Source organism: Tachypleus tridentatus, chromosome 10 (assembly GCF_004210375.1).
Source record: "Tachypleus tridentatus isolate NWPU-2018 chromosome 10, ASM421037v1, whole genome shotgun sequence".
NCBI lineage: Eukaryota > Metazoa > Arthropoda > Merostomata > Xiphosura > Limulidae > Tachypleus > Tachypleus tridentatus.
Window position 1 is genome coordinate 110,507,853 of NC_134834.1, and position 144,179 is coordinate 110,652,031.

Here is a 144,179-nt window from a genome sequence, read left to right on the forward strand (position 1 = left end):
TAGTAAATAAAGTAATAATTACGAAAACCAGTTACTCCAATAGGACATGTCCAATCAATGTGCCTTATTGGAATAGTTGTTTGTCTGAAGTATTCCTTCCTTTACTAGTTATCTTACCGAAACTAGCCCATTGAAAGTTAATAAAGTCGTTAATTTATTTTTTAACATAAGTACCTCAAGACAAATGTTAATGTTATTTATGAGTAGGACAACAGAAACTAACAAGGTTATTATTATTATCTTAACCTTATTTAGTTTATAAATAGACCGGTTGTATCTGGCAACATCTGTTAAGTTATTACATACACCATATAAAACCACTTAGTTTTAATGTCGAAGTTTGTTTGTAATTAAGCACAAAATCACATAATAGACTCTGCCCGCCAGTGGTAGCGAAACCCCGCTTCTAGCAAAGTCCGCAGACATACTGTTGCACTACTGGGGGTATCTAATGCACCCTTACTGGTGTTAATAACAGAAACTACATTACTTTCAATTTAATATTATGTTTAAACCCAATACTAATTTAACTTTTATCAATCATTCTTCTAGAACAGATGAAACACATAAAGTTCTGACTGTAATAGACAATTTCTAACGAGTAGGTAAAGGGTAGAAACCTCATAACAGTGCTACAAGTTTGTTAACTTTTCACTGACTTCCCATAGTTTTTTTGCCAAACCTTCGTCTTCAGAAATGGGTTCTAGAGGGACTTCTTGACAATCTGCGAAATATTTTCCACTAACAGTCGTCAAATGTTCTGATACTGCTACGTAGATTGATGTTTGTGCCCCCTCGAGACTATTTTTTATGAAGAATGCAAAGGGCAATGTAAGAAGATACATTAAAGGATTCATTTTTCTTGCTATATCAGTTTTAACAGCACCTGGGTGTACACAGTTCACCGTGATACCAGTTCCTTGAAGACGGTGACTCAGTTCCTTTGTAAATAGAACATTTGCAAGTTTAGTGTTACAATACACAGTAAATGGTTCATCCACACGTTTCTCCATATTTAAATTATCGAATTCTATCTTACCCCACTTGTAAGCTATAGAAGATAATACTACTACCCGAGAGGGGGCGCTTTTCTTCAAAAGGTCTAGAAGAAGATTAGTTAAAAGAAAATGTCCAAAATGGTTTGAGGCAAACTGTTCTTCTAATCCCTCTACAATGATTTTACGTCCTCTTTCTGCAAGCATTCCAGCGTTATTAATCAAGATATCAAGACGAGACTCTTCGTTTTTGAAATTTTCCACAAACTGCCTTACCGATGTTAAAGAACTCAGGTCAATTTTCCTTACGATAACTTGCTTGTTTCCAGTCGAGCAAATGATCTCATCAGCTGCAAGGTTTCCTCGTTCCGTATTTCTGCACGCGAGAATCACCCGAGCATTTCGCTTCGCGAGATCTCGAGCCGTTTCTTTTCCAATACCAGTGTTAGCTCCAGTTACAATGGCTGTCTTCCCAGTAAGATCAATCTTGCTAATACATATACCAGTTGAAAACTTTAAATATAGTTTGAACAACACCAACAAAACAAGGATGGCAAAAAATATATTAGACCAACCTTTGAATAAGATTAATCCCAATATTCCATATACCGAAATGCAAGATATATAAATAAGTGCATCGTGCGTCATTTTCAAAATGTCTACGTTCAATGATTCGTAATGATCTATATCGAATGAGCTTTCTGTAAAAGACGCCCCAGTAAACTCGCCCTAGTTTTTATCTCCAGCTTGTTACATCATTCACTTCTCAGTGTCACAAGCTGACAAAGAGTATTGTACTTTTGGACTCCTAATACACGATAATGACTGGTTTCCGTTAGCTTCTAAGATTGATAACGTATACACTGTGACAGAAACTGGCTAATCGTATGTAGACATTTTGCATATAATTATATCACGTGAGCGTTGCAAGAAAAAGTAATATGTTTTACCCTAGGAAAATATGAGCTTATCACGGGTAACAAATAATTTCTACTAAGCCATAAATGGCGTGATGACCTGTCTAATTTTAATTAGGGAAACTGGACAAATAATGAATAATTTATCATTTTATCATACAATCCAAATATTTAGCACACTTTCAATGACGTATCAACCACGAATAACTTTAATAAGATGACATTTGGAGGATATAATTAAAATAGTAGTAATGAACATGTTTCATGTGTTTTGAAATTTCATTTCGTTTGAAACGTTGGTTTTCCAATGTTAATCTAGCGCAGAGTTACCTGATCTATACAGAATACTGTAAATTTGTGGACTTACCACGTAGAAAGGCAGGTGTAGTGGTTTATTGTAAGTTGAAAGTGACAAGATTCACTATTAAGACAGACAAAACAATTATTTTATTAACCGATGATACTCATGGCTGAAGCAGATAATGCTATTGTCTTGTGGCTAAAGTTTGTTTAAAATTTACTTTGGAAAAAACTAAAAGGGTTTAGACAGTCATATGATGAAAAGATAGTCACCAGACATGATCAGAAAGATGTCAATGACAAAAAACAAAATAAATGGATAGGAGTGTAGTTGAAAACACCAAAACTGTTATCACATTCCATGTTCCCTTTCCAGCTAACATATCACAAAGTTGAACCAGAGTAAGTGGAGCACCTGTGTTCTATGTGACAGTATATCTCTAGTCCCACATAAGCAAGATAAAAAATACATATAACATGTGAAACAATAAATATCTTCTATGGAATACTATTACCCCATAATGTGACTGATTATTTTATAATAGAAAGTTCGACACAATGAAAGATATCAGTTGTTTCAGAAGACTAGATTTATCAGTGATTTGAATACAGTTTTATCTTATTCTATATTGAAGAGTGAGGTACATGGTACTACAAAGTATGCTGCTCAATCAATGCACGCATGAAATTAGTTTTAGTGAAGTGCTATAAAATTCTGACAAATCTGATAAAAATAAATAAATACCCGCATACCTCAATGAAGATTTTCATGTTGTTGTATTTCTTCATTTTTTATTAAAATGTTTGAACTATTTTGATTGAACCTTGAACCACTTATTAGCTCAATCTGTAGATGAAATGCTCAAATATAAAAATATATCATTCTCTATTACACATTCAGTTAAAAATAACTGTAAAACATAATAAGATTTTCTTAAGTAACTTCAAAAATGAAACATATTTTTCATTATGTTACCGCATATTTTGGTATTTATTACGATATTAACCTGAGAGTCGATACTTGAAGCTTTAATAACTGAATTACTGGAAAACTCAATGTGTTGTTAATTTTAGATTATCAAAGTTAAGTTTCCAAGAAGCTTCGTACTTTATTGTTTCCATTACGATTATCATCAACAAAAAACTTTATTAACAGACAAAAAAATCCTTTGTATTCTGATAAGATAACCACTATATATTTACCTCAGAAGAATGAAAAGAATCAATGAGAGAAGTAGAACAAATAGTGAAACTTATAAACAACAAATTTATAATAGCTTCTAGAAAAAAAGTCACTGTAAATTATGAACAAAAATCGCAATTTGAATTAACTATGAGTGACATTCAAACCATATACAGTTACGTGTGACCTCACATTCACTGTAAGCCATGATTACCATAGCAGGATACCACTCAGCTCAGAAAGCTTACTGCCTCATGGTTCCCAGTCTTTTCTCGTGGGCGTGCTGGAGAAACAGGTCGTTTGTCATTAACACTTCCAGTCCTATCGGCTGGCCATGTATGATATTCACTAGAATTCTGGCTATTGTTCTCCGATTTGTAAAAATTTGGAAGTACTGTTGAGACTTCCAGAAGTCGTCTCGGACTTAACAGGTACCATTCAACTCTGTGACATTCAGCTGTCCTCGCTTCTCTTGAGTCAAGATGGATTCTCAAGGATAAGGTTTGATCTACCAGTCAAGTGTTCCAGATATTGGCTGGTCATCCTGGTTCTGCAGCTTTGGGCTAATTGATTCCAGAGACCTATGCAGCTTTGGCAAATGTCCTGTATTGAGGAGATAACTTCTATTGGATTCAACACATCTTTCATCACTCTCTAGCAAGTTACTTACAACTATATCCACCTTGGGAATACACTATATTTTTAAATCAGTATCATCACTTTAAATTGAAGAGAGCCGATAAGCATATTATTCAAACAGTAATCTCTGCAATAGATCTAACCCTCACTCGAACAGCGGTAAGTCTATGGATTTACAACGCTAAAATCATGGGTTCGATTTCCCTCGGTGGACACAGCAAATACCCTGATGTGGTTTTGCTATAAGAAAAACAGACACGTGCATTAAATCCTGAGGTTACAACAACAAATTGTCTACTTCTTATCTGTTCTGTGATAACCTCAGGAGAAAATGATTTCTTCATGAGTATTAGTTACGTTTGTTTTATAAGGGCCAATCAAGAAAACTTCAAAGTAAATTTGGGCTTAATTAAATGAATGATGTTTAACCTAAAAATAAACTTACTGGGCATATTATTTATATTATATTCCAAAGCGAAAACATAAACTTGGGTAAACACTGAATAGTCCCCTTCTATAGGATCGTGAATCAGTCAGCATTTTACACATCTCCAGATGTTTTCCTGTAAAATAAATAACGTTATAAACCTGGTAGACCTTATATGACTCAAGTAAATTGTACTAACAGGTGTTTCTACAACAGCAGACAATTACAACGTAACTTGCCGTTTTTTGTTATACAACAAGTGAAAGCGAAATGTGGATATTATTGACACAACAAGTGTTCTTCTTTACCTGTTTTGTATAATGTGCAAAGTTGCTGCAACACCTACACAAACAACAACAAAAAAAGAACAAAGCCAGCAAGAGCGTAAACAACTCTGTGATTTTCTACATCCTTTGTTCATGGTAAAATTGCAAAGAATCAGACTACATAAACATTTTTTTTAATTCCTACGTTAATAAAAGCGATAGAAAACATGATATGCTACATATCACAAGCTTATAACCATGATTACTGAAATGTTGCTTTTATTTTGATCACAATTGAGCTATTATTTTGTTTTCAAACTTTTACTAGCCTATTGTTTATTTTCCTTCAATTGCCAAAAATCTGGTTCGTGAAAATAAATATTCCCATACTCACATACCATGACTGATGACTGTTAGTTTATTATATGTTTATATGTTACGGTATTCAACTTTATTTGCACACCGTCCCATCGAACATGCTCGTTCTTTCAGACGTGGGTGCGTTATAATGTGATTGTCAATTCCACTATTCGTTGGTAAAAGAGCGCCCCAAAAATTTGTGGTGGGGAGTGATGAGTAGCTGCTTTCCCTCTAGTATTTCACTACTAGATCAGGCACAGATAGCCCTCGTGTAGCGCCCCAAGAATTGGTGGTGGGGAGTGATGAGTAGCTGCTTTCCCTCTAGTCTTTCACTACTAGATTAGGCACAGATAGCCCTCGTGTAGCGCCCCAAGAATTTGTAGTGGGGAGTGATGAGTAGCTGCTTTCCCTCTAGTATTTCACTACTAGATCAGGCACAGATAGCCCTCGTGTAGCGCCCCAAGAATTGGTGGTGGGGAGTGATGAGTAGCTGCTTTCCCTCTAGTATTTCACTACTAGATCAGGCACAGATAGCCCTCGTGTAGCGCCCCAAGAATTTGTAGTGGGGAGTGATGAGTAGCTGCTTTCCCTCTAGTATTTCACTACTAGATTAGGGAAATAACATGGAGAAAGGTTAATACGTTATATTGAACTATTTTCGGTAAGTAACCAAGTCACATGACAACCGTGTTGTTACACAGTCGTGATGGAACGCCATCTATTAGAATTATATTTTCATACTTTCGTTTCTTAAGTAATTTGATACCCTTTCTGTTGCATACCTTTTCTAATGGAAAATACGGATACACCCAGATCATAAAGGTGTGTTCAGTTTTGGAACTTAGAACTTTCAATGTGTAGAAATTCCACATACTTAATAAAATGTAGATCAAATTTGGACACCTGGTCCTCTATTTGCGCTAGCAGTCCTAAATTTAACAGTATAAGACTAAAAATAAGTTATCTAGCCATCACTACACACCGACAACTCTTGGGCTACTTTTTTACCAATGAACATTACAACATTACAATGCCCCCGCAGCTAAAAGGGCAAACATGTTTGGTTTAATGCGAATTAGAACACACAACCCTCTCATTATGAGTCAAACGACCTAATCACCGGCTATATAACAAGTGAGGGTTGAAGTATATAAATGTTAGTGACAAAAGCCATCCATGTGTTCCAGGCAACATTATCACAAGTCATCAAAATAAAAACTACATCCACACTGTCACAAGTCATCTATAAAAACTTTACTTTCACACTGTCATGAATTATCTATACAAAAACTACTTCCACACTGTCACGAGCCATCTATAAAAAGATTACATTCACATTGTCACAAGTCACCTGTACAAAAACTACATCCACACAGTCACAAGTAATTTATAACAAACTACTTCCAAATTGTTAAATCTCATCTATAAAGATTACTTCCACACTGTCACAAGTCATCTATAAAACGTTTATTTCAGACTCTCGAAAGTGATCTGTATAAAAGCTACTTCTACACTGTAGCAACTCATTTATACAAAAACTATATTCTTCAAAAAAAGAAATGCAAAAGGGATATTTTTGTTATTTTAAAGAGAAATATATGTAATAACGTTACAAGCTCAGAGTATGTGATGTTACACGTGTTAAGGCACTGACTGTCAAACCAAAATGACAATAAAAGTTGTTCACTTTGAAAATGGAGGAAAACATCGGATTTTTCGCCAAAACGCATTCGTGTCCAATAAATTTGTTTGAGAGATCTGCATGTTCTGCAAGTGCAACATGTGCAAAATCCCTATAAAAGTTACAGGTTCTCGTTTCCATAGCTCAGTGTTAAGCCACCGACACGCAATGCAGTTACGCCAAGACTGACTGAAGCACAACGCAACAACGCCATTGGTCGCTTGGAAGCAGGCGAATCTCGATCAGATGTTGCCAGAGCTGTGAATGTTCACCCAAGCACCATCACAAGGCTATGGAATCGTCACCAACAACATAGATCAACTCGTGACCGTCCACGATCTGGCAAACCTCGTGTGACCACGCCCGCACAAGATCGCAACATCCGGTTACATCACCTTCGGGATAGGACCACCACTGCGACGCCTACTGCCTCAACCATACCAGGGCTGCGTAGGATTTCCGATCAGACCGTACGCAACCGTCGACGAGATTCTTAGGCCCCATGTGCAACCCATCATGGTGAACGTCAACGACGTTTTTCAACATGACAACGCCCGTCCTCACACAGCCCGACTCACCACTGTCTTCTTGAGACACCACAACATCAACGTTCTTCCCTGGCCATCCAGATCACCAGATTTAAACCCCATCGAACATCTTTGTGACGAGTTGGACCGACGACTGCGACGGCAACAACCTCAACCGCAGACTTTGCAGGCTGAGTGAACAGCCATTCCACAAGATGTGATTCGTCATCTCATTGCTTCCATGGGCAGGAGATGCCAAGCAGTTATTGATGCTCACGGGGGGCATACTACTCGTTATTGACGTTGAGTGACGTTAAACTTCAACTAGTGAGCGTGGACTTCGCCTTTGCAGACTTTGGATGTTCAGCAGTGAATGTGCAAAGTTTCACACAAGTCATACAGAACTACCCAGAATAAACTTGTTAACAATTTGTCTCAAATTTTGCCTTTTGCGTTTCTTTTTTTGAAGAGTATACTTTCACATTCTAACAAGTCATCTATAAAAAATTACCTTCAAGCTGTCAAAACTCATCTATATTTATACAAAAATGCTATTGCACTGTCACAAGTCATCTACACAAAAACTACTTTCACACACTCACAAATCATCTATAAAAAGGTTACTTTAACACTCAAAAGTCATCTATATTAAAACTACTTCCACACTGTCAAAAGTGATCTATACAAAAGCTATTTCCACACTATCACAAGTCATCTATACAAAAGCTACTTTCACACTGTCAAAAGTGATCTATACAAAAACTATTTCCAAACTATCACAAGTCATCTATACAAAAGCTACTTTCATACTGTCACAAGTCATCTCTACAAAAGCTAGTTACACAATGCCACAACTCATCTATACAAAAGCAACTTCCACCCTGTCCCAAGTCATCTATACAAAAGCTACTTTAACACTCTCACAAGTCATCTATACAAAAGTTACTTCTGCTCTATCATAAATCATCTATAAAAAGGTATTACCACACTGTAACAATTCATCTATCCAAAAGATACTTCCACACTGTCATAAGTCATATATAAAAAGGTTAAATTCACACTGTCACAAGTCATCTATACAAAAGCTATTTCCACACTGTCACAAGTCATCTATACAAAAGCTATTTCCACACTGTCAAATATCATCTACACAAAAGCTACATCCACAATATCACAAGTCATCTGTAAAAAGGTTACCTTTACACTGTCACATGTCATCTATGCAAAAGCTACTTACACACTGTCACAAGAAATTCATACAAAAATAACTTCCACCCTGCCACAAGTAATCTGTACAAAAAAAAGCTACTTTCAAATTGTTACAAGTCACATATACAAGTACACAAAACTATTTCCACACTGTCACAGTTTACCTATACAAAAGTTAGTGTCACATTGTCATAACTCATCTATACAAAAACTATTTCCACACTGTCACAGTTTACCAATACAAAAGTTAGTGTCACATTGTCATAACTCATCTATACAAAAACTATTTCCACACTGTCACAGTTTACCTATACAAAAGCTAGTGTCACATTGTCATAACTCATCTATACAAAAACTATTTCCACACTGTCACGGTTTACCAATACAAAGTTAGTGTCACATTGTCATAACTCATCTATACAAAAACTATTTCCACACTGTCACAGTTTACCTATACAAAAGCTAGTGTCACATTGTCATAACTCATCTATACAAAAACTATTTCCACACTGTCACAGTTTACCTATACAAAAGCTAGTGTCACATTGTCATAACTCATCTATACAAAAACTATTTCCACACTGTCACAGTTTACCTATACAAAGCTAGTGTCACATTGTCATAACTCATCTATACAAAACTATTTCCACACTGTCACGGTTTACCAATACAAAAGTTAGTGTCACATTGTCATAACTCATCTATACAAAAACTATTTCCACACTGTCACAGTTTACCAATACAAAAGTTAGTGTCACATTGTCATAACTCATCTATACAAAAACTATTTCCACACTGTCACGGTTTACCAATACAAAGTTAGTGTCACATTGTCATAACTCATCTATACAAAACTATTTCCACACTGTCACGGTTTACCTATACAAAGCTAGTGTCACGTTGTCATAACTCATCTATACAAAACTATTTCCACACTGTCACGGTTTACCTATACAAAAGCTAGGTGTCACATTGTCATAACTCATCTATACAAAACTATTTCCACACTGTCACAGTTTACCTATACAAAAGTTAGTGTCACATTGTCATAACTCATCTATACAAAAACTATTTCCACACTGTCACAGTTTACCTATACAAAAGCTAGTGTCACGTTGTCATAACTCATCTATACAAAAACTATTTCCACACTGTCACAGTTTACCTATACAAAAGCTAGTGTCACATTGTCATAACTCATCTATACAAAAACTATTTCCACACTGTCACGGTTTACCTATACAAAGTTAGTGTCACATTGTCATAACTCATCTATACAAAAACTATTTCCACACTGTCACAGTTTACCAATACAAAAGTTAGTGTCACATTGTCATAACTCATCTATACAAAAACTATTTCCACACTGTCATAACTCATCTATACAAAAACTATTTCCACACTGTCACAGTTTACCTATACAAAAGCTAGTGTCACATTGTCATAACTCATCTATACAAAAACTATTTCCACACTGTCACAGTTTACCTATACAAAAGTTAGTGTCACATTGTCATAACTCATCTATACAAAAACTATTTCCACACTGTCACAGTTTACCAATACAAAAGTTAGTGTCACATTGTCATAACTCATCTATACAAAAACTATTTCCACACTGTCACAGTTTACCTATACAAAAGCTAGTGTCACATTGTCATAACTCATCTATACAAAAACTATTTCCACACTGTCACAGTTTACCTATACAAAAGCTAGTGTCACATTGTCATAACTCATCTATACAAAAACTATTTCCACACTGTCACGGTTTACCTATACAAAGTTGGTGTCACATTGTCATAACTCATCTACACAAAACTATTTCCACACTGTCACGGTTTACCTATACAAAGCTAGTGTCACATTGTCATAACTCATCTATACAAAACTATTTCCACACTGTCACAGTTTACCTATACAAAGCTAGTGTCACATTGTCATAACTCATCTATACAAAACTATTTCCACACTGTCACAGTTTACCTATACAAAGCTAGTGTCACATTGTCATAACTCATCTATACAAAACTATTTCCACACTGTCACGGTTTACCTATACAAAGCTAGTGTCACATTGTCATAACTCATCTATACAAAACTATTTCCACACTGTCACGGTTTACCAATACAAAGTTAGTGTCACATTGTCATAACTCATCTATACAAAACTATTTCCACACTGTCACGGTTTACCTATACAAAGTTAGTGTCACATTGTCATAACTCATCTATACAAAACTATTTCCACACTGTCACAGTTTACCAATACAAAAGTTAGTGTCACATTGTCATAACTCATCTATACAAAAACTATTTCCACACTGTCACGGTTTACCTATACAAAGTTAGTGTCACATTGTCATAACTCATCTATACAAAACTATTTCCACACTGTCACAGTTTACCTATACAAAAGCTAGTGTCACATTGTCATAACTCATCTATACAAAACTATTTCCACACTGTCACGGTTTACCTATACAAAGTTGGTGTCACATTGTCATAACTCATCTATACAAAAACTATTTCCACACTGTCACAGTTTACCTATACAAAAGTTAGTGTCACATTGTCATAACTCATCTATACAAAAACTATTTCCACACTGTCACAGTTTACCTATACAAAAGTTAGTGTCACATTGTCATAACTCATCTATACAAAAACTATTTCCACACTGTCACAGTTTACCTATACAAAGTTAGTGTCACATTGTCATAACTCATCTATACAAAACTATTTCCACACTGTCACAGTTTACCTATACAAAGTTAGTGTCACATTGTCATAACTCATCTATACAAAACTATTTCCACACTGTCACGGTTTACCTATACAAAAGTTAGTGTCACATTGTCATAACTCATCTATACAAAACTATTTCCACACTGTCACGGTTTACCTATACAAAGTTAGTGTCACATTGTCATAACTCATCTATACAAAACTATTTCCACACTGTCACGGTTTACCTATACAAAGTTAGTGTCACATTGTCATAACTCATCTATACAAAACTATTTCCACACTGTCACAGTGTCACATTGTCATAACTCATCTATACAAAACTATTTCCACACTGTCATAACCTATACAAAAGTTAGTGTCACATTGTCATAACTCATCTATACAAAAACTATTTCCACACTGTCACAGTTTACCTATACAAAAGCTAGTGTCACATTGTCATAACTCATCTATACAAAAACTATTTCCACACTGTCACAGTTTACCTATACAAAGCTAGTGTCACATTGTCATAACTCATCTATACAAAAACTATTTCCACACTGTCACAGTTTACCTATATAAAAGCTAGTGTCACATTGTCATAACTCATCTATACAAAAACTATTTCCACACTGTCACAAGTCATCTATTAAAAAATTACCTACACACTGTCACAAGTCATCTCTAAAAAGCTGCTTCCACACTGTCACAAGTCATCTATTAAAAAATTACCTACACACTGTCACAAGTCATCTCTAAAAAGCTGCTTCCACACTGTCATAAGTCATCTATACAATGGCTATTTCCACACTGTCATGACTCTTCCATAAAAAAACTACTTCCACGATGTGAAAAGTCATGTATAAAAAGGTTACCTTCACACTGTCACAAGTCATCTATACAACATCTACTTTCACACTCTCACAACTCATTTATATAAAAGCTACTTCCACATTGTCACAATTCATCTGTACAAAGGTTACTTTCATTTTTCAATCATCACATACCTCAAACACCTTAAGAGAGAAATAGGCATTGATGTTTTTTCCATATTTTTCAAAGTACCTGCCTCATTTCAAAACCATGAAGGTCACTTCACTGAATGCATCATCTGCCATTTTATGTGCCCCCAATGACACAACAGTATATCTATAGACTCAAACCACTAGATACCAGGTTTCAATACCCATTTTGGCTGGAGCAAAGATAGCCAATTGTGTAGTTTTATGTTCAATTTCAAATAAACCAAAACTAAACAAAGCCAATTTATGTGAGTGGACTATTTAAATGAGTTCCTGAAAGCTATCATGTTTGTATACTGCAAGAATCACAGAACATATCCTAGAAGAACTATGAAGAACTATGCTTTGAACATGACAGCTTCTTAATATGACCTTTCTAACCATCTGGAGGGAAACTGCACTTCAGACACCTTGTCAATATCTACCGTTGTCAGATAGAGTATGACCACATGTACCAACATCGACTCAGTGATCTGGTGAGATTTTAAAATCATCATAATACAATGTACTCGACTTCTGGGAAAGATACAAATGTAACTTGCTCACTGTTTTCATGTCATTCTTTATGGAACATTAGAGCAGTTAAAGATCTGTACAATTTACCATAAAACAACTTCCAGTAACTGCTATCTGAACAAATGTTGAACTCAAGTCTTTCTCCTTTAAATAAAGAAAATGTTAAAGGTGAAGAAGTCTATTTGTTTTTTTTTATAAAAAACCTTAAGAAAATCTAAATGATGTCATTATTTATTGTTACTGAACAAGTACAAATCTTGTGAACAGAAATAAAAACAGTGAAACAATTGCAGGTTACTTAAATAGTTGTTTGTTGTTCAAAGCATATGTTTCCACTTTTGTAAGTAAACAGGCAAAACATTCTTCTACGTAGATCCTTAGAAATCACAAACTGTTAAAAGCAATATATTTATATATATACTACTACTACCACTAGGGGGACTGTAAAGTAATGTTGATTTTCTCACCTTAAATTCAAACATTTCTAAATATGTGCTATCATTTATTTTCAGATGAATTTGAGTTAGCAAGGAAATGAACCATTTTTGTTCATCTATTTTTTTTAACAATTAGAAAACAATCAGACCAATCACATTACTAATGAAAATCACATATAACATTGCTTGCTCTATGAGTTTCATAAAGGAAATAAAGCAACCAAAAATATTTGTGTGGTTTATAGAGATACTTTGTGTGTCTGGAAGTTTTAGTGATGGTTCGAAACATTTAGATCAGGTGATGTTGGTCTCTCAGATTGCCATCATTCAGGAAGACCAGTAGAGTCAAGCAATGACATTGAATCAGACATTCATCAAACCAATTATCAGAAAAATGTATTTGTTTTTGGTAAAGCATTCTAGAAAATTTTAAAAAGGTCAACAGACAAAAAGTTTGAGTTACGCATAACAAAGACCAGTGCATAACAATTTGCAATTAATTGATAACACAAGGAAGATGAGAAAGGAAGATTTCTTTATCAGGTTGTTACAATAGATGAGAAATTGATTATGTCAACATTATTTGCAAAAAACAGTGGCTTAACCCTAGCCTGAACCCAATTTTGACAGAAAAACCAAGCATACACCCACAGAAACTCTTGCTGTCCATTTCGTAGGACAGAGTCAGTATTATTCACTATAAGTTATTGAAATGGAGTTACAGAGTATAACTGCAGACCTTTATTGTCCACAACTGCACCATTTGCATCAGTCTCATTGAAAAACTTCTAACATTGATCAACAGAAAAGGGGGAAATTCTACACATGACAATGTGAGATCACATTCTGCCAGAATGATTGAGACCAAAATTAAAGATTTGGATTGGAAAGTCCTTACTCATCCTGTGACATTGAACCTTCAGATTTTCATTTAGTTGGATTTATGCAATGTTCTCACATAATTCTTTGTTTCACTTCCTTGTATCAATAAAGGATTGAAAGCTTGATTGAAAGATGACACATTGTCCTTAATAACTGGTATCATTTAACTCACTGAAAAATAAATACCTTTAAACGTTATTTTACTGCATAAGAAACAAACTACTCTACTTTCTGGAACCCTTAATAATTTGATATAAATTATAGCAAAAGTGAAATATCAACCATTCAAATTCTATGGAAATGAAAAAAAAAATTGTATAAACCTCATGGACATCCAGTCTTTGTAATCTATTTTCACATTGATACTTGGACCTTTATCTGATCCAAAGTCCAAATCCACTATAAGTCAAACATTTATTTGCTTAAAGAAGTGAATTATAAAGTGTTTCCTTCAATAGATTTTCATTAAAATATACCAAATAGACAGATATAATGTTCTGTTTTGAAAGAACCATAGAAATCACTGGAACACCAAAATATTACATCTACTTTATGACATTAACAACTAAGAATAGTTGAAAAGAGAAAAATTGATTTTTTAAAGTTGGGATACAAAGTTGATGAAACTGTGAATTCCTACTTATACACTTTCCAACCAAAGTTGTGGTGAATGGATAAAGTTGTTGTCACTGTTGACAGTCTAATTATTAATTAGATATCTTGTATTAATAGAAATCAGTTATATGGCTTTTAACAAGAACTTTAGTTATAACAATAGTGGCCTTGATTCAGTCCTTATCTTTATGACAGAGATTGGTGTGTTGTTGATTTGTCGAATGTCTATCTCATTTTGACTTAATCAAATTACTATTTGTATGTAATATTTTGAATTTTTTTTACTCACACATTAACCCTATATTTATGCAAGAATTTCAAAAACATATAGCATTAATAACACTAATTTATTCTCATGAATTATTCAACCAAACAGACTTTTTCAAATACTCAAGAATATATGGTTTATATGAATTCTATGTTATGCCAACTACTTCTGAGAGGCTGATGGATTTTACAATCGAAGGACTACATCACCAGATATGTCTAGCGTATGTTAATAATATGGAAAATTTTAAATGCACTTTTGTCTGAGAACCTGGTATGGTATTCCAGGTCAAATAAAAATAAAGACTGAAATTTAAATGAATAAAATGTTTATGGGAATGGAAGGAGTTTGTTTTTCAGTTATGTTTTAAGCAAAGATGGCATCTCAATAAATGAACTAAGGTAATTGTGATTAGCAATTGTAATTTATTAGTGACAGAGAAATTAGTTCAAAGTTTCATTGGTTTTGCATCGTACTAATGACATTTTGTGGCCAACTTTTCAAAAATAGTAGCACCACTGTTAGCTCCCATGAAACTGCAAAAACCTTGGATGGAGTGGGGAGTATGATCACACATTCAGATACCAAAATCTCACTTTTGTGGTTAGCTTATCTCCATCAGTTCTCTCTTTAAGTTTACCCTAAACACTGACCCGAATGGCAATGGAGTCAGAACAGTGTTATTAAACTACTGTAGATATACATTCACAACTCCTGAATGCAGCCATCATACAACCAAGAAAGTAATGACTCTCTTCATGAACACTATTTCTAATACTTATATGATAGGAATTTCAATGTCCAGATGGACTATGCATCACTGAAGTGGTTAGTAAACATCAAAAGTCCAGAAAAGATAAAATTTTGAGCAACAATGTTCAAAAAATATTACTTTCTCATATTTCACTAACTGGGTTCATAACATGGAAATGCAGATGGACTATCTTGCCACATGGTGAGGCCTTGTCTATTCACATAATATCCTGACCATGAACATTGTGTAAAGGTTTAAAAAATGAAATAAATAAAATGCTCTTATTTTATTTAAAATAAGCCAAAGTTATGAATTCATAAAATCTGGAATAAGCAATACCAATACTCTGACCTTGTGTGGACACTCATTGCAGTCTAGTATTGTGAAACCCTAGCAGCACTAATAGGTGAACATGAAAAAGATGAATATAACCTATGACACATGTATAAGCAGTTACAAGTGCACAAATGTGTGCTGTACCATTGTAGTTGATCAAAAAGATATGGTGCTTGCTCCAACAGTTTTGAAGTTGGTGATTCCAAGAGCTCTGTGACAAAAATACTCTAGACCTTATGTAACACAAAAATGGAGAGCAACAATGTATAACCTGTACTAACATTTCACAGTGGTGATTCTTGTGTCAGTGTGTATACATGTTCAGTGCTTGTGTGAGCACCATACAGTGTGAACTGCCCAGAGAAAGATCAGCCAAAACCGGGTAGACTCAAAGAGAAAATGTTAGGTCTTCTTTACAAAGGATAGACCTGTGTTTTAGTGTTCCATTTTTGGGCATTGCAAAAGATCTTTACTACATACTAATATCGACTGACCACTTCACAAAATGGCCAAAGCTTATATACCAACTAGAAGACAAAGACCATGATGATTGTATTAACTGAGAACATAATAATAAAACATATTGTATATAAAACATTTTTAGTATCCTGGATGAAAACTCTTTATAAAATAACAGAATAACATTATTAATATAATATTATACTTGAGAGTTTGGATTAATGATATGTAATAATACCCTTTGATCTACTTAGTATTAGATCTACATACAGAATATTTAATGGATCCTTTAACTTTATTCACTACCAACAAAATCTGGCCCACAAATAACACAAACAAACTTGAAACTCTTGTCAAGTGTATGTAAAACAGTGATTATTTATTTTGCAAAGCCTGAGATAAAATTGCTTTGGTTTTGACAGTCCATAGATTGTAATACTATTGTTAATATGGAGAATTCTGCATATCAGAAACATTACACAGAGATTTTCCTAGATGTTTTAAATAAACTTGAAAAAATGGAACCTGTGGTTTTGACAGTATGATCTCATGTTTATTAAGAGCCTAGAACTAAATAAAAAATTATAAATATATATATAAGTGGTCATTCAATGTTTTAGGAATATTTTAAGTAAGCAAACAATTTTACCATTAGGTTCATTAAGTTTCATGGATGTGTTATGTGCATTAACTTCAGTCATGCTTATATTCAGCTGTGGTTAATGTGAACTAGTATTCATCAACAAGCATGGTTTATCACTGACAACAAAACTAGGGTAATTATGTTATTTCACAAGAGGACATTGTTCAGCTAAAAATTAGTTTTGAATAATGAAAATGCTGACATTGGGTATGATAGAAGAACATACCACCTACAAGGTTAAGCCTTGTAATTCAAAACATAAACATTACATAATTCTATATGTTAGAAAATTCCTTAGAAAAGAAGAGTACTCACAAAAGCTAATAGTCAAACGATGGTTGGCATGCTTGACCCAAGTCAACTCAACAGTGAAGGATTCAAGAAATGTCAAACCCATAACATACTCCTAGAGTTTAGTGCTGTATATATTACAACTGGATGAATACTGCCACAAATAGTAGGTGTAGTGAACACTGCCACAAGTAGTAGGTGTAGTGAAAACTGCCACAGGTGATAGGTGTAATAAACACTGCCACAGGTGATAGGTGTAATAAACTGCCACAGGTGATAGGTGTAATAAACACTGCCACAGGTATTCAGTGTAGTACAGTGCAAATAAGCTTCCATGGATGCAAATCAAAACATAACTAAAATGTTGACAGCTCTAGTGGCAGAGTTGTGGTGAGTATAGCAAAGCCTCAGCTTCATTAAGAGAATAAATATATACCTGTCTGTCATGCTTTGCACCTCCCAAATAGTTAATAATAATAAAAATGTTATTTATTCCAAATGCCTATTCTATAAAGTAAATTACAGAAAAATTTAATTTTTAAACCTCCACACAATTTTATATCAATATTGGCCCATCAGTCTTCTATGTACTGAATGATCAATGTGAGAAAAAAACTATACATGAAACAAATTTATATATTTTTTAAAGAAATTTCAAGAAAACAATAAGACTCCCTCTACAAATTGATTGAAAGAAATATTTTGAAGACACAAGAATGAATACTAAAAAACACATTATATATTTGATGTATGGTTAACATAGAAATATATTTTTAATAATAAACAATGATTTATAAGCATAAAGAAAAGTTTTAGTGATATTGGAACATACTATATTTCACCAGAACACCTGTGAGTTTCAGTAAGACTTTCTGCTTTATTAATTAAAAACAGTATATGTTTCTCACACTTTTGTGTGATAGTCCAATGTTTCATACATTATTTCATGAACTTCTAAATTCAATTTAATGGTCAAATACAATCACATCAAATGTCAAAATAATAAACACAATTTGCACATATTCACATCTTTTAAAAATTTAATACCTCGGCTGGAACAGTATTCAAAATATGTAATGAAGATATAAGACTATGTTCAGCAGAAAGGTTTACAATAAAAATATTCAACTGTAGAAATATGATGATATAGTAATACAACAATACACTTCCCTTTCAACCATTAATTTCCTGGAAAACTATTGAAAACATGAAATGAAGGCATAAGATTATGTCCAACAGAAAGGTTTACAATAAAAATATTTAACTGTAGAATTATGATGATATAGTAATACAACAATACACTTCCCTTTCAACCATTAATTTCCTGGAAAACTATTGAAAACATGAAATGAAGGCATAAGATTATGTCCAACAGAAAGGTTTACAATAAAAATATTTAACTGTAGAATTATGATGATATAGTAATACAACAATACACTTCACTTTCAACCATTACTTTCCTCAATTAATTATAAATAGCATCATATTTCACTTAAAATGGTTGGTTGATTGCCATAAAATCTTCTAAAGCTTTGTACTATTTACACATTCATTAGCATCAACAGCTTAAAATTCCTATTCAAGAGATCCATATCCTTGTGAAGTATCTATAAATAACAAACAGAAATTTTATTAAGTTTATAACAGAATCATTTTACAAGACATCGTATGATTACTTTCTTTACCAAGAAAAGTGTGAACAGTTCTATCTCATCCAATCACAGAAAGACTGGTAGTTTGAGATCATCTAATTCCAGAAAAATGGTTTTCTAGATAATACAGTTCCCAGAAACATTCATACTTCTAAATTATTCAGGTCCCATAAAGGCCGGTACTACTTCTAGAACACTCAAGCCAAAGAAATACTGGTATTTCAAGATCATCCAGTATGGAGAAAGACAGGTACTTCTAGAACATTCAAGTCTCATAAACACTGGTACTTCTAAATCACAAAAAGACTGGTACAACTACATCATTCAACTTCCAGAGGGACTGGTAGTTCTAACACATTCAAGTCCCAAAAAGACTGGTATTCCTTGGTCATTCAACTTACAGAGAGACTGGTAGTTCTAGATCATTCAAGTTACAGAGAGACTGGTAGTTCTAGATCACTCAAGTCACAGAGGGACTGGTGGTTCTACATCGCTCAAGTCACAGAAAAACTGGTATTTCTAGATAATCCAGTTCCCATAAAGTCTGGTACTTCTAGGTCATTCAACTTGCAGAGAGACTAATACTTCTAGATCATTCAAGTCCCAGAAAGTTAGGTACTTCTATCTAATTCAAGTTCCAGAAAAGCTCATAGTTCTAGATCATTCAAGTCACAGAAAGGCAGGTATCACTTATAGATCACTCAAGACACAGAAATACTGGTATTTCTAGATCATCCAATTTGGCAAAAGATTGGTACTTCTAAATTTCTCAAGTCACAGAAAGACTGGTATTCCAGATCACTCAAGTCACAAAAAGACTAGTACTTCTAAGTCATTCAAGTCACAAAGGAACTGGTAGTTCCATATCACTCATGTCACAAAAGTGGTACTTCTAGATCATTCAATCCCAAAAAGATTGGTACTTCTATCTCATTTAAGTCTCAGAAAGTCTGGAACTTCTAGACCATTCAAGTTACAGAAAATCTTGTCCATCTAGATCATTTAACTCCAAGAAAGACTAGTACTTTTATATCATTCAAGTCCCAGAAAGCCTGGTACTTGTAGATCACTCAAGTCTCAGAAAGTCAGGTACTTCTAGCTAATTATAGTTCCAGAAAGACCCATAGTTCTAGATCATTCAAGTCCCAGAAAGGCTGGCACTTCTAGTTCATTTCAGTTCCAGAAAGGCTTTTACTTCAAGTTCATTTATGTCCCAGAAAGTCTGGTACATTTAGATTATTCTTCTCAAGAAAGTCTAGTACGTGTAGATCATTCAAGTCCCAGAATGATTGGTACTTCTGGATCACTCAATTCCCAGAAAGACTGGCACTTCTATGATATTTAAGTTACAGAGGGACTAGTCATACTACATCTCTCAAGTCACAGAAAGAATATTTCTAGATAATCCAGTTCCCAGAAAGACTGGTCCTTCTAGGTCACTCAAGTTGCAGAAAGCTTGGTACTTGTAGATCACTCAGATCACAGAAACACTGGTATTTCTAGATCATATAGTTCTCAGAGAGACTGGCACTACATATGGATCACTCAAGACATAGACATACTGGTATTTCTAGATTGTCCAGTTTGGCAAAAGACTAGTACTTCTAGATCATTCAAGTCCCATAAACGCTGGTACTTCTAAGTCACTCAAGTCACACAAAAACTGGTATTTCAGATCACTCAAATCACAGAAAGACTGTGGACTTCTAAGTCATTCAAGTCACAGAGAGACTGGTAGTTCTAGATCACTCATGCCACAAAAAGTGGTACTTTTAGATTATTCAAGTCCCAGAAAGTCTGGTACTTCCAGATCATTCAATTCCCAGAAAGTCTTGTTTTTCTAGGTCATTTAATTCCAAGAAAGACTAGTGCTTCTAGATCATTCAAGTCCCAGAAAGGCTGGTACTTACAGATCATTGAATCCCAGAAAGGCTGGTACTTCTAGCTCATATGTGTTCCAGAAAGGTTGGTACATCTAGTTCACTGATGTCTATGAAAGGCTGCTACTTCTAGAACATTCAAATCCCATAAAGACTGGTACTTCTGGATCACTAAATTCCAGAAAAAGTGGCACTTTCTAGGTCCTCTGAAATTGCAGATGGACTGGCCATTCTACATCACTCTAGTCACAGAAAGACTGGTATTTCTAGATAATCCAGTTCCCAGAAAGACTGGTAATTCTAGGTTATTCAAGTCCCAGAAAGCTTCGTACTTGTAGATCACTCAAGTCTCAGAAAGTCAGGTACTTTTAGCTTATTCAAGTTCCAGATAGACCTATAATTCTAAATCAAAAAAGTCCCAGAGAGACTGGTACTTCTAGGTCATTCAAGTCTCATAAAACTCGTACTTCTAGTTAATTCAAGTCCCAGAAAGTCTGGTACTTGTAAATCACTCAAGTTGCAGAAAATCAGGCACTTGTAGATCATTTAAGTCCATGAAATACTGGTAGTTCAAGACCACTCGAGTCCAAGAAATACTGGTACTTGTAAATAATTTAATTTCCACAAAGTCTATTACTTCAGGTACCTCTAGATCATTCAAATCCAAAATGCCTGGAACTTGTAGATCAATCAGGTACTATCAGACCATTCAAGTCTTATAAAGATTTGAACTTCTAGATCGTTCAAACTGCAGAGAGACTGGTACTTGTAGATCACTCAAGTCTCAGGAATTCAGGAACTTGTAGACCATTCAAGCTCCAGAAAGAATGGCACTTCTAGATCATTCAAGTCCCAGAGATACTGTTAGTTCTAGACAACACAAGTACCAGAAATTCTGGTTCTCCTAGATAATTAAAGTCCCACAAAGTCTGTTGCTTCTAGATCATTCAAGTCCCAGAAAGCCTGGTAGTTCTAGATAACTCAAATCTCAGAAATACCAGTAGTTGTAAATCACTCAAGTCCCAGAAAATCTGGTATTCTAAATGATTCAAGTTCCAGAATACAGTAGTGTTCACAAAATCAAATCTAGAAAATCAAACATAAGAGCAACTTTACAGTACATCTTAAAATAATGAAACTGGTTATAGTCATTATTCACATAGTATGTACATAAAGAACCAAGAAGAAAACTAGATAGTTATAAAGTTTCTTCCTTTTACACAAATAAATGATAGCCTTTTCACCCATTTTCATTAAAATGTAGGTTTTATTTTTTCATTTTCTTTGTTGATGCATTGTCATCACAAACACTAACACAATAATTTCCAAATACAGGTATTAAAACACAATAAAGACAGATCATTACACTTAATCTACATGGGTCAGTAACTTTAAACAATTACCACACTCAAAAATAGCTCCAAGGACTGAAAAACTGTATGGTTTCTCTTCAGTATCTATTGTTTGATGTTTCTAAATTAAAGTTACACTAATATTATTTTCACTAATTATTCAAAAGTAAGATTTCTCCCCACTATGCATTTTTTTATCATATATTAATGAACTAGGTATTGGTATTTTAAACTGTTTATTACAATAATATGCATATTTAATGTTTTTCCTAACTACATATTCTCTCATATCTTACTACACTATTTGTTCTAAACTGTTTGTTATGTACTACCCAAGTGTAAGGTTTCACACCATTACATATTCTTTCATGATATCTTAATGCACTACTTGTTCTAAGCCATTTGTTATGTACTACACAAGTGTAAAGTTTCACACCAGTACGTATATTCTTTCATGATATCTTAATGCACTATTTGTTCTAAACTGTGTGTTATGTATTACAAAAGTGTGAAGTTTGACACCAGTATGTATTCTTTTACATCTTAATGCACTACTAGCTCTAAACTGTGTGTTATGTACTACACAATTGTAAGTTTTCACACCAGTACGTATATTCTTTCAAATTTTAATGCACTATATGTTCTAAACTATCTGCTGTAAGGTTTCACACCAGTACATTTTTTTTTTTTCAAATCTTAACACACTATTTGTTCTGAACTGTTTGTTATGTGCTGTACAAGTGTAAGGTTTCACACCAGTATGTATATTCTTTCATATCTTAATCCACTGTTTGTTCTAAGCTGTTTATTACCTACTACACAAGTGTAAGGTTTCACACAAGTATGTGTATTCTTTCATATCTTAATCCACTGTTTGTTCTAAGCTGTTTATTACATACTACACAAGTGTAAGGTTTCACACCAGTTTGTTTCTTTCATATCTTAATGCACTGTTTGTTCTAAGCTGTTTATTACATACTACACAAGTGTAAGGTTTCACACCAGTATGTATATTCTTTCATATCTTAATGCACTGTTTGTTCTAAGCTGTTTATTACATACTACACAAGTGTAAGGTTTCACACCAGTTTGTATCTTTCATATCTTAATACTCTGTTTGTTCTAAGCTGTTTATTACATACTACACAAGTGTAAGGTTTCTCCCCAGTATGTACTCATTCATTAGCATTTAAGCTAGTTACTTCTAAATTGTTTTTCACAACAGTAAGGTTTCTCTCCAGTATATATATTTTCATGCTTTTTCAATGCATTATTTGTTCCAAATTGTTTACCACATACTGTACATGTGTAAGGTTTCTCTCCAGTATGTATTCCTTCATGTATTTTTAAGCTAAAATTACTTCTATATTGTTTTCCACAATAGTCACAACTGAAAGGTTTCTCTCTGGTATGTATTCTTTCATGATATTTTAAAGACTTACTTATTCTAAAGTCTTTTCCACAAATTTTGCAACTGTAAGGTTTTTCCTCAGTATGTATTCCCTTATGATATCTTAATGCACTATTTGTTCTGAACTGTTTATTACATACTACACAAGTGTAAGGTTTCTCTCCTGTATGCATTATTTTATGACCTCTCAGTGCTTTATTTGTTCTAAACTGTTTGTTACATTCTACACAAGTGTAAGGTTTCACACCAGCGTGAATTCTTTCATGATATCTTAATGCACTGTTTGTTTTAAATTTTTTATTACATATTACACAAGTGTAAGGTTTCTCCCCAGTATGTACTCGTTTATGTGCATTTAAGCTAGAGTTAATTCTAAATTGTTTTCCACAAATGTCACAACTGTAAGGTTTCTCTCCACTATGTATTCTTTCATGATATTTTAGTGAACTACATACTCTAAAGTGTTTTCCACAAACTGTACAACAGTGAGGTTTCTTGTCAGTATGTATTCTTTCATGCTGTTTTAACTCATAATTTGTTCCAAAGTGTTTTTCACAAACTGTACAACAATAAGGTTTTTCCCCACTGTGTTTTGCTTCATGAATTTTTAAGTCTGTACACTTTCTAAAGTATTTTCCACAAGTAGCACAACAGTAAGGTTTCTCTCCAGTATGTATCCTTTCATGCTTTTTTAATGCATTACTTGTTCCAAATTGTTTACCACATACTGTACATGTGTAAGGTTTCTCTCCAGTATGAATTTGTTCATGTATTTTCAAACTAAAATTACTTCTATATTGTTTTCCACAATAGTCACAACTGAAAGGTTTCTCTCCGGTATGTATTCTTTCATGATATTTTAAAGACTTACTTATTCTAAAGTCTTTTCCACAAATTTTGCAACTGTAAGGTTTTTCCTCAGTATGTATTCCCTTATGATATCTTAATGCACTATTAGTTCTGAACTGTTTATTACATACTACACAAGTGTAAGGTTTCTCTCCTGTATGCATTATTTTATGACCTCTCAGTGCTTTATTTGTTCTAAACTGTTTGTTACATTCTACACAAGTGTAAGGTTTCACACCAGTATGTATTCCTTCATGATATCTTAATGCACTGTTTGTTCTAAGCTGTTTATTACATATTACACAAGTGTAAGGTTTCTCCCCAGTATGCACTCGTTTATGTGCATTTAAGCTAGAGTTAATTCTAAATTGTTTTCCACAAATGTCACAACTGTAAGGTTTCTCTCCACTATGTATTCTTTCATGATATTTTAATGAACTACGTACTCTAAAGTGTTTTCCACAAACTGTACAACAGTAAGGTTTCTTGTCAGTATGTATTCTTTCATGCTGTTTTAACTCATAGTTTGTTCCAAAGTGTTTTTCACAAACTGTACAACAATAAGGTTTTTTCCCACTGTGTTTTGCTTGATGAATTTGAAAGTCTGTACCTGTTCTAAAGTATTTTTCACAAGTTGTACAACAGTAAGGTTTCTCTCCAGTATGTATTCTTTCATGCTTTTTTAATGCATTATTTGTTCCAAATTGTTTACCACATACTGTACATGTGTAAGGTTTCTCTCCAGTATGGTTTTGTTCATGTATTTTTAAACTAAAATTACTTCTATATTGTTCTCCACAAAACTTACAACTGAAAGGTTTTTCTCCAGTATGTATTCTTTCATGATATTTTAAAGACTTACTTATTCTAAAGTTTTTTCCACAAATTTCACAACTGTAAGGTTTTTCCCCAGTGTGTATGTTTTCATGCTTTTTTAATTCATTACTTTTTCGAAAGTGTTTTCCACAAACTGGACAACAATAACGTTTTGTTCCAGTATGAATTTGTTGATGCATTTTTAAGTCACTATTTGTTTTAAATTCTTTTTCACAAATTTCACAATAATAAGGTTTCTCCCTCGTATGTATTCTTTCATGATTTGTTAATACAAGATTTGTTATGAATTGTTTATTACATATTGTGCAAGTATAAGATTTCTCTATAGTATGTGTTTGTTCATGTTTTTTTAATTCACTAATAATTTTGAAATGTTTACTGCAAACTACACATCTGTACAATTCTTTACCAGCATGTTGTTTTAAGTTATTAAATATTACAGATTCCTCTTCACGTGTTACATAATTGTAAGGTTTATCACCACCCTGAGGTATATTAGACTCTTTTATGTTACTTCCACTAAAATTTGCTTTTCCACATACATCATTATTTGGTTTTGAAGATGTATTAGCTCCTTTCACAGCATCTTCTTGTTTTAAAACATAACCAGTAAAATGACTTCCACAACAGTTGTCCACATTGGTCTTTGTATCTAAAATCAAAATAAGTGATACAACATGCATAATTAATTTTGGTCCTCTCCTTATTGGTGGGTCAACTTGTACATATCATGAGTTAATTCAGCCTTTATACTATTTTGTTAAACTAGGAATCAAAATGTAGTTAAACCTCTCATACAGTGGATTACACATGCATGTAACCCAAAAGTGACCAGAATTTCTGTGCAGTAATTTTTAATGTTTTGTGTATCCTAAAAAATTTGGCTTTCAGTAAATATTATGTCTTGTGTACATGATATTGAGGTTTTTTTAATAAAAATTTGTCCACGAATACAAAAAGTAGGACTACTGACTACTACGAATACAAAGTGGTTTTACATGTTAAAATAAAAAATACTTTTCTTTATCTCATAAAACGTTCTAAATAAAAGTATTTTCAGTGAAAGTTTATATTTTATATATTATTTCCACTACTCTCACTATATACTGACAGTCCATTTGATTGACTTCATAACTAGCATAAATAATATAAATCTGAATTATCCTCTTTTACTTCTGAAATAAGAGACAGTCTGTCTATAAAGAACTACAAAGATAAGTACAGTTAGAAAGTTTATTTTGTTCTCATCTTATAGTAACAATGACTTTTCAATCCATTTTAACTTAACTTTAATGTATCCTTTTACAGTTTTGTCATTTTATTGCCTCAAAGCATTTTATATAAGTAGAGGTATAAAGAACACAAAAAACACAGGTGTCATATACCTCAGTCCACCACCACCCCCTTAGTGGTAGAGCAGTATGCTTGCAGACTTCCAAAGCTAGAAATTGGGTTTTGATACTTGTGGTGACCAGAGCACAAATAGTTCTCTGTGTAACTTTGTGCTCAGTTTTGAAAAAAACCAAAGAAACATAAATCTCAAATTAACTTTGTCTCATGTAACATCATAGCTTTTAAAAATTAACAAGTATTCAACCTATTCTTTTAGGCCACTAACCACAAATTTAAAGACATTAGGACATATTTGTATCCACATTCAACATATCATAGATCTTCTTGGAAAACAGTGTGTTTTCACATTCATAAGACTAAATAATGCTGTCATTAAACTTTGAAATAACCTCACCTTGTGACAGACCATCTGGTAGTTCATTTTTCACTCTGATAAATACATTCTAAAATCAAACACATTCAAAACATCAATATAACTAATAACATCACTAAAGTAAACAAATAAGTATCTACTGACTAATTGAAGACATGATGATATAAATCTAACACTTCAAAGTCAGTTATTTGTAGTTAAACAATAAACTTTAACTGAGACAAATTATCACAGTAAGGTAAGGAAACAATAAGAACAGTGAAATATTTGTGAACAATTAGAATTAATGACACAACATCACCAATGAAATGTGTGGAAGGTTATTAACATAATGAATAAAATTTGACAATGTAATACCCATGAACAATTGACATAAATGCAACAATAATGAAAGTGTAACTTCTAAGCATAGTTAACATTAATAACAAAGCTACCACTGTCCCACCAGAGGGCACTGATCTACTGAGGTGAACTACAAAGTCTGCTCTAGAGCCCTTAATTTCTAGGAGCAGATGTAAGACACAGGCTGAAAACTGACTGGGGAAACATCACATGCTCAATGGACCAACTGAAGAAAAGGAGTCTGAGGCAAGTTATCCCAAAGCATCTCACTGCAGTAAGGTTACTTACAGTCTGATGTCTCCATCTCACTGCAGTAAGGTTACTTACAGTCTGAACTGACAGTGGATTTCCCCTTCCCCAACTGTTAAGCGACACTATATTTCAGAAGTGATCTCATTTGCCTCATGATGGAAATAATAATCCAGAAATTCATCCATATATAGTTAATAAAATGAATTTTTTATGGAAATCAACTACTTAACAGGGGAAATGCTCAAAATATCTCCTAAAGATTGTACAACTGAGAAACTAGTTAATGAATACTTTGTCAAGAAAAACTGACAACGTTATCTGACGAAGGTGCTTATATACAGTACCAGGAAAGAGGGCACACTGACACAGGTGGAGAGTATTACAAAACAAATATTACATAAAACCAACACTTAAATGGGCAAAGAATGAAATCCTGGCAGTCAAGTAATAACTATAGTGATAGGAAGTATATATGTTTTGGAACATTACTGATACAATAAGAACACCATGACACGTGGACGGTTAACATTAATGATACAATAAGAACACCGTAACACGTGAATGGTTAACATTACTGATACAATAAGAACACCATGACACGTGGACTGTTAACATTACTGATACAATAAAAACACCATGGCATGTGGACGGTTAATATTACTGATACAATAAGAACACCATGACACGTGGACAGTTAACATTACTAATACAATAAATACACCATGACACGTGGACGGTTAACATTACTGATACAATAAATACACCATGACACGTGGACGGTTAACATTACTGATACAATAAGAACACCGTAACACGTGGACGGTTAATATTACTGATGCAATACAAACACTAACATACGTATACAATAAGAACACTGTAACATGTGAACAGTTAACATTACTGATACAATAAGAACACTGTAACATGTGAACAGTTAACATTACTGATACAATAAGAACACTGTAACATGTAAACATTTAACATTACTGATACAATAAGAACACTGTAACATGTAAACATTTAACATTACTGATACAATAAGAACACTGTAAACCATTAATATTACTGATACAATAAGAACACTGTAACATGGAACAGTTAACATTACTGATACAATAAGAACATTGTAAACCATTAACATTACTGATACAATAAGAACAGTGTAACATCTATAGACAGTTAACATTAATGGTACAATAATAAGTGTAACTTTTGTTGACAATGACATTAATTAATGCTACACTATAAAGAGTGTAACATCTGTTGAAAGCTATCAATGCTACAATAATAAGTGCAACATCTCTTGACAGCTACATGTATGTAATAAGTGCAACATCTCTTGACAGCTACATATATGTTATAAGTGCAACATCTCTTGACAGCTACATATATGTTATAAGTGCAACATCTCTTGACAGCTACATGTATAAGCAACATCTCTTGACAGCTACATGTATGTTATAAGTGCAACATGTCTTGACAGCTACATATATGTTATAAGTGCAACATCTCTTGACAGCTACATGTATGTTATCAGTGCAACATCTCTTGACAGCTACATGTATGTTATCAGTGCAACATCTCTTGACAGCTACATGTATGTTATAAGTGCAACATCTCTTGACAGCTACATGTATGTTATAAGTGCAACATCTCTTGACAGCTACATGTATAAGAAGAGTATAACAAAAAAGGATAGTATGTGAATTGCTAACATTAATGATACAAAAAACAACAAGAACTTTACAAAATAGTTTGTTATTGTTTGTGAATTTTGTAACTACTAACATCTCAACACTTATTCTGCTACAGGCACAAGAAGTCCAGAGAAACATTTTAGCTTCATAATCACTTAAACAAGAGAAGTGTAAAAGTTTTAATATAAAATTACCTCAGTTTTATCTGTTGCTTCATCATAGCTCTCTTTCTGTTCTTCTTTCACTACACTGGTAAGTAAAGAATTTTCTTCTATGGAATCAGCTTCTACTGTTAGTAAAAGAATGAACAGTTTATTGGTCTATAACAAGACTGAATGTCAATCCATACTCAAGTACAACATAATGTATTTAGGTGAACAGGCATCTTGTATAATTTCAATTGCAGTGTACAGGTATGTTAACACCCACCAAAAAAGTATCAATCATCAGAAAAGTGGAGAGAAATAATATCAGACATGATAAGTAAATATGAAACAAGAGAAAAAGTAGACAAATAAAAAGCATTACTCAAACACTATTAACTGACTACACCATATACATGTACAGTGGAACTTTTACATTTAGTAAAATTGGTAATTTCTTTTAAAATACTCCAAGCCTTTTTCTTTGGTTTGAATGTCACTGATACAGCAACACACAAAATTCTCCACTTTTATACCTTCTGTACAACTAAGTTACCCTACCTTCCTGCCACACGCCAGTCTCTTGATGGTGGGGAGGTAACTTGTAAAGTATCTCAGAGGTAAGTACCTCTTTACAATTAATATTAATCACTCAAATGTAACTTCAGATTGGACACACCTATGAAAAACTAAAACACACACACACACTAAGTACAAGAATGAAACTAAAGAATTTAATAACATGTGAGCTGATAATGAGCACTAGGACAGAAAATGAAACAATTCTAACAAAAACTCTGTTGTGATAAAAAAGAAATGTGACAGAAACCAGAAACAGTATGTATTATACTAGGTTTATTTACAATTCAGTAAAGGTTACCCACCTCTAGAGAGATAAACTTCAGAAAGAAAAACATCCTTCTTAGCAGAGCTTTCTTAACTTAATCAAATATAAATTAGAGGAGACATTTTCAGATGGACCAAACAGTAAGTAAACAAGGATCCACAGTAAAAACACAAGACGTGATGACCACAACTACCTACTATGTAATCAGATTTTATTTATTTATTAATAAGTTATACAAGTTCCTCATAAGGAGAACAAGGTAACACAGGAAATTATAGCTGGACCTGCAAAAACAGAGAGTTGAAGAGAACCAAACACTTCATCAAAATGTTCTTGGTTTGTGCAAATGAAAGAAGAAAAAACAATAGACATACAAGAAGAGATTCTCCTAACTTCCAGTGAAGGTATCCATTCTCAATGAAGTTGCATTCAGAACTAGAGACTAGACCAACACTCAATGTCTAGACAGCACTAGTGAATCTGTGTTCAACTCTGGTTTCAACAGTGAAAGTTTCTTCATGGATGGGATGTCATCACATTGAATATTATCTTCAACCTGCCAACTGGCAACTATAATAAAGCTACATAAACTCAAACAATTCATAAAAAGTATATTGTTTAAAGATACAAGTATGTCTGGAATTTGAAACCTACTCACTACAATTATAAGGTACTAGCTACTTATCCATACTTGATGCTGAAGACCAAGACAACTTACAAAAAAATGGTTGTCCACCCTTCCAACAGCATCAACAGTGGATGGCCTGTCCTTTTACACAATCACTGGAAGCATACAGAATAGTGTGTCTAATTTGTGGGAACCAGCAAACCAAATTGGGAAAAGGAATCTGTTAAAATGTTCATTACACCAGCAATATCCACATTACCATTGACAACAGTAAGTGAATAGAACAAACAGACAAACAAAAGATGTGCACATACAAATTTTTCATATCCAGTGTGGTTGAAAAAACTTTACCAATCTCATTTTGATAATGATTAAGTAAGGAGGGATCTATGAAATGATATCAACTAGCTAGCCAACTTTGTAATGGCAAAGAAACAAGATAAGAAATCCTAAGAGGATGGGATTGTTATTGGGCCTAAGTTAAATCCAAAATGTCTTTATTCAGAAGTTACAGACAAATGGATCCTGTGGTTGAGAAAATGAAACAAAATGAGAGTAGAGAGGAAAAAGATGTGAAAGTGGAGAAAAGAGTGAAGAATACAGCCTCAAAGGCAAACACCCAACAGATATAATACAGAAAAAAATATAATGCGTTAACCAAAATAAAGAAAATTGCCTAGAATATGAAGAAGTTCACACGCAAGCTCTTCTCAAAAATATGTATGAGGATAAAATGATTGTTCAGTCAAATGAACAAAATTGGAAGAAAACAAAACATAATAACAGTAGTACGATGTCCAGAAATAACGTGAAGAGAATAAAAGTCAAATTGACTTCCAAAAAGAAATACATGAAAGGAAGAAAATTCTCCTCCAAGATAAAATCATCTAACATAAGCCTAATCCTCTCTCATATTACAGAAATGAGTCCCATTATTTGGAAACAAAAAATGAAAATGTCTGAAGAAGTAATGACAATATTTTAAATATAGAAGAAACTGCAGGTAACTCAACATACATGAACTCAATACACTTATCAATAAGTCCAACAAAGCATTGAACAATCCAGCTGTATGTCATTAATAAGATAAAAATATACTGAACAATCATAAAAAAGAATCAAGACAAGTAGTCTTACGTTCGATCCAAAAAAGCACCAAGAGATCATCTTTTGTAAACACAGTCAGTGCCCCTCAAAAGAAAAAAATCTTCCAAGATAGCTAAGAAGTCATGTTGTGAAGTGTAGAACTATGGATAAGTATCATGCAGCTATGCACTGCATAGTGGGCATTCAAAATTGACAACACTAATACTCAATTAAAAGAAAAAACTTCCAAGATAGCTAAGAAGTCATGTTGTGAAGTGTAGAACTATGGATAAGTATCATGCAGCTATGCACTGCATAGAGGGCATTCAAAATTGACAACACTAATACTCAATTAAAAGAAAAAACTTCCAAGATAGCTAAGAAGTCATGTTGTGAAGTGTAGAACTATGGATAAGTATCATGCAGCTATGCACTGCATAGTGGGCATTCAAAATTGACAACACTAATACTCAATTAAAAGAAAAACTTCCAAGATAGCTAAGAAGTCATGTTGTGAAGTGTAGAACTATGGATAAGTATCATGCAGCTATGCACTGCATAGTGGGCATTCAAAATTGACAACACTAATACTCAATTAAAAGAAAAACTTCCAAGATAGCTAAGAAGTCATGTTGTGAAGTGTAGAACTATGGATAAGTATCATGCAGCTATGCACTGCATAGAGGGCATTCAAAATTGACAACACTAATATACAACAAAAAACAATCTATGATTCAAAAGAAAATCTGCCCGTTTTGAAATTATGAATACATAGATCTTCTAAAAAAATTTTTAACACAAATACTATAGTAAAAGAGTTGATACCCATACCAGCCATCCTGAGATATATTTTTACTTCAAGTAGGTTTCTTGTCATCTCAAAAGTTGTTTGAAATTGTGTACAGAAAAAGTGTTTAATTCCATGCAAGACATGAATTTTATTTCACATTTAAACTTTTATTATCAACGTATGAAATTCTAAGTTATAATTTAAATATTACTGTTGTCCTACACTGAATATATATTTCCACTCACATAAGAACTTCTCTCATTCAATTCCAGAATAATGATTTACTTTGTCATCTCAACTGAAAAACAATTAGCTAAGATTTCTTGAAAACCCATAATCACTCCCCAACCCATGAAAAAAGCATCCATAAAAAGATGCAAGTAGAAGAGAAATACCAGTTATGGTGTTTTCCCTGTTAAGCAAAACAAACATGAATAAGGGAGGAAGAAGGATAGCTGAGTCCAGGCAATTCTAAGTAAGGTTTCACTGATCTTGCAACACAAACTCAAGGGGTTGAGGTGGGCATGTGAGGATGGAGGGAATTGAGAACCAGGGCTTCACTGTCCATAAATGAAAAGAAGTACACTAAGCCTGATGGTGGAAGGAGTTAAAATTACTCTCAAGTGGACAAAGTTTTAGTTTGTAATAGGAAAGGAAATCTGCAAATTTATGAGCTATTCCACACAAGTTGCTTCTTGCAGAAGCAAATGAGTGTATTTGTAAGCAGCTTGATGGAACAGAACTAATAACATCCAGTTGGTCATACAATGATGGAAGTGGAAGCCTTGAGTATGAAAAGAGGCTCTCACCACTCAACAGAAAACTTAAGTGTAGATGCCAAACTAAATTATAAAGCACAAGATTGAAAAACTTGACCTCTATGAATAAAGCAAAGGTAATATCTGGATGTTAGGTAAATATGGATGTGAAGGTAAGTATCTGAGACATTCACTTTTGTCTTCCAGAGACCTGGAGTAAATGTCCACCAAAGTGTGAGGAAGAATGCCATGGTAAAACAAGGGTCAAAGAAAGGATTAAGACATGACAGATCTGTAACTGGATGTCAGTTTCTTGTTTTCTTAGGAACTATAAATAACCTGGATTGATCTCCTGAAGAAATATGATTGACAGGTTCTACAGTGTCCTTGAAAAGGATAATCTGAACCATTTCTGAAAAATACTAGCAAGAAACAGAATCCTGAAGACAGAAAATGGGATAACAGAGGATGGTTAAGAAATTCAAGGGATAAACATCAAGACAAGACCTGAAGCACCCACATATTTTATGTAAAATTGTACCAAAGGTGCATAACCTGAAGCAGGTAAAGCTGTAATAGACAAGAAACCAAGGATGAAACAGAGGAATGTTGGCAAGCAGCCTCTACCCTTGACTCCAACGATTCAGAAAGATCTACAAAAGTTGACCTCCATAAAATGTCACTATCCATAGATATTGTAAGAAAGATGTGGATACTCAGGAGATCCCACCAATATAAATATATACAGGTATTCATATCTTTAATTAAATACAATTTCTGACAGGTAATAATAAGAATAGCTTCAATGACATTTTTTGTTATTTCAATAAACTAAGTGAACTGTTGATTAACAAGGTTACTTCATTATAAGTTGACTTTATTTTATAAGACAGAAAATACTGAAAATCAAGAATGAAAGGAGTCTTGTTAATCATTGTTTTGCTGGAGCACAGTTACTGTAATTTATACAGATACATGTATTTAAGACTTGTTGAGAAACATTTTCTCCTGTTTAGCATTAACTGTCTCGTTCACCAAGTTGGGCCTGGTGCCAGCTATGTTTTGATCATTAAACACAAGGTTGCTACAGGAGGATGTAAGCATATATGTCAGACCTGCCACATTCTAAGATTTTAACTGAAGGTTACACAAGACAGAATGAAAATTTTAAAAAGATGCCACTTGAAGACCTTTGTAACATTTTTGTCAAAAGTATTAAATGCTGTGATAAAACGTCCTTTCCCCAGAATTTTATACTAATGAAAATTGGTTGTACCCTGCCCCTGAGTTGTAGCCTCACACTGCTTGGCAACCAGAATACACTGTGGCATAATCTCAAGTTTTGTACCTCCTCAAAAACATTCTACAAAACAGACATGCCTGACTTCAACATCATTAATTCTTTACAAGTAAAATAATTATAAAAAATTAAAGTCAATTAAAATGAATGGTAAAAAGTTGTTTCATAGCAATAGCTATTTGGTTAATTTGGGATTTAAAGGTCACAAATTTAACTACAAATGCAAATGATGTGTATAGAATATAACTATGATAGCTCCACTGGTTTCAAGTATTAGACATCAAGATCAAAATAAGCAACAATAAAAAATAACCTAATTTTATGATTATACACCTCTGGAACAGTGAATCAAGTCATTATACGAAATACTATATATGCAATTAGAAACAAATAATTCAAACAGATAGTTAAAGAAGTAATATTCATACTGTTTGTGTTTGATAGAACCCAAAGAATATAAATTCAAAAAATAGATACATACCACTAATAAAGGTGAAAGGTTTGTCTTCACTACTAATAAAGGTGAAAGGTTTGTCTTCATTCTTCATCACTTTGATACCCAATAAAATATCCTCCTCTTCAGAAACAAGTTCACATTTCATCTTTATCACTTCCATGGTTACGTCTTTATATTCTTATCAAAACCTACAATTCATAGAAACAAACAGGTTAAGTATCACTTCCATGGTTACATCTTTATATTCTTATCAAAACCTACAATTCATAGAAACAAACAGGTTAAGTATTAGTACTTTCCTTCAAAAAGTAAGTTAATCAAAATTCACACTATCTTGATAAAAATTGTGACAATCTTTAACAACAGTTTCATGTATTTTAAACACGACTGGAAAGTAAATTTTACCCAACTGAATATATATATATATATTCTACATTATACAAAATTGAAAACCAGTGAAATAATTCAAATATTAAGACAAAATTTTTGTCATAAAATTACTTTAATGTTTTAATGAGGAATATAATTATATTTAACACAACTGTTTTGTATTTAACATCATGTGACAGATAATATAATAAACTTTGTTTAATGTTTTAGTGATGAATATAACTATTATATTTAGCACAACTGTTTTGTATTTAACATCATGTGACAGATAATATAATAAACTTTGTTTAATGTTTTAGTGATGAATATAAATATTATATTTAACACAACTGTTTTGTATTTAACATCATGTGACAGATAATATAATAAACTTTGTTTAATGTTTTAGTGATGAATATAAATATATTTAACATAACTGTTTTGTATTTAACATCATGTAACAGATAATATAATAAACTTTGTTCAATCTTTAATGATGAATATAAACTTTATATTTAACACAGCTCTTTTGTGTTTAACATCATGTGACAGATAATATAATAAACTTTATTCAATGTTTTGATGATGAATATAAACATTGTATTTAACACAGCTGTTTTGTGTTTAGCATTACAATATAGACAAAGTAAGAAAAACAGTTGTATAAACTTTATTGAATGTAAACAATTATTTTGTGTTAACATGTATCCAACTATAAATTAATGCAGATTATTTATCACATGTAAAAGAAATAAATAGCTGATGTATGGAAATGAGTGAGATGAAACATTTTGTCTAGATCAGCTTTGAGAGTGTTAATAAAACAGTTGGAAGTTTAAAAGATAAGGCTCTTGGACCTGATAATATTTCCCCAAGGGTTTTGGAGAACATTAAAGATTGTATATATGACCCACTTTTTACTAGTAAGCAGATGCCAGAAGATTAGAAGTCACCCAGTTTCAAGGGAGATGATGAAAACTGTTCCAACAGTTACAAACCCATCAGTCTTACATTAGTTGCAGGAAATGTTTTGGAAAGTCTGCTAAAATATGTTTCACACAGTTATTCAGCACAGTTTTGAATGTCATTAGAGAGTCAATGTGGTTTCACTAAAGGACAATCTTGCCCAACAAATCTTTATAAGGGTTATGACCTATGTAAATTAGTGTAAGAGTGTAGATTTGGCACATCTTGATTGTCAAAACATTTGACAAGATGCCACATAAAAGGCTTGAAAAAAAAAATTATCTCTATAAGTGCTGGGAATAAGTTAGCAAACTGGATAGAAAAATTGCTGGATGAAAGAAAGCAGAGGGTTGTTAAAAACATAGTTCAGAGAAACTGTATTAATGTCATAAGTGGTGTGGTACCTCAGGGCTTAGTCTTAGTACCTTTACTCTTTTTGATCTACATCAATGGCATAGATGAAGTAATAATCAATAAATTACTTAAATTTACAAATGATATTAAGGTATTGGATGTTGTTGGATCTGAAGAGGATGTTGGTGATTTACAAAAGGATTCAGATCACTTAGTGAATTGGACAAATAAATGACAAATGTAAGGATAATGATGTGGGTTATCATAAGTTGAATTATAATTTGATGGGAATAACCTGGACAGTATCATGAAAGTGTAATAGTTGATATCAGTCTCAAGGCCATCCAAGCAGTTTGCTGTTGCTTGTGGTACAGCAAATAGGATTTTAGATTGTATCTACAGAAACAATGAATACAAGTCTAAAGAGGTTATAATTTTATTGTATAGGTCAGTGGTTAGACCACATTTGGAATACTGTGTTCAGTCTTGGGTTCCTTACCTTTAGGAAACTCACTGAATTGTTGGAAATGGTTCAGATAAGGGTTAGAAGAATGGTCACTTGGATGGAAGGGTTATCATACGAGAAGAGATTGTAATCTCTCAAAGTGTTAGAGGGGATGTGATTGAAGTGTTAAAGAGAAGTAATAGTACTGATACATCATTTGTTTCCATACTTAACAGTGAAAACTGTTGGACTAGGGAACACAAATATAAATTATGGCAGAGTGAGAGACATCTTCAAATAAGATAGTTTTATTCTTCTAACAGCATAGTTGGCCTTTGAAATAGGTTACCTTCAAATGTTGTGGAAGCAGTAAATTTGAGTTTAAGAGAAAGCTTGATAAGTATACTCATGGCATGAGCTTAAGATGTTTTGTTTCCGAGTTATTTATTAATAGTTTTAGTTCAGTTTAGAAGATAGAACAGTTGACATGTTGTTCCAAAACATTATGTTATGTTAATAGTTATCAACTTTATAAACAATTTTAAAAGATTACACTTGTTATAGTTATACCTTAGCAACTTCTCCAATTTTAAAGTTTTAAAATATTGTAAAACTACAAAAACAGGAGAAACTACATGTAGCACAAGAAAAAGAGAGATATTTGTGTATACAATGACATGTCAACTACTTATGTCAGATTCACTTAAATGCTTAACAGATTCCCCAAAACATAAAAAATATGTATTTTTTAATGACCAGAAGAGTTTACTACATGTATTATACACATAACAATGTAGTTCTGATACATTGTGATGGTCATTATATTATTTAAAAATGGCTGGTATGGGTAGAGAAAGCATTAGAGCAACAAACAACCTTTCGACCTTCTTCGGTCATCAATCCCACCATTCATCAGTAAAATAGATGCCCAAGAATTGGCAGTAGGTGGTGAGGACTAGCTACCTTCCTTCTAGTCTTACACTGCTAAATTATGAACAGGTACCATAGATAGCCCTCGAGTAGCTTTGTGCAAAATCAAAAAAAAATATATCGACATAGAAAAGTTTATCACAGCTGCTATACACATGACAACATAGTTCTGATAAACACTCACCTCTCCACATAGAATAGTTTATTACATCTCCTATACACATGACAACATAGTTCTGATAAACACTCACCTCTCCACATAGAATAGTTTATTACAGTTACTATACACATGACAACAGTTCTGATAAACACTCACCTCTCCACATAGAATAGTTTATTACAGTTACTATACACATGACAACATAGTTCTGATAAACACTCACCTCTCCACATAGAACAGTTTATTACAGTTACTATACACATGACAATGTAGTTCTGATAAACACTCACCTCTCCACATAGAATAGTTTATTACAGTTACTATACACATGATAACATGGTTCTGATTTAAAGGCTCAGCACACATACATTTTGGTAATGCAGCAAGGTAAAATCAATCTGTTCTCTGAAAAAGTGTTTAAATGAGTGGTATTTTTCAGTTACCTGTTTCTAGCTAGTAATGGGAGATGTTATTGGTTAATCAACATAAAACCTAATGAATTTCACTTATCCAATCATTCTTACATTTGATTCTTTAGACTGGATAAGTTAAAACTATTGGTCAGTTTACAAGATCTTACAAAGTAAAAATGGTGTTGAAATATTGAACAATCTATTTGAATTATAAGACATGTAAAGATGTTTGTGTAAGTACTTCAGTGATTTTGAAAGGTTAAACACATACAAGTTCAGAGATATCAGTATCCTCATGGTGTAAGTTTATGCATAATATACGAGACAAAAACACTGAACAGGGTTTGAGCACTTTAGTTAAAAAAAGAATTCCATAATTTTTTATGACCGTTCTTTTAAATTTCTATGACCCTTTTAGTCCTCAACAAATATACTTTTAAGTTTTTATAATCTTAACAGGATTAAATGACAGATTTTGTATAAACTCAGGACACACATACAAAACGTGGGAACTTTCACATTCTAGTGTAATAGGCACTGTTTTTAACACTACAACATAAATAAAGAGCAAAATAAAAGTGAAAGACTTGCGACGAGTTAATCATGCTCAAAACACGGTACTTAAAAACAAACACATTTGCTTTAAGACAGAAATCGTTTTAACGATGTAAGATAGCAAATCGTATAACATCTTCATGAACATGGTTGTTTTTATTGTTTAATTATCATTCCCACTACCATTTCGTTTACCTATGAATTTTTAATTACATTAAAAAGCTAACTCACCCTCTACCTACTCATTACCGTTTCGAGTAAGTGGGTGCAGAATGAAACCGACATCATCTTCCCTATCGGTGACATACAGATACTACTGGTGTAGCAGAAAAGTATAAAAATTTGCAATAATAATAATTTGTCCTCTAGCGATTTACGTTATGAGTAAATACCTTACCAGAAACTTATTCAAGAGAAACAGTCACGGAATAATTATTAAAAAATATAATTATTGACCTTTTGTCACTCAGTGTTGTTACCTATATTGAAATGTATTGTTCCAATATTGTACTGGTTGTTATTGTTGTTGTTTTGGAGGGGGCGGGTGGTTATAATGTTTTTCTTGGTGTTTCTTATTTCTGATTTCATTCTTATTGATTTATTAATATTTTATGATAAACTGTTTACTGATATTAGTATTTAGTCCGTAACGGATTTACTGTTGTACATTTATTTCAGTTCCTACGCTTGTTTCTGTATAGTTTTCTTTTTTGTATGTGACGTATATTCTTACAAGCGCGAGTCCTTGCTGTTCCAGAAATTTATAGAACGTTCGAGTGCGTAAGGATCAACAATGTACTAGATTTGTATATAATACTAGTGATTGACAGTATTGTTGCAAGCAAAGTTTGGTGAAGGTTCTAGAGACTCGCGTGATGTGTATAAAAATAATACGCCAAGGGGGAAGTGTATTATTGGGCAGCTATAGTTATATGGAGCTATAATTGTGATTAACGTCTACTAATCGGAAAACTACAGAACTGGACCAGGAACGTTTATAAATTTTGAAAAGTGTGTGATAATATCACCTCAGAATTAATTCGCTCGTCGTGGACGTAAATTTCCGATAAAATATTTAGTTCTAGACCAGATATGAAACTCAGTATTGATGTCGAGTATTGTTTGTAAACTCTTATATACCATATACCATCATTTATAATAACTATTAGTAATAACCGTTGTTATACATTTTATAGTGTATATGATTGTATATTAAAATATATTTGTGTTAAAAAAAAGAAATTGTATCAATCTTGTTGGCAAATAGTATAAATTTAATACATATTAACATTTAATTAACTACTCAGCTCAAATTCAAATTTCCAGTTATTTGTGAAAGGGCCCGGCATGGCCAAGCGTGTTAAGGCGTCCCACTCGTAACCTGAGGGTCGCGGGTTCGCATCCCGGTCGCGCCAAACATTCTCGCCCTTTCAGTCGTGGGGGCGTTATAATGTCACGGTCAATCCCACTATTCGTTGGTAAAAAAGTAGCCCAAGAGTTGGCGGTGGGTGGTGATGACTAGCTGCCTTCCCTCTAGTCTTATGCCGCTAAATTAAAGACGGCTAGCACAGATAGCCCTCGAGTAGCTTTGTGGGAAATTCAAAAACAAAAAAAAAAACATATTTTTGAAAGTAATACGTAAGATACATAAAGTAATAAATCGAAGATTCGTCGGAAAAATTATAATGCGTAACACGTTCTGTCCAGTTTTGTTTATTAACTGTGCTTTGATATGTATTGAATTTATTTCTTAGTATTGTTATTATGAATAAATTATTTTTGATGATCGAGCCTAAATTTAGAGGCGTGTTTATTTCAGACCATAACAATGACGTCCAAACTGCAACGTTTTTCATTAAGGTTGAGCTGTGACTTGGGATTTTTTTTTTCTCTGAACTTAATATCAAGTGATTGATTAAACAATGATTAAGTTCAGTCATATGTAAGTTGGTTAGTGTTTGAAAATAACTTACTGTAGAAGTTAATAAGTCTGTGGCAGTTTGTGTCATTATTAGCAGAACAAGTGGAAATCGTTTTCTGTATATTATGGAGAAAACCTGTTTCCTTTACTTCAACCACAAACGTTGAGAATCCATTCTACATCCAGACCTGTGGTAAATTAATCGATTTACGTCACCATATTCAACCAACTACCCTTTTCTGTTACGAAGTTCGACGGTACGTCAGATTTTAATATATTGGAATTTCTTTAAAATTTTAGATAAAAATATTTGTTATATCTATTACTGATATGGTTAAATTTGTTAAACAGTAAGTAAGAACCTTTTAATAAAGAGGTGATTAAAAGTGAACACCGTATGCTTTGACAGATTGTTTAGGCAGAGTATTCAAGTGATTAATTTTTTTTTAGATTATATAAATCAATAAAGCCATATAACCACTACGAAGTTCTTTTCAAAAACAGTTATGTGAAATATTGTTACAACCCGACATAATTTTCTCCACTCTTTTTCGACAAGCATTAAAATAAATCACACACACTATACACTGTTTTGCCCCAGCTAGTACAGCAATAGATCTACGGATTTATAACGCTAAAATAAGGGGTTCGATTCACGTTGGTGGGCTCAACAGATGGCACGATGTGGTTTTGCTATAAAAAACATACGCTGTTTTCAAGTGTCCTTAAAAAAATAAAAAATATTGTTTGTTTGTTTTGTATTTCGCATAAAGCTACACAAGGGCTATCTGCGCTAGCCGTCCTTAATTTAGCAGTGTAAGACTAGAGGCAGCTAGTCATCACCACCCACCGCCAACTCTTGGGCTACTCTTTTACCAACAAACAGTGGGATTGAGCGTAACATTATAACGCCCCCACGGCTGAAAGGGTGGGCATGTTTAGCGCGATAGGGATGCGAAACCGCGACCCTCGGATTACAAGTCGCACGCCTTAACACGCTTGACCATGCCGGGCCAATAAGAAAAGAATGTCTCATTACGAACATATTTTATTACTATTTTATTTACCAAATATGAGATACAGCTTGTTAAATTAGGTCGTAATGAATGAGACGTAGAAGACAAGGACTAGTTAAAATATTTAAAGTTAGGATGTGTACACCTAGAAGCATCTATTTTTAGACAAAACTGTTGAAAAGAGTTAGAACGTTAAAATAGATAGCTTGCTAGTAGGGAACAGTTTTTATAAAATCAACAGACTGTTATTTAACTTCACAGAGGCGTGAGTTTGTTTGGTTTGAATTTCGCGCAAAGCTACACGAGAGGTATCTGCGCTAGCCTTCCCTAATTTAGCAATGTAAGAGTAGAGGGAAGGTAGCTAGTCATCACCACCCACCGCCAACTTTTGGGCTAATCTTTTACCAACGAACAATGGGATTGACCGTAACATAACAACACCCCCATAGGTGAAAGAGCGAGCATGTTTGGTGTGACGGGGATTCGAACCTGCTACCCTCAGATTGCGAATCGAGTGCCTTATCTACCTGATTTTTAGTTCGTTTTTTCTCATTGATTTTTAACTTCTTATTTTAAAATTTTAGCAACTTAAAGCAATTCGCTTTTGTTATATCTTTTAGTTGCTCGAGAGAGGGTGATTCAAGGAAACCTTGGTAATCAGGCATAATTAAACCTTGTTGACATTGATAAGGCCCGGCATGGCCTAGCGCGTAAGGCGTGCGACTCGTAATCCGAGGGTCGCGGGTTCGCGCCCGCGTCGCGCTAAACATGCTCGCCCTCCCAGCCGTGGGGGTGTATAATGTGACGGTCAATCCCACTTTCGTTGGTAAAAGAGTAGCCCAAGAGTTTGGTGGGTGGTGATGACTAGCTGCCTTCCCTCTAGTCTTACACTGCTAAATTAGGGACGGCTAGCACAGATAGCCCTCGAGTAGCTTTGTGCGAAATTTCCAAACAAACCAAAAGACATTGATAAATATAAATTAAAATAATATTTGAATTTGAATTTAGAACGAATTCAGATCTCCGACACGAGCCCCAGTTTATTGTTACGTATTATAATTTATCTCGGACGAATCTCCGATTTATTATGTTAATATATCACGATTTTAAATACCGAAAATTTTGATTTTTTATTTCGAAGTTAATTTAATGTCGATATGTATCATATTTATATTTGCCAATAAGATTAATGCACACAATTTTTTTCTTAACATAATTATATTTTAATACATAAATAATAATACAATTTATAATAACAGTTATTATAAATAGTTAATACAAATAATCATTTATATACCCAAATTTTACAAACTCACAAACAATATTCAGTTTCTATCTTGTCTGGAACTGAATATTTCATCAACGGCACAAATTAATTTAATGCTGATACACAGATACACTTTACTTAACGAGAATGCTAGCTAGATCTATTCTTGTTTAGCTTAACGCGGTTTACAAGCTCACTTTCTACCAAGGAAGATATCTAATATCATTGCAGAAATACTAACGTCCGAAGTTAACTCTCTGAGGTTTAACGGTTCGTAATGTTCTAAATTTATAAACTTATACACGTTCCTGGTCAAATATTCTAGTTTTCAGATTAATAAGTGTTAACCATAATTATATATTCCGAGGCTTACAGTATACTTACTGTAGCTGACAAATAATATAAAACTCTCTTGACTAGCTTTTACACCAATTAGGCGAGACCTCGAACCTTCAACAATATGTGAAGGTATTCTAAAATTTTCGTAAAATATATATTGTTGATTCTTACTTTCGAGAAGCTTCTACAAATTTAGAGAAAAGGCTGGACTTGCGCAATACACATCCAGCAACATAGTCCACATGCATCAAACTGGGACAAATGCAAATATTAAATAAATTCATATCAGTAAATCTATTACATTAGAAACAAATAAAGGAATAGTATTTCAACCGAGATATATTATTACAGTTCTTCTTCGTCTATTAATTTCAGCAACAGTGATGTAAGGCTAAGCCTCTTCATTAACTGCAAGTTAATAAACGGCCAAATCTGAACAGATAACTATTTTTACAACACTTCGTTGTTATACTAGCAACAGTGATAATGGGCAAACTATCTATTTGTTTCATTAACTGCAAGCGATGAACTGGCTAATGTTTGATCCGAAGCCTAATGTTATATCTCTTGGTTATTTATTTGTGAAAGCAACTGTGATCTAGTTCTAAACATCTCCTTTAACTGTAAGTAAAAACCCAATATATTGAACCGAGACATATTATTATGATACTGGTTGTCTGTTGATGCTAGCAGCAATGATCTAGGGATGAGTATCTGCATTAAGTACCAGTTAGTGAAAATCCAATATTGGAACCGATATCACAACTCTTGTTTGTTTATTGGTGGTAACAACAGTGATGTAGGGCTGGGCATATTTATTAACTAATAATCCGTCAGTTTGTGTGAAAAATGTTTGTGTATGCTTAGTGATGTTGCGATTTTATTTGGTAGTAACTGGTATAACACAACACTGAATAGAGTTGTAGCCAGAGGTGGAATCTCAAACAACAGTTACAAATTAACTGAAAATAAATTATCTGTACCAATCTTTCAGATTTGCTAAAAAAAAAAAAAACACAATTATTCAATATAAACTAACTTGTTTTTCCTTCTCAAGTGACAGTAACTACTGCTCGTAGTGGGATGATACTAACGTTACTAACACGGAACCAGTGTCTTCTGTAGGTACCGTATGTGGTCTGTAGAGAAAGAGATAACAACTTGTTTACAACTGTACTACCTCTATTGCTGTATCCATCCTTACTTAATTCCTCTACTGTTGGAATTTGTCCGATCGAGATGCTCTCCAACAAATGTTTGTCTAGACAACAGCGCCTCTTTCTTCCATACATTTAGCTGAAGTTCCTTCTCACAATGGACATGACCAGGATAATGAAGGTTTAGACTAGATTTTTTTTTTAACAGGATTTGTTCAAGGTATTACTTTATCATGAGGTAGATCTTAACCCTTCCAACCTCCTTGTTGACATGATTTTACAGGCATGTTATTTTCTTTCTCCAATATATTTCAATTGCTCTTTTTTTACCACAGGAAACTCACACTCAAGGTTAGTTTGCTTTCTTCCCTTCTTCTGATAACAGCGTTCATAATGATTCATTTATTGAACAACCGTGCATCTGTAGAAACATACCTCATCCATTTTGCCTACTTGACTCTTTTGCGTTGGGTTACATCTATTCTTCATTTCAATTACTTGATTTCCAGTCTTTGGGATCTCTTTGACCTGCTTGGTAGTGAATCTCTTGACTTCTATTTTACTTTATAGCACCTACTTTTCACGCCTTTGCCTCTTTCTTACCACCCTCCTGTGTTACCTCTCGTCCTTTCACACTATTTCTGAGGCACATAATTGGAAAGTTTTGCTCTCTTCTGTTCACTAATTTAACCTGTTCTACCTCTATTGCCGTATCCATCCTTACTTTGTTCCTTTACTGTTGGAATTTGTTGGGTCGAGATGCTCTCCAACAAATATTTGTCTACCTCATGCTTATTTCTGTGAACACCAATAGACTTTTTTGTTTTAATCCTGAGGTTGGTGGTATTCCCGACATTTTATAGACCAAGGTCAAGACGACTCTATATCGATACTTATTGTCTTGTTTGGTTTCTCATCTTTCTCTGTTTCAGTCTTCTGTTCCTGTTCTTAGGTGTGTTTACTCCACTTCTCCCTTTCGTGTTCCTGTTTTCTGTTCTTCTTCTTTACATTATCGTGAGTGGTTATCCTGTCAAGTCTGGTTTAGTAGCTAGCCATGTTTTATGCTTTGTCTGTCTTTGGCTGACATATGAATTCTTAAAGTTTTCACTCTCCACTTTTGTTCTCTTGCTTCCATCTATTTATTTCCCATTTTCCTTGTTTTATCCACTTTGACCCCATTTATCTTTAGCGTCTCGAGGATGCAGTCTTGAAAATCGTGGCTAAAAATACTTTCCATAAAGCACTTACCCCTACGCTGGAATATTACTTTCTATAAAGCACTTACCCCTACTCTGGAATATTACTTTCTATAAAGCACTTACCCCTACGCTGGAATATTACTTTCTATAAAGCACTCACCCCTACGCTGGAATATTACTTTCTATAAAGCACTTACTCCTACTCTGGAATATTACTTTCAATAAAGCACTTACCCCGACTCTGGAATATTACTTTCTATAAAGCACTCACCCCTACGCTGGAATATTACTTTCTATAAAGCACTTACTCCTACTCTGGAATATTACTTTCTATAAAGCACTTACCCCTACGCTGGAATATTACTTTCTATAAAGCACTTACCCCGACTCTGGAATATTACTTTCTATAAAGCACTCACCCCTACGCTGGAATATTACTTTCTATAAAGCACTTACCCCTACTCTGGAATATTACTTTCTATAAAGCACTTACCCCTACTCTGGAATATTACTTTCAATAAAGCACTCACCCCTACGCTGGAATATTACTTTCTATAAAGCACTTACTCCTACTCTGGAATATTACTTTCTATAAAGCACTTACCCCTACTCTGGAATATTACTTTCGTTTTCTGTTGTCCTAAAAAAAAGATCACGAACTGGCATTTAGTTACTGAACTGTTGTCTCTCAACTATTGTCTAGTCGCCCCATCGTTACCAAACAGAAGTTTCTGTTTTCTGATGAGCAAGATCGATATGTCAGGTGTTTTTTACACATTCTGATTATCACATACGCTAAATATTTTCTCATTTCCTCTATCAGAATCGAATCTTCAAGCTCTGTGTTTTTCCCTTTGACACATGGCGTCTTTTCCCGATATCGTCAATCAAATGATGGAACATATACTCGCTATATTCACAGAATCGGGATGAAATTTCGTTATCACATGAATGATTTGGCTCTTCTCGCCCATTCTTGGGACACATGAATGATTTGGTTCTTCTCTCCCATTCTTGGGACACATGAATGATTTGATTCTTCTCTCCCATTCTTGGGACACATGAATGATTTGATTCTTCTCGCCCATTCTTGGGACACATAAATGATTTGATTCTTCTCGCCCATTCTTGGGACACATGAATGATTTGGTTTTTCTCGCCCATTCTTGGGACACATGAATGATTTGGTTTTTCTCGCCCATTCTTGGGACGACTCCTCTACTCACACCTCTATTTCTTTGCAGAAAGCTGCTCAGCTGAACTGGCTAACCATGTTTTTCTCATATAAAACAAATATCGTATTTATTCGTCTGGTGTGTTCTTCAAACCTCATCTCAGTCGGGCTTGGCCTTCACCTATGTGTAATAGAATGTCTTCTCACTAAGGTTACGCTATTTGTTTTTTTTTATGAGAGCTGGAAGGTCAAGCCTCAGTAAAGCCACTCATTCCTTTAGACACATGGACTTCCACCAGCAGATAACGCAAGACGAGAGAAGCTTTTATTAGGATCAGTTATCCTCAACAGTGTGGCTTTTTTCTTCTCCTCTCAAGGAGTTGTCTTGGTGACTAGACCATACCGTTACCATATTGGGCATCCACCTTCCTGACCAAATCTCTATCTCTATTGAACTGAGACATGTTTCTAAATTACATGACTCCGGCCTTATTGGTTCCATATGAAAGTACATTTCACATCAACTCGTTCGAACTTCTCACTCTGTCCTTCAGAATCGGAACAAAGTTAAGGTTTTGTTTGTTTGTTTTGAATTTTGCACAAAGCTACACGAGGGCTATCTGTGCGAGCCGTCCCTATTTTAGCAGTGTAAGACTAGAGGGAAGGCAGCTAGTCATCACCACCCACCGCCAAACAAAGATAAGGATGAACTGAATAGAAAAATTTAATACTGAATATTCAGAAACTTTGAATGGAAGTTTGTTGTTGTTTTTTTAATAGCCATTCGACGTTCGAGTATCTTTAAGTGAAATTCAAAAATTAAACATTTCAGCTTATTCGAAAGAAACAATAAAATTAATAAACCCAGTGGCGATTTGTTTATTTCACAAACTACAGGGGTTAGAAATATGTGGAGTGAAACTAAAATCATGCTCTAATAGCTTCTTTAACAATACTTATCCGTACACAGTAAATTGAGGTGGCCTATATATTTACAGTACGGTTTGCTGGTGTGTCACAGCAAGTTGAATAGACCTATGTATTTACAGTACGGTTTGCTGGTGTGTCACAGTAAATTAATAGGCCCATATATTTACAGCACCGTTTGCTGGAGTGTTACAGCAAATTGAGTTGGTGTACATTCTTACAGAAATAGGTGGAGTGAAACTAAAATCATGCTCTAATAGCTTCTTTAACAATACTTATCCGTACACAGTAAATTGAGGTGGCCTATATATTTACAGTACGGTTTGCTGGTGTGTCACAGCAAGTTGAATAGACCTATGTATTTACAGTACGGTTTGCTGGTGTGTCACAGTAAATTAATAGGCCCATATATTTACAGCACCGTTTGCTGGAGTGTTACAGCAAATTGAGTTGGTGTACATTCTTACAGTGTGGTTTCCTAACATGTTGCACTTACATTTATTATTAGAGATCATGCTTTACCTGCAAGCTGCTGCAAGTTGAGTGGCCTGTTTGTTTTCACGTGGCCTATCTTTCACGTTATGAACATAAAAAAATTGCTGAAGCCAGATGTCTGTGAGTTGCGAATCTCGTGAACGTAATCTAATAGTGTTTAAAGTATCAACGTTATTAACTCTTATGAACAACGTGAAATTTACGTGTAATTTGTGACACCGCGAGATTTAGCTTTTTTCTATTATTATTGCTACATTCTGGTATATTATTATATGAAGTATTGAGTTTTCTTATTTTTCATATTGCTGGTAACATTTTCATTTAATGCCATTTCAAAATGTATGACATCAGCCATCTGTTTGTGTGCTTAAAGTGATATAAGTGACATCTCTGTGTGTGCTCGTAAGTGATATAAGTGACCTTTCTGTGTGTGCTTAAAGTGATATAAGTGACATCTCTGTGTGTGCACTTAAAGTGACATAAGTGACATCTCTGTGTGTGCTCATAAAGTGATATAAGTGACATATAATGCTTAGAAAGTTCGAAAAATATGACATTAAATGAAATGTCATTGGGTTAGTTAAGAGTTATTTCTCATAAGTCGCGGTTATTTTATAGAAGCTGATTTGTTTTATATTATAGCGTAATTTTAACGTAGGCGTGTGTGTTTTCTTATAGCAAAGTCACATCGGGCAATCTGCCGAGTCCATCTAGGGGTTAACGTAGGCCTAGAGCAATTTTATAAAGTGTTTAAGTTTCTTGACACGAGGAGAAAATAATTTATTATCCTTACGTGCACTGGACATTAGATTATTTTCAAAAGATAACTTAAAAGAACTAGCTTGTACAATATTTCACACATGTCGTATTTGTCTCCGAGAGAATCTGCCTGGATTACACATGGAACGTGGATAAAAGAAACCAAAGTGGATGGCGTATCTCTCTTCTCCGACTTGCTTTTCTATTTACTTAAGAAAAAAAAAAGGTATAGAGAGGTACTTGAGGAGTTTGATTCGTCCACCCGACCCCCAAGGACTTTGAAGTATTTCAAAACCTATAATGAAACTAGTGATTTTTATTTTTACACAATTATCTGTATTAAACACTGACATTTGAGAAGCCACTACTTTGTATGTAATCGATTATATGAAAGTACGCATGTCTGAAAAGTCTCCCACGCTCATCCAAAACAAAATAATATGATTGCGATGCGGTCGCGTGGGCGTGTGGAACAAGGAGTTGAAGGGATGTCTCCCATCAAAATGCAGAACATAACTTGGACAAACTATGGTAACAAGACAGACATTATGATATGGAATCAAGGTACGTTCCATTTGTGAAACTCGCCAAACTTTTCAGTATATACTTTTTATTAATACAATATTTCTATGTATTAATCCTTCCATATTTAGGTCGTTCGTGTTTTGTTTCTCATGATATAAAAAATATTTCATAAATGGCCATATATCTTCTGCTGTTGAAGATTTAGATGAACAGTCTGTTATACTAAAATCTGATCATTTCTACAGTGAATTAAAGCATGTGATAAATCTATTATTGAATTATATTATCTAGGTATTTCACAATAGTCTATTGTTGAATTGTATCATCTATGTATTTCACAATAGGTATCATTGATTTATATTATTTAGATATTTCACAATAGTTTATCATTGAATCCTTTACATGAAAATAACCAGTGGCGAAGCTATATGTTTCTCAATGGAAGAACAAAGGGATTTTTATCGGGGGACAAGTAAGGGTCAGATGCTATTTGTGTTTAGAATAACTGTTTTACTAACGTTGATTAGTAACTAAGACTTGTTTTAACCAAAAGGTTCTTCATATTTACTTCTTATCAATTGTTTCAACTTTTTTTTTAATTTTGCCTGGGGGGTGCAAGTACCCCAACCCCTTCCCCTGATCCCCTGATGACGCCACTGAAAACAAGTTTTTATCTATTTTCTCATGTGCACCAGCTGTTCATATAATATGAGTTTCTTATTTAAAAAAAAAACCACTTATATTAATTATTATAAAATAGTTGTTATTGGTATGTGTATTTTATTTGTTTAAAATAATTCTTATTGTCGTGTGTATTTTGCCTGTTATAACATAGTTGTTATTGCCGTGTGTATTTTACTTATTATAAAATAGTTGTTATTGTCGTGTGTATTTTACCTGTTATAACATAATTGTTATTGGTGTGTGTGTTTTACCTGTTATAACATAGTTGTTATTGTCGTGTGTATTTTACCTGTTATAAAATAGTTGTTATTGGTGTGTTTAATTCGATTCTTGTGGTATAGCTTTACTATATTTTTTATTGTTAAACTGTTGAACAGTAATTAAATAATTCCAGGTGTAGATATGTCAGTAAATATAAAAGTGTGATGATAAAAATAACTAAACTTAGAAATTACTAAAACCAGTATCCATTCTGTACCATATTGATAACCCGTTTTTATCTATGACAGTAAGCACAGCTGTAATTGGTCAGACCTGAATTTAGTATAATAACTTCAAATACACATGTTTGTGAGAGAGGAGGGAAGACAAAACAAAACTAAAGCTTCAAACTAACATTTAGTTACAACTACACATCTATATACTTGATTTCATCATCTACACATCCATATACTGATCTTGTCTTATACAAGTCCACACACTTTTTTACCCTATTCACATCCATGTAATGTTTTCAGATGCTAGTTTTCATCAACTATTCATCCATCTATTGACCTTCACCAACCACACGCTCAATTTTTGACTTTCATTAACTACATCTCTGTATAAGGGTTTTCTCTTTTACACATTCATAAAGAGATTTCATCATTTATATATATTGGGTTTTCCAACTATACGTCCTTGTAGTGGTTGTCATGAAATATACATCCATATACCGATTTCATCTCATACACACTCATATGCTGGATTTCATCACCTACACATCCATATAATAACTTTCACCAAATACATAAACACACACTGTATTTCATTATCTACACATCTATATACTGTTTTAATCAGCTACACATCATAATTTTGGTTGTTATCGTCTATACATCAATATACTGACTTAAAATAACCCATACATGGACTAAACATCGACATACTGACTTTCAACAACTACAAATCGATATAGTGGTTTTCGCCATCTACACATTGATATAGTGGTTTCATCTTGTACATATCCATATAATACTTCTAGTCAATTATTTATCCATCTACTGACTTTCATGTACTGTTTTTATCATATTCTCATTCATATGGTGACATTCGTCATTTACACAACCATATAATAACTTTCATCAACTACGCAACCATATACTGTTTTTTCATCTGCAACACGTCCGTATACTATTTATCATCAACAACACATCCATATGTTGAATTTCGTCAACTACACGTCCATATACCGGTTTTTATCAACTAAACATCTGTATACTGACTTTCATTATCCATATACTGACTTTTATTATCTTCACATCCAGGCTTTCATGAAACAAACATCCACATTCTTGTCTTTTATCTTTTACATATTGAGGTTTTTATATCGTGATGTATTAGATAAGACATCAGTCAAAGTTTTTATATGATGATATATGTTCTTTATCATGTCATTTTAAATTTTATGTTATAATATGTATTAGATAATACCACAATTTAGATTTTTACATCGTGACATGTAGAAGATGAATGTAGGTTTCCTACATCATGAAGTAATATATAATAAATCTTTGTATTTTCACATTTAAGACAACTTGTCAGTCTAGGTTTTAAATGGTGACTCGTTAAACAAGAATTCAGTGAAGATTGTCACGTCGTAACGTATTATATAATACTTATGTCCCGGTGTTTACGTCATAATATATATATACATAATACTTATATCAAGGTTTTACGTCGTAACAGTTATATGATACTTATATCTAGGTGTTTATATCAGCATTATATATATAACTTCTAACAACGTTTTTACGTTGTAACACATGAGAACAGATATAATTCAAGTTTTTACATAGTGGCCTATTAGATGATATATCAATGTGGAATTTTATATCATGAATTAGTGCATAACATATCTGTTCAGGTTTCCGTATCATGCATCATGTTAGTTTAGGTTTTTACATCATAAAATATATACAATAAAGTGTCTATCTAGGATCTTACATCATATTGTAATGTCAATATAGATTTTTCTGTCATGACGTATAAGATGAGGTGTAAAATTAGTTTTATATTTTTTGTCGTATTAAATAAGATGTCATTCAAGGTTTTACATCAAGAAATATTAACTAATCTAGGTTTTTTACAGTTCGAGGTTCAAAAGTGATTTTAATATAGGTATTTTCATCGTTTCATATTAGATAAGGTTTCATTTTAGGCTTTTACGTAGTGACTTATTAGATAATATGTTAGTATGAGATTTTACATCGGGTCGTATTAGATAAGATGTCAGTATGAGATTTTATATCGGGTCGTATTAGATAACATGTTAGTATGAGATTTTACATCGGGTCGTATAAGATAACATGTCAGTATGAGATTTTACATCGGGTGGTATTAGATAACATGTCAGTATGAGATTTTACATCGGGTCGTATTAGATAACATGTCAGTATGAGATTTTGCATCGGGTCGTATTAGATAACATGTCAGTATGAGATTTTACATCGGGTCGTATTAGATAACATGTTAGTATGAGATTTTACATCGGGTCGTATTAGATAACATGTTAGTATGAGATTTTACATCGGGTCGTATTAGATAACATGTCAGTATGAGATTTTACATCGGGTCGTATTAGATAACATGTCAGTATGAGATTTTATATCGGGTCGTATTAGATAACATGTTAGTGTAGGTTTTCATCTTGTAACGTATTAAATATTAGTTCAACTTTTTACATTGTAACGTATTAAATATTAGTTCAACATTTTACATTGTAACGTATTAAATATTAGTTCAACTTTTTACATTGTAGTGTATTAGATATTAGTTCAACTTTTTACATTGTAATGTATTAAATATTAGTTCAACTTTTTACAATGTAACGTATTAGTTCAACTTTTACATTGTAACGTATTAGATATTAGTTCAACTTTTACATTGTAATGTATTAAATATTAGTTCAACTTTTACATTGTAATGTATTAGATATTAGTTCAACTTTTACATTGTAATGTATTAAATATTAGTTCAACTTTTACATTGTAATGTATTAGATATTAGTTCAACTTTTTACATTGTAATGTATTAAATATTAGTTCAACTTTTTACATTGTAACGTATTAAATATTAGTTCAACTTTTTACATTGTAATGTGTTAAATATTAGTTCAACTTTTTACATTGTAATGTATTAAATATTAGTTCAACTTTTTACATTGTAATGTATTAGATATTAGTTCAACTTTTTACATTGTAATGTATTAAATATTAGTTCAACATTTTACATTGTAACGTATTAAATATTAGTTCAACTTTTTACATTGTAGTGTATTAGATATTAGTTCAACTTTTTACATTGTAACGTATTAGATATTAGTTCAACTTCTTATATTGTAATGTATTAAATATTAGTTCAACTTTTTACATTGTAACGTATTAAATATTAGTTCAACATTTTACATTGTAACGTATTAAATATTAGTTCAACTTTTTACATTGTAGTGTATTAGATATTAGTTCAACTTTTTACATTGTAACGTATTAGTTCAACTTTTTACATTGTAACGTATTAGATATTAGTTCAACTTCTTATATTGTAATGTATTAAATATGAGTTCAACTTTTTACATTGTAACGTATTAAATATTAGTTCAACATTTTACATTGTAACGTATTAGTTCAACTTTTTACATTGTAACGTATTAGATATTAGTTCAACATTTTACATTTTAACGTATTAAATATTAGTTCAACTTTTTACATTGTAGTGTATTAGATATTAGTTCAACTTTTTACATTGTAACGTATTAGTTCAACTTTTTACATTGTAACGTATTAAATATTAGTTCAACTTTTTACATTGTAACGTATTAGTTCAACTTTTTACATTGTAACGTATTAAATATTAGTTCAACATTTTACATTGTAACGTATTAAATATTAGTTCAACTTTTTACATTGTAACGTATTAAATATTAGTTCAACTTTTTACATTGTAGTGTATTAGATATTAGCTCAACTTTTTAAATTGTAACGTATTAGTTCAACTTTTTACATTGTAACGTATTAGATATTAGTTCAACTTCTTATATTGTAATGTATTAAATATTAGTTCAACTTTTTACATTGTAATGTATTAAATATTAGTTCAACTTTTTACATTGTAACGTATTAAATATTAGTTCAACATTTTACATTGTAACGTATTAGATATTAGTTCAACTTTTTACATTGTAATGTATTAGTTCAACTTTTTACATTGTAACGTATTAGTTCAACTTTTTACTTTGTAACGTATTAGTTCAACTTTTTACTTTGTAACGTATTAGATATTAGTTCAACTTCTTATATTGTAATGTATTAAATATTAGTTAAACTTTTTACATTGTAATGTATTAGATATTAGTTCAACTTTTTACATTGTAATGTATTAAATATTAGTTCAACTTTTTACATTGTAATGTATTAAATATTAGTTAAACTTTTTACATTGTAATGTATTAAATATTAGTTCAACTTTTTACATTGTAACGTATTAAATATTAGTTCAACTTTTTACATTGTAACGTACACGGTAATATGTTAGTCTTGGTTTTTTTACCTGGTAAAGTATTAAATGAGATGTCAGTGTAGGTTTCTACATCTTTACTTATTTTGCTCCATGATGTCTTGGTTTATATCTTGGTACATTAAGATTTACATCTCGACGCTTTGGATAAGATTTTAATCTATGTTTTTACATCATGATATGTTATATACGATGTCAGTTGAAGTACTTAAAATCATAATGAATGTTGGTTCTAGTGGGTAGAACAAGACTCCACCATCCTACAGAGAGATGATGACACTGTACAGCTAACGTTATAAAGCTACTTCGATCATTCCAGTTGATATCATCAAGAGGTTTAACCCTACATCAGTTGTTAGTAGCGAGATAAAGTACCTGAATAAAGAATATTAAGTCGTATATTACTCTGTTAAATTGTTTGCCTGTTTTAAGTCTTCTCCATTCCATCTATATTTACACACATTTATTGGTCTTACGTATAAAAATATTTTATGCTTATACGACCGAACTGTAAATCTTAGAACCATAGCAACGAAAACTTGCTCTTTAGGTGTAAGTGAGAGAATGTCAGACTATACTCTTGTATCAAGAATTGGGGGTAGGTGCAGTTGACTACATGTCTTTCCGCTATAAGTTCAAGATTAGGGACAATATGTTGAGACAGCTCCTGTGTAGCTATGTATGATACAAACCTTCACAAGTTCAAGATTAGAGACAATATGTTGAGACAGCTCCTGTGTAGCTATGTATGATACAAAACTCTACAAATTCAAGATTGGGGACAATATGTAGAGACAGCTCCTGTGTAGCTATGTATGATACAAAACTCCACAAGTTCAAGATTAGGGACAATATGTTGAGACAGCTCCTGTGTAGCTATGTATGATACAAAACTCCACAAGTTCAAGATTAGAGACAATATGTTGAGACAGCTCCTGTGTAGCTATGTATGATACAAAACTCTACAAGTTCAAGATTGGGGACAAAATGTAGAGATAGCTCCTCTGTAGCTATGTATGGTACACAACTCTAAGTTCAAGATTAGGGACAGTTTTTAGAGACTGCTATTCTACACAAACAACCAATTACCCATTTACCTTTTACCAATCTATCATTCTTTATTGTTTTCATTTACATGTCTAATTAACGATGTATTTAAGTGTACATACGTGTACAGTTACCTGTTTTAATTTACTTGTTCAACTACTAATCGAAGTAAGTATATTATTTTAGTGAAAATGAATACATTTTAATGAAGTTAAACAAGTAAAATCACAAGGAAAGACTGTGTTAAATTTTATTTATATTAGTTTGTTCTAACTTAAAAAACAAGCTGAAACAATAATAAATTAAACAATAAACGCTTCAATAATTGAAAAGACCCCGGGGTACGAGTTATAATGTGGGATTATAAAATGTACCATCGGTTTTGGAAATGACTGCGACACTAGGACCGTATTGCGGTGGGGATACACCGTCTATCAGTCTTAACATCCATTCGCCAGTCTTACATAAGAAATAAAAGAGTAGATCGATATAGAAACAGAAATTCGGAGGATGAAATGTGGGTGCTCGAGCTCACAACGTCCCACATCTATCTATACCACCCTTCACTGCCTGCAAATAGTTGTGAGAAAGCGACTGCTCTCCAAAATAAAGAAGAAAAGAATAATAAAACTTAACTAATGTAAAAATAAGAAAAAGGAAATAAGTTACTATCATTTGGGGTAAATAAGTTCATTTAATAAGGAAATTTAATAACTTTGCACTACTTTATGCGGATGCACACATTTCCGCATAAAGTAGTGCCAAGTTGTAAAATGACCCTATCCGTTTTCACTAACATTTATTCAATGTGTGTGAATTGTCGCTGACTATGTCACTCTTTCCATTACATTGTTCAATGTTTATGAAGTTAAGTGTCATAACCTTAACTAATGGGATATTGTGAAACTATAATTAAGCCTAGTGAGCTGATTATAGTAATTATATTGTTATAAATTTTATAACAAAAGATGCCTCACATGTCCTGCTCTAAATACGTTTCACCCTATTACTTACACAAATTTATTTCGTAAAATCAAAATGTAATTTATCTATTAACATGTACTAAATGTAAAATGGAATATGTGGGTCGAACTTCACACGCATTGCATATACGTATAAATTCACATAGATCTCAAGTTAAAAACAATTAAATGAATTCTATAGAATTAAAACATTTCAGGGTTCATCCTTTTACCTCTGTTAAGATGACAATATGAGAAATTGTTAATGAAGGCACCAATAGACTTCAACGAGAAAACTTCTACATTTTGAAGCTAGGAACATTATATTCTTATGGATAAAACCAATATTTTAATAATTCTACTGCTTTAAACTTGAATAATGATTTTTGTACTTCTAATTTTTCTCATAAAATCAGAAGACAAGAGGTAAAGAAATTAATTAATAAAATGAGTGAATTTTTCATAATTTTATAGTTATCTGGATAATAGTTTTATGCTAGTGTTAGTGTATGTACATTATTTTGTTAAAGGATTTACCAATTTAATATTCCCAAAATAAAAGTATTAATTAATGTAATAAAGGTGATTTTCTAAATGATCACACAAACACTTACTTGTAGGCATTATAAAATATCGATCATACAAACACTTACTTGTAGGCATTATAAAATATCGATCATACAAACACTTACTTGTAGGCATTATAAAATATCGATCATACAAACACTTACTTGTAGGCATTATAAAATATCGATCATACAAACACTTACTTGTAGGCATTATAAAATATCGATCATACAAACACTCACTTGTAGGCATTATAAAATATCGATCATTCAAACACTCACTTGTAGACATTATAAAATATCGATCATTCAAACACTCACTTGTAGGCATTATAAAATATCGATCATACAAACACTCACTTGTAGGCATTATAAAATATCGATCATACAAACACTTACTTGTAGGCATTATAAAATATCGATCATACAAACACTCACTTGTAGGCATTATAAAATATCGATCATACAAACACTCACTTGTAGGCATTATAAAATATCGATCATACAAACACTTACTTGTAGGCATTATAAAATATCGATCATACAAACGCTCACTTGTAGGCATTATAAAATATCGATCATACAAACACTTACTTGTAGGCATTATAAAATATCCATCATACAAACACTCACTTGTAGGCATTATAAAATATCGATCATACAAACACTTACTTGTAGGCATTATAAAATATCCATCATACAAACACTCACTTGTAGGCATTATAAAATATCGATCATACAAACACTTACTAGTAGGCATTATAAAATATCGATCATACAAACACTCACCTGTAGGCATTATAAAATATCGATCATACAAACACTCACTTGTAGGCATTATAAAATATGATATTATAATGGTGTGGTCAATCCCACTATTCGTTGGTAAAAGAGTTGGTGGTGGGTGGTGATGACTAGCTGCAGGGTTAGCACAAATAGCCCTCGAGTAGCTTTCCGCGAAATTCATACCAAACCAATACCATATATTCATAAACGTTTTATTTAACTAATCTAAATGTAGATTAAGTTAATAACTTCCCTTGTGAGTGGAAAAATAGTTTATTTATTGATACTTTTCATAAACATATTGTTACTGGAAAGTTGAATATTATAAAAGATAAAATATTACTTTAAATACTCAAAAAAGGATCTAAATACAGAATAGACACAAAATGTAGTAAAAATAATATTCTAAAATATAATGAAAACAATGTTGATTAATATATCTTAAAACTTAAATATATTACATCTTATCCGCCTAGATGGTTTCTGGAATGAAAGTTGTATCTACTTAAAAAATAAAAGTAAAATTATCCAGTATAAAATTAAAGAAATACCAAACAGATTTATCGTTTCATCAGTTAAAAAAGACGATACAAGAACTGCAAGAAAAGTAGTTCCTATTGATAAGGCTAACTGTAACACTGGTATCATTTGTAAAATGTTTTATACAATAATTGTGATAAAAGAAATCAATTGTACACAAACATTTAAACTTGTTAACCAATTCAAAGAAACAGTAATTAATAATTTCGTTAAATATTATAATAATCTTTATTTTAAACAAAATTCTTATGTAGATTTATCGTTTCTTTATGCTATTCCCAAACTACATAAATTTAGATTTATTTCCAATTCAATAAGAACAATTATCAAACGACTGGCTTTATTATCAAATAAATTACTTAATATGTTCTTGACAAAATAACAGATATGTGTTAATAATAAAACCACATTTTTTGGATAATAAAAAATAATCCACCTATTTTAGAATATCTAAAAAACTGTGAACAAGGAAATTACATTCAAACATTTGATTTTACCATATTGTACACCATGACTCCAATAAAAGATTTAATCTTTTTTCTTTAATTCATTAATATAGCATTCTGGTTTCCTTTTATAGAACTGAGAAAAAGAAAATTTAGCTCCAAAAACGTAAAAGAAATATTAACTTCCTGCATTTATAATAATTATATGATTTTCAATAAACAAGTTTTTAAACAAATAATACGAATTCCAATAGGAGTTAACTATTCTACTTGTATAACATATTTATCCTTTTACTATTATGAGAATATATTCGTTGAAAACTACACAAATGCAGATATATTTACATTACCTTACAGATATATAGATGATTTAATTAGTATAAATAATCCTGAAATAACTAATGTTGTTATCACTGTTTATCCAGCAGAATTATAAATTGAAAATACTTCAATATCTAATACAAAAATATATTATTTATATTTAGAAATTAAAATAATTGGTAAGGATATCAATGCAAATATTTCTAATAAAAGAAAATATTTTGCCTTTCCAATTTATGGTTTACCCTCTTTAATAGTAATGTACCGAACCGTTCTGTTATAAGCACTGTAACTTTGCAGTCATCAGATATTGTAAAATTTGTCATAAATTACAATATTTTATCAGTTATGTTGAAATACTGACACAGAAATTAATAGTGAATGGATTTAATAAAGAAACTTTAAGTTAAATTTTTAAACTATTCTGTAACAAATATGAGAATTTGTTAAACAAATATAAAGGAATAAAAATTAGAAAATTTTTATTTAACATTTCTAATAACTATTTTTAATTATGAATAAGGTCATTTAACAAATTGGGACTACTTTATGCGGATGTACACCTTGCCTTCTATAAAGGCTTGTTTGGAACATGATAGTTGTGGACTTGAACACCCACATCTCGCTCTCCTAATTTCTATTTCTGTAGGGCCCGGCATGGCCAAGCGTGTTAAGGCGTGCGACTCGTAATCTGAGGGTCGCGGGTTCGCATCCCCGTCGCGCCAAACATGCTCGCCCTTTCAGTCGTGGGGGCGTTGTTATAATGTGACGGTCAATCCCACTATTCGTTGGCAAAAGAGTAGCCCAAGAGTTGGCGGTGGGTGGTGATGACTAGCTGCCTTCCCTTTAGTCTTACACTCCTAAATTAGAGACGGCTAGCACAAATAGCTCTCGAGTAGCTTTGTACGAAATTCAAAAAACAAACAAACAAACTATTTCTGTATTGATTGTTACTCTTTTTATTTATTATGTGATACTGGCGAATGGATGTTAAGACTCATAAACGGTGTATCCCCACCACAATATGGGTTCTAGTTTCCAGTCACCTCCAAAACCTAGGGTACATTTTATAGTTTCACATTATAACTTATACTTTGGGATATTTTCAATTAGTACAGCGTTTTTGTTTATTTTGCTTTTACGTTTTATAACAAACTAATATGAGTATATATATATATATATATATTATTCCTAATTAGGCTTCTTCTCTATCTAGTTTTAAAATTCCTTGTACATATATATATATATGTGTATTTCTTCAACTACTCAAACAATATGTTCGGTTGTATAGTTATTTGTCTGTTAATAGTGATCTAGTTTTGTTTTATTATATGTTTCATTGTTCTTCTCATTATAACTATTATATGTTTCATTGTTTTTCTTATTATATCTCATGTGTCTTTCTTTTTATATGTTTCATTGTTGTTATTATATCTCATGTGTCTTTCTGTTTATATGTTTCATTGTTATTATTATATCTCATGTCTTTCTGTTTATATATTTCATTGTTTCTTATTATATCCGTTATATGTTTCATTGTTTCTTATTATATCTGTTATATGTTTTATTGTTCTTCTTATTATATTTATTATATGTTTCGTTGTTCTTATTATATCTGTTATATGTTTCGTTGTTCTTCTTATTATATCTATTATATGTTTCATTGTTCTTATTATTATATCTATTATATGTTTCATTGTTCTTATTATTATATCTATTATATGTTTCATTGTTCTTCTTATTATATTTATTATATGTTTCATTGTTCTTATTATATCTATTATATGTTTCATTGTTCTTATTATTATATCTATTATATGTTTCATTGTTCTTCTTATTATATCTGTTATATGTTTCATTGTTCTTATTATTATATCTATTATATGTTTCATTGTTATTATTATATTTATTATATGTTTCATTGTTCTTATTATTATATCTGTTATATGTTTCATTGTTCTTCTTATCTCATGTCTTTTCTTTTTTCTGAATTTTTTTTGTCTAGTTTTGCACTAGACAAATGTTTTCTCTTTGTTATTGTTTCTGATAATTTAATTATTTTGTAGCTCTGATGTTTGTCACCTGTAAGAAACACTTCTAACCAATGCGATATGATGCTTAGAAATGGAAACAGTTTATCTTCTGCTGAACCATGACGAAGATTCAAACGAAGAAACTGGCCTGGTATTGTCTAAATCTTAAATATACTTTTTTATTATATTTGAAATCAAGAAAAAACGTTATCAAAGTAAATATTAATTATAGTGACATATTGGTATGAGCACAAACTTCACTCGAATGGCTAGAGCCTTGACTGGTGTAATCTATTGTGTTGTTTTTGTGTCTAAATCAATTATGTTTAAGTCCACCAAATGCTATTTAACAAAATGCAAAAACCTGTTCTAATACTACTTTTTATGTCACCAATTTTCAAAAACTGTTAAATTTGATTTGCTGGTAGAATTTTTGTTTGTTTAGAATTAAGCACAAAGCTACACAATATGCTATCTGTGCTCTGCCTACCACGGGTATCGAAACCCGGCTTTTAGCGATGTGAATCTGCAGAAATGCTGCTGTGCCACCATTAGGGTGCTTACTGGTAAGAGGTCGTAATTCACTTCTTGCAAACTATAAATTCGGACCTGGCATGGCCAAGCGCGTAAGGCGTGCGACTCGTAATCTGAGGGTCGCGGGTTCGCGCCCGAGTCGCGCCAAACAAGCTCGCCCTCCCAGCCGTGGGGGCGTTATAATGTGACGGTCAATCCCACTTTCGTTGGTAAAGAGTAGCCCAAGAGTTGGCGGTGGGTGGTGTAGACTAGCTGCCTTCCCTCTAGTCTTACACTGCTAAATTAGGGACGGCTAGCACAGATAGCCCTCGAGTAGCTTTGTGCGAAATTCCAAAACAAAACTATAAATTCTCTGTTTGCTATTAATCTACGCGACGTACTGTATCCACCACGTGTTTCCAAATCTGGTTTTATCGTTGTAAGACTTCACATTTACCGCTGAACAACTGGGAAGCAAAAACTTATTGTGATGACAAAATCCTAATTTATTATAAAAACATTTACAAGAGAGAGAGAGAAAAATATATTTGATAAGTTTATTACAGTTCAAGTTTCATGACGAACATTTGTTTATCAAAACGAACAAAACTATAAGAGACGAACGACAAGATAGACAAAAATATGAATTTAATTTCAGTACAACCACATTTTTGTTTAAATATTCTTCCACAAGAACATGAAAATGAACAATTCAGAAAAAAAGTTAACTCATACGTCGAATATGAAAGGTTTATCACTTGTTACATGTTTGGATAGATGACTTTCGCTAGGCCTGTTACACTTTGTTTTCAATTTCGCTCCGTGCAAAATGGCGAGTTCACTCTAAATTTCACGTTTCTAGTATTCCTGTAACTGGACAGTAAAGTGAAACATTAATCCTAAAGTTTGGGCTTTTCAGTTTGTTCAGATTCAGTCCTAGGACTAGGATCTAACTTTTGTATAACATAGTATGTGCTGCCTGGCGAAATGACGTCTGCCCGTAACGTAACAAGAAATGAAGTTTTTCCGATATGTATTAATATATTTATTGGGTTGAGGAATAATTCGTGAGCGTTTTTCAAGTTAAAAAATATATTCATAAATTAAACGCTTTAGCAAAATATTTCATGTCATTTGGTAGATAATTTTTTGCTCTAATAGATGGTGTGTTTGATTTTCATATGTCTTTAATTTTTGCTTTCATTTTCAGCTCATTAGATGGAATGTCAAGTGGAAAAAATCGAGCATTTTCGACACCATCTGCTTTTCGCATTTAATTTCTTGCAATTTCGTTTACAACAATGCATACTATATACCTAGGTATTACATGAAATAAAGTATCATAATAAATGTTTTGGGTGTAATGTGTTCATGCATTGAAGTATTGTATAGTCTTGCATGTAATGCTTGAATGAAATTATTTAAAAACGCTCACGAATTATTCCTCAACCTAATATTTATCTACTTTAAGTTTGTAAAAAGTCATACACTTATCACGTGAAAAGAAACAACAATAATAATGACATTGTATATTTAACATTACTATGCTTCTTCTAACAACACTATCACAGGTTTGGAGCTAAATGTTATAGTCAAAATTTCTCACACGTGTGACGTCACCATGAGGGTACATTTATTGTTTTTGTGATTCAGTGTTTTTAAAGTCTGGGTTAAAGTTTCCTTGTAGATGCAACAGTTTCTAGTTTTTCTCTGATTTAACACTAAAACGGAAAATCCATACTAAAGTTTTAATATACTGTGTTTATGTGATTGCCAGGTACTTAGGGCTCTCCACCACTATTCTAAGGGTTGAGGGCTTAAATCCCGTGAAACTAAACATGTTCATCCTTTCAGACGTGGGAGCATTATATTGTGACATTCAATCCCACTATTCGTTGCTAAAAGAGTAGCCTTAGAGGTAGAGGTGGGTGATGATTATTAGCTGCCTTTCTTCTTGTCTTGCCCCCCCCACTAGTTCAGAGGTAAGTCTACAGATTTACAACGCTAAAATCAAGAGTTCTCCTTAGTAGACTCTGTTATAGCCCTATGTAGCTTTGCTATAGTAAAAACACAAACACTTCTTGTCTTACACTGCTAAATTAGGGACGGCTAGCGTAGATAACCCTCGTGTACCTTTGTGCGAAATTCAAAACAAACAAACTTTTATCCGGCACAGTAGCAAAACGGAAAATCCACTTTAGTTTTACCTTAGCCATGATTTAAGTCTTCTTCACTATACTTTCTACGTCTCTCATTTTCATAAGGAGCTTCAGTATGTTTTTATTCTATCGATAAACATATCTACTGTCAGTTTCTAATTATTATCTCACGCATTTGTTATTTGTTTAAAAAAAATTAATAACCTCTCTTGCTAAATATCCTGGTCCAAAACGTACTTTAATTGTAGTTAACCAGCTTTCGGACATTCTTTGTTATATTTAATAATCACTTACTACTTTGTTGGAACCTCACTTAGTACTGACTCCATAAACGAGATTAGCAGAGGGGAGCATTCATCCCAATTTTGTTTTCTGCGAGATTTACAATACTTTCTCTCTCTCTAAATGTTTGAGAATATATATTTGTATGTCCAGGAGGGTCAGGTGCACTAGACCTCTTCCTCCTTCCTTTACATTGTTTGAGTGGACTTATTAATATATTTAAAGTAAATACAGAGGGCCAGAGTGATAAGCATAACTCTAACTCAGGCCTTTTACAGGGCAATGTCCATGTATATTGTTCTTTCTTTCCTTTTTAATAAGTCTAGAACGTAGGTGGTTTGTTTTATTTTAGCACTATTTCATTATTATTATTTTAAATTTGATTTTATCTTGAAGATCTAATGTACAAATTTAACGGGGAGAGGTGTTTAGGTCTCTCAGCATCATATATGCAATATCTGTCTAGTTTGCATAACAACTCATTTTTTTGCCAATTTTTATCAAAATATTTTATTGTACTATGTAGAAGTCTATCTGGTATTGTTTGTGTGTTTGAGTAATTGTGCATGAACTTTAAGGAAGTGGTTTGTACTCTGTATGCTGATGTAATTAGTGTATTTTGTAATGTTTGGAGTTTGGTTTGTATTTGTTTTTCACTTATAATGATCCATGCAGGAGCTGCATAGTCTATTACTGGTCTAATGTATGTCTTGTATATTTTAATGTTTTCTCGTGTTGTTCCGTAGTTTTTACCAGTTAGACTCTAGCATAGTTTGTTCTTCGCCAAATTTACATGTTTTGTCCAGGTAAGTTTGCAATAATATGTTAGTCCTAGAAATTTTGCAGATGTAACAGTTTGGAGAAGCTCTTCGTTCATGTAGATCTGTGATTGAACTTTTTGATGTTTTGTTGAGTTTGAAAATATCACTAATTGTGTCTTTGCTGTGTTTATTTTGATTCTATATTTTTCACAATATTCACATAATCCATTTAGTTGTGGTTGTAAGTTAGTGGCTACTATTTCGGGTGTAGGGGAACTTTTTCAAATAGTTACATCATCAGTGAACTGTGACGAGTATCCATGATTTGGGTCTTTAAGTGGCATATTATTTACATACATGATGAAGAGAATAGGACTAACCACCCCTCCTTGAGGAACTCCAGCTTCTGGAGTGAAGAACTCCGAGAAAGTTCCCTCTACGTTTATTCTACATTTTCTATTTTCCAAAAAGTTAGATAACCAGCGCATTAATAATTCCACACGGTAGTCCTACTTCATTCATACGAAATCGAAGACCATCGTGCCATACAGTGTCGAATGCTTTCTCGATATCAAAGAAAAACGCGACAGTTCATTCTTTTTTAATAAAAATGTTTATTATTGTTTCCGTTAATATAATTAAGTGATATGTTGTTTGTCTAAGTTAATTTAATTAAGTGATCTGTTGTTTGTCTATATTTTCTAAATCCGTTTTATTCCACTGATAATTTTGAAATCATCTCCAAAAATGTGGAGAGTCTATTACTTATTATTCTTTCAAGAATTTTGCCTACATAGTTGATCAGGCTGATTGGTCGATAACTGTTTGGTTTATTAGCTGGTTTTTCTTCTTTGTAGAACATTAAAATATTAACTTGCTTCCAAGAAACTGGGCCGTATCCAGAGTATAAAGATAAATTAAATACAGCTAATTGGTGGTCAAATAATTTTGGAGTGCCTTTTCTGAGAAGAATTGTTTATATTCCATTATTTCCCGGTGCTTTGTGTTTTGAATTTTGATTGCTTGTTTGAGTTCAGTTAGTGTGTTTTTTTGGTGAGTAATAGAGTATTGTAGTCATATGTGTTATTAGTGTTGCTGTTAATAATGTTGACTGGAAAATGTGGTTTATATAGTTCTATGTTATTTGTTACATGATTGTTTACTTTGTTATAATAATAATTGTTCATGTCCAGATTATTATGTATTTTAAAAGTGTTTTGTAATCGAATTACTTTATTTTATAATTATAGTGTGGACTACGAAGGAACGGAACCACAAGGGCAAAATGTAAACGAAAACGAACAACATAAGATACAGATGGCAGTAGAGTATCATTGGGAAACAGGTCGACATGACTCAGGAAAATCTGAATCATGTGAGTCAGTAAGTAAGGAACAGGATTATGGCGTTTCTTTTTTTGGCGTTAGGTCATATCTAAATAATTTTTATGAAGATTTGACGGTGAAAACTCCTGATATTTATGAAGAGTTTGATGAGTATAACTATCAGTTCTTGACCGACCAAAAAAACAGATGTAACAAAGCTACATTCTGGAAGATAATCTTTTCCACTGGCCTTGTCTTACTTATTTTAGGCTTAATTCTGCTTCTACTTGGCTACTTCCTTCCTCAAAGACGTGTAGTTGTTGGCTTCCAAGCAGATTTTGAAATTATAGATCGCTCGGCGTTGGTTTTCAATGAAAATCTTGATATATGTAAAGGAACAGGGTTAATTGTCTTCTGTATAGGAGGAACTATTTCCTTGGTAGCCTTGTTATTATCCAACCTTTTCACGACCTACTGTGATGGACACAGCGAGCTGGTTAGATTTGAAACCAATTTTAAAGAAATTCGTTAACTGATAAGATTCCTATTATAGGAAAGTTGACGAATTTTCAACCGAAAGACAGAGAAAATCGTGTAGTTGTTAGTACTACTGGATTATATCAAGCCCATGAAAACATATACCACCGGTTTACACCTAGTCCCATAAAACATATTACAGCCGATTTTCATCAAGTCCCATAAAAACCAGATTTTCACTTGATTTCCTTGAATGAATGAAATAAACAAAAACAAAAATCGAAATGATTAGAAATAACTTTGTTTTACTTAGCATAATTAAACCTATACTGACATGCTAAGGCAATGCTCAAGTACTTATGGGCTTATTATATTAAATAAGTTTATTACAATGTTAATAACTGAATGTTTCCACAAAGTGGACTTCCCTTCCAAAAACTTCCAAGTACCTTTTCTTGTGATTCATTAAATTTTTAAAAACATTTTACTGTTTTTGAAACATCACAAATTTACTAGGAATTTGGCATACAATGTACACAATCTTATTGCTTGAAAAGACAAATTCAATACTGAGAAGAGTTGTATCCATTAGAAGCAGCTTGAGAGGTATTTTGAAACGTTATTTGATAGTTTTGTTTCTTGCAGCTATTGGTTACCTTCACTATGGTATATGTCAAGTGCTAGAAAAGACCCGCGCTCGTTGCTTTAAACTTTTCCATTATTATATGTTCAAAATAACTTAATGTAATCAGTTTTCAAACTGATTTTGTGCTGTAAATACTGTAATCTTATTGTAACGTAACATGTCTTTTTTGTTTATTTTCTAAAACAGTTTTAAATAATGGTGATACTTGTTTCTGACTGTCGAAATGTTAAATTACCCATCATTTGTATACCTATTGAACAACAAAGTTTTAAATATGCTATATCACAATGAAATCTATGTAAGACTTGTCAGCGACGCCTGTTTGAGTCCTCAAAAATGATTCCATCACTTTGATCAGGAACAGTACCAGTTTTATGATCAATGTATAAATCTGTTTAAACATTTTAGATCAAGGATGTCGTTCTGTGAGTTTGAAACAATATATATTTTCACTTATTTACTTTTATTGAGGAACTCGCTCATAACCTCAAAAACTGCACCCTAAAAGAACACAAAACGACAAACTAGATCATTAGATAATAATACGATGTTGTGATAAGCTAATATTTCATAAAGAAAAAAATGCTATATCCTGAGCAATTAGCCCAATAATGTTTCACCTGTTTCATTTATTATATTTGACAAGTTAGACCGTTGCTAAAGAATGTAAAACATGATTGTGACAAGTCAATCCATTACTAAACAAACAAAAACTATGATATTATGACAAGCTAAGTTATTACTAAACAACAAAACTATGATATTATGACAAGCTAGGCCATGACTAAACCAAAAACTGATATTTTGACAGACTAGGCAATTACTAAAGTATATAAACTATGATACAGTGTACTTATTTATTTCTTAGTGGCTCGAATTGATTTGCTTTTGTTCACAAAGTAGTTTAATATTTGGAGTTATAGGTGTTACCTGTAAGCGCAAATTATCTTCAATATTTAGCCTGTTTCTAAATTTAGTCTTTGTAGCTGTATACAGTGAAAATGTTTGCTCACAAATATATGTTGTTGGAAAACGCATCGAAATTTTCAAAGCTCTGTCACTTGTTTTGTGATTTTTTTTCCCCGTTGAAAGTTTGTTCTTAGGGTGTAATCAGTTTAAATTTCTATAAGTTGTTCTTCTTTTTTCAAAGGCAAATCGTTGGTATTTGCAAAGTCAACAAAGGGATTTTGAATCCACAGTAATTTTTCTAAGTGAGGAGGGAAGTACTCCCCACTAGTTGTACACAAATCAGATATGTGCTGCAAGACTGAAACTTTTGCATCTTCACATATCCTTGATTCTTTGAGAAACCGAGTTGTCAAAAAGAGGCACAGAGTTAACGTTTTTAAGAAATTTCTCATCAATCGTGCACTCTACCAAATCTTTTGCGCTTGGTTTTATCAAATCTTTCGCAATCCGTTAACTAACACGATATGAAACAATAAGAGCACCTTTGTTGTTCTGATGGACAAACGAACGAAATGTAGCTTTTCTTGCATTTAGTTGGAATTTTTAATTCAGAGTGTTTGGTTTCTAGATGCCGTTTTAACTTTGCTGGATGCAAACTACTGTTACTCAAGACTGTTCTACATTCAATACACAACCCACTAGGTCCATCTTCATTATCTGTTCATTTAAAACCATATTCAATAAAACTTTCATCACACTTTCTCTTCTTGTTTCATCACCCTGCGTTGATGAATTCGTATTAGGCCTAGGCCTAGGAAGATTTTTACTCGTATCAGATTTATTACTGATATTCAACCACTTACCCATTATAAGAGTGACAACTAATTATTAGTTTCTCTAAAAATGTATTCTTATACTTTTGGCACTTCAAAAGTATTTTCATGGAACAAAATAGCTTCTTAATTAAAACTCGTTCAAGCACTTGAGTTTTATCATCTTACAATGACATGCTGACCTAAGATCAATGTTGCCATAACGAAGTCAGAAAAAAAATTGTGGATAAAATGCTAGGCCGCTAGAATAATGTTTTTCTAAAGGAAAGTGGTAACCTATTATGTTTACATTTTTTAACAGAAATGTTAAATCAAATAACAAAATATTAAGCCAGATCTGATGTGCGTCTAAATCTCGAACAAATTGAAACATGACGTCATAGAGCTCATTTCGGTACCAAGTTTGTGTAATTATAAAAAAAATGAACCTAACCTTACCTAACAATTACCAATTATAATTGTCATAAATATAGTTATCTTCATATAAATATACTTTGAAATTGAAACAATTGATACTGCATCTAATTGCATCACAGTGTTTCAAATTTGGACCAGTTCCAGCTATGACGTCATGTTTCATTTCGTTCAAGATTTAGCAGCTAATCCAGTTCTGGCTTTTATAAGACAAATGGCATCACAACCCAGGGTTCATCGATGTTTCATATGAAAATTACAAGGCTATCTTGCATCTCGAATGACGCATACGATCTTGAGAAGGTGCAATATCTACAAGCAACCAGTGATGCCACTGTTAATGTTAATTGAGATTGTATAAACACTTTTACCGCGAGAACTTCCCCTAAGCTAAATAAAATCGTCTGGCGTTAGGCAGAATAAAATATTAAAAGGTCCAATACGCGATAAACCTGTTATATTAAAGATATATTTTAATTTTTGTACAGAGTATTCTGATTTAATTTTACAGTTTTAGGAAAATAATATTAACATTCTAAAATGTCCTCGCATAGTTTGAAAAACCTTGAGCTAAGCCATTAAAAGAGTATAAAGAATGATATTGTGACAAAATAGGCCATTATTCGAGAAAAAATGACACTGTAACAAGCCAAGTTATTACTACAAAATGTAAATTATGATATTCTGACAAGCTAAGACATTACTAGATAATGTAACTTATTATATAGTGGCAAGCATGATCATTATTAGAAAACGTAAAGTATGGTATTGTGAAAAGCTAGGGCATTATTACAGAATTGAGAGTATTATATTGTGACAAATTAGGCCATTTCTAAAAAAATGTAAATTACTATATTCTGACAAGCTACACCACTATTAGAGAATGTAAATAATGATATTGTAAAAAGCTAGACCATTATTACAGAATGTAGAATATTATACTGCGACAGACTACGGCAATTCTAGAGAATTTAAATTATCATATGACGACACGATAGAACGTTATTACAGAAAGCAAATTATGATATTGTGACACGCTAATCCATTACAGAAGAATATAATGTATGAAACTGTAACAAGCAAGGTTATTATTAAAGAATATAAAGTAACAAGCTAGGGCATTTCTAAATATTATAAAATATGATATCGTGAAAAGCTAGGTCATTATTGCAGAATGTATATTATGATATTATGACAAGCTAATGCATTATAAGAGAATGTTGAGTAAGATATTGTAACAAGCTAGGCCATTAGAAAGTGTAAAGTAAGATATTGTGACAAGCTAGGCTATTATTAAAGAATGTAAATTATAATATTATAAGAAGATAGATCATTACTACAGAATGTAACATATTATAGTTTAACAAGATAGATCATTACTACAGAATGTAACATATTATAGTTTAACAAGATAGATCATTACTACAGAATGTAACATATTATAGTTTAACAAGATAGGCCGTTACTAAAAAATGTAAAGATTATACTGTGAGAAGATAGGCTCTACTAGAGAATGTAAAGATTATACTGTGACAAGATAGGCCGTTACTAGAGAATGCAAAGATTATACTGTGACAAGATAGGCCGTTACTAGAGAATGCAAAGATTATACTGTGACAAGATAGGCCGTTACTAGAGAATGCAAAGATTATACTGTGACAAGATAGGCCGTTACTAGAGAATGCAAAGATTATACTGTGACAAGATAGGCCGTTACTAGAGAATGCAAAGATTATACTGTGACAAGATAGGCCGTTACTAGAGAATGCAAAGATTATACTGTGACAAGATAGGCCGTTACTAGAGAATGCAAAGATTATACTGTGACAAGATAGGCCGTTACTAGAGAATGCAAAGATTATACTGTGACAAGATAGGCCGTTACTAGAGAATGCAAAGATTATACTGTGACAAGATAGGCCGTTACTAGAGAATGCAAAGATTATACTGTGACAAGATAGGCCGTTACTAGAGAATGCAAAGATTATACTGTGACAAGATAGGATGTTACTAGAGAATGCAAAGATTATACTGTGACAAGATAGGCCGTTACTAGAGAATGCAAAGATTATACTGTGACAAGATAGGCCGTTACTAGAGAATGCAAAGATTATACTGTGACAAGATAGGCCGTTACTAGAGAATGCAAAGATTATACTGTGAGAAGATAGGCCGTTACTAGAGAATGCAAAGATTATACTGTGACAAGATAGGCTCTACTAGAGAATGCAAAGATTATACTGTGACAAGATAGGCTCTACTAGAGAATGCAAAGATTATACTGTGACAAGATAGGCCGTTACTAGAGAATGCAAAGATTATACTGTGACAAGATAGGCCGTTACTAGAGAATGCAAAGATTATACTGTGACAAGATAGGCTCTACTAGAGAATGCAAAGATTATACTGTGACAAGATAGGCCGTTACTAGAGAATGTAAAGATTATACTGTGACAAGATAGGCCGTTACTAGAGAATGCAAAGATTATACTGTGACAAGATAGGCCGTTACTAGAGAATGCAAAGATTATACTGTGACAAGATAGGCCGTTACTAGAGAATGTAAAGATTATACTGTGACAAGATAGGCCATTACTAGAAAACGCAAAGATTATACTGTGGCAAGATAGGCCATTACTAGAGAATGTAAAGATTATACTGTGACAAGATAGGCCGTTACTAGAGAATGCAAAGATTATACTGTGACAAGATAGGCTCTACTAGAGAATGCAAAGATTATACTGTGACAAGATAGGCTCTACTAGAGAATGCAAAGATTATACTGTGACAAGATAGGCCGTTACTAGAGAATGTAAAGATTATACTGTGACAAGATAGGCCGTTACTAGAGAATGCAAAGATTATACTGTGACAAGATAGGCCGTTACTAGAGAATGCAAAGATTATACTGTGACAAGATAGGCCGTTACTAGAGAATGTAAAGATTATACTGTGACAAGATAGGCCATTACTAGAAAACGCAAAGATTATACTGTGGCAAGATAGGCCATTACTAGAGAATGTAAAGATTATACTGTGACAAGATAGGCCGTTACTAGAGAATGCAAAGATTATACTGTGAAAAGATAGGCTCTACTAGAGAATGTAAAGATTATACTGTGACAAGATAGGCTCTACTAGAGAATGTAAAGATTATACTGTGACAAGATAGGCCGTTACTAGAGAATGTAAAGATTATACTGTGACAAGATAGGCCGTTACTAGAGAATGTAAAGATTATACTGTGACAAGATAGGCCGTTACTAGAGAATGTAAAGATTATACTGTGACAAGATAGGCTGTACTAGAGAATGCAAAGATTATACTGTGACAAGATAGGCCGTTACTAAAGAATGCAAAGATTATACTGTGAAAAGATAGGCCATTACTAGAGAATGCAAAGTACAATATGCTGATAAGCTAGACAATTACTATAGAATGTAAATTATTATATCGTAAGCTGGGTCATTATTAGTGAATGTAGAGTATGATGTAGAGTGACAAACAGTACCCTAATCACGTGTCATCTGAAAAATAATACATTTAGAAACTTTGCACCATCAATATGCATTTTCAAGGAACAAGTTACACTGTCGAACTGTACTAATATCAAACACGTTACATTATTAAACTGTAATAACATCGAACACCTTACCCTGTCAAAGAGTACTTCAAGTTCCGTCAGGTACAAAATAGTTTTATCACGTGGGTATACTTGGAATTATTCTATATATATTTGTCATTTCCTAATGATAACTTAGTAAACATATATATTTTTATCATAGTTTGATGTCGTAACTGTATTGATGCGTAGGACAGAAAATATTAGTTTTTAATTTATTTTTCATAATTTGCTTATTTGGATCAGTGAAATTTTAGTATTGTTTTCAAACGGCCATGGAAAGGTTTTAAATACAAGTAGGGGCATTGCAAGAGTCGAAATTCAATGAAGCCCCAGAACTGAATAAGCCACCATTCTGTGTTCATTCTCAGATACTGTTGTCGAGGTGTATTGTTAGATGGTAGAATATAACACTGTTGTAAATCTTATTTAGTTCCTGTAATGCATATTGGTGTACAGAAGACTTACAAATAATAAAAATAAACGACCTTATAACACAAAAATGTTTTTATTTAATTAACACTCTCAACGTTTCGCTTTACAACTTCAGTAGTGTTCACTGAAACCCAAAACGAAAATGATAGTACAAACCTTCAAAGGCCGAGTGTAATTAATTAGACATGTTGGTGTTATATTGTTCTAAATCTGGTGGTCCTCCTATATGATTAATAATACCATTATCAGCGTAAATTCATTACTTAATTTCTGTAATGCGTATTGGTGTGTAAAAATGTTTTAACACCAGTAATAAACGACCTTCTAACACCAAATTTAGTTTTCTTTCACCTAGTTATAATTTATCTTTTAGTGGAGCTCTTCAAAGAAGCTGTAAAGCGAAACGTTGAATCACGTAAAGGAAAATTAAATGTGGTATTGTAAGGTAGTTCGTACCTAGTATTAAAATATCGTTGTAAATTGTAATAGGTCTGTCTAGTACCAGTTTGGATATCGTGGAGGAAATATCTGACTGTTAAAACTAAAAATATAAATACAAGTATATACTTTTATCTATTAATTCGTATTTTATTGTATATTGAATGTATGAGTGCGCATATGTATATACAAGCTATTAAATGTATTTAAAATCAGCGTAATAAAATTGTAACTAATAAATTCTTTTCACGTTTATATTACTATAAGAAAAAGAAAATTCACAGCTTCTTCTATTATCGCTAGGCAACAAAAAGATTTACTACAGAAGGTAACTCAAAAGATTAGGGTAATTTGATGACACAGATTACAAAAATGTTTACAGAATTTATCGATCATCTCTAGATTTTAATTCATTATAATGTTTGAATACCTTTATTAGCACTATATGAAATACCATGTAAAATATTTAATTCAGCACAATAGATTTATGTTGTGAAATTAGGGACAATATGTAGAGATAGCTTTTTGTAGCAATGTATGATACAAAACTAAGTTAAAAATTAGGGACAATATGTAGAGATAGCTTTTTGTAGCTATGTATGATATAAAACTAAGTTTAAAATTAGGGACACTTTTAGCATACATTTTTGATAACTTCAAACACTGCCTGTATTGCACTATTGTTACATTACAAACATATTGTTCATATATGCTATTTGTTCCCGATATAATTGCAGCGAATTGCACCATTTTTATTTCACTTCCACACTTATCTGCTCCACCCAGGAATCAGAAAACATTCACATGGTCAGTTCAGTACAATATTCGAGAAGTCCATCGACTGAACATAAAAGAGAGCAGTCAGATGCCTCTCATTTACTCAGTTGGTAACTTTACCTCAGTCTATGTAGTCAAAAGCAAAATCTGATCTTCCTTCCATCACACCCATAATATAATACTCTGCAAAATGTCACATTTTTGGTTATCTTTTAAAAACTCTAGCTAAACATAAATTCAGTTGTATATTTTAGAAAATTGTTTGAAATGCTGAGTGCCTTCAGAACAACTAAAGCCCGAGGGTGCAAAAGTCACCCATACAGCTTCATGAAAGAAAGATATCACACACAGGTAAAGGTAACTTACCACTTTTGTAGTAAAATTGATGACCAAGAAAAACATTTAACATACGTTCTACAGTTTGCATATCTGGCTTGACTCAGTAGCTGAACAATAAGAGTGTATGCCATCTACAGTTTCCATGACATGAAGTGAATGAAAGATAATATGACTGTTAGTTTTACATCACTAATATTTTTAAATATTCAGGCCACACTAAACAATACATTAAATATTCAGATATTACATCTGCAATGAACCCAGTACTTCATGGGGATGGTCTTCCAGTGCCATATCCAGTAGTAAATAGAAAGGTTAACCTGCAAAGACAATGAATCATATTCCTTAGTAATTCTGTTCCTGTGGTACCTCACCCTAAACTGACTCATCTGATCACATAAGGATTAAATATGACTCATGATTTGTCTCTATCAAAGTACCATGAGGACTTAACACTATGAACAAGTTTATCACTTCAGTAAATAAGATACTTTGCATTTCTGTACAGATATTGGTGCACTAACAGAATAATTAAGTATTGCAAAACATCCTCAAAAATAGAGACTTATCATCAAGACATATGAAAGTTATTTTCTACAATGGAAACACTAAACCATTGATTCCTACTGCTCATGCTGATTATAAAGTATTAAGTGCAATTTTCATTTAATAAATTTATCACAACTATAGGTGATTATTAATTTTCAGCATGATTTTTAGAATCATCAACTTACTCAAATGGTTGTATTTTTTGTAGCAGCAGAGAATAATATGTCCACTATCACAAGTATAGCTGACAACAAAGGTAGTTCCAAGACAGCACAAGACTTCATTATCCTGAACAACAAAGTTTTGAAGTAGATTCAAACAGTATTTTAAGACAATAAGTGTATAGATAGCTGTCTTCTAAATCAGGACTAGTGTAAGTTTGTTTTTGTAGTGCAATCTGTTTTGTGCCCACCACGAGCATCAAAACCCAGTTCTTAGCATTACGAGTCTGAACCACCGAGGAAGAGCTTATGACTGTGGTAGGATATATTGATTATCCTACCAATATAAAGATTTAGTTTTGAATTAATAATCTGATTTTATTTCATTAGCTTTATTTAAATTATTGAACAGAAAACATCAAATGGATCACATTAAGCTTGAATTTACATATGTCTAACATACATGAATATGTTTATGTAATGACAAAGGTTGAATATCACTGGTCTCTTGTCACACATAGTTCAACACTAAAGGTTATTTTTATGATGCACAACAATTACTACACTTCTACATTGACCACAAGTCATGAGAACTTGACCTTTTTAAACAAAGATTTGTTAAAAGTTATCACCTAATCTTTTTAAGCAATAATTAAAGTTAATATACTTGATACATAAGTTTTGAAGTTAACCATTTTTGTATGCAGTGATTATTGTGCGTGTTTCAAAAGTCTATTTCAAGTTAACATGTAACACTCCACATCTAAACCAGTTTAAATGATCAAGTTAACATGTAACACTCCGCATCTAAACCAGTTTAAATGATCAAGTTAACATGTAACACTCCGCATCTAAACCAGTTTAAATGATCAAATATTAATGCCATAGCTTCTGAGGCCGTGTCCACAAAACTGTCTAAACCTCTTAATGACCAATCAACTCAGAATGAGTAATTATAGAAAAATAAAACATTTCAATTAAAGAGGTTTTTGTTGACCTTGCATTAATGTAAACAGAAAACAAAAACAGATACTATAAATACTATGTTTTGAACCACAAATTTTCATTCACTTGTTAACTTTTACTACATGAGAATGAAACAGTTCTGTATTTTGTATAAAGATCTTAAAGATAAGTTATTGTTTATAAACACAACTATGTAATATTTTTACACAAGCATACATTTCTTATCAATAGATATATACCTATGTTTTACTTAAAAACGTAATGTGTACAAACCTAAGTTTAAATCCAATAACAAATTGTATCAATCACAGTTCAAGACTTTAGGTAGTTAGAGACTTACACAAAATACAGATCACAGGTTTTCTGCTCTTTCAACAATGAGATTTTTGAAAGATGACCAAAGATGAAAATATATCAACAGAAATGTTATATTAACACTAGTACTGCTACATGATCCAATATACACTTAATCTTATCCTCATACAATACCACAGTACATAAAAGTGTATTAACATAACACTTTCCACCTGTAAATATAAACATTTCAATCCTTTATGAGGTTTTAAAAAAAAAAGAATCTTTTAGCATGATCAGACAACATTTGGTCTGATACACAAAACTTAAGTTTTCAATAGACCAAATTTGTGAAAACTAGCCACAAGTTTAGAACACATTTTTGTTGAATTTTACACTGTTACTTGTTTACAGCAACCATCCCTACATTTGGAGTGAAAAACTAGAAGGAAGGCAGATAGTCAACACCACCCACTGCCAAATATAGGGCTATACTTTACCAACACAAAGCAGGACTGACTGCTACATTATAATGCCCCACAGCCAAAAGTGCAAGTATGTTGAGTGACAGACTGTGGGCCAACACATTAACTGTCATGCTGCAGTAGGTTTATAATGTAGCAATAATAGTTTTTCTATAAAAATAAATGACTGTAGCCAAGGATAAACAGATGACTGACAACAATAAGAGGAAACAATTATAACATCTAAGATGAGAAACTGCAGAAGCTCATAGTCATTTTAATGTCTCCAGGATTTTACCATGAAGGTATTTATAGAATCTGGAAATTCTTTGTTCTGTGTGGAAGACATGAAACAGATCCATTTTTCACAACTCAGACAAGAAATTAATAAAACTTAAAACACAGGAAGTAACATTCTGCAATAAATAATTCTAAACCATTAAGGTGATCCTTATCAGGAAAGGAAAAATCACCACATCTTTCAATACTAATTAACTATAAAAAAAATTATATGATACATAGATTAAATAATTAATGAGAGAAGAAGAGAACAGTTTTTAACTTGTCATTTTAACATTTGATAAAGATTTTTTATAATCCAAGACACCTCACAATCTAAACTAGAACCAAATAGTCCTCAATAGTTCCAATGCTCCCCTACACACAAAAGTGATCCTTCCAATAATTTAAACTTACATCTGATCTGATAGCTCCAAAATGCTTGCACTCCTTAACAGAATATGGCAGCACTATACAATGTTCCAAACTGTTTTTAACCTTGAACTAAAAACAGAAGTTATGTTTTATTCTCCCTGAAGAAATGGACCGAAGCTCCATGGTCGTAACAAAACTGACAGTTTCACAAAGATGGATGTCTTAAAAGTCAAAAACATTTCTTCCTTCATGAAAGTAAACAAAAAAAAATTACTTTTGTAACCAGCAAATCAAATTCCCCACCTCAAGAGTTCTATTATTATAATTATTATTATCATCAATCAGTACTCTTTATTTTCATGTGGTTCAACTTAAAAATTCACAGAAAAGCAAAGTATAAATAACACATCAAAAACACTGTTCTGTTTTCATTAGCAGCAAAACACTTTAGCTTTGTTCTTGACACAAGTATGCAGTGATAAACATTGTCAATAATAAAGAATTTTTATCTTAGTTTCAAACAAAGTCTGTTTGAAAATTATATATTGTACTTTCCAATAAGAAAGATAAGACACTAGTTATCATGTATCATCCCATGTTAAAGCAGATGTAATATAAACTCATTACATAATAGTATAGGTTATTAACAATAAAGGGCATTATACCAGTAGATGTTTCACAGTTCATCTGGAACCATCTTACCTGAAGTTAGATTACTTGATTAAAGTAGATATAACCAAAGTTGTAATCTTACCACTCAGAAACATTATACGAAAAAAAATCTCAAACTCTTCTGCGTACAGTTTAACGTGTTACAATTTAAGAAAACCAACCACGACATCCATTTCAACATTGTAAGTTTTATATTTTACCTTGTCAATTCTTGTAAAGGTTTCAAAAACCATTTATAATCATTAATTATTTTGATATATAGGTATTTCCTTATGATCAGTTGCTGCTTCATCATTTAATTTCACAGTAACAGTTTTAATTCATCTATTTTCTTTCTGAACAAACACCTTGAAATATTTTCCTCTGCTGTCCAACATGTTCATATCACTGAAGTAGTGCATAGCACTCATTTCAGGGAAAAAGAAGTGTTCCTCAAAACTGTGACTGACCAGTTACTCAAGACAGTTCTATACAGCTGTAGGTTCCTCCTCAGATAGCTTACACTGTTTACACTGACAGCATAGGAAACATGGAGCTCCAAGTAGCAGCAGTGGTGATGCTACTAGGAGAAGAAAGCCAAACCCAGCAAATATACACACCACCTGCAGTTAAAAAACATAGGCACTTAAAAATAAAACTAATGAAATATTTATTTTTGTTGTTTTTTTCTTTAATGTCCTTTCTAGTTAGTTATTGTACAGGTTTTGTTACCTACTCTCACATAAATGTGTTCAATAATAAACATTAAATATTTCACCTACACATTTCGAGATAAGAGAAGAAACACAAAAACTTCAAGTTTTGCTTGCTAGCAAGTTCTTAATTAAGATATAAAAGTTAAAACATGTTCCTCACAACACATCTAATACCAGACGAGTGATAATGAAACTTGATCTCATGAAAACAAATATACAGTAATGAAGCCACAACACTTGTATAAAGTGACAACTGCTGGACATGCTAGAATAACAGTTGCATATTTCTTTACTTAACTCTATCATACTTCAACGTTTCTCTGCCATAGTACACATTCCATGAAAAAAATATCTTGGATCAAACACCTTAAAGTGAAACAAATGATATTGGTGCAGGTTACAAAATGATTTATTTGCCTAAAAACACTTGAAGACAAACCACTTTAGATTATTTAACATATTTTCTTTTGTACTATAATCAAAAATAATTATAATTTTGGTATTTAATTCTAGTAGTTAAAGAATTTTTTCCTCCCCCCATTTAACAATAACAATTTTCACAAACACCAATATATTGTTCATTGCTAGCACAAAACCCAACATTACCTGAGTTCTATGCCATACAACAGAGGCTCTGGTGTGTCCAAGTTTGTTCTTACAAGGTCCTTTATCATAATGTCTCAGAAGAAAGTCATCCTAAAACAGGAAATAATAATGTCATTAATCATGTAATTTGAATGAACATGCTTATACAGTATATCACTTTGATTATCTATCTTAAATTTGAACAACAATTTAAAGTAAATTATAATTTTGAAAGTTTGTAGGGAATATTTTCCAAGAGCTATTGCTTCACAAAACACATGGGGATTCAAAATGTCTATACAAAGACAGCTACAAATAAAGTAGAGTTACAAGTAAAATGACTTACATCCAGTGATGTTAAACAATACCAACAGAATACATGTTTACATCGTTTACACATCATTTGAGCACATCCTTCATCTCTCTCTATCAAGATATGGCAGTTAGGACAACGTTTAATGTTTCCATTTTCTACATCCCACAGAAGGAAACTAGAATGGATAAAGAAATAGAACAGTAAGTAACTCTATGTTCACCAGAAATAACTAACATTAAAATAAATGAAGAACACAAGAATGACCAATTTAAAAACAAACAGCATAATATTATAATAGAATAAGCACATCATTCATATGCTCTACATCCACCAATAAGTTCCACTTAAGGGGCAAATTCAGGTTTATTTAACTTAAAATTAATGTTTCTCACTGTTTTAACCTTAAAAGTAACCAAAATCTTCAATATATTTGTTCATTCTTCAGCCTAAAACTGCATAATAGGATGTTCTCCTTATTATGGACATTAAAAATTAAGTAACAGAATACACCAGCAATAAAACAAACTAACTGACAAGTGTATTATCCATAAGAAACTAGAAAATGAGAGAACTGAAAAATAGAACTAGTATTATTACGTCAAACTTCATCAAAAACTGGGAAGGTAATTATTCTACTAGATAGAAATGAAAATTAAAAGAGAAAGACAACATTATCAGTAGGAAAGTATAAGAAAAGAAAACAGATTAACAAATCCCAAACCAAAAACAGAAATTAGAACAAACAATTGATTAATATATAACAAGGGTATCAGAAAAGAAAAGTTCAATACCCACCAACAGAAAGCCAGGAGAAAAACAAATTTAACATCTACAAGAAATGACCTGTAAGCAATAGAGTAAGTGGATTTTCAGGATTTGACACTTTTAAACAATATAAAACCAAAATAAAGGACATAAAAACTTCTGACTCCTACAGTACATTGACTGTAGTTTGTTGATACACCAAAAACACTAAAACCATTTTAAAAGTACTGTTATGATATAAAAAGATTTTAGTGTAGCCATTGTTAATTAGTTTATATCGTGAATGAATATTTTACGATTATTTAGTGTTTTTTGTGTTTTTTTAAACATAATATAGTTGAAAGCAAATGATTATTGGAAGATGTATTTGTAACTAAATTGTCTGCTCTGTGTGATCTCAACCTTAACATGTTACAAATATGTACATAACTTTAGAAGAGAGAAATCACAGCCAAGAAAAGTTCAAGATGAAGTTAACTATGGTAGAAGTAATAGGTTAATGTGTTAGGGCAACACTAATGGTAGTAAAGGAGATAAAATAACCAATTTGAAAGTGTGATTCTAGAGTAATTGAATCAGCCTAAGTGTACACTGACAAAAGGAACAGAGGATGTTTTGAAGCAAAGAGCCCAAACAATCACTGGAACAGCAGTAACTCATGTCACAATTGTAAGTAAAATATACACAGAATATTAGTGCAATAGAAATAGAGAAAGGTAGTTCATCTTCTCAATTAAAATTTTAATGTAACTGAATATACCTAAGTGGACATTTGACTAGTAGAGAACTATATAGTGTTTATGATATTCCAGTGATCATTATAGTGTACAAATTTGTTGTACATATGTTAGTCTCTAATACATATATTATTTTGAAAGTAGGTTTAGTACATAACATTCATTTATCATTGAATTTATCATCAACAAGTCATGAACACTTACTGTAGAAGAATACCAAACCAGACATACTATACTTTAAACTGACAATTGATAAAAACCCTGATAGCTGTGATGGTGAATCTTGAAAGATACTTACTCTTCGTCCTCTAACACTTCTTTTCTTACTTCATCACACGTCTTAGATGGGTGCCATTTTCCCTTACAAACAGAACAAAATGTCAAGCCACACTGTAGTGAAAAATAACCATATCAGAATAACAAGTAAAAATCAGTAGTTACATGAAATTCAAGAAAGCATTCACAGGAAAAAAAATTAAGAGTATGTTATTACTAATGCCATAGAAAATACTGGTAACATTTGGTAACAGATGGCAGCACAATACAACTTTCAAAAAAGAGTCAATCCCCTTTCAGAGCAAAACACAAAGGAAACACCACACAATATAATTTTGATGCTTTGTCATTTAAAAGGCATTAACAAATAAACTCATTCTAGTGTTTAAATGTACATCAACAAATGTACATAATGGTTCTGCTTACTTCTTGCTTAAGAATCTAAGATCAACCATTCCTGTTGAATCATGTTATTGCAAAATGTTCTACAACACATAACTAGCTACCTACTACCCAGAAGTGTTGGTTACATTTCTGGGTAACACTATATTGTAAATTTTTCACATGTAGTTAGAAGGTGCGAAGTACAAAATAGTGTCAAGCAAAGTTAAGACAGAGAATTATTAGGCTTTTACCCACCTTAGGGCAGAAAACAGCTACCCATTCTTCACCTTTAATGGTAGGCCTAACATAACATATTGTTTCACAGTTCACACTAGGGCACCAGGTTCTTGTGGGATCTAGCTCCACCTCTGTTACAATATGAAGGAAACAGTTGAAAACAGAACCATAAATAATACATAACAGCAAGTTTTAATTTCTCTAACAAAGTTAGTACGAATACTCAACAACACAAATTACCCAAATGGAAACTTTAAAAAAAAAACTATTTAACTTTTGAATAAATTTATTTCTAAAGTTATTTAAAAAAAGCCACTCACACTTAAACTTACCCCTGTTTAGTTTAAACCTTTCAAATTGGTCAAAAACATCTGCATTCACCAACTTTTCAACCTAAAAAATAAAATTTAACATAATCAAACTTAATCACTTTTGGATGAATATTCAGAAGTTTAATAAAAACTTTTCTGCAATATAAAAGATTAAAATTTATTGGTCACCACAGGTCTGAAGGAGGTGCAAGTCACATTAATTCATATATAAACCCATATATTTAAATATTTTTGTAAGGTAAATAAACCAAGTGTTTTATAACAAAGACTGTCTTAAATAAATAGCTTCTTTAAGAGACTGTTCTGATGAATTTTATATAACTGTAAATGTACAAGAAAAGTGAAAATTTTCAAAAGTGAAAGGTAAATAAAAACTAATTAATTAAGGTACATTTTATTCTACCATCAATATACATTTTTAAAAGGACTAGAATACTGCAGACAGTCACAACCAATTTACCCCCAGAGACAAAACCACATACCTCAGAAACTAGAATCTTGGCTTCTTTCCTACATTCTCCATCAGGGCAAGTAGTGACCACATTTCCATCTTGTATATTGACAGTCAAGTACTGTTGTAGACACTACACAAGGAGTTTACACAAAATAGTCAAGAATAATATAATAAAATTCTCTGAACATCTGCCAAAACCAAGTTTATAATTAGACAAACCTTATACTACTGCACGTTAGAGAAGGTGTAACGAATCAGCCTTCAGGCCAGCACAAATAAGTTAAATGGTTTAATATATATAAAGTAAAAGAAACACTAATATTTTTTGAAACCAGAGATGTATAAAAATAGCATTTAAGATATATCTTATGTCTCCTCCAAAAATCAAATCAACTTACAGAAACACCTAAGTGAAAAGGTTAATCATTTAAAAAATTCCTACAATGTTTATCACTGACATTTATATATATATATTAGTATAATTGTTTCTGCAACACAATGGACTGCAATGATGGTTTTGTGAAACAATAATCTAAAATATTTTCTACTTAGAAGTGAACATGTAGACAATTTGTTTTGTGATAATGTCTAACATGATCCACATACCACCAAAACAACTTATTAATAAACAAGTTTTGTTTATAAACCTAGGTTGTTTAATACTAACTTCCAATATAAGCCTAGCTAACTGGAACTAATAAAATAATTGACTTCGTAATTAATATATGATTCAGTGCATACTGCTTTCGTTTATAAATATTATAATGCACTGTTTCCTCAGTTCAACCACACATTAACCACCTCTTATTTACATGTCTACTGAGCGATACATATTTATAAGTGATCAACTTACTGATGAATCAAGCACAGCTTACTATGACAACATGTCCTACAGCATTTGAAACTGGTTAGTTATTAGCCAAAGAAATTTAACTTTGGATATTATTTATCTGTATGCATAAAACATAAAGGTTTCACATAAAGATATTTAAGACAAAGTTTAAGAATGGTAATGTAATCTTGTGTAACAAACTTAAAACAACAATTCTCAAAAATTAGTTTAGTTTCAAGATTATGTATGAAAATATTATATACAATTTATTACTACCAAAGTTGTTAAAAAATTATTCTGAAACAGGAGGTTAACTATTTACTAAAGATATTTAAAATAATCCTCAAGAAAACTTTATTTAAAACCTGAAACTGCAGCTAATAATTTAAATTTAGTTACACATAAATTCTTCAAGTTATTGAACTTAAACTTACATGTACATATAAATTAAACTATAAAGATACTACAATAAGTCTCGTAACTATTCAGTAAGTTAGACCTCACTTGGAACACTGCATAATTTTGGTTCTGTATTTAAGAAAACTGATTTATTTTAAAACTGCTAGAATAATTCTTTCAATGGAAGGGTTATGTTAGAAAGATATGCTAAATAGGTGATAGTATTAAGTTTATTAAGAAAATTAATGAGATAACATTTGTTAAAGACAGTATAGGTAAAAAAGTTGGGATTTGGAAAAAATGGAATAACTCCAGTGTTTCTTATAGGGTTTACCAGTTTATGGAGTGGACTTTTGTTGTCAGTAATAGTTGATTGACTGATTGATTTAGTGTTTTATGGCACAAAGCAGCGAGGCTATCTGCGCCAGACATTCGGTAAAAATGTAAAAAAAATTAAATAAATAAATGCAGTAATAGACATAAATGGAAATGAAGGTAAAACAAAAAAGTATAAAACTAGTTTTTTTGACACCTAGTCTACAATGTTAAGATAGAAGGCAGAGCATAAGAAGTTGTAAGGTATTTACTCTAGCAAAAAGGTAATGATCATAACCCGCCAGGAAGACTAACAGGTAAGTTAAAGAACCACCGTCAATCACCTGAAGTTGGTATTTCCAGTCCTGGTTCCGGATTATGTGTCATAGCAGCTATTATCAAAATGTAAAAGAATAAAAGTTTTAAAAGACACTCCGCAAAAATCGTAATAATGAGTAGCCAAATGTCCAGTAAAAAGATAAAAGTCAAGTAAATGGAGTAAAATTTGTAAAAGTAAATGAAGGTAAAAACAAAACAGCAATTAAAACAGAAAATGGCATAAAAACCAATGTTGACATCCAGTCAACAAAGTTGTAAAGAACTACCTGTAGCAGAATGGTAATGGTCATAACCCGCCAGGAAGACTAATAGGTAAGTATAAAAACCACCGTCAGTCACCTGAAGTTGGTCTTTCCAGTCCTGGTTCGGGTTATGAGTCAATATGGCCAGTACTAAAAAGTTAAGTAGTAAAAGTGTGAAATGATATGCAGCAAAAGTATAATAACAACTCGCCAGGACGACTAACGAGTAGTTCAAACAGTAGCGTTAGTCACCTGAAGTTGGCCTTTCCAGTCATGGTGTCGAGTTATTTAATGTTCTGGCCATTGTCCAATGTCAAATTGAAGGAGAGAGATTAAAACTGTAAAAAAGGGACCACAATTAAAAAGGTGTAATGAATAAATATGCAACACTTAAATGAGATTAAAAAGGTTAATGGCCATTAAAAATTAAAAACATTATCAAGGTGGACAGAGTCACCATGATGGTGACTCTGTCCAATGTTACAGGTTGACCCTGGGAAAAAATATGTTTAAAATATTGCCGTCGTTGAGAATTGTAACGATGGCAAGAAAGTAAAATGTGGCTGATAGTGATTTGAGTGTTACACAAACTACACATTGGTGCATCAGTTCCAAATAAAAGAAAATGATGAGTTAAACAACTGTGACCAATGTGTAGCCTAGTGAGAACAACTTCCTCCTTCCAAACTTTACAGAAGCTAGATGGCCAAAGTCCAATTTTGGGTGTGATTTGAAAAAGTTTGTTGTCACGTTACTCATTCCAAGTGGACTGCCAGCTGGCACAGAGCCAAGCCTTGAAGACAACACCATAGTCCATGTATGGAATAGGCATAGGAGTGATGGTGCTGAAGCAGACATATTTAGCTGCCATGTCTGCAAGCTTGTTCCCGCGAATACAAACATGGCCTGGTATACAGAAAAACTGGATTGAAGTAGCTGCTAATGAGAAATGGGCCAGTCAGTTTCGAATATCAGTGAGAATAGGATGTGCGCTAATGTGTAGCGATTCCAAGGCAAGTATAGAACTAAGCGAATCAGTATAAGTAGTGCAGTTGGAGTACTGCTCAGCTGCAATATGATCCTGGGCAAGAGATATGGCATACAGTTCAGAAGTGAACACAGAAGCTGTAGAAGGGATTCTGCACGCAACTACTAACCCATAACAAACCATAGCAGAGCCTACTCAATTACCTGATTTGGAACCATCTGTATAAATGGGAACTGAATGATTGTTTGAAAGATATTCATTGAATAAAAGACGGAACTTCCAATCTGGAGTATCTGCCTTTTTAGGTGACTGAAAGAAAGGTCACATTTGGGGGCTGTAATAAGCCATGGTGGGATGGGCCAACCTGTGGAATCTGCAATGTTATCCAAGGACAGACCCAATTCATCCAATTGCGCCCAGATGTGAAGGCTAAACGAAGCAATGACAGATAGTCTGTTCTGAAAAAGTACTGCCCACCTGGGAAGGAAAACACATTTCCAGGTGGGATGCTTTAGTAAGGAATGAAGCTTCGAAGTATATTGTAAAGATAGTTGCAAACGGCAAAGGTGTAGAAAAGGTTCATGAGATTCAATGTATATACTTTGAACTGGAGAGGTAAGGAAAGCCCCAGTGCAGAGTCGAAGTCCTTGGTGATGAATGGGGTCCAGCATCTTTAAGGCCGAGGGTCTGGCAGAGCCATAGACCATTGATCCATAATCAAGTTTCGATCTAATAAGAGCACGATATACCTTTAACATTGAACAGCGATATGCCCCCCAACTGGTAGAAGAGAGAACACGGAGGATGTTCAGTGCTCTTGTGCATTTGACCCGAAGCTGCTTTAAGTGTGGTATAAAGGTCAGTTTACGATCAAAGATAAGCCCCAAGAACTTGGTCTCCGGGACCACTGGCAGCAAAACTTCACCGATATGAAGTTCAGGATCAGGATGAATACCCCATCGATGGCAAAAGTGCATGCATTCAGTTTTGGAGAGAGAGAAATTAAAGCCGTTAAGCCAGAGTCCACTTCCATTACACAATTGAGGGCGGTTTGTAGTTGCCGCTCAATATATCTCATGTTTGACGACTGACATGAGATGTGAAAGTCGTCGACATACAGCCCATTCGCAACAGTGAGAGGGAGTTGTTCAGTAATGGCATTTATCTTTATACTGAAGAGTGTAACACTCAATACACAGCCTTGAGGGACTCCAAGTTCCTGTACAAAAGAACAGGAAAGTGTTGAACCCACACGGACATGGAATCTCCTGTCCATTAAAAAATTTTCAATAAGCATGGGTAGATGGCCACGTAACCCATATGTATGGAGGTCTCGCAAAACGCCATACCTCCATGTTGTGTCGTAAGCCTTCTCTATGTCAAAGAATATTGATACAAGATGTTGGTGGTTGAGAAAGGCTTCTCTGATAGATGTTTCAAGACGAATTAGGTGGTCTGTGGTGGAGTGCTGTCGACTGAACCCACACTGGGTGGGCAAGAGAAGGTTGTTTGATTCAAGGAACCAAACAAGACGAGCATTAACCATCCTTTCTAATGTCTTACAGAGACAGCTCGTCAAAGCAATTGGACAGTAGTTTGAAAGAATCTTGGGATCTTTTCCTGGCTTAGAGAAAGGTAAAATAATAGCCTGGTGCCAGGCATCAGGAAAAACATTCTCCTGCCAGATCCGGTTGAAAACAATCAGAAGGACATCAAGAGAAGAAGGAGATAGATGGTGCAGCATGTCATAATGAATATCATCAGGTCCAACAGACGTACTGGCAGACCGATGAAGGGCCATTTTTAGTTCCACCCTGGTAAAGGGACAATTATAGCCAAAGAAACAGTCAGTTCGAAAGGAAAGAGGTGATCGCTCTGCCCGAGTCTTGATGGCCAGGAAGGTGGAGGAACAAGCAGAAGTGCTAGATACCCGGCACCTCCTGACCATCAGAGAGTAAGATCGAGAGGGGACAGAATTGTAGTGCCCATTAACCTTTCGAATCCTGTCCCACATGATCTTGGAACTGGTGGTAGAAGATATGCTGGTTGTGAACTTAATTCAAGATTCCTTCTGGCTTTGACGTCTTACCCACCTGGCATGTGCATGGGCGCGTTGGAAAGCAACCCGGTTTGAAAGTGTGGGATATCTATGAAAAGTATCCCAGGCCCGCTTTTGAGCCTTCCGTGCTAAGTGGCAAGCAGGATTCCACCACAGACGAGGATATCGTGGAAAGCGTGTTGAGGTTTTAGGAATACACTGAGCAGCTGCATGTGTAATACAGTCAGTTACGCTGCTACACAGTCGTCTATTGATGGCTGATTTACAATGGCAGGATCAAGTTCTGCGAGAGCAGTGAAAGTGGACCAGTCTGCCTGATCCAGCTTCCACCAGGGCACGCGGGTAGGGTGGCATCGACCACGGCCAGTCTCTCTCAAAAGGATTAGAAAATGATCACTGCCTAGTGGATTACTGTCAACCCTTCATGAAAAATGGGAGAATAATGAAGGGGAGCAAACTGAGAGATCAATAGCAGTAAAGGACTGACTAGGTGCATGAAAGTAAGTGGAAGAACCAGTATTGAAAAGAGAAAGATTGTGATCAGAGAGCATCCGCTCTACAGATCGGCCCTCCCATCAATAATAGCACTTCCCCAGAGGGGATGATGTCCATTAAAATCCCCTAGGATTAGAAATGACAATTGTTCAACGAGAGCATCAAGATCTGATTGATCATATGTCTCTCCAGGGGACAGGTACAGAGAACAAACAGTGATGGTATGACCCTAGGAAACACGGATGGCTACAGCCTCCAAGGGTGTGTTGAGTGACAAAGACAGGGTGGGCACATGTTGATCAACCAACAGTGCCACCCCTCCATGTACTCGACCATCACATAACCTGTCATTTCTGTACAGAAAAAAACTGCCGAATGGAGACAGTATCAGCAGTTTTGAGAAATGTTTCTTGTAAAGAAAGACAAACAGGATGGTAGGAAGCAATCAGCGTTTTGATATCATCCAGATTAGAACGTAAACCTCGACAGTTCCATTGTATCAAGGTGGACATTTTTAAGAACGAGTAGGTGAAGTGGCTGGAGAACCCTTCGGTTTACGACCACGTCTTTTTTCTTTACTGTCTTTAGTCGGAGGAGGTCTATCAACCTCCATGGATCCTGCTCTGGGTCGGGTGGGCAGGTTTTTGTTATTGGAAGGGGAATCCAGTGACTGAGGATGCAAACGAATAATTGTTTTGTCTCTTGTGGTGGGAGAAAAAGATGTATCAGAAGAAATGCCTGTATTTGAAACTGAAGGACGTGGATCTTGAGGTTTGTTGGAAGGTATGGGAGGAACAGAGATGGGTGTGGAAGTTGATTCATCAACCTTTTTAACCACAGAGGTCAAAAGGCTTTTCATTTGTTTTGAAAACAATTCTCTTGGAGGCACATAGAGATCTGTCTGCACTCCCACTGTAGTTGTGGAATGAAGTGCAGCAGCATATGTCCGAGATGGAGTTGTGGACAGCAATTTCCCGAGCCTCAGGATAACTAATGTTATGTGTCATTTTCAAATGCTGCACCTCTTTTTCCTCCAACCATTTTGGGCAAGAATGAAAGTAAGATGGGTGAGAACCATTGCAGTTTACGCAATGTGGGTTCATGTCACAGTCATAGGCATCGTGGTCCTTGCCTCCACAACAAGCACATGTCAGGGAACCACGACAAGATGTCTTTGAGTGGCCGAATCTCCAACATTGGAAACATCGAAGAGGGTTTGGTATGTATGGCCGAACCCTGCAAATGAGATAACCTGCCTTGATGGTGGCAGGTGCACGTGGTGAAGTAAATGTTAAACGAGGGTATTTGTTGGCAGTGTAACTCCATCTTTGCAGTGGAGATCGCCTCACTGCAGAAACGCCTGGAGTGGAGAGACCAGCGAGAATCTCTGACTCGGGAACGTTCTTCAAATCCTTTTCAACAATAACTCCTCGTGAAGAATTCAAGGTAGCATGAGGTGTAACCTCAATAGGTATATCCCCAATTGCCTTTGAATTCAAGAGGAGTTCACTGTGTTGGGATGTGGATGTTTCAACCAATATGTCACCAGATCGAAGTTTCTTTACTGACTTTGGAGAGCCAGCAAGTCCCTCTAGTCCCTTTTGAATAGAAAAAGGGGACATTTGCCCTAAAGGTGTTTCCAAAAGAGAATATAATATAAGAAAATGAGGTACGTGTGTTACTGATGTTGAAGATTGCCGTTCTGAGTATTCAAGACGTGGTCGCTACCCATTGACTGTTTTTTTACAATTTTATTTAAATTTTTTAGAGGATCCATAGGAAAAAGAAAAAATTTTGGTACCCACTGACCCCACCCACCATGGAGCCCTACAAGGGGACGCACTACAAAATCACGCGAGGACAATGCAGCAACGCCAGGGTTTCGTGAGCACTATACCCAAACACCAGCATCAGGCACAATGTCCACAACACCCGTTGAGAACTTCCAACACTGGTACTTGGTTGACTCTAGCCCAAGTGGACCAGCCGATTGACCCAAGGGGGGGCCACCCAAAGACCGCCCGTCTACAGGAATTCGAGGCCAAAGTGGTGTGTTAGGGTTGGACCCCTCAACCACCAGGATCCTTTCCTCCCCTTCACAGGTCGCCATGCACAGCAAACACGTGGGTGGATGATTAGATCCCAGAGAAGGTAACCAGATAGAACAGAACCTTCACTGGGAGGTCCCCTCACCACGTACAGGAATCCACACCGAGGGGGTCAGTAATAGAGCACTTTACAGGGTTAAGAGAATTTATTACTTCCTTAAGTATTAAAAGGTGGCTTTTAGAAATGAGCATGCAAGGGCAGCCAAAACACATGTTATGTATTTCATATGGACAAGTTCATTTTCTGTCTGTCATATATGTTATACTTGATAACATATAAAACTAACTTAAACATATTCAAATGTGTATTCAATTATACACTAACTCACCATTTCACAAAAAGAACATCCACATTCTTTAAGCTGGTACAGAGTGCCCTGTGGAACCATCATTAAACACAGTTTACAAAGAACTAGGTGGTTGATTGCATTACTGTCTAATGGATTTGAATCTCTTTCAGGTGACACTTTCTGTAGAGAAATTGCTGACAAATCCTGGCTACTTGCAGCTGCTTGGAGAAATAAATCAGACACTGAAAGTGTTTCCTTGAGAGGGTGAACTCGACCAGAATACAAGTCAAAATTCTTAGGCTTTATATTATGCTGACTGGTACATTTGGTAATCTTCGGTCCTGAATGCTGACCTATCTTAGGTGACGACCAAGACTTACATATATCACCACTACTAAATGAAGTCTTTAACATTTTGGTTGCAGAGGGTACTTTCAAACAATCTCGACCACAAGATGTTGATGACTTTTTTATCATAGAAGGAACCTTTTTCAAAATCACTGATGAGGATTTGCAAGTTTCTTTGTTTCTCGGTGAAATCAGATAGGCAGCAACACCACTGTCACAAGATTTAGACTTAGGAACTAGCTTCTTGCCTTCATACCCTTCTTCTACAGATTTTGACTTCGTCAAACCAAATACTTTCTTCTTTTCATCACGACGAAACAACCAATTACGAAGCGAGAATCGAGCAGTCCTCTTGTTCGACCTATTCTTTTCTTCAGAAAACCAAAGACTTCCATTGTCATCATTTTCAACTCCAGGAGACATTTTAAGAACTTTACAAATTTATGACAGGAAAACTAAGGTGGTTTATAAAATAACACTAAAAAAACGTCCGACGTAAAGTTTGATAAGTAAATTCTTAGTACAACGATGTACTGATCATCAGTGGCTTGACAAAACCTGTATCAAAATACCATTTAGTTAGTAAACGACAAGTAATTCGAATGTTCATATTATAGTTTTACAAGCAAAAATAGGGACAGATAAGTAATTTTTGTTTGTTTGCCAAAATTGTAGTACTGCATTCGAACAGTATGCGAAATCAAATATGAAGTAACAATGAAATGACAGCTCAAGGAAAAACAAAATTTAAATACATGCGTTCCAAAATAACATTTTACTTTTAGTTTTACTATTTTGATTTAGCCTTGATCGAACGTTCAAATACTTTACGTGTGTATAATTTTTGTAATCTCTATTTTTATCTTCCTCAATCGGCTATTACGGAGGAGCACCAAGGTCACGTGCCATTTTAATCATATCTGTAAACAACTTCAGGAAGTATCGCTACAATCTCCGCTATCAAGATATGGCCGATTCAAAAAGCTATACGTGCTGATGCTGGAAGATTGCATACATATACGCACACGTTAACAACGATCAGCAGATTATGGAGTTGTTTTATGCATTCGATTCTGACATTATTCCAACAAAATAACCATTTAATAAAATGCTAATAAGAAATTCCTGAAATGGAAGTTCGTTTGAGGAAGCTGTTATGAAACAACCCAAATAAAGAAAAATAGATGTGTGTTATATTTTGGGAATTTGTTGTATTCCAATTTATTATGGCTGAAGCTTTTGCACAGATCGTCATAACAAACGTTTTTATGTAATAAGCTGAATTTTCCCGAAAACAAGCACGTAACAATTGGGTTATACGTAGTATTACTCAAGGTAAATAATAACAACAATAACGTGAAAGACGACAAAATCTAGCTGCCAATGACTCAATTTTATATGAAGACTAAATCGTTACAGCGTAAGAACAGACTCGTGTTGGAAATTAATTTTGAGATATAAAAACAAAAGTACTTAGGTTAGGTGGCGCAATACGATGGAGAAAAAAAATGATTTATACACCAACACAAATGGACTAGGAAGAATAATAAAAATAAAAAAAAACAGGAAGCAAAATGAATTATATCGTTAAAACTAACATAATAGTAGAATAACCAAGATTGATCTTATAACCAGAACTACAAAGATTTTATAATAAGCATAATAATGCAACACAAAAAGTCATTTAATAGTAATCAAAAACCATTAATAAAAACTTTTGTTCAGTTATACGACACTCGTGCATTAACTTGTAGCTACTTGCATTCGGAAATGAGAATTGTCAGAAAAGAAAAAGCACATAATTTTTACATTTATTTTTCAATACGAAAAATGCAGCAAATGGATCCGTAAATTAAATATCAGAAGTCACATAATAAAAACAAAAACCAAAAACGAATGCTTTCAGTTTCGACTTGATTCTAGTCTTTACAAAACGACACCGACAACAACAGCACGAACACGTGAAATTATCGTACGTGCCTTTTAAAAAATTAATAATTTGTCATCGTTTTATTTTGTTATTCTCTTTTGCTAAAGTTTAATTGAATTCATATTCTATGCTAACTTTTTTGCAAATTGCAATATTTATTAATGTTCGTTTAAAATAATTTTAAAGCATGATTAAACAACTATAAGCACACATACAAAACAGAGGGGAGAAAATAGTTGTAATTAAATCAATACTTACAGTTCACAATCTCTTGATCTTCGTCTGTCAGAATACTATTTTACTATCCCACAATGTTTATTTCTGCTTCAGTGTAAAATGGACGGCAATAACAGATGCTTATCACTTTTACAAGAGAGTGCACCTATACCATCTTCGCATACTCAGCGAACTAGTCATATCCGTTTAGTACAGAAGCTGCTTATGAACACGAAGTGTACACGTGAACACGCTGGTACGTACGGGATCAGCAAAACCTTCCCATTGGTTGAGCACGGAGACGTATGTTGCCACTACGTCTGCGTTATAATTCTTTTTTTTTTTTATCCCTAAAATCATTATAAAAGTCAAACCACAATGACGAAAAGACGGGTTCTGTATCTATGCGGTATTAACATAGAAATTTGTAATAGAATTTTTTTTTTACTTTTCTCTTTTAAAATTTGTATTGTTTATATATCTTTTACACGTAAAAGACGTATTTGAAGAAATATCTACAAATTTCAACTAATTCTACAAATTATACATCATTAAAAAGAACTAAACAAGTAAAAGTTACGCGGGTGCCATACGAAGGATTTGAAGCGGTGATAAATCTTATTGCTGTGTTAGATTATACTTAGATTAATTTTAAGTTTCAGGAAGAGGCATATATGCAAACTCGTAGCCATAGTTATCAATATAAATTACAACTATGCATGATTTATTTGTGTTTGTTTTATTATGTATGTTTGTATGAATTGCAATGGTGGCAGAGTAGTCTACTTACTTCAGAATTAGCACAATAAGGTTTTATAACGCTTCAATATTTAAACTTGTTCTTACACAAAATCTTAAGTAAAGAGAACGTGACTAAATGTCAAACTACAGGTGCATCTTTTTAAACACGGTGAGTGATTTTACCATAGTTTAAACAAAGCTTGTAAAATGAAAATACTCAAAATAAACTTGACTTACCTGACTGTAATAAGCTGATGAGTTGTAAACAGTTTTCAGAAAATTAGAGTGGTCATTCTTCCCTACCCTCCAGGTTATGCCCCCTGTTATGTCACCTAAGTAACAGAACATAGCCCACGTCTTCCGTGTGTATATTTACCGTTTGATTTTAATTAATCAACAAAGAGTTGAGAAGTAGATTTAGCTACTAGAAGACAGTTTGTTTCTCTTTGGTTGTTGTATTTTTATTCGACATATTTTATAAGCTTTGTAATAAAGGAAAATAGACAGTTTTATATCAATATAATTTTAAAAAGTATTTATGGATGATTACATTAACAATAAGCACATCATTAAACATAAACTTTACATTAATACTGAACAAATCTTTAAACACAAACTTTATATTAGTATTGAACACATCTTTAAACATTTGTTTGTTTTGGAATTTCGCACAAAGCTACTCGAGGGCTATCTGCGCTAGCCGTCCCTAATTTAGCAGTGTAAGACTAGAGGGAAGGCAGCTAGTCATCACCACCCACCGCCAACTCTTGGGCTACTCTTTTACCAACGAATAGTGGGATTGGTCGTCACTTTACAACGCCTCCATGGCTAAAAGGGGAGCATATTTCGTGCGACGGGGAGTCGAACCCGCGACCCTCAGATTACGAATCGAGCGCCTTAACCCACCTGGCCATGTCGGGCCGCTTTAAACATAAATTTTACATTAACACTGATTGTCTAACTGCTTATAACACTAACAATATTGTTCGATACTTGCAGTGAGTACAGTGCAGGTAACTTGCAGGTTTGTGTTTAAAATAAATAAACATTTATTTCATTTATATGCTATATCAGTTCTTTATTGGTTAAAAATTTAAACTTTTACTCCAATAATATTTGTTTAAAAAGGAAACTCACGCCGCCATGTATACATGCCTAAGGGGTTCAAAGTCAGGTACGAAACATTGAGTGGTACGCTGGACGGACAGTAGGTGGTCAAACCATTAGAAACAAGTCATCCATCATGCAGATATGAGTGACATAAAAAATCAGCATTTCGTAAGCGATATCGTACTGTTCTTAAGCACAAGTCAAAACTTAGTATCTAACTGTTGAAATTAGTAACACGAATATGTGTAAACCCAGGCTTAGAATATGATATCTTACTGTACGCTTTTCACAGCCACATTTACTCCATCTCACAGTGGCTCAGCATTAAGTTTGTAGCTTACAATGCTAAAATTTGGGTTCGATACCACTGGTGGGTAAAGCCCATATAGGTCTTTGGATAGCTTTGTGCTCAAAATAAACAAACATGCCAAATTCATGAAAATCGCTTAATTAAAAACTAATATTATATATATATGTTGCAAATGAAAGAAAAATTATGAACGTGAGAGTGAACTATGGGATAGTCAGAATGCATCTGATGAGACGAGGATAATCAGATTATATATCAACAACTAGCTTACTCATGTCGACAGATAATCAGAATGACGTCACAATTTGTAACCTTTTTAACACGGCTTTAGAAGTTTAAAGACAGGATGTTGATTGAAAAGCGCACATGAAAAGAAGGGTTCTAGATTTGGAAGTATGTTTACAGTCAAGGCTGCGACAAGGCTGTCTCGAACACAAGGTTAGATTGGGTTATACGACCACTTGCAAGAAAAATAACATATATATGTCATGCATATAGATAAATGAAAAGGGTATCTTCATTATAATTACACGTATTTTATTTTCCTTAACAGTACAAACTACACACATTATTCGTAATACATTCTAGAGAACCGTATCTTTTATCAGGAATGTAACAGTATAGTGTATTCAAAACCCTTAAATTAGACAAAGTAATGTTCCGCTTTACAGAAAACACAAAAAAATATATAACACACTACAGCATGCTTAGAGAGGGGCTTCCATCCGACTTCTTTACAGGAGAGCCAAAAACCATCCCGTTACCAGGATCCCGAATAGTTGTACTCCACACACTTTGTTCTTTCTATCAATACAGAGATCTGTAGAGGTGAAATGATGCGACAGTCAGAGAAATTTACTTGATAAACTACAAAAATTCAGAGTTGCTATGTTATATTATGCTGATATTATGTATTATATTATGCTGATATCGACCAAATCTAAAACTATACACAAATCAAGTAGGCTCTATTTTCATTTCTTTTTCACATTCAATAATTTTACAAACCATTCAGTTTTCTCTTCCCCACACTGGTCATTAATATCAGAGAAATGACGTAATTAGTAGATACAAGGCTTAAAATAACAGAACACGAAATAGAGAAGAGTACACCCCACAAAATACTCACGAAATCATTAGATAAAACATAGGAGAGAAGAACAGAATAGCGAAAAATACAATAGACAAAACAGAGAAACATACAGTAGACATATCAGTCATGAGTACCCTAGAACATACAGTAGACATATCAATGATGAGTACTCTAGAACATTCAGTAGACAAATCAGTCATGAGTACCCTAGAACATACAGTAGACATATCAGTCGTGAGTATCCTAGAACATACAGTAGACATATCAATGATGAGTATCCTAGAACATACAGTAGACATATCAGTCATGAGTACTCGAGAACATTCAGTAGACAAATCAGTGGTGAGTACTCTAGAACATTCAGTAGACAAATCAGTGGTGAGTACTCTAGAACATTCAGTAGACATATCAGTAACGAGTACTCTAGAACATTCAGAAGACAAATCAGTGGTGAGTACTCTAGAACATTCAGTAAACATATCAGTAACGAGTACTCTAGAACATTCAGTAGACAAATCAGTGGTGAGTACTCTAGAACATTCAGTAGACATATCAGTGGTGAGTACTCTAGAACATTCAGTAGACAAATCAGTGGTGAGTACTCTAGAACATTCAGTAGACATATCAGTGGTGAGTACTCTAGAACATTCAGAAGACAAATCAGTGGTGAGTACTCTAGAACATTCAGTAAACATATCAATGATGAGTACTCCAGAACATTTAGTAGACAAATCAGTGGTGAGTACTCAAGAACATACAGTAGACATATCAGTGGTTAGTACTCTAGAACATTCAGTAAACATATCAGTCGTGAGTACCCTAGAACATTCAGTAGACATATCAGTGGTGAGTACTCTGGAACATTCAGTACACATATCAATGATGAGTACTCTAGAACATACAGTAGACATATCAATGGTGAGTACTCTAGAACACACAGTAGACATATCAGTGGTGAGTACTCTAGAACATACAGTAGACATATCAATGATGAGTACTCTAGAACATACAGTAGACATATCAATGGTGAGTACTCTAGAACATACAGTAGACATATCAATGACAAGTACTCTAGAACACATAGTAGACATATCAATGACGAGTACTCTAGAACACATAGTAGACATATCAATGACGAGTACTCTAGAACATTCAGAAGACATATCAATAACGAATACTCTAGAACATTCAGAAGACAAATCAGTGGTGAGTACTCTAGAACATTCAGTAAACATATCAGTCGTGAGTACCCTAGAACATTCAGTAGACATATCAGTGGTGAGTACTCTGGAACATACAGTAGACATATCAATGGTGAGTACTCTAGAACACACAGTAGACATATCAATGATGAGTACTCTAGAACATACAGTAGACATATCAATGACGAGTACTCTAGAACACACAGTAGACATATCAATGACGAGTACTCTAGAACACACAGTAGACATATCAATGACGAGTACTCTAGAACACACAGTAGACATATCAATGACGAGTACTCTAGAACACACAGTAGACATATCAATGACGAGTACTCTAGAACATACAGTAGACATATCAATGACAAGTACTCTAGAACATACAGTAGACATATCAATGACAAGTACTCTAGAACATTCAGTAGACATATCAGTGACGAGTACTCTAGAACATACAGTAGACATATCAGTGATGAGTACTCTAGAACATACAGTAGACATATCAATGACGAGTACTCTAGAACATACAGTAGACATATCAATGACAAGTACTCTAGAACATACAGTAGACATATCAATGACAAGTACTCTAGAACATACAGTAGACATATCAATGACAAGTACTCTAGAACACATAGTAGACATATCAATGACGAGTACTCTAGAACATACAGTAGACATATCAGTGATGAGTACAGTAGACGACAGTGTCATATACTTGTTTCTAAAGAAAAGAGACATGTTGAGGAGAGAAACTAGTTGCTAGTAGAGTAAACGAACCAGTCATGTGTACGTTAGGTGAACAGATTAAATACAGTAACAAATTACTCAAACATACACTACAAAATTGTGACGTATTTGGTAGACAAATCACTACTTTATTAATTTATTACTTTAAAATTTTATTTACCAAATGTCATCACTAAATTTTAAAACCATAGAATGTGGATAGACGGTTTTGGTTTGTTTATCAGGTTTCTTCTTCAAACACACACACAAAAATTCACCATTAAAGTCCACAACAATACTTAAAAACAGCATGAAACCATTCAATAAAAATGGGGATTACTGAAGTTATAGTACACTAACAACCACATGATAAAACTGTGGATTACCAAAGTTATAGTTAATAACAACCACATGATAAAAGTGTAGATTACTGAAGTTATAGATACAAACAACCATATGATAAAAGTATAGATTACTGAAGTTATAGATACTAACAACCATATGATAAAAGTGTAGATTACTGAAGTTATAGTTAATAACAACCACATGATAAAAGTGTAGATTACTGAAGTTATAGATACAAACAACCATATGATAAAAGTGTAGATTACTGAAGTTATAGATACTAACAACCATATGATAAAAGTGTAGATTACTGAAGTTATAGATACTAACAACCACATCATAAAACTGTGGATTACTGAAGTTATAGATACTAACAACCACATGATAAAAGTCTAGATTACTAAAGTTATATAAACTAACAACTATATGATAAAAGTGTAGATTACTGAAGTTATAGATACTAACAACCAAATGATAAAAGTGTAGATTACTGAAGTTATAGGAACTAACAACCACATGATAAAGGTGTAGATTACTGAAGTTGTAGTATACTAACAACCTCATGATAAAAGTGTGGATTACTGAAGTTATAGATACTAACAACCAAATGATAAAAGTGTAGATTACTGAAGTTATAGGAACTAACAACCACATGATAAAGGTGTAGATTACTGAAGTTGTAGTATACTAACAACCTCATGATAAAAGTGTGGATTACTGAAGTTATAGATACTAACAACCACATGATAAAAGTGTGGATTACTGAAGTTATAGATACTAACAACCATATGATAAAAGTGTAGATTACTGAAGTTATAGATACTAACAACCACATCATAAAACTGTGGATTACTGAAGTTATAGATACTAACAACCACATGATAAAAGTCTAGATTACTAAAGTTATATAAACTAACAACTATATGATAAAAGTGTAGATTACTGAAGTTATAGATACTAACAACCAAATGATAAAAGTGTAGATTACTGAAGTTATAGGAACTAACAACCACATGATAAAGGTGTAGATTACTGAAGTTGTAGTATACTAACAACCTCATGATAAAAGTGTGGATTACTGAAGTTATAGATACTAACAACCACATGATAAAAGTGTGGATTACTGAAGTTATAGATACTAACAACCTCATGATAAAAGTGTGGATTACTGAAGTTGTAGTACACTAACAACAATATGATAAAAGTGTAGATTACTGAAGTTATAGATACTAACAACCACATGATAAAAGTGTGGATTATTGAAGTTATAGATACTAACAACCACATGATAAATGTGTAGATTACTGAAGTTATAGAAACTAACAACTATATGATAAAAGTGTAGATTACTGAAGTTATAGATACTAACAACCAAATGATAAAAGTGTAGATTACTGAAGTTATAGGAACTAACAACCACATGATAAAGGTGTAGATTACTGAAGCTGTAGTACACTAACAACCACATGATAAAGGTGTAGATTACTGAAGCTGTAGTACACTAACAACCACATGATAAAAGTGTAGATTACTGAAGTTATAGGAACTAACAACCACATGATAAAAGTGTGGATTACTGAAGTTATAGTAACTAACAACCATATCCAATGTTATTATTTCGCTCCAGGTTGTAATATAAAAACTTAACATCGTATTTCTCATCCGAAACCTACTGACTTCAGTTATCTAATATTTTATTTTTATTTAACTACCCTAATCCAAGCTGTTTGACATTAAGTGGTTTACGAAGAAAGGCACTTATCTTGTCACATTACTTTTACGTAATGATGCAAGTTTAAAGTTTGAATTTGTGTATTTAGGGTTGCGTGTAATAAATGTCAAGAGGTTAGCACTTACTTTATCTGATTTCACATTCGAACGTCTGTAAGCCACGTATTTAACAGTAATATGCACCACAAAATTATAAATAAGTTTTAACCTATTAAAATTTGCACAGTCAAACTAGTTGTACTAAAAACAATGTTAATGTAAGGGTATTCTGTGGATAATATATAAAAAACATCCGCCATACTTCTGGACAGCTTCTTGACTAAACTTCAAATAAATATAAAATCCTGAATTATACAACGCTTCATCCTAATATCAGAACCTTCCCTAATTCTGAATTATACAACGCTTGATCCGAATATCAGGAAATTCCTAATTCTGAATTATACAACGCTTCACCTAAATATTAAAACCTTTCCTAATTCTTAATTATACAACGCTTCATCTAAATATCAAAACCTTTCCTAATTCTGAATTATACAACGCTTCATCCTAATATCAGAACCTTTACTAATTCTGAATTATACATCGCTTCATCTAAATATCAGGACCTTTCCTAATTTTGAATTATACAACGTTTCATCTAAATATCAAAACCTTTCCTAATTCTGAATTATACAACGCTTCATCCTAATATCAGAACCTTTACTAATTCTGAATTATACAACGCTTCATCCTATTATCAGAACCTTTCCTAATTCTGAATTATACAACGCTTCATCCTAATATCAGAACCTTTACTAATTCTGAATTATACATCGCTTCATCTAAATATCAGGACCTTTCCTAATTTTGAATTATACAACGTTTCATCTAAATGTCAAAACCTTTCCTAATTCTGAATTATACAACGCTTCATCCTAATATCAGAACCTTTACTAATTCTGAATTATACAACGCTTCATCCTATTATCAGAACCTTTTCTAATTCTGAATTATACAACGCTTCATCCTAATATCAGGACCTTTCTTAATTCTGAATTATACAAGGCTTCATCCTAATATCAGGATCTTTCCTAATTCTATATTATTATTCGCTTCATCTAAATATCAGGACCTTTCCTAATTTTTAATTATACAACGTTTCATCTAAATATCAAAACCTTTCCTAATTCTGAATGATACAACGCTTCATCCTAATATCAGAACCTTTCCTAATTCTGAATTATACAACGCTTCTTCCTAATATCAGGACCTTTTCTAATTCTGAATTGTACAACGCTTCATCTAAATGTCAAAACCTTTCCTAATTCTGAATTATACAACTATTCATCCTAATATCAGGACCTTTCCTAATTCTGAATTATACAACGCTTCATCTTAATATCAGGACTTTTCTTAATTCTGAATTATACATCGCTTCATCTAAATATCAGGACCTTTCCTAATTCTGAATTATACATCGCTTCATCTAAATATCAGGACCTTTCCTAATTCTATATTATTATTCGCTTCATCTAAATATCAGGACCTTTCCTAATTTTTTAATTATACAACGTTTCATCTAAATATCAAAACCTTTCTTAATTCTGAATGATACAACGCTTCATCCTAATATCAGAACCTTTCCTAATTCTGAATTATACAACGCTTCTTCCTAATATCAGGACCTTTTCTAATTCTGAATTGTACAACGCTTCATCTAAATGTCAAAACCTTTCCTAATTCTGAATTATACAACTATTCATCCTAATATCAGGACCTTTCCTAATTCTGAATTATACAACGCTTCATCTAAATATCAGGACTTTTCTTAATTCTGAATTATACATCGCTTCATCTAAATATCAGGACTTTTCTTAATTCTGAATTATACATCGCTTCATCTAAATATCAGGACATTTCTTAATTCTGAATTATACATCGCTTCATCTAAATATCAGGACCTTTCCTAATTCTATATTATTATTCGCTTCATCTAAATATCAGGACCTTTCCTAATTTTTAATTATACAACGTTTCATCTAAATATCAAAACCTTTCTTAATTCTGAATGATACAACGCTTCATCCTAATATCAGAACCTTTCCTAATTCTGAATTATACAACGCTTCTTCCTAATATCAGGACCTTTTCTAATTCTGAATTGTACAACGCTTCATCTAAATGTCAAAACCTTTCCTAATTCTGAATTATACAACTATTCATCCTAATATCAGGACCTTTCCTAATTCTGAATTATACAACGCTTCATCTTAATATCAGGACTTTTCTTAATTCTGAATTATACATCGCTTCATCTAAATATCAGGACCTTTCCTAATTCTGAATTATACATCGCTTCATCTAAATATCAGGACCTTTCCTAATTCTATATTATTATTCGCTTCATCTAAATATCAGGACCTTTCCTAATTTTTAATTATACAACGTTTCATCTAAATATCAAAACCTTTCTTAATTCTGAATGATACAACGCTTCATCCTAATATCAGAACCTTTCCTAATTCTGAATTATACAACGCTTCTTCCTAATATCAGGACCTTTTCTAATTCTGAATTGTACAACGCTTCATCTAAATGTCAAAACCTTTCCTAATTCTGAATTATACAACTATTCATCCTAATATCAGGACCTTTCCTAATTCTGAATTATACAACGCTTCATCTAAATATCAGGACTTTTCTTAATTCTGAATTATACATCGCTTCATCTAAATATCAGGACTTTTCTTAATTCTGAATTATACATCGCTTCATCTAAATATCAGGACTTTTCTTAATTCTGAATTATACATCGCTTCATCTAAATATCAGGACCTTTCCTAATTCTGAATTATACATCGCTTCATCTAAATATCAGGACCTTTCCTAATTCTGAATTATACATCGCTTCATCTAAATATCAGGACTTTTCTTAATTCTGAATTATACATCGCTTCATCTAAATATCAGGACTTTTCTTAATTCTGAATTATACATCGCTTCATCTAAATATCAGGACCTTTCCTAATTCTGAATTATACATCGCTTCATCTAAATATCAGGACCTTTCCTAATTCTGAATTATACATCGCTTCATCTAAATATCAGGACTTTTCTTAATTCTGAATTATACATCGCTTCATCTAAATATCAGGACCTTTCCTAATTCTGAATTATACATCGCTTCATCTAAATATCAGGACTTTTCTTAATTCTGAATTATACATCGCTTCATCTAAATATCAGGACTTTTCTTAATTCTGAATTATACATCGCTTCATCTAAATATCAGGACTTTTCTTAATTCTGAATTATACATCGCTTCATCTAAATATCAGGACTTTTCTTAATTCTGAATTATACAACGCTTCATCTAAATATCAGGACCTTTCCTAATTCTGAATTATACATCGCTTCATCTAAATATCAGGACTTTTCTTAATTCTGAATTATACATCGCTTCATCTAAATATCAGGACTTTTCTTAATTCTGAATTATACATCGCTTCATCTAAATATCAGGACTTTTCTTAATTCTGAATTATACATCGCTTCATCTAAATATCAGGACTTTTCTTAATTCTGAATTATACATCGCTTCATCTAAATATCAGGACTTTTCTTAATTCTGAATTATACATCGCTTCATCTAAATATCAGGACCTTTCCTAATTCTGAATTATACATCGCTTCATCTAAATATCAGGACCTTTCCTAATTCTGAATTATATATCGCTTCATCTAAATATCAGGACTTTTCTTAATTCTGAATTATACATCGCTTCATCTAAATATCAGGACCTTTCCTAATTCTGAATTATACATCGCTTCATCTAAATATCAGGACTTTTCTTAATTCTGAATTATACATCGCTTCATCTAAATATCAGGACTTTTCTTAATTCTGAATTATACATCGCTTCATCTAAATATCAGGACCTTTCCTAATTCTGAATTATACATCGCTTCATCTAAATATCAGGACTTTTCTTAATTCTGAATTATACATCGCTTCATCTAAATATCAGGACTTTTCTTAATTCTGAATTATACATCGCTTCATCTAAATATCAGGACTTTTCTTAATTCTGAATTATACATCGCTTCATCTAAATATCAGGACCTTTCCTAATTCTGAACTATACATCGCTTCATCTAAATATCAGGACTTTTCTTAATTCTGAATTATACATCGCTTCATCTTAATATCAGGACTTTTCTTAATTCTGAATTATACATCGCTTCATCTAAATATCAGGACTTTTCTTAATTCTGAATTATACATCGCTTCATCTAAATATCAGGTCTTTTCTTAATTCTGAATTATACATCGCTTCATCTAAATATCAGGACTTTTCTTAATTCTGAATTATACATCGCTTCATCTAAATATCAGGTCTTTTCTTAATTCTGAATTATACAACGCTTCATCTTAATATCAGAACCTTTCTTAATTCTGAATTATACATCGCTTCATCTAAATATCAGGACCTTTCCTAATTCTGAATTATACATCGCTTCATCTAAATATCAGGACCTTTCCTAATTCTGAATTATACAACGCTTCATCTAAATATCAGGACCTTTCCTAATTCTGAATTATACATCGCTTCATCTAAATATCAGGACCTTTCCTAATTCTGAATTATACATCGCTTCATCTAAATATCAGGACCTTTCCTAATTCTGAATTATACATCGCTTCATCTAAATATCAGGACCTTTCCTAATTCTGAACTATACATCGCGGAGCACAGATAGTTCTCGAGTAGCTTTGTGCGAAATTCAATAAAACAATAAAAACTATACATCGCTTTTTTCTAATATCAAACAGCTAGTTCTATATTAGACAATAATTCAGTTGACTGTTATAATCCACTGTAGTTTTCATAAGTTAGGCACAATGCTTCGACTCATTATTATAATTCATGCTAGTTTGGAAGGAGCATTAGGCTAATCCTTAGGTTACTTTCCTGAATTACATAAAAACAAACAAAACATTTTCTAGAAAACGGCAACATTGTTTTTGTTTGTTTGGGAATTTCGCACAAAGATACTCGAGGGCTATCTGTGCTAGCCGTCCCTAATTTAGCAGTGTAAGACTAGAGGGAAGGCAGCTAGTCATCACCACCCACCGCCAACTCTTGGGTTACTCTTTACCAACGAGTGGGATTGACCGTAACATTATACACCCCCACGGCTGGGAGGGCGAACATGTTTAGCGCGACGCGGGCGCGAATCCGTCCCCTCGAACTACGAGTCGTACGCCTTACGCGCTAGGCCACGGCAACATTGAAAACCATCTTAATTCCTTTTTGTATATAGAGCTTCGCACATCTCTATAGCAGTCAGTACAGTCTGTAAATATTTACTATACCCTTACAACCAAGAAATGCTAAGGTAGCAAAGCGTGAATTAGCATTGGCTTACAATCCAGCAACATTTCCCTATGTATCTCCAGATGCTTAAATGTTGTATAATAAACATAGTATGAGGGAATTGATACATAACCTTGGATGTATTAGTAGTCGAGCAGCAAATTATAAACAACGTAGGTACATCATCTACTGCGATAAGTGAAAAACAAACACCTGAAAAAATATTTCGGGGAACATTAAACTCTAGTGAATAACATTCTGTTGAATATTAAACTTTCGTGAAGAAAATTCTAGGGACATTAAAATCTTGGGAAGAATATTATAGAAAACATTAACTTCTCCACACACACACACACACAAATGTTGTGGATAACATTAAACTATCGTGAGAAACCTCTGGAGACCATTAAATTATCGTGTAGATTGTTGTAGGGAACATTCTTCAGAAGAATGTTTAGTTTTCTTAAGTAGATATTCCACTTTCTTCTTTCTGATGTTGCAACCATTCTAATGAATTATGGTTATCTCATGTCTTTTACACTTAATCAGAATTGTTGCTTGTTGAAGAGTTTTTGAATCTCAGTCTTTGTCTTGCAACACTTTTTGCCACATATCCTGTTACTAGATTCATATTCAAATTTATTTGCGCTTGTGTGAAGTTCAATGTTTAAATTTCGTATTTAAAAACAATAATTATTTTTCACATAGTTCTAAAAATGAGAGTGTTTGCAATCTCAATATTATAATGAAATACAAATAACTTTCTGTTAGTTTTTAACATTTAACTTTACACAAGCATCAATGAATTTTAATAAGAAAAATGTATTTCGCAGAGTACATTTTGTGCAGAAGAGAATTCTTAATTTTTGCCGCTGCATAATGGCTCATAGAACGTCTCTGAGTTTTACTTTTAGTCTAAGAAAATGAATTTAGCTCTTAGGTCTGCCATCTTTTAACCAACTTGAGATCTAATTGCAGTTTTGTACTCAAGATGTCAAATCCTTACGTCTGACTTATCTGACTACGCCCAACGTCTCCTAGACTTATTGATTTTAATTTTGCTTGAAATCATTTTAGCTTGAGGGTAGGCTAGAGGAGATTCTTGTGGGTAATAAAATTCAGTCAGGTATACGTGCACCCCATGCTTGGTATCTTTGGAGCAGGGACGTAGATTTTTTACACCCGATGGGGGGATGATTTTTGCAACCACTTATGTGGACTGTTCAATTTGCAAGTTGGTAATCTCTGATTACATGAACCTGAGAGCTGTAAACATGCAGTCACAGAGTAATCTTGTTGCCACGATACTTGCATGTATACTCAAGCCTACTGACTGATACTTACGAACTGTCGCTTAGATCGAAAAGCTTAGAAGCACGCCTATATTAAAGATGTACATTTCGGCTACTGAAAAAGCCTACATCTCGGCCTAATTATGTAATTCGATTGGTAAGAACACGATAATCACAAGAACAAACACACAATTTGTAGGCCTGTGATGCAACAAAACAATTCAACAGACCAAACTGTAGGGGAGATGATTATATGCACCATACCTCCACCTAAAATGAAGGGGGATGTATCTACGTCTCTGCTCTGGAGCACCAAAATTTACTTAATCCAAAGAAAAAATGTCTAATATATTAATTTACTATATTCTTATCTACTATGATTTCACGAGTCGCAGCTATTGAAAATTCCTTTTTGTATTTACTTAATAACCTTACTATTTTTATGCACGTAAGACTATTTGCGAGATTTTTTATCTTGTCAATTATTAAACTACAAACGTATTGAACGAAATTTACAATAATATTATGGTTGATATCATAAATACCGACAAGACATATATAACAAAAATTCGTATAAATTTTATTTGCTTTTACCTGGGCCTGGCATGGCCAAGCGCGTAAGGCGTGCAACTCGTAATCCGAGGGTCGCGGGTTCGCGCCCGAGTCGCGCTAAACATGCTCGCCCTCCCAGCCGTGGGGGCGTATAATGTTACGGTCAATCCCACTATTCGTTGGTAAAAGAGTAGCCCAAGAGTTGGCGGTGGGTGGTGATGACTAGCTGCCTTCCCTCTAGTCTTACATACACTGCTAACTTAGGGACGGCTAGCACAGATAGCCCTCGAGTAGCTTTGTGCGAAATTCCAAAAACAAACAAACATACAATAATATGCACAGATTTGACTTTTCTCAGTTTTCGTTTTTATTGCAACACGAAAGTAAAATTGTTCAACCTTGAGAGCAGGCCGATTTAAATAAGTTATTGATCAATAATCTTGAGAGCCTGGAAAACCAATAATGATTGAATAATAAATATACTTAAACATTTATGTATTTATCTATACCTCACTAGAACCTTTTTCGTGCATGTTTGATGCAACGTGTAATAGATGCTTAACACTTTGAGGTCTAATTTCTAAAGATCAGAAAGTCACAAACAAATTATGACGTGATAACACTCCACGAACACAGCTGTTTCGCTATCTATTGCGTGATGTAGGCACTGCACTGTGTATCAGGAACGGAAATCAAGCTCTGTGCTTTGCTGCTCGTGATTGGTTGTTGCTAGGGTATTAGTTAACGCGAAGCCATCCAGTGGCACAACAGTAAACCACACCCCGAGCTCAATAAATCATACTTTATCTTTACAAGTACAAAGTAGTTGTATGCAAATAAATAATAAATAAACCTTACCATATTTTAGATATGAAACTTGGTAAATAATCAACAGTTTAAGATTAATGCTTAAAGGACACAATAATGTGTCAAGCCATACCTTTCATATTCATTGTCAGTGTGGATTTCACCTTTAAGTAGGATTCATCAGGCCGCCTGGGATTAATTAAATACAGAAGTTGTTGTCTAGACACTATTTTTTATCATAAATGAACGAGATTAAGCAAAGTATATTTATTTTCAGTTATATTTAAGTTATTTACAAATGCGATTAATAACACAATATTTATCTTTTCAAAGCCAGTCATTAATCATTATTCTTGCCTATACGCAAAATGTTCGAATGGGAGGTTATAATTTGTAAGATCAAAAGCCAACATATATTGCGAAAACTTGCTAACGGGGCAGGAGTATGGAATAATGCAAGTATTTGAAACCAAATTATACCATTCATCAGAAAAATTTATACCATGCAGAAAAAGTTAAAATTAATTAACAGCTGTCCAATAATTATATAAAACATAATTTTTTTACATCGCAAAACGGGAGGAGGGGTTCCTTTAACCATCCCAATTGTGCACGTGCGTGTTATTATTTTTCTTAAATTAACTTTACCTTCCATATTTGGTGCGCTTGATATATAATTAAATAGTATCTACAAAAATCTTAAGATCCAGTACGTGTTATCCATATATAATGATAGATAGTTGTGAATTTGGGGTTAACAAGTTGTAGGGACGACAACCCAAAATATTAAAAACACGTTAATACGTAAAGCTAATAGAAACAGGCTGTAATAATTCAAGATTCGGGAACGTTGAGTTCTGATCAAACTAACTGAGACTGCTATATATAATGAATGTGAGTTACGAGATTACAACTACGACTTGGTTTAGACACAAACATGTAAGAATGTGATGGTACAAAACTCAGAAAAGGCTTAGCATTGGAAGCTAATTACATTTCACTATCCGTAAAATAATAAAACCAATCAAAGTTAAAGTAAGATTTTAAATTTTCAATGAATATTGAAAAAGTGTAACGTCTGAGGACACCGAACAGGAGTCAATGATTTAACCAATATAAATAAAACTGTTTAAGAAAAATGCATATATAATAATATACTGTTGTATGCGAGTGATGTCTTGAAAAACATAATTACAATTTCCCTTACTGTAAGGTGCCATCTAATGCTAAGCTCTGCACTACGAGTAGAGCAGACTGAACTTGAGAAGTTCATATGTACACTTTGTATTCATTCCACACTCCTTGTTTGCGGACTTACAATGCTAGAAAGCGGATTTCGATACCCGTTGTGGACAGAGCATAGATAGCCACTTTTCAGACTTAACTTCGAACAAACAAATTCGCACATCTCCATAACTTCCATTTTTTATCATTTGTAGAGCGATTAACTATGCACAACGTCTTTAGACAGTTGAATTTGTAGTTATATAAAAGCATTTTTCAAATGGCTTAAAGATGACTGTAATCTGATACAACTTACATGGGGTTGGGAGAATCCTAGAATTCATAGTCATACATGCTATTCTTTATGGGCCAAAACAAGCTTCTGTTTTACAATTATAGGTTAGTGTTTAAAGTTTTTTGTTTCATATCATTGGAGATTTAATAAAACATTACTGGCGTGACTTTTGTAGTATAAGTTTTGCTTTTTATTGTCTCCAAAATAAACTAGAGAATTAACTCTTAATACGTCACTAAAACTATGAAACTATTTTATTTTCTCCATGTGAATGACGACAATTTATAACTTCTTCATTAAAATGTACTCAAAATTCTTCTTTCTATTTGGAATTAAGCTATACAATGGGCTATCGGTACTCTGCCCAGTACGGGTATCGAAACCCAGTTTCTAGCAGTGTGAATCCGCAGACATACTGCTGTGCCAGTGGGGGAAAACTCTTCTTCTTACATCAAGCATATTGTAATTACTCTTATTCTTACCCGTTCTATTAACCTATTCAGCTTAAGAGATCAGAAATAAAACCTGAATGTAATTTTATTGGTTTAGTATTGATACTTATTCAGCTTAAGAGATCAGAAATAAAACCTGAATGTAATTTTATTGGTTTAGTATCAATATTTAGTTCAGACTTTAACCGTTCTTTCCACATAGCTGTGCTTATATTATTAGCTATTGATTGAAATTCAATTTGAAGAACTTTTGGAAATACACGTGTAATAATTGTGGTTTATACAATGGTTAAATATATTATATTAAAACGATTTTTAATATGCAAGTCAGCAAGTTACGTGACAACCACAGCAGATATTAATTCGCAGTGGAACTGGTTGTATCAGCACTACATTTTGGCATTGTTTAACATTTTGTGTAGGTAGTGTGATGCTACCAGATAATATGTGATTTTGAGAAGTATATGTAACAACCCTTTCCATACAAAATATACAGGCAAGTCATAGAGATGAGTTCAGGTTGGAGGTTTAAAATTTCCAAAACAGGAATATGTCCACCTTTTGATTTAACAGCATTGGAAAAAAATAAAATAGATCAACCAGGAGATTCAGGACCACATAGAGAGGACCTGCAATAAGTCGTACTCCAGCCGTGATAATCTTGTAACAGAGTGAATGGCAGAATCCATGAAAGCAAAAATAGTCGAAGAGGATATACACGTGCTTAAGTATTGTGTACATACGTTTTCGTACCGTAACCAGGGAACAAAACCCAACTGTAGGAAACTGTATTAACTATGTCCTAACAACTTACTTCTGCAATGCGACTGGAGACTAGCTGGGAAAAATGCAGTACGAAGTGGCACTCTGTCTGTTTACTTTCATACCTGACACAAGGGTTATAGCTTTCACTACATGTCAGTAGATCAAACACTAGAGGGAACTCTCAGTAAACGAGGTGTTTGAGATTATTTTTGGCATGATTAGAGTAAGGTAAGTGACTATACGTTTTCTCCTTACTTTCATAAGTTATATTTTGTGCTCCACAAAAAACAAGCGTGGAGCCAGTGGTGTATTTAGGTAGGGGCTAGAGGGGAATCAGCCCCAGGGCTCATGATCATAATGATGGTCCATTGATAATTTTACATAAAATTACATGGGATGTAGGGCTCACAGAAATTATTAGACCCTGGGCTCACCCTACCTTACATCCATTACTGCGTGGAGCGCGCGTATGTTCGATTTTATTTATTACTCATCAAGATCTCAACCGTCAAATAAAAATTCTTTTTCGCAGGAGTAGAGTCACCTAATCTGTGAGACCTTTAGCGTGTTAAAATACATCAATCGAAATGGTTTAACTTTCTGAATCCAAAAATGTAAGTAACTGTTAAATCGGTCAAATGGAGCTATGATCTGAAAGTTTGTATTTCAAACGGACCACTTAAATATCTAAACATAACAATGTTCATTTATTCACGGATTTCCTCTGTCCTCGTGGGCAGATCATCTGAGTGAATAGGCCACCTAAATATTTACACAAAACAATATTAATTCATGTTTGGATTTCTTCTGTCGTCGTGGGCAAATCATCTGAGTAAATAGACCACCTAAATATTTACACAAAACAATACTAATTCGTGTTGGGATTTCTTTTGTCGTCGTGAGCAGATCATCTGAGTAAATAGACCACCTAAATCTTTACACAAAACAATATTAATTCGTGTTGGGACTTCTTTTCTCGTCATGGGCAGATCATCTGAGTGAATAGACCACCTAAATATTTACACAAAACAATATTAATTCATGTTGGGATTTCTTCTGTCGTCGTGGGCAAATCATCTGAGTGAATAGACCACCTAAATCTTTACACAAAACAATACTAATTCGTGTTGGGATTTCTTTTGTCGTCGTGAGCAGATCATCTGAGTAAATAGACCACCTAAATCTTTACACAAAACAATATTAATTCGTGTTGGGATTTCTTTTGTCGTCGTGGGCAGATCATCTGAGTGAATAGACCACCTAAATCTTTACACAAAACAATATTAATTCGTGTTGGGATTTCTTTTGTCGTCGTGGGCAGATCATCTGAGTGAATAGACCACCTAAATCTTTACACAAAACAATATTAATTCGTGTTGGGATTTCTTCTGTCGTCGTGGGCAGATCATCTGAGTGAATAGACCACCTAAATCTTTACACAAAACAATATTAATTCGTGTTGGGATTTCTTCTGTCGTCGTGGGCAAATCATCTGAGTGAATAGACCACCTAAATCTTTACACAAAACAATATTAGTTCGTGTTCGGATTTCTTCTGTCGTCGTGGGCAGATCATCTGAGTGAATAGACCACCTAAATCTTTACACAAAACAATATTAATTCACGTTGGGACTTCTTCTCTGCTCGTGAGTTGACCACCTGAACCTTAACTGAGAACAATATAAAATCAGGTATGGATTTCATCTCTCTTTGTGGACAGCAATGTTAATTGATGTTAATATTTCTTCTATACTTGTGGACAAATCATCTAACTAACTACAAACAACAATCCTAATTCATGAAGTTATTTCTTTTCTCCTCGTGGATAGACTAAGCAGTTTCTAAAAACAAGAATGAAAATTCATCTAGAATTTCCACGTTTCCTCGTAAACACACCACCTTAATTTCTAGAGACAACAATGTTAATTCATTTACAGATGTCTTCTCTTCCCGTAAACAGACCACCTAAATTTCTAGAGACAGCAATGTTAATTCATTTACAGATGTCTTCTCTTCCCGTGGACAGACCACCTAAATCTCTTTAGACAACAATCTTAATTCATTTACGGATATCTTCTCTTCTCGTGGACAGACAACCTAAATCTCTTGAGACAACAATGTTAATTCATTTACAGATATCTTCTCTTCCCATGGACAGACAACCTAAATCTCTTGAGACAACAATCTTAATTCATTTACAGATATCTTCTCTTCCCGTGGACAGACCACCTAAATCTCTTGAGACAACAATCTTAATTCATTTACAGGTTTGGTTTGGTTTGGTTTTTGGAATTTCGCACAAAGCTACTCGAGGGCTATCTGTGCTAGCCGTCCCTAATTTAGCAGTGTAAGACTAGAGGGAAAGCAGCTAGTCATCACCACCCACCGCCAACTCTTGGGCTACTCTTTTACCAACGAATAGTGGGATTGACCGTACCATTATAACGCCCCCACGGCTGGGAGGGCGAGCCTGTTTGGCGCGACTCGGGCGCGAACCCGCGACCCTCGGATTACGAGTCGCACACCTTACGTGCTAGGCCATGCCAGGCCCTTTCATTTACAGATATCTTCTCTTCCCGTGGACAGACCACCTAAATCTCTTGAGACAACAATGTTAATTGCTGTTAGGATTTCTAATATCCTCTTCAACAGACAGTCTCCACTGTCTCTACAGACGATAGCTTCAATTTATGCAGGGATTTCTCTATCCTCGTGAACAGATCACCTAAATCTGTACAGACATCAACGACAATTAATTTATGGATTTCTTTTCTACATCTGGAAATTTCACCTAAGTCTATATAAATAGCAATGTTAATTCATCTAGGGAGTTTTTCTCTCATCTTGAATAGAGCACCTAAGTTTCTACAGACAACAACACGAATTCAGGTACGGATTTCTTCTCTCGTCTTCAACAGACCACCTGAATCTCTTGAAACTACAATGTTAATTTATGTATGAAATTGTTCTCTCCTCGTGCACAGACCAGCTGAATCTCCACAAACTATAGCGTTAATTCATACTGGAATCTCTTCTCTCCTCGTTGACAGACCAAGTAGTGTCTAGAAACAACAATGATAATTTAACTAGAAATTTCGTCTTTTCTCGTGGGCACGCAATATAAATCTCTACAGGCAACAATGTTAGTTCATTTGTAGAATTATCCTCTATCCTAGGCCCGACATGGCCAGGTAGTTGAGGCACTTGACTCGTATTCTGATGGTCGCGGGTTCCAATCCCCGTCGCTCCAAACAAGCTTGCATTTTCAGCCTATGGGGCATTTAAATTTAAAATAAACCAAAACAAACCAATTATCCTCTCCTCTTAGAGGAACAAAATTAACTTATACTGACAACAAGGTTAAGACAAGTAAATATTTCTCTCCTCATGTACACACCTAAATCTCTAGAGAAGAAAATGTAATTTATGTGAGAATTTCTTCTCTTCTCGTGGGTATACCACCTAGATTTCTAATCACTACAATATTAATTAATGCATGAGTTTCTTCTCTACTTCTGGACAGACCATTAAAATCTTTACAAACAACAATCTGAATTCATGGAGAGATTACTTCTCTCCTCGTGGACAGACCAGCTAAATCTCTAAAAAAAAAAAGTTAATTGCTGTTGAGATTATTTCATTCCTGGTGGGCAAACCATCTAAACCTCTAAATCAGAAGTGGGCAACTCCATGGCCACTAGCTACTTGTGGCCAGAGGACAGCACAATTCTGGTCAGCTCGAGTTTAGAAATCAACTTTTTCCATCTTTTATTTTTTTTATCGCAAATTTCGTAATCAGCAAATGCACTGCCTCACGTCATTGTTAATGTCACGTGCTTTATCACTTCCACAGACTTCGCCCATTTTATAACGTCAACCTGGTTTAGATGTTTGTTATCGTGTGTGTATTGTTTTGCATGCGCTTGCAAACTATTTTTATTGTGCAACTTAAAGATGATTTCTCTGTAAACTGGATCAAAAATTTATCTCAAAAATTTGAATCAAGTTTCTCCGATTTTAAAAATTTGAAATTAATATTTGAATTTTTGCATGATCCATTTCAATTTTACTTAGGAAATTGGAATAAGGAAATTACATCTTTTTTTGTCTTTGGATAATTGTGAATTTAAAGACGAGATGTTTACCCTGCAAAGTGTAGAACACATAAAAGGTAAACAAAAATGTTCTATCAGAGAGATATGGCTCTCTATTCTGATAAATGAGAGTCTTCCAAATTTAAAGATAGCAATTTCAAAATTATTTTCCATGTTTGGATCCACATGGATGTGTGAATCAACATTTTCTACACTAGATTTTTTCAAGTCTAGATACATATCTCGGCTTACTGACATAAATTTAGAGGCAGAGCTAAGATGCTCATTGAGCACAGATATTAAACCAAATTTCAGGAAACTTCTTGATGAAAACCCCATTAATTTTCACATTGAAGTTTAGTTGAAATGTAGTTATTGTGATTATACTAACATCTTGTTTTTTTCTTTTTTTGAATAGTGCAATCAACGTTGTTCTCATTAGCCACCGTTGTGACCACTATAAAAAATAAGCTGTCCACCCTGCTCTAAACACGTGAATGTTAATTCTCGTCGTAATTGTTCCACTCTTCTTGGATACACAACCTAGACAAACAACCACATTAATTCATTTTGGGATTAGCCGAGACAAACAACAACATTAATTCGTTTTGGGATTAACCGAGACAAACAAGAACATTAATTCATTTTGGGATTTCGTGTTCTTTTTCTTTTTGGACAGAAGACCTAAATATCTACAGACAACAATGGTAGTTCATGTACTGATATCTTTCCTCCTCTTGGAGAGCCCACCTAAATCTCGTCACACAACAATATTAACTGATATTGGGATTTCTTCTCTACTCCTAAACAGACCAAATAGTCTTTACAACCAACAATGATAATTCATCTAGGAATTTCTTCTCTCTTCGTTGACAGACCATCTAAATAGAGAGACCACTTAGATACATACAAATAACAGTATTAATTCAGGTGTGTATTTCTTCTCTTCTCATGGACATACCACCTAAATCTCTTCAGACAACAATAATAAATAATATATGGATTTATTTTTTCTTTATTCAAACGTGAAGTAAGTCTGCAGAAAAATAATGCTAGTTCATATAGGGTTTTCCTCTCTTCTCGTCCACAGACCACCTAAATCACTTGAAATTACAATTTTTATTCATGTTGTAATTTCTTCTTCACTCGTTGATAGACCACATAAACCTCTACAAAAAAACACTATGAATTCAGAAATGTATTTCGTCTATCCTCGTGAATAGATCATCTACATTTGTACAGATAACGTTAATTCATGTATGGATTTCTTTTCTCAATGGTCAGCTTCAGGACTTATACCAATAAAATTTGCTGTTTGATCCCTATGGCAGACACAGCGCATATAACCCATTGTGATGCTTTGCCCTTTAACAAACACATAGTAAACAGTCGTTGAGCTCCAAACAAAAAATACTTATAGCTTCTAGCCGTTCTCTACGCTATTAACAAGGAACAAAGAAAACAAATTATTTTGCGGATAAAAGTGATAACCAAAGACTTTTGGTGGCGATAAAGAAGTGGGGAAAGCGATAAATAATTCGAAGCATTTATCTCGTATAGTGCGTAAACGTTTCCAACCGAGTTTGATGAAGAGATAAAACATAGAGCAGTAGCTGTGAAATGTTATTAAATAACACGTTTATATAAATATTCATTATTTTCTATTTAGTTAGTTTTATCTATCAAATATATATCGACGTAAACGTTTTATTAGATGTTGACTTGAAACCTGATAAAACAGTTAAAACATTACCTTTTAACATGAACTTTACTGTTACATATTATTTTAAACACATTTTCTGAACTATTTTTTAGTCCATAATTTTTTTTATTACGTGGTCTCCAATAATATATTAGTTTTAAACCAAATATTTAAATAAAAATATCTCTATTGTTGCAGTTAATCCAAAGTAATTCTGCTGGGGCTCTTTACGTGTGTTTCACATGGAAAATAACTGATTTCACCTGATATTCTTCACACTGAACATTCTGACCGGCATAAGGTTACTCAGCATAATGCAATATGTAGATCAAATCAGTCAATAGTGTACAGTATAGATAAAATAGGTTATACTAGAGTTAAGAAAACATTTAAAATGTGGATGATGCCGTGCCACACAATAAGAATACAATGATTTAGCTCGCTAAAATGTTGTATATCTATTTCTACTGGGACCCGGCATAGCCAGATAGTTTAGGCACTCGACTCGTAATCGGAGGATTGCGGATTCTAATCCCCATTACACCAAACATGCTCGCCCTTTCAGCCGTGGGAGCGTTATAATGTTACGGTCAATCCCACTATTCGTTGGTAAAAGAGTAGCCCAAGAGTTGGCGGTGGGTGGTGATGACTAGTTGCCTTCCCTCTAGTCTTACACTGTTAAATTAGGCACGGCTAGCACAGATAACCCTCGAGAAGCTTTGTGCGAAATTCAAAACAAACAAACAAACAATCTACCGGACTTACGTAAGTTATTCATAAAAGTTTTAACCAACACACTGAAATACAACAATATTACTAATAACTGATATAGAAACCTAATCAGTTAAGATGTTTACATTACACAAAAAATAGCGTACTTTCATGAGAACATCAGTTGAAACGCGATAGTATACGACCCTACTTTGCAAAAAAAAAAAGTGTTTTTTCTATCGCACGGAGTTCGTAAGAAAAACATTACAAGGAAGATGGTATATGGATTAAAGTGAAACATTTGTATATACCTTTATAGATTTCCATATTTCGCATGAAATAATCTAAATTCATATTATTCTATGAATGTGAAAGATATATATTATGTGTTTCAAATCATTTGACTGTATTTTTGTCTACTGTAGCTAAGTCTAAAATATTTTTTAAATAAAACTAGTGTACCTTTTACTAAGTGAAAGGTAAATCAAATAGTATTCCTGGTTTTTAACATTCTTTCTGTATTTATGTAAAATTGTACATCAAACCAAACATCTTTAAACAAATTGCAAAATTTGATCGCCTATTAAACAGTCATATTTATCAAATACGACAAGCAAATAATATAATTTACCACAGCAGGCTTAAGTACTATTTCATTTTCACACAAAATGCCAGTGGCGTTTACTCTTTTTTATTTCTGTAACCCTAACGGATTTAAGGGCTGTGGTGTTGACCAAAAGGCATCATTATCATGGCTTACATCAATAAACTGGTAATTTAATAAAATTATACCTTTAAGCGTTTAAAATGAAAGGCTAAAATTACATTTCTCAATTTATTGCGGGTTGTAAACTAATTTACTAATTATTGTTCAATTATTTGTGAATTATGTATTTATATAAGTAAAATGATTCGTGAAAATATAACAGTTCTACTGTCTCTAGTTTATATTAAAGAAAGTAACGCATGATTACTGTTTCACTTTTACTGTGTTCAGCTGAATCTTAATAAAAACGGTAAATGCTTCATTCTAATGTAAAACTGGAGCAGTCAAGATGCTTCGAAGTATTTTACAAAGATATAAATAATGTCTGAGCTTTCTGACTTTAAAATAGATGTGTGCATTTTTCATGCCTTATATGGTATTCAGATGTTATATCCAAATATAGCCACATACTGTGGTTATATATAGAAATTAAGGGGAAGCTACCACGTAGTGGGATTCCATAGGCTTATTCTATGGACCATCCTCTCTTTAAATTAAAGTCAGGGACTACTTAAATTGTACAAGAACGAAAAAGGATACAGCAAGTATAAGAAACAGAATTTCTGAAAACTCTAAACGGTTGACCCCCCGCTGTTTCCTTGATGAAGGGGTATTTTTAATGTTTCCAAGATAGAAAACATTATGTACAACTGGCTTGATGAAACTATTTTCATTCGTTTTTAAACTTTCTTCAGTCTTTAATGTATATTTATTAAGACAAGCGATGTGGTTTGTTGAAATCCACGCCATTTTAAATAAAATGCATTTTTAACTCTCAGAATTTTGACTGCGATAATGTTACTCATTTTACGCCAGAAGATCGTAAATGTTTCACCAACTACGGAAAAAAAATTAGGTTTACAAATCATTTGGGTTTTATTATGAGATTTTATTGCCATCTAGTGACTAATATTAAAAAGTTAACCCAACATTTCGAAATCAATGACGTTCTATATATAAAATGCTTTTCGTACAATTTTTTATTATCCTAGTTTAACATATACAAAAATTTTGCAGTCAAATAGTACATATAATTATATATTAATTCATTTACTTAATATTAATTGCTCATATTTCAGATCGAAACTCTAGCTTCAGAATAGCTATAGGTAAATTATTATTCTAAACTTAACTATAATTCTCCTAATATCTATTTTTGGTGATTTTAAAGCTTCGTTTTACGGAATTTGTTTTTATTAATACTAAAGATTTTTATCGTCAGAGAAGTATTGTTATGTGTATCATGATTCTCAAGCTTAAATTAAATAAATATTTTATACTTGCATCTTACGTTAATTTAATCCAAACCGCCAGAGGTATGAAAAACAAAAATGACAGGCCAAATGAGACTTATAGGAATGAAATCGAAATTAGTGACCAAACTAACAGGTACATTTATAACACTGATAAAAGTTCAAAAACTCAAAAATTAATTAATTAATTAGCTAGACCACATTTTTCCTTCAACTGAGGTCGTAGTGGTTGGTAACGTAAAACACACAGAGGTAGTTTTTGGCTTATTTTATAATAGCTCCACAGTGGTACAGTAGTTTCTCTTGGAATAGAGCCGACATGGCCAAGCGTGTTAAGGCCTACGACTCGTAATCTGAGGGTCGCGGGTTTGCATCCCCGTCACAGCAAACATGCTTGCCCTTTCAGCCGTGGGGGCGTTATAATGGTACGGTCATTCCCACTATTTGCTGGTAAAAGAGTAGCCCAAGAGTTGGTGGTGAATGGTGATGACTAGCTGCCTTCCCTTTAGTCTTACACTGTTAAATTAGGGACGGCTAGCACAGATAGCCTTCGAGTAGCTTTGTGCGAAATTCAAAAAACAAACAAACCAACAAATTCTCTCGGAAAAACACAGTAGCGAAGCTTGGTTTTCCACTAGGTGTGGAAAGAGCAATGAATTAAAAAGCAAAATTGATCTAAAATTTTAATAAATGGTGATTAGAACAAATCAAATGTAATAGTATATATCAAAGTTTTATTATTTATTAAATGATATTAAACGAGTTTATTATACATATGTAATCAATATGCCAAAATTGTTTCAGGGCGCCGTGTTCCGTTGAGACCCTTTTGATGCCCCCCGCTAGTACAGCGGTATGTCTCCGGATTTACAACGCTAAAATCAGGGGTTCGATTCCCCTCGGTGGGCTCAGCAGATAGCCCGAGGTGGCTTTGCTATAAGAAAACACACATAGTTCCCTTTTGATTACGCCTTTGGACTTACAACGCTATAAACTGGATTTCGATACTTGTGATGGGTACAGCACAGATAGCCCATTATATAGCTTTGTACATAGCTTAAAACAAAAAACTAAGCTAAATATTTATAGTTATGCCATCTAATTGTGATTAACAGTTTCTTGTTATCGCTCTCCATGCTGGTTTTATTAAGTGTGTGTGAGTGTGTGTGTGTTTTCTTATAGCAAAGCCATATTGGGCTATCTGCTGATTCCATCGAGGGGAATCGAGCCCGATTTAATTAAGATACTCAAATTTTTAGAGGTTTGTGGTGTCTTTCTATAACGTGTTTTATTCGAGTGAACAAGTTGAAAGCACGAACTTAAAAAATAGGAGTGAAATGTTCAAGGTTTGAAAGCTGGTGCATTTTAATCTCTGTGAAGAGAACTGTGAACAGATTGCAGTAGTTTAGCAACTGTATAAAAATTGGTCCAACTGCCTCAACTTACAGGGTGAACAAAACTACCCTCTTAAAATGTTGTTAATTCGTTATCTCTTTTGTTTGCCTAAGAATGAAGTACAAACTTTTACAATAGGCTCTCTGTACTCTGCCCACCATGTGTATCGAAACTCGGTTTTTAGCGATGTGAGTCTACAGACATACCCCTGTGTCATTGGGAGCAGTTATTTCTTTTATTAGATAACAGAAAAACATGTAAAAACTATGTATTTTTAGAAGGCACTCGACGAGATCTATTCAAATATGATCTCAAATCATATTTTAAACGCTGTATTTCGTAAATACTTGAACTTTTTATGGTTTTAGTTACATTTCTCATAAAACATGTTGTGTATCTGTTGTATTTTCTTACATCTTCTTATTCCAGTTAGCCTACAAAACGATCAAACAATTTTATCACCAGTAATCAGACGTAAAAATAAAACTCAAAATAACACAAGCCAATTTCATAAGTTAACATTTAGTTGGAATTCCCGTGGCTTTCATTACTGCTGTATCAAAGTGACATGCTTTCAATGACTTTGTACAGATATTCCTGGGTGATTGACTGCTTTCCTACTTTGAGTATTTCAAAGAAATTCATCTTCTGTAATGGCTTGCGATCTTTCATTAAACGGTTTAACTCAACTCATAAATTTTCAATCAGATTGATATCAGGTGATTGGCTTGGCCATTCCATAACATCAGTTCTCTTATTTCTAAGATATTTGAGCAGATCTTGTCTAGCGGATTCTAAACAACATATAGTTTTTACATTTTTCTCTGTAGGCCTCGCATGGCCAGGTAGTTAGGGCGCTCAACTCGTAATCTGAATAAACCAGAAAACGTGAATGAACAAGTGATAATTTCTTTGTACAAATCAATGGTTATGCCATATTTGGAATAATGTGTTCAGTTTTGGGCTCCTTACCTTAAGAAAGACATTGAATTATTGGGAAGTGTTCATAATACATTACTAGAATGGTTCCTGGGATAGAGGGGTTGTCATTTGAGAAAATATTAATTCTCTTTAATTGTTTTCTCTTGAAAAAAATAGTGAGGGGGATCTGATTGAAGTTTTTAAAATTGTAAAGGGAATTAATAATGTTGATGCATCATATTGTTTTATATTTAACAGTAAGAATAGTAGAACTAGGGGTCACAAATATAAATTTCGGCAGGGTGTGTTCATCTTAAACTAATAGTTTTATTTTTCTGATAGGGTGGTTAACATTTGGAATGGGTTGCCTTCGGGTGTTGTACGAGGGATGTTCAAAAAATACGCGGACTGTTTGAATTGCGTGGCTCCAGTTGGTTCCAGGAGAATCCGCTTGGTGTCGCTAGGTTTGCACAGATCAGCTGATTACGACGCCATTTCTCGATTGCAGATATCTTCATTTGTGTATTAGCTACGCGGTTTTAAGTGAAGTGCGATTTTTTTTCGTTTGGCGGATTTCAGAATGAATGACCTGAAGGAGCAACGACTTGCTGTGAAATTTTGTGTTAAACTTGGAAAATCTGCGACTGAAACTTTTGCTATGCTTAACACGGCTTACGGTGATGTTGCTATGAAGCGTACGGCATGTTTCAAGTAGCATGAACGTTTTAAGGATGGTCGACAGTCCATTGAAGATGATGAGCGTCCTGAACGTCCTTCCACGTCAACTGACGACCCACACGTCGACAAAATCAACACCCTGGTGCGAGCAAATCGACGTCTGACTGTCAGGGAGCTTGCTAAAGAGTGTGGGATATCAGTTGGATCTTGTTACGAGATTTTGACCAAAAAATTGAAGATGCACCGCGTTGCTGCGAAATTCAGCCCTTAGAACTCGTGAGTTTTTGGCCAAACACTCGATCACTGTTCTTCCCCACTCCTCCCTACTCACCTGACCTTGCTCCTTCCGATTTTTTCTTGTTCCCCAAACTCAAAAAACCCTTGAAAGGAAGAAGATTTGAGACGATTCCCGAGATTAAGGCAAATGCGACGAAGGAGCTGGAGGACATTACAAAAGAAGCGTACCAGGACTGTTTCAACAAGTGGAAACACCATTGGGATAAGTGTGTGCGTTGGGGAGGAGAGTACTTTGAAGGGGTCCCAGACCTATAACTTCTAAATAAAGTACATTTCGTTTTATGACGTCAGTCCGCGTATTTTTTGAACAGACCTCGTATAGGCATTAAATTTTAGTGAGTTAAAAAACAAAAAAGCTTGATAAGTGTATGAATGATAAGGGCTAGCTATGTATTCTCAAGACGGCTGGTATGGATATTAAAACTTTAATTCAAATAAAGTACAGAACAACGTTTCGACTTACTTTGTTCATTTCAAGTTAACGAAGAAAATACATTTTTACCTTAGATAGGTTTCTCGTCATCACGAAGGACTAACTTTAAGATTTTTTATTTAATTATAATTATTTTAACCTAGTTTATAGAACTAACCAGCCGAGATGGACCAATACATACCATGTTGTTCGAAAACGTTATGCTTAAATTGATAAACAATTAACTACATATTTTGAGGAGAATAGTTTGGTTCATTACAGTTATTTTGTACCTTTGTTTAAGAAAAATAAAAGATTGTCATCAAAAAGATAATTAAGTTTATTTTTCTTTATAATTTTGCTTTACTTTTTGCATAAACGCTGTTTTCATTTTAAATATTTCATAACGTGGTATTTAAAATAAATATTTTAAAGGAGGAATACTTATAATCATGATGTCCTTATTTTGTTGTCGCGAAATACTTGAGAACTTACGAGACGCGCCAATATTATGAAAAAAAAGTTTTAATATTTTGTAAATTAATCATCAAAAATCATACCTCAAAAACATATATATAATGTATATTTTTTTAAAATAAAATTGTTCTTATTGATAATAAGTGACTTATAACACAAAATTTCACATATTATAAAAACATTTTATAATATAGGAGGAATATTTATAATCATGATGTCCTTATTTTGTTGTCGCGAAATACTTGAGAACTTACGAGACGCGCCAATATTATGAAAAAAAAGTTTTAATATTTTGTAAATTAATCATCCGAAATCATACCTCAAAAACATATATATAATGTATAATTTTTTAAAATAAAATTGTTCTTATTGATAATAAGTGACTTATAACACAAAATTTCACATATTATAAAAACATTTTAATCGGTGCAACCAATCCCAGGAAATTTTATATTTCATTTATTGCAACGTACATTTATTACATGAAAAGTTATTGGTTGGTTTTATATCGGCAACATTTTTACCCGCCATTTTGAACAACGCCGTATTGGAAAGATGTCCGACGCAGAAATTGAAACGAAAAAATTAGAGATAGAAGTAAGATTTTGTTGTTTATCATGCCCAGTGCTTTATGCCATTTTCAACATTTTGTATATACTTTTAAATTATTATGAGTCTACACTTAAACTGTAAGAAATATTTTAAAATTTTGTTACACGATAAAATGTGTTAAGCCTAACTGCTAATTGAGACGGTTATTGTTGCCTCAAGTAAGTTAGGACTTTTGAATACCGTTTTAAACTTTTCTGGTAGCTTTGGATAGTGAATTTATTTCAGATTTATAGGATGTTTCAGTATCTATGTCAGTGTTTTCTATCTCCTCAAGTCAGTTCGAAATAAAAATGTAATTGTAAATCCAATACTGAAAAGTCTAAGTTTGAATTTACGAGCTCATTAAATAATAGTAACAGTTTTATTTTTCAAATTAAATTGAACAAGATACTGTACTTGTCAGATAGTAAATTATTCAATGAATATTCCGGATTAGGAAATGGTCACTGAGCTCATAAAAATAAGACCGTAAATAAATTAATCTGTTTAGAAACCTTGTCATACCAAAAATTAATAGAAAGTGAATGATTCATAATGAACATAGATTGGAAATTTGAAAGCTTTTACTTTGTACAGTGATACAGACATACAACGAGACTCAAATCTCAATAGATTATGGTGTTGTTACTCTATTTATATTATATATCAAGAATTATGTTATGATCATGTAAATTTATCAGATTCTATCAATGAAACATTTTGGGATAATGTAGAGAAAGAGGATGATATCCAAGATATGTCAAAAACAAATGAAATCTGTAAAATAAATATGAGAATTAAAAAGTTTAATTTTTTTTATTTCTTAAATTAAAGATACAGTCTTCAAGAAATGACATGTTGCTGAATTTAGAAGTCAGTAAACCTTTGTGAAGTTACTTATCCTATTTCTGAAAACTTTGTGTGGTTTTATGGCAGATTTCAATCACTGTATACAAAGTTAATGCAATATATTTCCAACATTCAATTTTTCAAAATATTCCCTGTAAAAATATCCTGATTATGTGCAAAATTAATGTTTGTGTATTATTTAATATGTACTTTTAAATGAGTAAATTAACTTATGTATATTACTGAAATTTAAATTATAATCCATAGTTTGATGATAAATTTATAAAAAATTCATAAAACAGTCTCTCAGTTAAATTTTAAATGCAATGACATAGGGTTTAACTGTCTTGGTTAACCCTGATGTGACTATCTATTTTCATTATATAGCTTTTAATGATTTGTGTATCTTTGCAAAATACAACAAACTTTTAATAAATATGCCTTTGTGCAGATAACCCTCTTGTAGCTTTGCACGAAATACAAACAAACAAAAAATATGCCTTTACATACAAAACATTAAGATTTTTTAAAATAGTTTTTATCAAAATAATATTTGTAAATATGAAGAGTTAATGTTGACTGCTGTTGGTGCAAATTATTTTAATGTCAGTATTAAATATACTTCATCAAAAATTTTTCGTTTTCAGTAAAACTTTGTATGTATTCAATTGACTTAACTAACCTTGTCACTGCCATAAAAATGTGAAATAAATTTAAATCTACCTTTTGTATTTCTACAAAGACTACAAATTTTGTATGAAACAACAATTTATTAATGAAAAGGAAGACAGTTAATAAAAACATTTTATTTACGAGGTTCGAGTGTTTCAGAATAAACTAATTCTATTTTCAGTGAAATCCAAAAATGTTGATACAGAGATGATAGTTAATTAAAATGATAATATGATAATCATTAGTACATACAATTATTAAGAGAAGTGATAAACAGATAGATAAAGCAATTGTTTCAGAACTGTTGATTTCAACTGTGAACTGTGCATTCAAAACTTTACTGAATTACTGTTTTATGAATCCATGCCAATATGTTTAGCATTCAATTGTAGATTGTTATTCAAATTTTAGTATTATATATTAGTTAACTTTTTAATTCAAAATACTATTTGTTACCAATAGAAAACTACATTTTTCTGTGTCAGATCATGTAATATAGTACATTGTTGTTTGTACAGAGATTTGGGAAAAATGTATATTCTTCCAGTTCAAACTTTATTCACACAGGAAGTACATCAACAGGCTTAGTTGAGTATTTGATGACTTTATCTCACAGTTAGAAAGCCAGAAAATAGTTATGGAATGCTGTTTACTTGTTATATGTTAGTATTCTGTGTTCTTTGGTGCATTTTTTAATATAGTAGTTCCAAGTTGTATGAAAAAGTAGGATAGTTTCATCAACAGTTGAGGGCAAAGAAAGAAAACTTAGATAAGTACTTTATTATTCATTTGTTTTTTCTTTATTATTATGAAAGTATTTAAAATGTAAAAATATTTGTAAAATGTAAAAAGTAAAATAAGTAGTAATAATTTTTATGAAGTACACACACAAGTAATCTGTGTGTTATATTGTAATGGCACGTGCATGATTGCCACTTGATTTACAATTAGTATGGTGTCAATAATAGACATGGTTCAAAGGGTGGTAAAGCATTCAAATTTATGAATAAATAGATTTATACTGTTACAAGTTTTAAGTTACTTATGACAAACAATTGTAGTTTTATGTTGCAATTTGTAGTTAAGTTACTTATGGTAAACAATTGTTTTATGTTGCAATTTGTAGTAAAGTTAAGTTACTTATGATAAACAAAATTAGTTTTATGTTGCAATTTGTAGTAAAGAAAATTGGGGAACATAGAATTATTTTTCCTCTCTTGTGTTGGTTATGAGGTCAAACCAACCAACTCATCTAGAGTTAAATAAAATAAAAATATTTGATATCAGGAAGTTTCATGGTTTGTGTAAATGGTGCTTGAAACCCTTTAGATAAAAAAGGATATTTTTAACCTTATCATGAAAATTACTTTTCACTCATAAAGGGAAATGCATAGTATAAATTGTAAATAACGTTTCTCTTGGACACTGAAGTGATTTTGTAAACGTATAGTGTACATTGTAAGTAGAGTTTCTCGTGGGCACTGGAGTGATTTTGTAAACGTATAGTGTACATTGTAAGTAAAGTTTCTTGTGGACACTGAAGTGATTTTGTTAACATATAGTGTACATTGTAAGTAGAGTTTCTTGTGGACACTGAAGTGATTTTGTTAACGTATAGTGTACATTGTAAGTAAAGTTTCTTGTGGACACTGAAGTGATTTTGTAAACGTATAGTGTACATTGTAAGTACAGTTTCACGTGGGCACTGGAGTGATTTTGTTAACGTATAGTGTACATTGTAAGTAAAGTTTCTTGTGGACACTGAAGTGATTTTGTTAACATATAGTGTACATTGTAAGTAGAGTTTCTTGTGGACACTGAAGTGATTTTGTTAACGTATAGTGTACATTGTAAGTAAAGTTTCTTGTGGACACTGAAGTGATTTTGTAAGCGATAGTGTACAACGTGGGCACTGGAGTGATTTTGTTACATATAGTGTACATTGTAAGTAAAGTTTCTTGTGGACACTGAAGTGATTTTGTTAACATATAGTGTACATTGTAAGTAGAGTTTCTTGTGGACACTGAAGTGATTTTGTTAACGTATAGTGTACATTGTAAGTAAAGTTTCTTGTGGACACTGAAGTGATTTTGTTAACGTATAGTGTACATTGTAAGTAGAGTTTCTCATGGACATTGGAGTGATTTTTGTTCTTTTTTTAGTTTATTAAATTCTACCAATGAGACCAATGAAAATCTCTCTGAAACTCTTATTAGAAAAAGTTCTTATGACCTTGTACATTACTTACAACAGCAGTAATTTCAAAACAGTGTGATGCAAAATGTTTTAAATGTATGGCATCAAGTATGCTTTTGCATGACTGTAAAATAATCGAGTTTAATCAGGCGAATGTGGCCTTATTATCCTAATAAATTTAAATATATTGAATTGAGAGCATTTGTAGTTATTCAAATTGCCCTAGATTTGTGTAATTAATGTTTTTAATCAGTAAAACTGTTTTTGAGTGTGGGGTCAGACAAGTGTGCCATGAAGTTAATGTTATTTTCCTAGTGTGCCATGAACACAACATTTATGACCCATTGCTTTATGAAACATTTTCATTTATAGCAATATGGAGCAGTACCATGTGGTCTGAGAACTTTAGTGCACTTTATTACACACTTTAGGACTTCTGTTGTTCTCGGGTCAGGATAAAAGGTTTCTTGGATTATGTTATAATTAACACTGAATATTTTACTAATGATGATAGTTTTTCGAGTGTAAACAATATGAGTGGAAGGGGATAGTGATTTCCTGAGAGCTTTCACTGTAGTTTCTAAAAGTGTAAAGCCCATTAAAGTAATTTTTAATGTTACTTTTAATAAACTATACACATAACTTATAAAGTATTGTTTTTTCAAAGGTTGAAGATGGAGATAAACAAATGAACCTTTCAGATGGAAAGAACAAATCTCCAAAAAAAGGAAACAATAAAAAGATCAGTTCTCTCATAAGATCAAGTCCGAGAAAAGAAGCTGAGGAGTCAAGAGAGAGTGATGATGATGGTGAAGACAGTGAAGATCATGCATCAGGCGAAGATGGTGGAACAAAATGTAAGTGAAAAATATAACCAAGCACAGCATAAGTGAAAGTTTACAGAGACAAGGTTTAAGTAGCTAATATTGGTGGACATTAGTGTTTGAACTTATTTGTACACCAACTTGCTAGTAAGTTCATGACTGTTATAGTAAAAAGCTCGACATCTGTTTTTTTTTCCAGATTTTATTAAGTTCCAGTAAGATCTACATCTGTAGAAGCCACATATAGCTGCTGAGATCAAAACCATGTTGACATGTGTAGTAAACCTGCTCTAGTGTTTGTTGGTATTTAGCCAGCTCAAGCTATATTGGAAGCTGACTTTAATTTACAATTGTTTAGATGACATTCTATGACACCATAAAAGGCTGCAAAGAAATCATTCTCAAGGAATGGTAGTTTCTTATCAAATATACACTTTTAGTTTGGGGTTAATATAAAATTTTCTTAAGTCTCTCAACATGGGCACAGTCTATTTGACCAACCATGTGAACTTTTTGTACTCATTTAAAGTTTTATTAGATTTTATGCTTCTAACTTTCAATATAGTGTGCATATCTTCATAAGATTTAGCAGTCTTTCACATGCAAAAAAATCAAGTAATTTTCATGTTAAAATTAAAAATACTTTATCACAAAAATCTCCAACTTCCTTTCTAATCTCTAAGACCTCATAAAAACATTTCAAACTTTTTAAATAAAACTTGGTAGTTTATATTTTATTTTCTCTAACCTAACACTCAAAACAACTGTCAATTTGGCCAACCTAGGAACCACCAAAAGCAATCAAAATAAATTTAAATTACCCTTCTTTCTTAATAGAATAACTTCATATTGTAATATGAAACCACATTCATTTATCCTCAGTAGCTCTAAATTCATAATGGTACACATCTATTTATAATTAAACTTTGTTTTATTGCTCTATGAACTGTGAGTAGCTACTTGCACTATTATAAGTTGTAAATCACTTGGAGAACATGGAGCTCACATTACACTATTGAATTACGTTAACTAAAACTAGTATGAACAGCTCTCATTTGTCTCATGAAACATTTTTATATTATCTGTTTTACATAATCTTAACTAACCTAAAATATTCTTATGTTTACATTTTAGTTTTTATAATTATGCATAAAGAATAAACATAAGAAATAAAATACCTGTCAAATCTTTTTTTTTCTTGCTCTCATTTGTTGAAGTTAACCCTAATTTTTTTATACTATTCATAGTATTACAGTTGTTGCTGTTTATTTAATTAAATTATACTCCAAGTCATATGGACTAGTAAAATGTAGACAAATTCCCTAATCTCTCAAAAACGTTTTGACTTTCTAACTCAACTGTAACAACAATCATTACAAATTTATCCAAGCTAGTTGTTAACCTGTTCACAGGAACAATGTTGATACATATAACCATTGAGAACACAGCATTATTCAACACGTCATTTGACAGATGGAAACCTCAAGTTTCTATTAGGTATAAGTGGTATATGAGTGAACTGTTAGCAAATTATGAAAGAGTGGGTGTGGTAAGAGAGGTCTGATTTTCTGTTTACTAGATATGACCAAACAAAGTTGAAGGCTAATCTGGTTTATCTGAGCATTGACAATTTTATGGAGAGTAATTTGTATTTAATTTGATATTTTTTTCAAGGGGTGATGGATAAAATGTGGACAATGACATGCTAAGGAAAAAGGTGTGTTGTGTGTCACACAAGGGTGAATTTATATTATTCTAATTGGTAGAACATAACTAATTAGTGGTTTAATAATTGTAGTAAAAATACCTGGTTCAGTAGGGTTAATTAATATATTTGTTCCTTGAACTGAGCAGACGTGAAAGTTGGAATGTTTTGAAAAACTTTACAGATACAGTAATTGCATTTTACAGAATGTGATTGTTCATATAGGTTTGTTACATTTTGGAAATTGTTATGCATGTATTCTCCTAGCATCTGAAACATGATCTAATGTGTAGGTTAACAAAAAAAATGAAACAATATGTTTGTTTAAATCTTTTGCCCTGGGTATCCTTTATTGCACCTTATTTAAAAGTTTTAGTATTTTACACAGTGTCAAAGTTTACATCTATCCAGTGATGTATTGTGTAATGTGTTTTGAACAGATAACATTGCACAACAAAGTGTTTGCTTCTTGAACACTGTTGGGTGTTCCTCATAGATTTTTGGCTGCTGATCATGAAAATAACATCCAAATTTGCCCATCATGTACAGTTTTATCAAAATCTTCAGTTTTGTCAGGACATTACTACAATGGAAAAATGATATCAGGACAACTGGAATCCGTCAATGCTTGCTGACTACTGTTGGACACTGCAACGTGATGCACCGGACATTGAATACAAACGAAAATCAGGAGTAAAACACTTAATTATGTTGAACTTAATAGCGTATTAGAAACATAAACGCAATTAAATACGTTATTGCTGGTAACTGTCTATTTCTCAGAGTTCCTACTTGATGAAGCAAAACCAAAACTATAATTGTGCATACCCACCAGGTACCTGTCACAATCAGCAAAAACTTTAAAAAAAAATTGTTGTGCAGTGTAATTGTCAGTTTTACGTAGAAAATAAGTTTTATTCCCTAAGAGAGATTAGCTACCAGCTTGGATGAATTTTTAATAACATTTGTTACATACTAAGAAAGTCAGAAAAGTTTTGAGTTTGGAAAATTGTTTGAATGTTATTGATGTGTGTTCTCTGGTGTTTAATTTAAAAAAAATAGAAGCACTACTATCATTCATATACAATATGTTTACATATACATACATATACAATATGTAGTCCTAAACGTCTTCAGTAGTCAACAAGAAGAAATAAAGAAAATTAAGTACTTTTATTCTTTTTTTATAATATAAAACTAACTAAAATATAAAAAATATATATATATTTTTTGAAGTTTCAGATTAGGTAAAAATGATTCACGAGGCACAAATGCAAGGAGCACATAGGTAAAGTAAGTTGATAATGTAACTTGAGCTGCATGTGATCCCAAGTGAATTACCACTTATTCTGGCACCGATAGTTAGATTCAGTTCGTAGGGTAAGAGAATAATAAAAGTTAATTATTGATAGATGTATACTGTTATGTACTCAAAGCTATTTAGGAAAAATTAATGTAGTTTCAGTTGGAAGTCATTCTAAAATAAAAAGGAGATTTTTGGTTACAAGATTGATCAAAATGACTGATCCCATTTTGAGTTTGGGTACAGAAAATAACAGATAAAATAATAGTTTTACTGGAAAGAAATAACATTTGAGATGTATTTAAAATGTTTTGGAGATCGCCCAAAGGAAATTTGAAATTTTTGAAATGAGAAAAAGTATTTTTAATCTTTTTGTGAAAATTACTTTTCACTTGGACTACTCAAATGTTTGATATATTCATGGACAAATCTTTATTTAAAATACTTACTAAAAATATGATTTTTTTGTATGTGGAAGATTTAAAATTTTAACTGAAAAGCTAATACATTTTGTGGAGATACATACTATATATTTGTTAGAAGTATTAAGTTTATAGACTAAAGTACAAAGAATTCATGTGGTCGGTCTGTGTTAAGAGTTAAATGGAAATGTTCTACAAGTTTTAATAACTTTAATATGTATTCAGTGATGTTTTTGTACACTGTCAAATCAGCTTCCACAATTAGATTTAAGTTTTAAGGATTCTTCAGATTGTCTTTGGTTCATGAAAATCAGATATCCATTACAACCAGAAAAAAATATTACATTTAATTGGTATATTTAAGTAAAATAAGTGTTTTCAAGAACTACTTATTACATGAAGATGTGTTCACTCTGATGTTCAGCTTGGTATAGGATACTGTATTCACTGCCTTCTTCTATAGATCAAGGTTAATGTGGATTTATTTTTACAGTGGTGATGTTGAAACATTCTACTTTCAGTGGGACTCTTTGATCAGCCACTTGAGATATCAGGAAGCAGAGAGAGAAAGAAAGTCCAACGCTTAGAGCTTGCCTTTGCTATTCCAAGTAAGGAAAAACCTGAAATTCCAGAAGGTAAAGGACAAAAATTGGGAGACTGTCCCCGTAGTAAGTACCTCTTACTGGTATCTTATTGTTTTCATTTCTTCATGTATAATAGTAAATGACACTGGTTTCTAGTTTCTCTGTTTCTCAACAGTTGGGGTTCTAGAGATTCCCTTCATTAGAAAAATTGTACTGTTATTTGTTTTTTGTTTTATATATACGCTTTGCTTAACACAGTTATACTTGTTATAGTATTCTGTACACTATAGTTAGAGTATGATATTAACATTACCCCGTGTCCCATGACAAGAAGTGCATATGGAATAGTTGCTGACATATTTATTATACTTAATGTGCCAACTTGGTTGATTTTTAAAACGTGTTTCACAGCAAAACACACATTAACTTTCTGAACTCAGAATACTAAAGTTGTTTATCTTTTTAGACAAAAAAGAAATTTTATAGCAAATGAGAAAGCATTATTTTTCTCTGGCAGAACTTTAATCAATACCCTGATTATTGTTTTGAACACTAGAATCTGGAGGTTGTATCTGTTCAAAGTCTCTCTGGTTTCATGTGCACTCGACATTACAGTATTTCATATTTTGTTATTAGTAAATAAATACTGTTTCATTACACTTTATAATTTGAACATTTTAATAATTGTGCAAGAATATATACAGTTGAAAAGCATTGAAGGAAAAACTGCTTTCTGCACATGTTGGTAACATATTTCTATGGTTATCCCTAAACTAGTTATCTGTTACTGTCTCTAGCCCACAGTAATTATTTGTGTAGTCCTTGAGTAACTGCTATGGCAACTGGTTTGTTTCTTGTCCCTCGTGACAAAAAATGGTATTTGTGCATGTGTGAAAATATATCCCTTACATAATTTAGATGATAACCAGTTTGTTCTTAATTCTTCACACCGTAACTAATAATGGTATGTTTTATTCTTTACATGGTACATAACTTAGGTGATAACTAGTTTGTTCTTAATTCTTCACACAGTAACTAATAATGGTATGTTTTATTCTTTACATGGTACATAACATAGGTGATAACTAGTTTGTTCTTAATTCTTCACACAGTAACTAATAATGGTATGTTTTATTCTTTACATGGTACATAACTTAGGTGATAACTAGTTTGTTCTTAATTCTTCACACAGTAACTAATAATGGTATGTTTTATCTTTTACATGGTACATAACATAGGTGATACCTAGTTTGTTCTTAATTCTTCACACAGTAACTGATAATGGTATGTTTTATCCTTTACATGGTACATAACTTAGGTGATAACTAGTTTGTTCTTAATTCTTCACGCAGTAACTAATAATGGTATGTTTTATCTTTTACATGGTACATAACATAGGTGATAACTAGTTTGTTCTTAATTCTTCACACAGTAACTAATAATGGTATGTTTTATTGATTAAATGGTACATAACTTAGGTGATAACTAGTTTGTTCTTAATTCTTCACACAGTAACTAATAATGGTATGTTTTATTCTTTATATGGTACATAAATTAGATGATCACTAGTTTGTTCTTAATTCTTCACACAGTAACTAACAATGGTATGTTTTATTCTTTACATGGTACATAACTTAGGTGATAACTAGTTTGTTCTTAATTCTTCACACAGTAACTAATAATGGTATGTTTTATCTTTTACATGGTACATAACATAGGTGATACCTAGTTTGTTCTTAATTCTTCACACAGTAACTGATAATGGTATGTTTTATCCTTTACATGGTACATAATTTAGATGATGATAACTAGTTTGTTCTTAATTCTTCACACAGTAACTAATAATGGTATCTTTTATCTTTTACATGGTACATAACATAGGTGATACCTAGTTTGTTCTTAATTCTTCACACAGTAACTGATAATGGTATGTTTTATCCTTTACATGGTACATAATTTAGATGATAACTAGTTTGTTCTTAATTCTTCACACAGTAACTAATAATGGTATGTTTTATCTTTTACATGGTACATAACATAGGTGATACCTAGTTTGTTCTTAATTCTTCACACAGTAACTAATAACGGTATGTTTTATTCTTTACATGGTACATAACATAGGTGATAACTAGTTTGTTCTTAATTCTTCACACAGTTACTAATAATGGTATGTTTTATTCTTTACATGGTACATAACTTAGGTGATAACTAGTTTGTTCTTAATTCTTCACACAGTAACTAATAATGGTATGTTTTATCTTTTACATGGTACATAACATAGGTGATAACTAGTTTGTTCTTAATTCTTCACACAGTAACTAATAATGGTATGTTTTATTCTTTACATGGTACATAACTTAGATGATAACTAGTTTGTTCTTAATTCTTCACACAGTAACTAATAATGGTATGTTTTATCCTTTACATGGTACATAACATAGGTGATAACTAGTTTGTTCTTAATTCTTCACACAGTAACTAATAATGGTATCTTTTAGGTGATAAATAGTTTGTTCTTAATTCTTCACACAGTAACTAATAATGGTATGTTTTTTTCCTTTACATGGTACATAACTTAAGTGATAACTAGTTTGTTCTTAATTCTTCACACAGTAACTAATAACGGTATGTTTTATTCTTTACATGGTACATAACATAGGTGATAACTAGTTTGTTCTTAATTCTTCACACAGTTACTAATAATGGTATGTTTTATTCTTTACATGGTACATAACTTAGGTGATAACTAGTTTGTTCTTAATTCTTCACACAGTAACTAATAATGGTATGTTTTATCTTTTACATGGTACATAACATAGGTGATAACTAGTTTGTTCTTAATTCTTCACACAGTAACTAATAATGGTATGTTTTATTCTTTACATGGTACATAACTTAGATGATAACTAGTTTGTTCTTAATTCTTCACACAGTAACTAATAATGGTATGTTTTATCCTTTACATGGTACATAACATAGGTGATAACTAGTTTGTTCTTAATTCTTCACACAGTAACTAATAATGGTATCTTTTAGGTGATAAATAGTTTGTTTTTAATTCTTCACACAGTAACTAATAATGGTATGTTTTTTTCCTTTACATGGTACATAACTTAAGTGATAACTAGTTTGTTCTTAATTCTTCACACAGTAACTAATAATGGTATGTTTTATCCTTTACATGATACATAACTTAGGTGATAACTAGTTTGTTCTTAATTCTTCACACAGTAACTAATAATGGTATGTTTTATCCTTTACATGGTACATAACTTAGGTGATAACTAGTTTGTTCTTAATTCTTCACACAGTAACTAATAATGGTATGTTTTATCTTTTACATGGTACATAACTTAGGTGATAACTAGTTTGTTCTTAATTCTTCACACAGTAACTAATAATGGTATGTTTTATCCTTTACATGGTACATAACATAGGTGATAACTAGTTTGTTCTTAATTCTTCACACAGTAACTAATAATGGTATGTTTTTTCCTTTACATGGTACATAACTTAGGTGATAACTAGTTTGTTCTTAATTCTTCACACAGTAACTAATAATGGTATGTTTTATTCTTTACATGGTACATAACTTAGATGATAACTAGTTTGTTCTTAATTCTTCACACAGTAACTAACAATGGTATGTTTTATTCTCTACATGGTACATAACTTAGGTGATACCTAGTTTGTTCTTAATTCTTCACACAGTAACTAATAATGGTATGTTTTATCCTTTAAATGGTACATAACTTAGGTGATAACTAGTTTGTTCTTAATTCTTCACACAGTAACTTATAATGGTATGTTTTTTCCTTTACATGGTACATAACTTAGGTGATAACTAGTTTGTTCTTAATTCTTCACACAGTAACTAATAATGGTATGTTTTATCCTTTACATGGTACATAACTTAGGTGATAACTGGTTTGTTCTTAATTCTTCACACAGTAACTGATAATGGTATGTTTTATTCTTTACATGGTACATAACTTAGATGATAACTGGTTTGTTCTTAATTCTTCACACAGTAACTAATAATGGTATGTTTTATCCTTTACATGGTACATAACTTAGGTGATAACTAGTTTGTTCTTAATTCTTCACACAGTAACTAATAATGGTATGTTTTATTCTTTACATGGTACATAACTTAGATGATAACTGGTTTGTTCTTAATTCTTCACACAGTAACTAACAATGGTATGTTTTATTCTTTAAATGGTACATAACTTAGATGATAACTGGTTTGTTCTTAATTCTTCACACAGTAACTTATAATGGTATGTTTTTTCCTTTACATGGTACATAACTTAGGTGATAACTAGTTTGTTCTTAATTCTTCACACAGTAACTAATAATGGTATGTTTTATTCTTTACATGGTACATAACTTAGATGATAACTAGTTTGTTCTTAATTTTTCACACAGTAACTAACAATGTTATGTTTTATTCTTTACATGGTACATAACTTAGGTGATACCTAGTTTGTTCTTAATTCTTCACACAGTAACTAATAATGGTATGTTTTATCCTTTAAATGGTACATAACTTAGGTGATAACTAGTTTGTTCTTAATTCTTCACACAGTAACTTATAATGGTATGTTTTTTCCTTTACATGGTACATAACTTAGGTGATAACTAGTTTGTTCTTAATTCTTCACACAGTAACTAATAATGGTATGTTTTATTCTTTACATGGTACATAACTTAGGTGATACCTAGTTTGTTCTTAATTCTTCACACAGTAACTAATAATGGTATGTTTTATCCTTTAAATGGTACATAACTTAGGTGATAACTAGTTTGTTCTTAATTCTTCACACAGTAACTTATAATGGTATGTTTTTTCCTTTACATGGTACATAACTTAGATGATAACTAGTTTGTTCTTAATTCTTCACACAGTAACTAATAATGGTATGTTTTATCCTTTACATGGAACATAACTTAGGGGATAACTGGTTTGTTCTTAATTCTTCACACAGTAACTGATAATGGTATGTTTTATCCTTTACATGGTACATAACATAGGTGATAACCAGTTTGTTCTTAATTCTTCACACAGTAACTGATAATGGTATGTTTTATCCTTTACATGGTACATAACTTAGGTGATAACTAGTTTGTTCTTAATTCTTTACACAGTAACTAATAATGGTATGTTTTATCCTTTACATGGTACATAACATAGGTGATAACTAGTTTGTTCTTAATTCTTCACACAGTAACTAATAATGGTATCTTTTAGGTGATAACTAGTTTGTTCTTAATTCTTCACACAGTAACTAATAATGGTATGTTTTTTTCCTTTACATGGTACATAACTTAAGTGATAACTAGTTTGTTCTTAATTCTTCACACAGTAACTAATAATGGTATGTTTTATCCTTTACATGGTACATAACTTAGGTGATAACTAGTTTGTTCTTAATTCTTCACACAGTAACTAATAATGGTATGTTTTATCCTTTACATGGTACATAACTTAGGTGATAACTAGTTTGTTTCTTGTTCTCTGTACAATAGCTAATAATGGTGTATGTTTTCATTGTTGGTCATGTATACATAACTTACTCTACTGGTTACAGATTTTTATTTATGATATTCCATGTAGTGAATAATTTTATACTAGAAGCTGTTGTGTTTACAGTTATCTACATCTAGATGATATGATACTGACATTTGTTTCTCACATTCTGCACAATAACTGACTTATAGTGTTGGTTTCTAGTTTTTAGTCTTTAACATGGTAAATATAGATGAGTAGTTTGCATTTTGTTTTCTGTGTTATAAGATATTGGTAAACTGTCTGTTTCTGGTCTTACAGCAACTAATGCTGGTTTTTATTTCATTCTAGTTTTCCAAACAGTAAGTAACTCATCCTGTAGCTGAACACTTTTTAGTTCCTGTTGTAATTGGTCTGTTTCTATTTCCATACACACCCATACTTCCTGTTACTTAGATATATTAAAAGATCTATATAGTACAGTTAAAATTAATACATTACTGTTGCTAAAAATTAAAGTATTCTGGAAAAATAAAATTCACTATTGACTTCAGTTTAAACAATTTATTAAAATATTTCAAACTTTTCTAAATTTTATTCAGAAGTATTGAAGGTTGCACAATTATTGTTCTACCTATAATACTTTTGTTCATTTGTTATATGTGCAGAGTACAAGTTTAGAGAATGTTTTGAACAATTTGTTCCTTATGTTGTTGGTGTACAGTTTCAAGATTTTGATACAAATACATGTACGTGTTTTTTACAAGTTACAGATCTTACACTAAGTATGAATACTTGTTGAAACAGGTCACTGGTGTGATCATATGTAAATATTTGAGAATGTGTACTGTCTGTTCTTCCTTACTGTAAAAGTTGTAGCTTGCAGAAAAATACTTATAATCAGTAAGTACATTCAAATGAAACTAAAAGCAACTCTACTTCCAGCAGGTGTTTAATTTCCTCGTCTTTCTATTTTTGTGCACTAGTTGAATTTCAACTTCAGAAGCAGAAAGCTGATGACTTAAAGCTTTTACACAAGTTCCTTTTAACCGCCAGGCTCGGTATGTTACTTTCTTATTTGTGTGCTTCTGTAAAATGGTTTTCTTATATTTGAAAAGAAAGACAAGTTACTTAGGTTGTTAGAGATAGTTGCTAACGTATTCAATAAAAATCAACATTTAATCTTTGTTTACAAACCTTTTTCTCAAGGGTAATTTAGTCCATACATTAAAAGATGCAACTTTTTTATCACTAAATTTTACCCAATAAAAGAGTTTAATTTCATGGGCAAAAAAGGTAAACAAATGTCATTTTTTTGGAGTTGATTTCAGCATGCTTTGAATTAAATAATTGTTGTATGTGGATTTTTTAAATTTAAGACAAATTATTGCACTTTTAACACTCAAAAAGCTGTAATGGTATTTAATGTGATAGTTTCAATTTAATATTGCATCTTGAATGGTATAATTTTGTTTAGTCAGTAACTGTTTTTCATGATGGGATGTGATTACCCATATCACAGCATTGAGAAGCCACAGGATAGTGACCTACAGAAATAATGAAATCTTTTCATCTGTATAAGGTGATGTAATTTCAGGAGTTTAATAAAGGTTTAAGTATAGTAATAAAATATTAGCATGGGGATATGTTTCTAAAATCAAAGGTTTTCAGACACAAGTTCTGCTACAGTAATAGTCTGGATTTGTTTCTAAGTTGGTTTCATCAGTTACTTAAGTGGAATTATAGTTTTTAAGGTGATAATCACATCTCTTCCCAGAATATTTGTCTTGGAGGTTTGCATGCCTCTAACCTTTAATGATAATCACATCTCTTCCCAGAATATTTGTCTTGGAGGTTTGCATGCCTCTAACCTTTAATGATAATCACATCTCTTCCCAGAATATTTGTCTTGGAGGTTTGCATGCCTCTAACCTTTAATGATAATCACATCTCTTCCCAGAATATTTGTCTTGGAGGTTTGCATGCCTCTAACCTTTAATGATAATCACATCTCTTCCCAGAATATTTGTCTTGGAGGTTTGCCTCTAACCTTTAATGATAATCACATCTCTTCCCAGAATATTTGTCTTCGAGGTTTGCATGCCTCTAACCTTTAATGATAATCACATCTCTTCCCAGAATATTTGTCTTGGAGGTTTGCATGCCTCTAACCTTTAATGATAATCACATCTCTTCCCAGAATATTTGTCTTGGAGGTTTGCATGCCTCTAACCTTTAATGATAATCACATCTCTTCCCAGAATATTTGTCTTGGAGGTTTGCCTCTAACCTTTAATGATAATCACATCTCTTCCCAGAATATTTGTCTTGGAGGTTTGCATGCCTCTAACCTTTAATGGATGCCTACCCAATCCCACAAGACTGCTTGTGAATTTTTCTACTTAATAAGTGTCTCCTTAGGTAGCTAAAACACTCCACGAGTATGACAATGGCACAATACCCCCCCCCATGCATTTTCACTCACTTAATTCATTTTTGTGTTTATACTATGTAGTCTGTCCTTTATTTTATGATATTTGTATCATAAACAGACCTTTGAGTTTTGTTCTCTTTAATGTTTGTTTAAAAAAAGAAAGGCTTAAATTTTTACTGTAAATTTCCAAAGGATGAGGATGTATATTTGGTCCTGAGTGTGTAACGTTCTTTGCTCTTAAGCCTCATTTCATCTGTGGCTTTTGGAGACTTATTAACTGTCAAGAAAATTTCAACCATTTTTTGAATGTGCTAGGTCTCCTACTTCCATCTTATCAGCTAAATTTTTCTCAACAGTTAAGAATGATCTTATTTGCTTTAAATGTTACTTTATTGTTTGTGAGATGACTTTAACCTTTCATTCTCAGGTTTGTTCTGTTCCTTCACTTATCATTTGCCCATGTTACTTATTATTTTTGTTTTCTCACTATTACCCACAATTCTTGAGGCTTATCCTGTCTTTTCTTCCAACTTGTTATGAGCCTTTTTACTGTTTTCTTTCTTTAATAGCTTTTTCTTCATGTCCAAATACTTTCTTGCTTCACATGTGACTTGATTTATAGTCCTACTACTTTTTCTCATATCTTTTGTACTTATCATGTGAGCTGGGGGAACATGCTTGTTACCTCCTCTTTCTCTCTGAATTATCCATTTTTTGCATTTATCTCTGCTGTTCTGTGTTTCTTC

The 144,179-nt window shown here is 32.9% G+C and overlaps 4 protein-coding genes and 1 pseudogene across 9 annotated transcripts in view; 2 read left to right on the plus strand and 3 right to left on the minus strand.

Moving 5' to 3' along the window:
* The window catches only part of LOC143230077 (retinol dehydrogenase 11 pseudogene), a 2,915-nt pseudogene extending 1,100 nt beyond the window's left edge, over positions 1–1,815 (minus strand).
* A 20,424-nt stretch (positions 1,816–22,239) lies between these two features.
* Positions 22,240–40,002, minus strand: LOC143230076 (uncharacterized). Of its 4 annotated transcripts, none has more exons than XM_076463086.1 (5): positions 39,891–40,002; positions 35,492–35,655; positions 29,653–29,744; positions 27,189–27,237; positions 22,240–26,093 (listed from the first exon to the last, which is right to left on the minus strand). In XM_076463086.1, exons 2-5 carry the CDS (start codon positions 35,625–35,627, stop codon positions 23,539–23,541), a joined length of 2,832 nt encoding a protein of 943 aa, XP_076319201.1. In that variant the 5' UTR covers positions 35,628–35,655; positions 39,891–40,002; the 3' UTR covers positions 22,240–23,538. The 4 variants fall into 4 exon arrangements, with proteins under 4 accessions (XP_076319201.1, XP_076319198.1, XP_076319199.1 ...); XM_076463083.1 differs by having other exon boundaries at positions 29,653–29,747; XM_076463084.1 differs by having other exon boundaries at positions 29,653–29,747; positions 39,909–39,952.
* A 10,370-nt stretch (positions 40,003–50,372) lies between these two features.
* LOC143230079 (neurensin-1-like) lies at positions 50,373–75,647 on the plus strand. The gene is made up of 3 exons (XM_076463089.1): positions 50,373–50,477; positions 62,630–62,747; positions 67,562–75,647. The coding sequence occupies exons 2-3, from the start codon at positions 62,716–62,718 to the stop codon at positions 68,166–68,168; spliced, it is 639 nt and encodes a 212-aa protein (XP_076319204.1). The 5' UTR covers positions 50,373–50,477; positions 62,630–62,715; the 3' UTR covers positions 68,169–75,647.
* LOC143230078 (E3 ubiquitin-protein ligase RNF144A-like) lies at positions 75,537–96,147 on the minus strand. 3 transcript variants are annotated; one of them, XR_013016224.1, is made up of 10 exons: positions 95,671–96,147; positions 93,174–94,040; positions 85,096–85,197; positions 84,614–84,674; positions 84,300–84,412; positions 83,683–83,774; positions 81,913–82,057; positions 81,588–81,677; positions 79,657–80,888; positions 75,537–76,846 (listed from the first exon to the last, which is right to left on the minus strand). XR_013016224.1 is itself a non-coding variant. In XM_076463088.1 (9 exons), the coding sequence occupies exons 2-9, from the start codon at positions 93,903–93,905 to the stop codon at positions 80,754–80,756; spliced, it is 1,470 nt and encodes a 489-aa protein (XP_076319203.1). In that variant the 5' UTR covers positions 93,906–94,040; positions 95,671–96,147; the 3' UTR covers positions 77,613–80,753. The 3 variants fall into 3 exon arrangements, 1 of the variants encoding a protein (XP_076319203.1); XR_013016225.1 differs by lacking the exon at positions 75,537–76,846 and having other exon boundaries at positions 79,729–79,859; positions 80,634–80,888; XM_076463088.1 differs by lacking the exon at positions 75,537–76,846 and having other exon boundaries at positions 77,613–80,888.
* Positions 96,148–126,804: 30,657 nt separating this feature from the next.
* The window catches only part of LOC143228440 (uncharacterized), an 18,362-nt gene continuing 987 nt past the window's right edge, over positions 126,805–144,179 (plus strand). Inside the window, exons 1-4 of the mRNA XM_076459701.1 lie at positions 126,805–126,938; positions 131,317–131,506; positions 135,425–135,571; positions 141,986–142,060. Of these exons, the coding sequence (XP_076315816.1) occupies positions 126,897–126,938; positions 131,317–131,506; positions 135,425–135,571; positions 141,986–142,060 (454 nt within the window). The 5' untranslated portion in view covers positions 126,805–126,896. The remainder of the gene's footprint in view (positions 126,939–131,316; positions 131,507–135,424; positions 135,572–141,985; positions 142,061–144,179) is intronic.

Coding starts and splice junctions, on each gene's coding strand:
- LOC143230076 (XM_076463083.1), bottom strand. CDS start 35,627: ATGGAAGTGATAAAGATGAAATGTGAACTTGTTTCTGAAGAGGAGGAT. Junction 29,748..35,491: donor ACCTTTCACCTTTATTAGTG/GTATGTATCTAT, acceptor TTTTACTAACAG/TAGAAGCTGATTCCATAGAA. Junction 27,238..29,652: donor AAGCAACAGATAAAACTGAG/GTAATTTTATAT, acceptor GTTTGATTTTAG/AATGTATTTATCAGAGTGAA.
- LOC143230079 (XM_076463089.1), top strand. CDS start 62,716: ATGACGAAGATTCAAACGAAGAAACTGGCCTG. Junction 62,748..67,561: donor CAAACGAAGAAACTGGCCTG/GTATTGTCTAAA, acceptor TTATAATTATAG/TGTGGACTACGAAGGAACGG.
- LOC143230078 (XM_076463088.1), bottom strand. CDS start 93,905: ATGTCTCCTGGAGTTGAAAATGATGACAATGGAAGTCTTTGGTTTTCT. Junction 85,198..93,173: donor GATGTTCTTTTTGTGAAATG/GTGAGTTAGTGT, acceptor CTCCTTGTGTAG/TGTCTACAACAGTACTTGAC. Junction 82,058..83,682: donor GAAGTGTTAGAGGACGAAGA/GTAAGTATCTTT, acceptor TATCCATTCTAG/TTTCCTTCTGTGGGATGTAG.